The following is a 144179-nucleotide window of genomic DNA, read 5'->3' on the forward strand; positions in this document are numbered from 1 at the left end:
GGGAGAAGAGGGAAGAGATGGAAGAGAATCTCAGATCTGAGATCTGATTTCTCTCCAATCTCCAACCTCTGCAATTTTCTTCTTCTTCTTCTCTGCTGTATCTGGGATCTATTGATCTTGGATCTGAGTTCTTCTCTCTCTGCTGTACCCGCGAATCACTATCAAAACCGAATGGGTCAATGCTTCTCTGACCAAGTCAATTCAATGAGTTTTGGCCAGGAATGGATTAAGGGTGAAACAGAACTGGCTGCCTGGACGCTTTCCAGGCTGAATGGTCCAACCATTGAGCTCAACAGTACAAAAACACTGGTTTTCACTGCCTTCCAAGTTCCTAATTTGGAAAGAATCTGAACTCTGATCCACTCTCAACTATTCTCTTTATCTGTGCAAAACCAGTAAGACATTTTGATAGATGTCGTGCAATCATTATCGATTATCTGTTACTGAATTAACTCTAATGAGAGATTGAGAGTTAATCCTTTGGTTCTAGTTCTACATGCGAATATTTGGTTTCTAAACCCAGATGGGAATCTAACATTTCACCAACACCAATGACTTCCAAATATTCGCATGCAGAACTTGACATGATAAAATCAAATACCTATACACCACCTAAATGGTGCAATTCCACCTTTTCCGTGCGCTAATAACTCCTAAATCAAATACATACGATTCGTTGGATTGGATTTGAAAGGGGTGATCATTTTCAGTGCAGCACAGAAATTCTGGGCTTGGGCCTAGGTGTTGAGTTCTTTTCCAGCCCGGGCCTGGAGCAGGCCTGAGCCCAACACTTCGGACCCAGTCCACACATTTATGTTTATATATAAAATGACTTATATAATACAGACTATATATGATATTTCATATACATATACATATACACAGGCCCAGGCCAGCCCAGCTCATGATCACCCCTACCTAGACATCCATCACTTCATAATATTGTAAATTCAAAACCTTGAAAGTAATGAAAAGAAAAAAAATAAAGATTATGATTAGGAACAGTATCTCTGAGTTTAGCTGTGGATAATCGCAATGCAGTAACCACTGAAGATATTCCACCATCATTAATCCAAATTTTGATCAAAACAAATAATTGTATTCAGAAAAGAAAGAAAGTCGTTCTAACCATTTGCACTGGAAGAATATCAACATTTACATTTTAACAATTTCAAAAATATGCAAAAAAATATTGGAAGTAAAAAAAAAAAGAATATAGATGACAATATAAAAGAACGAAGGCAAAGAAAAGAAAAACAAACTACTATTCTGAAACTTTTGAGACATATTTACAAAACGGAATGTGAATATTTTACAAGTTGCCTGCCAAAATTCTAGTATATTGCCTATTCCCTGTCTGCCAAATAAAACAAAATCCAGATTTAGATAAATGACATAGAAGAGTAAGACGATGAAAATTAGGGTGGGGGAATAGGTCAGAAGATACCTCTTAGATACAAGTGCCCCCTTCTTTTCAGTTTGCAGCTGATCAAAATTGTTTCACCATCCTTGTCCCCTTTCAGTTTAAATTATCGTACACACATTTCTTCATCAACAAAACCTTCTGTGCTGGCGTTTCAAATTTGTCATTTTGGCTCTTGGTTCTTAAACTATGATGGACCAACCACATATTTCTATATCCCTTGAGAAGGGGAAGTTGCTCTTGTTTACCAACAAAATATAATGTCCACAACATTAAGTCATTTTACACTGCCATGGTTGATGCGAGCCTGTGATAATTGTTCAGAATTTCTTTGAGCAGCATTCTTGGTTTTCTCATTTTCCGCTTCCTTCAATGCTTTCTTCTTTTCAAGCTCACTCTGCTTGATGTTTTCTTCATGGGCCCGTTCAAACATTCTCACAAAGTTGAGTAGTGTAGCAACAACTGAAATAGACACGTGAAGTGAAGGAAATACATGTGCAAAGGAAGCATAGGTGTAAATATTCTCAAAATAATGTATTTAAATTAATAAGCAGATTTGATTCGGCATAAAAAATGTCAAACTACATAAACTAAGTCAACAAATAAATATAAATTTAACAAGTGACGGTAAATACCCAATGCATTTTCTGCATTTGTTTTGTTGCAATATGCTTATGACGGTAAATCTTCAAAATTTTGCCTAGATAGCTCATCAAAGTTCTCAATTACCATTGGCACTACAACTCATTTAAATTCTTCCTTTGTGGTCCCTAAATACATCCTCCACTCCTTAATTGTCCTGGATTGCCAAGCAAGATGCCATCTAAATTCTTTTTTTTTTTTTAACTCTCCTTTCAAGTCCTTCTAAACTCTAACTATTATGTGTCTTTCAGGAGAAAATAGAAATCTTGACAATGTAAACCACTCCCACCCCCTCAATATAGAATTTGGGTATTCAAGTGATACAATCCATGAAAGGCATCTTTGTTTCTTAAAATATGTATGGATCTGCTGAAGGACATAGGAAGGTTAGGTGCAAAATTTGTGGACACACTGATCAATTAAAAAAATGCTAATCAAGGGGAACTTCTTAAAGTGAAATGTTTTAGCGCCTTGTTGGGAGGCTTGTTATGTTGATGTATGATCATGCTGACAATATCATATGTTGTCAATGTGGTTAGCCAATACGTGCATCAACCATGCGTTCTTCATCTTGACTCTAAAGATATTTCTTATTATACTTAAGGTTATTCCTGATAATGGAGTTTTATGTGCCAATCATGATCACCTCAGTGTCAAAGCATATAAGACGCAGATTGGGCTGCAGCTATTGATGATATACGTTCAATTTCAAGCAACTACACCTTTGTAGGAGGTAATTTAGGGTCGTGGAGAAGCAAAAAGTAGTATGTTGTACCTAGATCAAGTGTTGAACCAAAGTTTTTTATCAGAAACTTAGACAAATTTATAACTTAAAAGGAGAATAGTAGAACACCACCTTTCAAATTTATAACCCAAGTTTTTTGCTAGTGATTGGCCAAACAATGGATGAAGTGGTTACCTTGGGCCAAACTATGGTACAACACCACCTTTCAAATTGTAACTGAAATAGTTCCATTTCAACCACTCTATGGTTGTGAAACACCATCCATTCTCCCTTATGAATTGGGATCTATAGCTGTTGCTTCACCTGAGGAACATTTACTGAGATGGATCCAGTTTTACAAGAGAATGGAGGCATGTTGAATTTCAAGTGGATGACTGGTCTACATCAGACTACAACCCTATAGACAATCCTCACTGGCTGCTTGTCCATACCACAAACTATCCCCTAGATACTATGAGCCTTTTCTTATTCTAGCTTGGATTGGCCCAATCACCCATAAACTTGAACTTTTGGCAAACTCTAAAATGCATTCCATTTTCCATGTTGCTATATTGAAGAAGTGTGTGCAAGGAACCAAAGTAGCAGGTACTTCTTTGTCAGATACAAATGTTGAGGGCAAGCTGATAGTTGAGCCCAAGCATATTATGGATTTCCACCAGGACCATCAAGAATGGAAGGTCATCATTGAGGCTCTAGTAGAATGATTGGTTTATCTACAAATGATGCTACCTGGGAAGACCTCCCCAAACTTCGGCTTGATTACCCAACTTTTGACATTGAGCACAAGGTCCATCTTAAAGGGGATGGGAAACATAGGCCCATATCATAGGGTGTCTCAACTCAATCCACTTGCAAACACATTGCTTACGTTTATGGTAGGAGGCCATGTCAGCAGCCACACGTCTAAGACAGTTAGAAAGATTAAAATGTATGAATCAATATAACAGAATATTCAGAAGAAAGAGATGATGTTATAAATACCTAACCCAAGCAGGAGAAGGCAGAGAAGTTAGACCCAAACTTTCTCCCTTCCTTTCTTTTCCCCACCCCACCATTTTTAGGAGGTTAGCTCTCCCTTGAAGATTTGCTCTTTGATAGGCAGTAACCTATCAATATTCCTTCAAGTATGGTATTGTATTATATTCCTTCAAGTTAAGTGAACATATTTTGTAAGGTGTCTTACAACATGAATTTCTTCTCCCTATGCCTATCACCCCCCTGTGAATGGATTGAATTATTTGGAGTGGTCTAAGGGTATAAAACTTTATCTTACAACAAGAGGGAAAATTGGTTATATTAATGGGATGGTAAAGGAACCTAAGACCAGTGCTTAAAAAGCATTGGAAACATATTCTAGGAAGTGCACTTCCAAGAGAGGTGCCAATAAAACACCTGGATTTACAGCCTAGAACTGTATAGAGACTTGAGATATATGCCTCCATTACACTTTATACACTTTATGCAGCCTAGTTCTGTCATGTTGAACAGGATTATGTGCAATATCGATAGCTGCCTGGTTGTCAAAGTAGAGCATCATTGGCTTTTCATAGTCAACTCCCAATTCTTCTAAAAGTGATCGCAGCCACAATAATTTTGACACACCATATTCTTCTTCAGCAGAGGATTTGGCAACTACAAACTATTTCTTACTCCATGAACAATGTTCCCTGCCACCAAAGCACAATATCCCAAGGTAGACCTTAATCAATACGTCCAACCCAATCAGCATCAGTGTATGCCTCCAACTACATGTGTCCATGTTTGGCAAATAGAATACCTTTCCCTAGAGTACCTTTCAAGTAACACAAAACTCCTTTTGTAGCAACTAAATGTGTATCTTTGGGAGAATGCATAAATTGACTAATAACACTCACTACATAGGAAATATCCGGCTGAGTCATGCGGAGATATAACAACTTCCCAAGCAGTCTTTGAAACACTCCCTTATCAAATGAAAATTCACATTTGTAGCAAAAAGCTTATGATTGGGATTGGTAGCGGTAGAGGCCAGTTTAGCACCAACTTTACCAGTCTCTACAAGGAAGTTAAGGACATACTTGTACTGGAAAATGAAGATACCATCCTTAGATTTAGCAACTTCAATTCCTAAGAAATACCTGAGATCTCCTAAATCCTTGATCTCAAATTCAGAGTTAAAAACTTTTTTTTACTAACCTCCTGGGTGTCATTACCCGCGACCATAATGTCATCAACATAAACAATCAAAAAAGTCACTAAAGAGTTACTTCTTTTCAAGAATAAGGCATGGTCAGATTGAGTTTGTGTGTAACCAAATGAGACGAGAGCAGTCCTAAATCTCTCAAACTAGGCCCGAGGGGACTGTTTGAGACCATAAATGGACTTATGCACTTTACACACCTCCCCTTGCATTTCCGTTCCATACACGCTCAGAGGCAAAGACATATAGACCTCTTCATGTAGATCTCCATTCAAGAAGGCATTTTTAACATCAAACTGGTGGAAAGGCCAATCAAAAGTAGCAACTGGATAAAAAAACCCAAACTGAGGTCATCTTGGCCACAGGAACAAAAGTCTCAAGATAGTCAATACCATACATCAAAGTGTAGCCTTTAGCAACCAATCTGGCTTTAAACCTCTCAATAGAGCCATCAGAATGATAATTAATGATAAATACCCATTTACAACCCACTAGTTCCTTCCCTTTTGGCAAATCCACAATATCCCAGGTATGGTTCCTATGCAAAGCATCCAGTTCAGCCATAATAGCATCTCTCTATTCAGGTTTAGAAAAGGCTTCTGGTACAAACTTGGGTATCACATGGGAAGAAACAAAAGCAAGAAAAGAGTAATAGGTAGAGGATAAAAGGCTATAAGACAAGTGTTTAGAGATACAATGGGTTGTACATTTCCACTTGCCTTAGCGAAGAGCAATAGGAAGGTCAAGGTCTAGGAAAGAAGTAGATGGGTTAGAGGAAGGCTGATTTGTTATCTTAGTAATAATGGGTGGAGCAAGAAGCTCTTCAGCAGGAGCGGAAACAACTTGCCCATTCTTCAATCTATGTCTCACCTTTGGAGAACAGGATGTGAGGGAATTGTAGGAGGATGAGGAGTAGGAATACTTGAGGTAGTCATAATGGGAGAAGTGGACAACTCATTAGATGACTCAAAAGGAACAGGAAGAGGAACTGCTGGAAACATAGCAAAGGGTTCCTCAGATTGTTCCCCATCAAGAGGAATACTAAAGAAAAGAGTAGACTTAGCAAATTTGACATCCCGAGAGACAAAGCGGGTGCCATTGATTGGATCAAAATAGCAATATCCCTTCTGTATGGAGGCATACCCTAGAAAAACACACTTATGAGCCTTAGGTTCAAATTTGTGCCTTTGATAGCTGTGAGCATGTACATAGTAGGTGCACCCAAAAACATAGAGAGGAAGAGAGAAGAGATCCTCATCTGGAAAGAGAAGGCTAAAGGGGGTTTTGAAGCCAAGAACCCGGGAAGGTATACGGTTAATCAAAAAGGTAGCAGTAAGGACAACATCTCCCTAAAATTTAGTAGGAACATGGAATGAAGAAAGGAGGGATCTGGCAACCTCAACCACATGGCAGTTCTTCCTTTCCACCACTCAATTATGTTTTGGAGTGTAGGAACAAGAACTTTGATAAATAACCCCAAAAGTTTCAAGATAGGATGGGAGGTTCTTCTCAAATACTCGTTAGCATTATTAGAATGGAATATTTTGATCCGGGTGTTAAATTGGATAAGAATAAGTTCATGAAATTTTGCACAATAGTCGGTACTTCATCCCAAGATCTCATGAGATAAATCCAAGTATAACGAGATTTTTGCACAATAATAATAATAATAATAATAATAATAATAGTAATAGTAATAATAATAATAATAATAATAGTAATAGTAATAATAATAATAATAATAATAATAGTAATAATAATAGTAATAATAATAAGAATAAGAATAAGAATAAGAATAAGAATAAGAATTACTCTTCTCTAGTCGGACAGCCTATGTTTATACTTTTCTAAACAAACCAGAATTACTCTTATACCCTCACTTAAGTGAGAACCACATCAGCTAACTTAAAATCTACTCATCAGTACAATTAACATATAACTTAATGTAAAAATCCTATACTACTCTTCTACAGCCGACTCTAACAGTAGCGACCAACCAATCCGATCTGGTTTCCTAAACATTGAGTTTGTCAAAAAGAAATCAGCGCTTCTCTTTACTCACTGCAGTTTTATCTCCATGTCCTGGGTCATCCACTATGATCAGCTTTGAGTCATCTTCAACAATCAGTTTATTCATTTCCTTTGCTCTTTCTATCCCTTCCATTACTGCCAAGATCAAAAGAACCTAAAAATAAAGCAATAACTTTCCCTTCCTCATCTCTGAAAATTCCTCCAATACCTGATGGACCCAGGTTACCTTCACTAGTTCCATCAGAATTCAACTTAGTAAAACCACCATTTGGTGGAGACCAAAGGGGACTACTCACAATTTTGAGAGGAGCTGAATTTGCCACTTTCTTTCAATTCCAAACAAAACATCTGCAGAGATATATCTTCTTCACCCAATGAACCACTCTAATGGGAACGGTTTAAATGATGACATCTCTACTTCTTTCCTTTCCAAAACAATCCTTTGGTTCCTTTCTTCCCCAATTGTCTAGCAAATTGCAACTCTTGTACATCTCCATAATATTTTACCCCTCTTCCTTGACCACTTAACAGGGAACGAAGCAAACAAGCTTTGTATATTTGGCCGGGGGAGGGGGATTAATAAGTGATAACAAGTCTCACAATTTAGCCTTACAAAAGATGCACCAATTAGGGGATAAGAACCAATTAGGTCGTTTTCTTTGGAAAGGGGCCGAAGGCCATCAGAGGATTGAACCAGAGCATTGAAAAATGAGCCACAAGAAAAGGCACTAGAGGAAGATGAAGTCAAATCCAGTTATGCTTCCCCCCCCACCCCTCCTGAAGGATCTAACAGCACCCCTTCTAGTAAGGGAATCAAGGCTGAAATATTGTTTAATTCAAAGTCTCTGAGACCCCTTCTAAAACCCATATTCCATTCAAACCCAAAACTTGAGTCAGAAGGAACCAAAAAAGTGGATACATGCTCATTTTTAAACCTTGACAGGGAAATACAAGGATATTGTTCTTTCAACGATGAATCCCCCACCCAAACATGCTCCAAAATTTTACAAGGTTTCTAGAAATAAGTCATGCTTGATAAAAGCCAAGGATGATGGTAGGATGGCATGAATAGATTTCCAAGCAGAAGCTCTTGTGCCCTAGCCAACACTCCCACATCCCAGCCATTAGTTGTTTGCCCATAAATACTTAGAATCACCATGGCCTACAATTTGTCCTTATCCATTGTCAATCTCCATAACCATGTTCCTACTTCTTTTTTGAATACTTCCTATACCTAATCCACCAACATTTTTATATCTATTAACCACCTCCCAATTGACTCTATGTTCTCTTTTTTCCTCCCCTGTTTCCCACAGAAACTTGCTCATCAATTTTTCCAAACTTCTACTCACCCCTTCTGGTATTTAAAAATGTATAGGAAATAAACAAGCAAATTAGTTAATGGCCAATGAGAGACCCCATATCCCAAAGTATCTACTCTATCTGCCACCCCCCTCATCCATATTAACCCTAACCACACAGCTCTTATCAAAATTGACTTTTAGATTTGATATTTACTCAAATAATTGAGCTACCAACTTCAAAATCCTAACCTACCAAACATTTTCTACTTCACAAAACAATAGTATCATTTGCAAACTATAAATGAGTGATTGGAACACTATCCTTCCAACTCTCCACCCCTCACTAGGTTTCTAGAATCTGCCCCAGCAGTTAATTTCCCAAAACTTCAACAATTAATGTGAAGAGGAAAGGATAGAAAGGGTGCCCTTGTTTAATTCCTCTAGTGACTGGATGATCCACCACAATTTCTCTTTCTTTATTTTTTAATATCTCCAAGTTATCATTCAATAGAAAAAAGATAACTAAAGAACCGATATTTTTTTGTTTTCTTTTCATTATGATTAATCAAAGAATTGAAAATGCTTGGAGGACAATAGGATAAACGATAAGAAAACAATCTAAGAAATTAGCATAGACTTTGATAACTCCATATCAAGAAAAGGCATTTTAGATTCTAAAATATTACAAGCCTAGGTGATTGGAAATATAGAGATGGACCTGCATGAAAAGATGCCTACTATTCCTTTCTCTCTCTCTCTCTCTCTGTCATACCTTGCTCAAATGGGCATTTAGTTGGATCTTCTCCAAAATAAACAGCTAATGCATCTGCATTTCTACCCTGTTCAATTGCAAACATATCATCTAATGAAAATTTTCAACTAACAAATGACTAATCAAGAAAAAAAATAACTTCAACTAAAAAAATGCATTGCTAGGGATGCAAATATTTCAGATTCAAATTAACTCTCATCCATCAGATTCATATTAGACTTGGATTGTATTCAAATATTATATATCATTAATAATGTAAACTAAAAATAGTTAGAACATTATATAATATTAATAAAATGAAGTAGAAATAACTTTAGTAGTATATATCATAAACAAAATGACTTAACTATGATTGCTGTGACAATTGAAATTGTTAAAGTCGACAGTACAAGGGCATTTTGGTCATTTGTCTATCTAGTTGAGAGTGAATAGTCTGTTATGTTTATGTGTCCCATACTTAATGAGGGACAATACAGTCTTTTGTAATTCAACTTATATGCAATATAAATACATGTGGGTCGGCTAGGAGAGAGTAACTTTTTCTTCTCTAGACTGAACCCTTTCTTCTCTTTCTCTCACCTAGAACTAATCCAAGGCTAATCGATCTATTCACATGGTATCAAAGCAAATATAACAAGTTCAGATCTGCTCGTTTTCTTTCGAATTTGCCCAATTTTTTTTATCGCCGTTTTCTCTAGGGTTTCGCAGATTTCTCAAGAATACCTTGGAGATTAAGTGAAAGGCTGCAAAGGAGTGATCATTTTTCTCTTTAGGAGGCCTTCTTGCCTCTAGTTTGTGGTGTGGTGGCTGTTTGTGGTGTTTGTTAGGAACTCTCTATTTGATGGTACGAAGAGAGCAGGTTTGGGTGGTGAAGTGTTCAATCGAGTACAGGTTAGTTCTATAGTGTGCAGTACAGGTGTTCGATTTAATGGCTGATTGATTACAGCTCTAGTGTTAAGTGTGTGATGTGCATTTGAAGAGGTCAGTCGTGTTGAAAGTGGGGGATAACAAAGTGAGTTAGGGTTTTGTGGTGAGGTAAGTGAAGGAAAAGTTCAAGTTCAGCAACAACAACGAGAGCAACTTGATGTGACAAGGTTTCCAGTGGGTTTAAAAGCTGAAATATGAACTTGTTTGAGCGCAAATATTGGGTGGTTCTGCTCTCCCTTCTCTTGAGTAAGTGTTTGCCCATCTTCGGAAGATTTCTATTGATCCTATAGAGTCCTCCTCCCTCTCGGACAGATCTGGTTTTGTGGTGACAAGAGGTGGAGGTTGTAGAAATAGAGGTGGTGGAGGTGGTCGTGGATTTCCAGGGAACCGGTGTGGCCCTATGTTTAACAGTACCGATGGCCACGGTTGAGGAAGAAGTACTGGACCCAAGAAGTGCACATACTGTGGTGGATTAGAAAGACATACTGTTAATTACTGTTATGATTTACATGGTCCACCCAAAAATTGGGCTAATCATGTTGTGACTAGTGGCAATGGTACTGTTAGTGGAAACCAACAAACTGAGCAGACTCCCTTCACATCAATTGGTGTTTTTGGGAAGGAAATGGTGAGTGTACCAGATGAGGTATATGAGAAATTCCTTTAGATATCCTCTCAGCAAACTACAACTACTCTTGCCTATTTAGGTATGCCTTGCTTGGCTTCCAAACCCTCACACTGGATCATTGACTCCGGAGCCTTGTGTCATATGTCTAGGACTCCAAATGTGTTTTCTTCACTTCCACACTTTTCTACATCCCAAATAGTTCCCATTGCTAATGGTTCTACCACTCCCATCTGTGGTGTTGGTGATTTTGATCTCACCACCTTATCTTTATCCTAACAATGTACCCAAATTCCCTTTTAACCTTATGTCTGTTAGTAGATTAACCAAGTCACTTAATTGTTCTATAACCTTTTATCCCTCTTCTTGTGTGTTTCAGAATCTCAAGACGGGGATGAAGAATGGTGGAGGGCATGAGGTAGGTGGATTGTATTACCTTGATGGTGGTGGCCCGCCGGTAGCCTTTCAGTCATCTCTTACTCTTCAATGGCACTACAGACTTGGTCATCCATTTCTCAAGGCTCTAAAGTTGCTGGTTCCGTCCTTGTGTCATCTTCCATCGTTGGATTGTGAGTCGTGTCAGCTTAGGAAACACCATAGAGTCTCTTTTAGTTTAAGAGTTAATAGTCGTGTCTTGAGTCCTTTTTCTTTACTTCATTCAGATGTTTGGGATCCAAATAAAGTGGTGTCATGCAATAGTTATAAGTATTTTGAAATTTTTGTTGATGACTTTTCAAGGATGACATGGCTCTACCTTATGAAAGATTGAAGTGAATTGTTCTCTATTTTTCAACACCATTTCAGGAATACCTAGAGCATCATGGGATAACTCATCAAACTTCTTGCTCTTATACCCCACACCAGAAAGGAGTGGTTGAACGGAAAAATTGACACTTACTTGAAACTGCTCAGTCCATTATGCTTGATATGAATGTTCCAAAGCATTTTTGGAGTGATGTTGTCCTGACATCATGTTTCCTCATCAATCGGATGCCCATGTCCATCCTTGGAAGTCAGTCACCTTTCTCAGTCTTGTTCCCTACTCTTTCTCCTTTTCCCCTTACTCCTACCAAATGCATCTTCCTTGGATATTCCAGGACCCAAAAAGGGTATAAGTGTTATAACCCTAGCTCTCATCGGTCCTTTGTGTGTTTGGATGTCACTTTCTTTGAGCCAGTTCCATTTTTCTTGATTACTGAGATTCCTTCTCATGCTCCTGTGGTTCCACTTCCTGTTCCAATTAAGGACCCCCTTCCCGTGGTTCCTGTTCCCGTTGTGGATCCCCTTCTTATGGTTCTGGTTCCATCCCCACCTTCTCCAATGCAGGTTACTACTGTTTCTACACCTCATCCTTCTAACCTTGATCTTCCTATTGTTTTGCGGAAAGGCAAACATAGTTGCTCACTTTTCTGCTTCCCATCGCCAATTTATATCTTTGCTTTCCTCAGTTTCCACTCCCAAGTCTATCCAGGAAGCCCTTACCTCTCTAGAGTGGTGACAAGAAATGGAAGAGGAATTGTATGCTTTACAATACAATCACATGTGGGAACTTACTACTTTCCCTCCCAATAAGCATGTTGTTGGGTGTAAGTGGGTCTACACAGTGAAGTATCTTCCAGATGGCAGTGTGAAACGACTAAAGGCCAGGTTAGTGGCCAAGGGCTATTCTCAGTTATATGGTGTTGAATATGCAAAGACATTCTCTCCTGTGGCTAAAATTGGCTCTATTCGGGTATTAATTTCATTAGTAGCAATGTATGATTAGCCTCTCTTGTAACTTGACATCAAGAATGCCTTCTTGCATGGTGATTTGGTTAAGGAAATATATATGAAGCAATCCCCAGGGTTTGTTGTTCAGGGAGAGGATGGTAAAGTCTGTAGACTTAAAAAGGCAATCTATGGGCTAACACAATCTCCACGTGCGTTGTTTGGTAGATTCAGTGAAGTAGTGAAGAACTTTAGGATGAAATAGTGTCAAGTAGATCATTCTATATTTAGCCGTGACTCAAAAGACGGGAAAATCTTACTAGTGGTGTATGTAGATGATATTGTCATAACTAGCAGTGACAGCAATGGGATTGATAGATTGAAAAACTTCCTACAGGATCACTTCCACATGAAGGATCTTGGTAAGTTGAAATACTTCTTGGGAATAAAAGTTGCAAGGTCGAGGCATGGAATTAACTTGTGTCAAAGGAAATATGCCCTTGACCTACTTGAAGAAACAGGGCTGTTAGGTGCCAAACCAGCCAAAACACCTATGGAACCGAATACTATGTTGAGTATTGATGTAGGTGAAGAGTTTGATGATCCTAGAAGGTACAAAAGGTTGGTGGGAAAATTGAATTATTTGACTATCAGATGACCAAATATATCACTTGCTATAAGTATGGTGAGTCAGTTTATGCAACATCCTTGGGTTCCACATTGGGAAGCGGTTCTAAGGATAGTTTGGTATCTGAAGGGTGCACTAGGCTGTGGCCTATTATACAAAAGTGGAGGAACTATTGAGGTGGAAGGATATACAAACGTTGATTGGGCCAGATTTGTGTCAAACATAAGGTCACCTAAGGGTTATTGTACCATCCTTGGTGGCAATCCGGTAACTTGGAAGAGCAAGAAATAAACGATAGTGGCAAGGAGCAATGCAAAAGTTGAGTACAAGGCTATGGCTCATACTACATGTGGACTAGTCTGGCTGAAGATATTGTTACAAGAAATGTGATTCTCTATTGACAAACCCATGATGTTATATTGTGATAATCAAGCTATTGTCCACATTTCTTCTAGTCCTATCTTCCACGAGAGAACAAAGCATATTGAAGTTAACTGCCACTTTGTAAGAGAAAAAGTGATCAATGGAGTGACAACCACAGCTCATGTCAGTTCAAGAAACTAGTGGGCATATCTTTTTACAAAAGGGATATCTCGGGGTAGAGTAGATTACATATGTGACAAGCTAGGGCTATATAATATATATTCTCCAACTTGAAGGGGAGCGTTAAAGTTGACAGTACAAGGGTATTTGGGTCATTTGTCTATCTAGTTGAGAGTGAATAGTCTGTTTTGTTTAAGTTATGTGTCCCATACTTAATGAGGGACAATATAGTCTTTTGTAATTCAACTTATATGCAAAATAAATACAAGTGGGTCGGCTAGGAGAGAGTAACATTTTCTTTTTTAGACCAAACCTTTTCTTCTTCTTCTCACCTAGAACTAATCTAGGGCTAATCAATCTATTCATAGAAATCACTGTCAATGGTTATAAGTGAGGAAGATAATAAAATCTCTGATTGTGAAGAAGATGAGGTCTCATGAGATTATGGATGTTGACCTATCTCTGTTAGAAACCAAAAACAAAGCAAGCCTATTATTCAGAAAGTCTACTCAAGAAAGAAAACATGTGGGATTAAGCCAGTTGTACAACAAACTGAACCAACTAATGCAAGTAAAATCTTGATTGATTCTTGAGTTGTTACAATTGTTAGAAGCTCTCTCCCTATTTTTCTGTGTTGAGCAGGAACTTAACAGTTGGTATCAAACCCTAGATCCCATCACCATGCCAAGCACATGATCCAATACTGTCGAAGGAAGGATCAACCATGTGGAGGCTAGTCTGCACCAAGGATTTAAATATCAATACGATACGTCTGATACGGGGCGTATCGTATTGGTATCGGTTAGTAACGATATGGGATACACTACGAATACAAGCGTATCCTGTCAATTGTTCGTATCAAACGATGGATGCATATCGACCAGTATCGCATTGCATCGACCGATACGCACCGATATGGGGCTGATACACACCAATACATGCTACGCCCATTCAGTAATCTTCTTTATAAAAAACTGCGAATGAGAAGATTCAAACCCAGGTCACCTCACACGCATTTACAATTCGCAACGTATACAAACCAACAAGCCGCACTACATTTTGTGATATAAAGTAAAACAAAATAAAATTTACTAACTTTTTCTGTTCACATGCAATTTAAACAAAAAACACATTTATATTTAACAACGCCAACTAAGAATTAAAAAAATAATATTTAAAAATAGTATTTTATAAACTAGTAGAATAAATAATGTATCAAATCCACATTCATATAAAAAGATGATTTTTTATATCAAGAAATTCATACAAAGAGTATTAATAACAAAATAATTATTTTAATACTTAAAATTTATAAATTTGCACATGATATAAATCTTAAAATTTTATACTTTTATTAGTTATTAACTAATATTTTAATTTGCATTAATAAGTAAAAACAATATTTATTATTTACAAAAAAAAAATAAAATATAACATACAAAACATTGAAGAATATAATATTAAATTGAATATATCAAATCCACTAGTCTACCTTTATTTCAAAAAATGATTTTTTTATTTCATAAAATTTATATAAATAAAAATATTAATAATGGAATAATTATTTTAGTAATTAAAAACTATGAATTTGTATATGATATACTTTAAGTTAAGATTATATTTTTATAAATTATTAATTGACATTCTAATTTGCATTTGAAAATTTAATATTTAGTTGACTTTTTCTTAATGCTAAAAAATTAAAATAGTAAAATAAAAAATAATTGATATAATAATTAAAATATAATAGGTGCATATGTTTAGCATCTTGGACTCTTGAATGATGCACTATAAATAAAGTTTTGCATCCCGGTTCATTAATCATAATATATTTCTTCGTATATCCTTAATAATTACATTTTTAATGTATTTATATACTATTTTGTGATCATTTTGATCTTAAATTTAGTGTTATTAATATATTAATGAAATTCGTATTTATTTCCCTAGCATGTCCATGTGTTTCTACTTTTTCATCTGTATCCATGCATTTCCAAAACGTATCCATATCGAAGTTGTCCGATATGATACCCGAAACTGATACTTTAATCCTTGACCTGCACAAGAACAAGGTCATTGGTGAACTTTAGGATATCAAAGAAACACTTGCTACAATAGTGGCTCAGATAGGGAGAGGCACGACCACTATTAATCAAAAAGAAAGGAGGTATCCAGCCAAGAACAGATGTGTGTGACTGCAAGGTTCAAAAAATGATGTCTGGACAAGGTATTCGTAGTGTGTGTTACTGCAACAAACTAGGATGTGTTTAAAGCCTACCACCTAGCAGGCAGAGTAATCACAAAATCCCCATTGTTCCAGGAGCCCCATCTGCTAATGTATGGCCTTATAGATACCCAAACTCTCACAAGATTCCCATTGTTCTAGGCGCCACATTGCACCATCACCAATTATTTTCCAAAGAATCTAAATGTGGTTTTGAAAAAAAAAACACACATTCATTACTTGGTCCATGTGGTGAGTAATGGCATATAGTCTCAACCGACCCAAAAAAGGGGCTGCTACTAAAGGAGTTTTGGGCCTCTCATGGTACTATAGACGGTTCATAAGGGGGCACATGAAGATGGCAGGCCCACTAACCCAGCTTTTGTGCAAGGATTCATTTGTATGGACCGAGGCAGCCCAATCCACATTTGATTAATTAAAACAAGCTCTCTCCAGCCCCCTACACTTACTATACATGACTTCAATAAGACTTTTATACTAGAGTGGGATGATTCAGGCAATGTTTTTAAAACCGACCTGGAGGCCGAACTGTTTTTGCCTCCAGGTCACAGGTCACCAGTCTGACCGATCGGATCGAATGGTTCAGTTATTAATTTATATTTTTTAATTCAGTTTTTTTATTTATAAAAATATTAAAAATTTCAATTTGAGGCCAAAAAAAGGTTTTTTCACAAAAATAGCGGGGCAAGGCACTTACGACACCTTGGGACGCATAAATCTTGAAAAGTTACCAAAAATAAAAATAAAAAAACATAACCCCAATTAGACATTGGAGTGCCAAGTTATGGCCTCCAAAAGTTTGTATGCATTAAGTATGCAACCGGTGACCCAGTCACCGGGTCAAATAGGTCAACAATCGAACCAGCCGGGTTGAACAATTCTTGACCAAGTCAACATTTTTTGACCGTTTGGCGGGTCTTGACTGAATTGGACCTGGAATCCTGGCCAGTTGACAGTTCAAACAGTTCTACTGGCCAAGTCAACGGTGGGTTAAAAACTTCGAGTTCAGGTGGTGGCTTAGGATCTGTTCTTATGCAAGATTATCAGCCAATTACCTTCTTTAGCAAGGCACTTAGTAGACCGGAACTTTGCAAGCCCACATATGAATGGGAATTGATTTTGTGATCAAATATAGATTCGTGACTTTCAATAAAGCGGCTGATGCACTATCCTGTATGCATGAATTCTCTTACATGTCAGTTGCATAATTCCACTATCCATAATTGGATATTCCCAAGAAAGAAGCCCAAGAGGACTAGTATTCATCAGATTCACACCAAATGGGCCCAAGACCTGACATTAGTATCTGGCCTCATGCCCAGTTTGTCAACGCTAGAAACATGAAGCCCAATCTCCATCTGGGCTCTTGCAGCCTCTAAAGATACCAGAATTAGTATGGGATGAAGCTTCCCATGACTACATTGTGGGCCTACCAAAATCAAAAGGCTTGTCTATCATCCTAGTAGTTGTTGACCATTTATCTCAAGTATGTTCATTTTATTCTGTTGGCTCACCCATACACTGCAGCGTTGGTGGGAGCTATATTCACAAGAGAGATCACATGCCTCAATGGCACACCTAAGGCTATTCTATTAGATCATGATCCTACATTCTTAAGCAATTTTTGGTACAAATACTTCAAGCTTCAGGGTTCGGCACTCAATGCCTCTATCAGTTACCATCCTCAGACAGATGACCAAATAGAACTCATTAATAGAAGCCTTTGTTGAATTATCGTGTTTGTGCACAGTCATTTTAGTCTTTTCCCTCCTTTATTTATGGTTATTATTGTCTCTGTTCTTAAGTCACATAATCAGGGGTAATTGTGTAATTTTATTTTTATGAATATAAGTTATAAGTGGGCAGAAGTTGGGTCTCTCGATTCATACTGTCTTGAGCCCTTCTCTTCATATTCTTCTTCTCTATATTCCTCTCTACTCTACCTCTGTATCCTGGATTTATACTAGGACTTTTATTTGTTTATTTTACAAACTACAGGTTTGATCACATGATATCAAAGACTGGTTAATCGATCTACTCAACTGGATCTATGAAGGATGCCTCAAACAGGTTCAGCTGAAGATTTCTGTTAATAAAAAGTGAAAGGAAGAGAGAACCAAAAGGGACTGATCGCCTAGAGGGATAGGAGGCTTCCATGACTCAAGTTGCATCATGTGTTGAGTTTTTTATGGTGTTCTAGACTCCCTCTATTTGGCAGTTCGAAGAGGGACTGTATGAACAGTGCAGATTGGTTGATTCTTTTTTTGTGAAAGGTGGGATGAAACATCCTGGTTATCTGATTTTTTGTTTCAATTAATGTGGTGAGGTCGGTTGACTTTTATAAGGGTTTTCTTGGTGTTTCTCTCCATTTAAAAGGTTGTGGCTAGGTTGTTGGTGTTCCTAGATTAGTAACAGAATTGTTTGAGTGTTCTTTTTGACCTTGGAAGATGTTAGACTTGGGAGTGAATTGCTGAAATAGCTTGCCTTTGATCTATGAAAGCTTCTGGCAGTGAAACCAAAACAAGGTATGATGGTACAACCAGATTTCATGGCTTTCCAGATGACTTCAGTCAAACTCAATGGTACAAATTATGTACCATGGGCAAAATCTGTTGAAATTTGACAGCTAGAGGCGAACTGAAATATATTAAAGAAAATAAGCCAGACCCAGGGGCTGCAGGGTATAATGACTGGATACAAGAGAATGTGCAGATCATGACATCTTTGGAACAATATGGAACCTCGTATTAGTATCAACTTGATGTTCTTTGACATTGTGAAAGAAATTTGTAAACATGCCAAACAACTGTATTCTGGACAGCATAATGTGACTAGAATTTATCAATTATACTAGGCAAGGTTTAAAGTAATAGAAACGCAAGGTGTATTGGAGAGGCGATTTTAAGAGACGTATCGAGTACGCTTTAGATACACATGGATACAGATGAAAAATTAAGACACACATTGATACACTGAGAAACTAATATAAGTCTTAAAAAAATATATTAATAACAACAAATATGAGTTTTATATGTTTATAAATAAGTTATTTAAACATAAAACAACATACTTCAATGATTTATACAAAGTGTGAAATATCAGGACATAATTGAAAATTGTTGACAAATAATAGAAGAATTAAAATGTTTGTGTATAAACACACATACCTTAGTTTTTAAAGAATCAATATAATTTGTATAAACATTTATCATTATTTAGAAAACAGGACCAGACTAGATGATTGGACCAGTTGAACAGTGACTTAGGCCCCTGATTAGTTAAGCTATACCCCAAAACCAGATTGGGTAAAAAATTGGTCAAAACTGTTAACTTGGCTAGTCAAACTGGAAAACCAGTGAACCAGTCCCGGTTATAGAAAAGTGACTGGTTTTTTGAAAAAATTTTTAGCACATAAACCCAAGCTTCTAAAGGCCATAACTTTTTGCTCAAACATTTAGTTGGTGTGGTCTTTTTTTATTTTGGGTAACTTTTCAAGATATGTTCCTATAAAAAATTGAAATTATGATAAAAAATATATGTTACAGAGATGTTATAGATGAATATAATTATATGTTTCTAATATATAATTTATAATATTTTATATATATTACGTCATCACATTTCAACCCTGTTGAACCCCAAACCAATGAGCCTCTCCTTTTTCCAAGTCAATGCCCGGTCCGATTCTATGAACATTAACATTAATTAGTATATATATTTTAATAATGAATTTTAGCTTTTATTGACAACTATTCACTAAAAGAGAGTTTATTTAAGAATTAAAATACATATTAATATGCCAAACACTAGGGTTCAAATCCCTTTGTCCCCTATTTGTGGCTTTTAGTGGGCAAATTTAGTGGCATGTCAAATTCAAATTCAAATTTGAACATTGCCTTAAATGTAGTATTTAATCTGCCTTTAATAGTGTCTCATCAAATGTGGTTATTAATCAAGAGCCATATAAATTAATTTTGAATTTGAAAAGTTACTAAAATTGAAGAAGAAAGAGGGCAATTAAATTTGATATTTAAAACTTCTCAAAATTAAATAAGAGAGAAGAATATTAAATTCAATTTGTATAGACCAATACATATAGCATATCAGGCTGTATAGGATTTGTATCAGCCAATACAGACCCGAAACAATATGATAAGGACCCATATTGGACCGGTACAAACAAAAATAAATGAAAAATACAGATTCAGTATGTTCCGGGTATCGGATCCTCGATGAAATGCAACGTATTGGTCGATACGGACCAATACGTTGGGTAATTTCAAGCCTTGATACTAGAAGTATTTTCAGCTACAACAAGATGATAAGAGTGTGGAGTATTATATCAGTTTAAAGAGTTTGCACAATGAGTTGGATTCGTATCAGCCCCTTTCAATTGATCTCAAGGTGCAAAAACAACAGACAGATCAGTTGGATGTGGCAAGATTCCTTTCTAGGTTGAGGTAGTGCATGCCCAAATTTTAGATATTAGTGATATACCCACATTATCAGAAGTTTTCTCCAGAGTCAAAAGAGTTACTAGCCCACATACAAATAGCTCTCTAGTACTATAGAAGTTGCCCTAGCCACAACCAGAGGTGGAGGAGGTGGCTCACATGGTAGAAGTAGCTAACCCGGAGGGGGTAATCGTGAGGGCGCTAGGTGTTGCGTAGGTGACTAGGCGGTTTTCAAAGAATGCCTCACACAAACGCCAACTATGTTAGGTGCATGCTTAGTGGGCTGAAGCAAATATATACTATATAAATATTTATTAAATAAAAAAATATAAAATATATAATATTTTATTTGTTGTTTTAGTTTTTATAATAGAACCTATTGCATGTTATCATGATTTTGTTTTGAGGAAAGTAAAAGAAAAGTTAATCTTCGACGGTTTCACATTGACAATAGAATCAAAGTATCGAAATGAGGAAGATGAGAGAACAACAGCCTCCATCGTTCCAACACAGTCCTCTAAAGTCAAGGTGAGTTAATCAGTTTTCTTCTTCAGTTTTGTTCTCTGTTTCCTGGTTTAAAACAGTGGCTATGCCCCATTTTCTCCTCTTCCTTTTTGAATCTTTTCTCCAAAATTTTCGAATCATTTTATTGGACTAAAACAGGGGCTCCACCTCCTTCTTTTGTTCTTAAAGTCCCTGCATGTTTTCATCTTTTTTTTTCTCATTATTGGTGTCTGAAACAGGGGCTCCGCCCCTTCTTTTATTCTTCATATTCTTCTTTTATTTGTGTTTTTTTTTTTTCACCAGCTTTTCTGGGTCTAGAACAGGGGCTCCGCCCCCTTCTTTGGTTCTTAATTTCTTCCATTTTTTCAGCTTTTTTTTGTTCTCACCATTGGTTTCTGAAACAGGGGCTCCGTCCCTTCTTTTCTTCTTCATATTTCTTCTTTTGTTTTAATATTTTTTCACCAAATTTTCTGGGTCTAGAACAGGAGCTCCACCCCCTACTTTTCTTCTTTTATTTTAGTATTTGTTCACTATATATTGTTCATCTAAAATAGGGGCTCTGCCCCTTTCAGTTCTTTCAAGTTCTAACTTCTAACTTGTAAGTTGCTACTCTAATATATTGTTTTGCCTACTTGAAGCAACACTGCAAGAAATACAAGCACAAAAGTAAGTGCAGAATACATTAAAAAAAAAAACCTAGTTCAAAAGGGGTAGAAATCCACCAGCAAGCCTTAGTTTTAAATTCAATTGCCTAGGCAAGGGCTAGGCACCTAGGCACCTGGGCTCCCCATGGTCGCCTAGCCTCGCCTTGGCACCTTGAAAACTGTGAGAGGCTGTGGTAGTGGTAGAGATGGGAGCATTAGAGGTCGTGGTGCTGGTGTTGGTGGCTGGGGCACGATCAGAGAGTACAAAAAGCTGTCAGTCTTCCTTCCCCTTCCTCCGGTAACACTGCAACCCTTGCAAAATCAAGTACAACATGCCTTGTTTCATCTTCTAAGCCATGGATTATCAATTTTGGGGCCTCAAATCACTTGACTGGGATTTCAAACTTGTTTGTATCCTTTGAAGCATATTTACGATGTTTCACTAGAGACAATCCATGCCAATGGGCTCATTGGCTTCCATGGGCTCAACTGCGGTATAATTCCACTTTCCATGCTTCTACAAGTATGACCCCATTCAAAGCACTCTATGGTCATGACCCTCCCCCCATTCTTGCTTATGAGAAAGGCTCCACCTCAGTAGTTCCTGTTGACACACATCTCACAACAAGAGGCAACATTCTTAAAGAACTCAAGGAAAATTTAGTAAGGGCCCAACAATATAAAAACGCCCAGTATAACAATGACAATTGTCAAGTTGAATACAAGGTCAGCGAAATAGTCCAACTAAAGCTGATTTGGAATGAGTTGTCCCTATCGTCAAATCACATTGCCTCAGAAAGCCTAGCATAAGTTCTCACCAAGGTTCTATGGGTGGTTCACTATCATTGAACAAGTAGGGTCAATTGCCTACTGATTAGATCTTCCCCAACATTGTTGATTTCATTCTATTTTCCATGTATCAAAACTAAAAGGCCATGTGGGACCTATAACAATCATATGCCTAATATTACCTAATTTTGATTTGGACAGCCAACCCCTGCTTCAGCCCCAAGAAATACTGAGTTATAGATGGAAACAAAAGAACAAGCTGTTGGTTTAGGAAGCTCTAGCTGCTTGGCAAGGACTACTGCAAGGAGATGCTACATGGGAAGTTTTCTCACTATTGCACCAATAATTTCCTCACTTTACCCTCCAGACGAGGATGCCTTTTTTTTTTTTTTGGGGGGGGGAGGGAGCAGAAGGAATAGGGGTGATCATTCTTGGCCCGGACCAGCCTACAAATTTCTGGGCATGGGCCCAGTGTTTTGTGTGCAGGCCCAGATATTGGGCCTAATACTTCAAGCCCAGCATGGGCCCAGCCCAACCCACAAATATAATATAATATAATATATTTATATTTATATATTATGATATATGCATTCTATTTTATATGTTATATACACAAATACATTTTATTTTATATTAAATGTTCATTATTTTATATAATAAAATATAAAAGTTTTAAGTTATATTTTAACATGCAAATAAATATTTATGAATTGAAACATATCAACACATGTGTCAACACTTGAGTCAATTCAAGTATAAGAATTGTCCTCCTAAGAAAGGCCTTACATGGATGAAGGCAAAACCTTCATTCTCATTCCCTAAGCAATGTGGGACTTGGGAAAACACTCAATAGTTGCACTAACTATTTAGTGTTGTTCCAAGTCCCACATTGCTCAAGAATAAGAATGAAGGCCTTGCCTTCATCTATAAAAGGATAGGTGACCCAAGCCAAATCAAACCCAGCAATTAAATGAGAACCTTGCCTTATTATTATTATTTTTTTTGCCAAAGGGCTAAAGCCTAGCCAAGCCCAATTTAACTTTGGCTTGTGTAATTTTTTTGTATGTATTACATTTACATATTATTTATTTAAATTTTTTAAATAATTAAATTTTTATTCTTTAATGTCATGGGCCCAAAGTGATCATTCATTAGGCCCGGAAAGCCTGTAAGCCCAACCTAAGCCTGTATAGGGTTGGGCTTGAGCTCACAGTCTACGCCCAGGGTGGGAAAGCCAAGCCAGGCCTAGGCCTAGCTTAAAGCCCTTATCAGGTGCTAAGCCCGACCCATGATCACCCCTAGGAAGGAACCGTTAGAAACCAAAAACAGAGCAAGCCTATTATTAAAGTCTACTCAAGAAAGAATACACGTGGGATTAAGCCAGCCGTACAACAAACCAAACTGGTTAATGCAAGTAGAAACCTTGATTCTTGAAACGCAAGTGAAAATCTTGATTCTTGAATTGTTACAGCTGCTAGAAGCTTACCTTATACATGTATAAATAGTAGATTGGAAATAAGAGAGGCATACCTTGGATTCGGATCAAATCGAATCCAACACAGACATGGGTACATAGAAGCAGGATGTATTGTATTTTCTATCATAGATCAGAAACAAAGAAGAAAAGTAAAAGGCAAAGAGAAAGAAAGAGAGAAAAGAGGAGAGAAAGGTTCAAAAACAATTGATAGAGGATAGAATGAATGGGATCAGGGGTCCCCCCCCCCTCTATTGTTATTAATAATAAGAATAGGAATTACAAAATTACTACACTACCCTTATATAAGAAAGTGACCATTACACTTAAAATTCTATTCTCCACAATCTCTAACATATTGAATGGGCAAAGAGCAAAGGTCAGGGGTGTTTGATGCTTAGCATGTAAGGCAGCAGGGTTAAGTGGAGATATCATCATTGGTGCTTCAAGACTTGTTGAAATTTAGGGAATTCTTGGCAATTTCCTTTAAGGGAACAGAGGCAAAGACAATCAGTCTGCTCTTGGAAATTGAGCAACAGCTGTTGGAGGGAAAAGGAAGAAAGAAAAACGCACAAATGAAGATATGTTTAGGCTTGCATGGGGACTGAACAACAAAGCCAACAACTGTGGGGCTTGAAATGGATGTGAGAGGAAAGGGCAGAGGCAGGGTGCTCTGTAAGGAATGACATCAATGGACAAGATGAGATTGATCACCTGGAATGTGAGGGGTCTAAATTCAGGTAGGAGGATAGCAGTAATTGGGGATTTTCTAAAGAAATGTCTGGTGGTGTTGTGTTGGCAATAAACGTAGATGAAGAGGTTAAAGATAGGAGTTTTTTGGAGTGTGTGTGGATCTAGGCTGTTCGACTGTTGCATGGCTAATGTACAGGATGCAGTTTAATGTTGAGAAGGAAGTAATATAGGAAGAATTGAAGGGAATGAGAAGTAGGGTTCATAGACCATGGGTCATAAGGGGTGATTTTAACATGGTGAGATTCATAGATGAAAGGAGTAGAGGGTCAAGAAGGGAAAGGACACAAGGCAATTTTTAGAATTGGTGGACGAACACTTCTTTGTTTAGCCCTTTACCTGGTAAGGTTTAATAGTGTTCAAACATTCCAGCAAAGATCTGGTCACAAACTGATCATATTGAGCTGCAGTAGGAGAGCTACAAAGCCACCCCTATTTAGATTTGAACATATGTGGTATTGTGGTAAGTTTGTGGGAATACCAGAAACTTGGTGGAGATTGATAGAGTTTAAAGGTTCAGGAAGTTGAGTAATGAGCATGAAATTAAGAAGGCTAAAGATAAAACCAAAGGGTAGAAGCAAGGTTTAAAATGTTGATGTCGATGGAAATGTCGCTTACCAAAATATAGGACATATGTCGGAAATGTCGGAAATGTCGAGGGGAAATACTGTAAAAATTAGAGACATTGTGGAAATATTATGAAATATGTGGAAATATGCAATGATATTTTGTAAAATGATAAAAGGTTATATGATATTTAGTAAATGAGGATTTACTGATTTATTATGCATTTTGGTGTTTTTACAAGGTTATCTGATATTTTGTTTTCTTATTTTTAATTCTGATTTATTATAAATTCTAATATATTTATTTCACACTAGTAAATAGAAATACATTTATTCTGATTTTTAAATGTTGAAGTTATAATACATTATTTTTTATTATAAATTTAATAAACTGATTCTCCTTTTTGTAGTATTAAGATTATGATAAATTCCGATTTCTTATAAAACTCAATGAATTTATTATGATTTTTTAACTAAACTTATAATAAATTATGATTTAGTATAAAATTTAATAAGTTTATTCATATTTTTTATATTAAATGTAAAATTTGATTTATTAGAAAATTTAATAAACATTTTCTGATTTTAATAAATTTTTTAAAAAATACTAACTAGTTAATATTTTATTACTTGAAAAATATTTTATGTTTTATATTATAAAGTAATTAATTTATTCTTGAGGAAGATCAAAACACAACTTATTTTCATAATGTAGAAAATTCTAGGAGAAGGGAGAACTCAATTATAACATTTGAGGTGAAAAGGAAGATGGTCCAGGATGAACACAACAATAAAGAAACTGCTGTAGGATTCTATGAAAACCAAATATAAGGATAAGTGGAAAACAAGCTAAAACTAGAGGAGGTGCAGTTTGAAAGATTAGAAGATGAAAAGGTTGACGAGTTAGAAGAGTCTACTAGCATTTCTTGAAGCAGGATCTTATAAAGGTATTTAAGAGTAACATGGAAAAGCATGCATGATAAGTACTAATTCCCCAATCCCACATTCATAACATTTACATGAAAGAAAGGAAAAGCAGTGAATATTAGAGATTTCCATCCCATAAGCCTGATTTTAAGTGTGAACAAAAATAAAACAGAAGTGATAGAAGGAAGGATAAGGCAGGTGTTGAGGTGTGTGATACCTCAAAGCCAATTAGCCAAGGGTCATCAAACGTAAGCAGATAATGGATGGGGATTTGATTGCAAATGTGTTAATCAATTGGAGAGGGGGACCGGGCATGCACCTTTTGAAAGGGGTGCGCCTAGTACTTGGGTGAGGTGCATTCCCTAAAATGCGCTCGCTTGTGCACCTAGGCGCACCTCTCAAATCACTGTGTAGATCACATTGTTATTACCAGTAGTGACAGATTAAGGATTGATAAGTTGAAGATCTTTCTGTAGGATCATTTCCAGGCAAAGGATCTTGGTAAATTAAAATATTTCTTGGGGATAGACGATAGAGGTACTGAGGTCTAAGCATGGTATGGTACTAAGGATTGTATGGTACTTGATGGGAGCTCCAGGTTGTGGTTTGTTGTATAAAAGTGGAGGAAGTCTTGAGATAGAGGGATGCATAGACGTTGATTGTGCTAATTCAATATTTGACAAGAGGTTCACTACAGGATATTGTGCCTTTCTTGGGGACAATTTGGTGACATAGAAGAGCAAGAAGCAGACAGTGGTGGCAAGAAGCAGTATTGAAGCTGAATATAGAGCCATGGCACACACTACATGTGAATTAGTATGGTTTAAGAACCTCTTACAAGATATAGGATACTCGATTGATACTCCTATGAAGTTATATTGTGACAACCAAGCTGTAGTCCACATTTCTTCCAATCCAGTTTTCCTTGAAAGAACAAAACATATAGAAATTGATTGTTACATTGTGAGAGAGAAGATACTTAGTGGAGTGATAAGTACTACATACGTAAACACAGGAAGCCAATGGGTAGGACCTGTTCACCATAGGATTGAGTCGTGGAAGAGTGGATAACATATGTAACAATTTGGGACTACATGACATATACTCACCAAAGGTTTGGTCTATTTTGTTTTATGTTAAGAGTGAGGTGTAATGTCTGTTATGTTTTGTTTTAAGTGTTGTGTCCCATACTTAAGTAGGGGGATAAGTGTCTTTGTTCTTTTAATTAGAAACCTATAAATAGCATCTGGCCAACTAGAGGGAGTGTATTCTTCTCTAGTTAAAACCAGTCTTTCTCTTCTATTTCTTCTTCTCTTCTCTTCTCTCTTTCTTCTCTACTCTTCTCTCTTCTGTTTACAACTGAAACAGGTGCAGATCTGAACCATAACAGAAAGTTTTCCTATCATTATTCATGGTGGAACAAAACAGAGAGACTTTGGTGAAGGACTGTTGTGCGATTTCCAACAGGTGATTTGGAATCCAGTACTCAGAAGGAACCTAAATGATAGGGAGGTGGACCAAATGGTGGAAATGCTCCAAAGAATCCAAGCGATTTATCCTTAGAAGAACCTCATTATAAGAGATGAAGATAAAAGAATAGTGGGCAAAATCTTTTTGTAAGAAGCTAAATCAATGCAATAGCAAAAATCATCCTACTAGTAGTATATGGCACTCTGTTGCTCCCTCAAAAATTAAATTTGTTCGTGTGGACACAGTTTTAGGAAGTATTTGACTCGGGATAAGTAGCAACTAGCAAAGCAGGGTCAAGCCATTGGAATATTGGATTAGTGTGGACTGTATTATTCCAAAGAACAGTTGTAGGGAGAATCAAATAGAAAACATGTTCATTGCCATGGTTCATAATATTGGCAAGACTTGGCAAAATCTCCTGGAATCATCCTATTTTGCTGGGTAGCATTATGAAATTTTCTGAAAACCTATTTTTCTTAATATCTCCCATATTTTTCCAATATGTTGATGATATTTCAGATTTCATTTATCAACTATACCTTTAAGGTTCAAAATTTAAAAATATTATTAGAAAATTTCCAATATATCGTTAAAATCGTCATAATGTTTTTAAAATTTTTCCTAAAAGAACCAATGGAGAATAAGTTATTGCATGATTGGCTTACTCTTCTGATATTTCTTTTAATATAATTTCACCATTTCTGAAAAAAAAAAAACAGATTGGCTTACTCTTTTGATATGATTCACTTGCTATGTCATTATAATTCAAAAGAAAAATAAAAATACACATAACTACAAAAAGAGGTAGGGCTGTGATGTAATCTTAGTTATGTGCCACAGGGGCACTTTTGTCCTTTTACCTTTTATTGTTTATTTTGTCGCCCTAACATATAAATACCAATTCTGGCACTGCCAGCTTATGTTTTTGGTCTCAATCTTCTCACCTCTTCCTTCTCTCCTCTCTTCTTCTTCTTTCATCTTCTTCTCTTCCACCTCCTCTCTTCTCTTGATCGAGATCTTTCTTCCTTGCCGAAATCATGGTATCAGACAGGTTGGTGCTCTATAAATTTTTTTTATTGGTCGAAGACATCCTCTGTGTTTGCTGGACTGAGAATGAAGAAAACAAGTTTGTTCTGGACCTGAGAACTCCTCGGGTGAATCTTCCTCTCCTGTTCTGTGCTGAAACTCAACTGAAGTGATTCTACAAGATTGTAGATGACTGGTTGAGTCCTTCCAAGAGGTTGGCAGCTCCTTTTCTATTCTTTTTTATTATTATTGGACTGGAAAACCCAGAAACCACTTGAAGTGAACTCAGACAGTTTTAAAATCTAATTTTCTTTGGTTCTTGGTGCTGGTACCAAGAACAGGTTAAGGGTTGCCTTGACCGAATGGTATAAGGGAAGTTTAACCCCTTCTTTGTGTGTCGGATGATCCAGAAACCTGTGAACTTGTGGAATTAATTGTAGGTCATGAGTGACCTGGATTGGTTGACTAGTACAGCACCAGTATACTGATGCTTGTGGCTTATATTAACCCTTCGAGAAGTCTGTTACACCTGTGAAAATGTTCAGATGGCTGGTCCAGAAGCAGAGTACTGATGCTTGTGGCTTATATTAGCCTTGGAGAGGTCTGTTCGATCAGTGAAAGTGTGTTGCAGCAAGGACTGTAATTGTGTTCTAACTGTCAGAACACTTAGAGTAAGGGCTGTGTAGTCCTTTTGTGTGTGTGGACTGAAGTGAAGGGGCTGTTGTTGTCTTAGTAAGCATCAGTCATGAATTCTGAAGATTCTGCAACCTCTGGAACTTCTTTCAACCAAGGAGGAATGAACAACAGTCTTGACTCCATGAACTTTCCAATGACCATTACTCCCTTAGATGGCAGAAATTATTTGACATGGTCTAAGGAGATGCGGCTGTACATCACAGCCCGGGGTAAGGCAGGGTATATCAATGGAAAAGTGAAGAAATCTAGGACTGGTACTGCTGAATATGGTAAGTGGGATCGGGAAAACTGCATGATTATGTCATGGATTTTGACTACTATGCTACCATCAGTTAAGCAGAACTTTATGTCGGCTGAAACAGCCAAGGAAATATGGGAACAAGCAAGGTCAACTTACTCCGAACAGAGGCACTATGCTAGAATCTATCAATTGCAAGCCGAATCTGCAATGTGTAAACAAGGGGAAAGAAACTTATCCACCTACTATTCTGCCCTCACATCTATCTAGAAAGGGTCAGATTACTATCAGAAATATTGACTAGGTGAGTGAAAAGGATGCCAAAGCCTACAAACAGCTAGTGTCACAGTAGTGGGTGTTTGCTTTTCAGTTAGGACTTAATCCCATATATGAACCCATTCGAGTTCAAATTTTGGGCAGAAAGGATCTTCCTTCTGTCCAAGAGGTGTATGCACTCGTTCAATTCGAGGAAAGTAGAAAATCTGCCATATCCTCCCGAGGGGGAGACAATTGCTTTAGCCACAAGAGGTAATATCAATTCAGCAAGAAAGAGAGATGGTCAGAAAATGGTTGATGATAAAGATAAACTGTGGTGCTCTCATTGTCAGAAATCCCGACACATGCGGGAGACATGTTGGGAATTTCACGGCAAGCCGAAGTGGGCACAAGAACTAAATAAGAAATCAGCACAAGAACAGAACAAGAAACCAAATCAGAAAAGGTTCACCTTGGCTAACTTGGCCTCTCACGAGTTGTAGAGGGAGGAACTATTATGAACTCTCAGGATTGCCCCCCCTAGGTCTGATCTTAAGGAAAATATTACCACTGCCTTTCAAGACCATTTGGAGCAATATGGTAGAGCCCTCACACAAAATGATTCTGGACCCACTCCTTCAACCTCTTTTGTATCTTCCTCAGGTAACTTAGCTTCCGCATTCCATGTGTCTATTGATACCTCTAAATCTCCATGGATTATTGATTCTGGTAATTCCAATCACATGACTGGTAAGTCAACCTTTTTCCAATCATACACCATTCTTTTTGGCAAAGATAAAGTGATGTTAACTAATGGATCCTTCTCCTCCATTGCTGGTTGAGGATCTATTTCTTTGCCATTTGGCTTACATCTATCAAATGTTTTGCATGTTCCAAAACTACCTATTAATTTACCATCTATTAGCAGCATTACACACTCTTTGAACTGCTCAGTAATCTTTTTTCCTCAATCTTGCGTCTTTCAAGATTTGGCCTCCGGGAGGACGATTGGTAAAGAGAACATGGTGAGTGGTCTCTATGTGTTGGAGAATAGAGTTGGTCTTGCAGACTCAAATTCTTTGAGTCAGACAAATAAGAGTCAAGTTACTTTGTGGCACAACCGTTTGGGTCATCTGTCCTTTGAGTCTTTGAAGTATTTGTCTCCAGAATTGTTTAAGTCTGTGCCAATTGTCAGTCAGCTAAGCAAGCATTGTAGAACTTCATTTTCTTTACGTAATAAAAAATCAAATGTTTCTTTTCCAGTTGTGCATTCTGATGTTTAGGGACCTGTAAATATTCCAATGGAGAATGGCTACAGATACTTCATATCTTTCATTGATGACTCCTCCCGATATACGTGGGTGTACCCTATGCACTCTGGAGATGAAGTTCCCAAACTTGTGAAAGCCTTCCAACGTATGGTATACACACAATTTCAAATAGAGATTCAAACTCTTCAATCAAACAATGCCAAAGAGTGCTTTCATGATTACCTCAGAGTTTTCTAAACTTGTGGCTCTATTTCGTAGTTCTTGTGCTAGAACTCCTCAACAAAATGGGGTTGCAAAGAGAAAGAATCGTCATCTCTTAGAGGTTGCTCAAGGGTTGTTGATACACATGAATGTTCCAAAAAGGTTCTAGGTGGATGCTGTTATAACTGCGTCTTATCTTATCAATCGGATGCCATCTCGCCTCTTGGAGTACAAGTCCCCTCACCAGCTCATCTTCCCTACAACTCCATTGTTTCCTATCCCTTTGCATGTCTCTAGGTGTAAGTGTTTTGTCCATGATCTATTTCCTACCCATGGTAAGCTAGATCCCAAAGCCATTGTTTGTGTTTTCCTTGGTTATCCCCTTTACCAAAAAGGTTATCGTTGCTTTAACCCTATTTCCAAAAAGTACCTTGTATCCATGGATTTTTCTTTCTTTGAATATGTGCCTTTCTTTTCTATTTCTCCTCAAGGGAAGAGTCCAAATGAGGAGAAACAGAGTCAGGTTTTGCTGCCTTCTCTTCCTGATCCTCTTCCATTTCGGGTCTTTCATGGACAGTGGCACAAAAGCCGAGGCCAAGATCAAAGAAGTTCAATAGACACAGAGCATCCTAAAGTTGTGCAACCTGTCCCATCGAACTCTCAAGGGTTGAATCCATCACCGCATCCAAGTACTATTGTTCCAGTTAACGTCCTTAAGCCCATTGATATTGGTGCTTCTAATTGTGATCTAGACCTTCCTATTTTTTTTTATCAGTAAAAATCTTTCATTAATAACAGAGAAATTAAGATACAATAGATAAAGATTGCAGAGGAATAAATTGCAATCTCCTACAATCAGTTACAATTCTGCCCAATACAATGAAGGTCTATTTGCCCCTTGTTTTTCTAGGGTATTCGCCACCCCATTTGCATCCCTTTTGACCCAACCAAACTGAGAGTTGAACTTCCTTTCAAGTGTGTCAATTTCTCTGAAAATAAACTTGAGTTTCCAAGGTACTGATGTGATGTTTTTGGCCCAAGATACAACAATAGTGAGTCTCCTTCAATTTCTAAGTTTGTTGTTCCTATCTGCTCAGCCATCTTTAGATCCTGAAGTAGGGCTAGAGATTCAGCCTATATTGAGTCACTATAACCTCTTGGTCCTGAGTAGAGTGCCACCACCACACCTAGATGATTTCTAAACACACCCCCAATGCCTGTCCTAGGGTTGCCAAGAGAACTCCCATCAAAATTCAATTTTCGTTTGTTCCATTTTGATGGCTTCCATTCAATGCTTACAAGAACTTTGTGTACATTTGTTTGTGCTATTTCAGCCCAATTTCTTAGCATGTCATTTGTGTAGTAGTTTCTGAATATCTCCATGGTCTTCACTCAATGTGCAGTTCTGATTTTTATGGCTTCAATAATTTCCTCCTTTGTTTTGCTTTTTCCTAATAATATTCTTGGGTTTCTTTCCTCCCATATAGTCCATACTGTAGCTGCTCTCACTGCCTTCCATATGCATTTTCCACTTTTATTCTGTTGACACAGGAAAGAGTGGCTGAATAGACTTACCACATCCTGTGGGGGAGCCCATCTGCATCCAAAGAGAGAACAAACAACATTCCAAATACCAGAAGCAAAAGAGCAGGATAATAGTAAGTGGGTTAAAGTTTCACTACATCCCAAACAAAAGACACACACATGAGGAGAGAGGCAATTGTTTGGTCTCCTTTTTTGTAGCACATCACAAGTGTTTACCTTCCCTAGGAACACATCCCAACAGAAAGCTTGTACTTTTGGAGGGATCGGTTTAGTCCAAATTTCTCTCACTGGGAAGTTTACCCCCATAGGATCAATATGAGTGAGCAAACCAAAGAAAGATGCATAGGATAAACCATCAGAAGTTGGGGAGCAAACTCTACATCAGCGATAGATTGGTCCAAATAGACCCTCTCAAGTGTTGAAATCAACAGCACTAGAGACACACTCATTTTCCCTCAACCCTCTTCTAAAACCAAAATCCCAAGAGATCTCTGACTCTGAAAGCACACCAAACCAAGAAACAGGTTTGTTTTTATAGTTTCATAAAGAGTAGAGGTATGGGAAGTTGATAAAGAGTGATATGGACCTTCCTATTGCTAAGAGGAAAGGTGTCAGATCATGCACCACACACCACCCAATGGCCCTTTCCTTATCGTATAAGCATGTTTCACCCTATTTCTATGCTTTGCTCTCTGCTATTGACAGTGTTTCCCTTCCTAAGAGTGTTGCAGAAGCTTTACTTGTTCCTAAGTGGATAGATGCAATGAAGGAGGAGATCAATGCCCTTCACAAAAGTGGCACGTAGAAGCTAGTAGATCTTTCTGAAAGAAAGGATCTTGTGGGGTGCAAATAGGTATTCTTTGTGAAACATAAGGCAGATGGCACAGTGAAGAAGTACAAGGCCCGACTAGTTGCAAAAGTTTTTTCACGTGTATGGAGTTGATTATGCGAAAACCATAGCATCTGTAGCAAAAATGAATTCTATTCGAGTTCTCCTTTCTTTAGCAGCAAATCTAGATTGGAGCTTCATTAATTGGACATTAAAAATGCCTTTTTGAATGGTGACTTAGAAGAAGAAGTGTATATGATCTAACCTCTAGGTTTTTGTGCTGAAGTAAATGAGTAGAAAGTATGTAGACTGAAAAAATCTTTGTACGGAGTAGCCGATCAAGACTACAGTCAGTCTTGAATTCCAAAAGATTTCGGATTGAGAAAAGTAGAAGAAAGAAGGAGAAGAAAGGAGAAGAAAGCAGAAGTACACAAGGGTTCTGAAAGGAGGGACAGATCGAATGAATCTGCTGCCGCCACTCTCTCAATATTTATAGATTATGTTCACTAAATGTAGGAAAGGGCAGAATTGCCCTTAATGCTTACATGGCAAATAAAACAAATAATAAACTGAAATAACAAGCTGTCTAAGATAACTACCAACTAACACTGACATAACTAACAAAGGTTACATGTGTTGTCATACGACCACAGTGGGGACCACAGCCGTGGGGCCCACGTCAGTGTTCTCTACACTCCCCCTCAAGTTGGGAATAGATATTTGTCATTCTCAACTTGAATAGGTCTGCCTCTAACTTCTTCCTTGGAAAAGCCTTGGTGAGAAGATCTGCTTACTGCATGTTGGAGGTGATATACGGGAGACACACTTCTTGTGATGAGACCCTTTCTCTGACAAAATGTCGATCAACTTCGACATGTTTAGTTTTGTCATGCTGCACCGGATTGTGAGTTATATTAATAATTGCCTGATTATCACAATACAGCATCAAGGGCTTCTCATAATCAATACCCAACTCTTCAAGTAGTGATTTCAACCATAGGATTTCAGCCACTTTGTTAGCCATTGACCTGTATTCAGCTTCGGCACTAGAGCGGGAAACAACACTTTGTTTTTTACTCCTCCAAGAGACAAGGTTACCTCCTACAAGGGCACAATATCCAGAGGTAGACCTCCTATCATCAGCACTCCCAGCATAATCAGCATCTATATAGACCTCCACCTTCATGTGATTATCGTTCTTGAACAGTATACCTCTACCTGGGCATCTCTTCAAGTATGCTAATATTCTCTCAACTACAAGAAGATGAGTAGTTCTAGGGGAATGCATGTACTGGCTGATAACAATGACTGCATAACTGATATCTGGCCGCGTGAAGCAGAGATATAGGAGCTTTCCAACCAACCGTTGGAACATAACTTTGTCTTCAAGAGGCTCTCCACCCTCTGCATTGATCTTGTGATTTTGTTCAATGGGTGTAACGGCAGGCTTGACACCTAACTTTCCAATTTCCGCCAACAGATCTAGAACATACTTCCTTTGAGAGATAAAGATCCCCTGTTTAGATCTAGCAACCTCAATACCCAAAAAATATCGTAGTGCACCAAGATCTTTCACCTCAAACTCTTGATGAAGGAGTTGTTTGAGGGACTCAATATCACTATTATTGTTCCCTATCACTACAATATCATCCACATATACAGCAAGCAAGGTCAAAGAAGAATTCATTCTTTTAACGAACAGTGTATGATCTGATTGGGCCTGTACATAGTCGAATTTTCCAAGGGCTAGTCTGAATCTATCAAACCAAGCTCTAGGGGACTGCTTTAATCCATACAATGCCTTACTCAGTCGGCAAACCTTCTTACCTATCTCTGTATCATAGAATCTAGGGGGCAACTGCATGTAGACCTCTTCCTGTAAGTCTCTATTCAGAAAGGCATTTTTAACGTCCATCTGGAACAAGGGCCAAGAGTAACTTGCTGAAAGGCATTTTTAACATCATCTTAGCTATTGGGGCAAAAGTCTCCAAGTAGTCTATACCATAAGTCTGAGTAAACCCTTTTGCAACCAACCGGGCTTTGTACCTTTCAATGGAGCCATCAGCATTATGTTTCACAGTAAATACCCATCTACATCCAACTAGCTTTTTCCTTTGGGTAGGTCAACTAGCTCTCAAGTATTATCTTTCAAAAGGGCATCCATTTCAACTTTCATTGCATCTTTCCACTCTGGAACTGATAAGGCTTCTTGCACTGTTATGGGGATAGGAATATCAACAATGGAAGTGAGAAAGGACCTGTAAGAGGGAGACAGGCGATCATAGGATAGAAACTAGGAAATACTGTGAGTTGTGGATGTGGTGCAACGCCGTTTCCCTTTACAAACCGCAATAGGGAGGTCAAGGTCATCAGAAGGAAGGGAAGTAGCAATAGTGGAAGGTATCTCAATGGGCCTTGGGACTGTAGTACCTAGATGTGGATCCACAGAAGGAACTAGGGCTGACCTGGACTGCTGATGACCAAGATCAACCAGCCTACATCGCCTGTGATAGACTTTCAACTCCTGATCCCTCTAACAACCCTCACCATTACAACCTTCATAACTCAATGGAATGGGTAAAGGAACAACCTCAGATGAGTTAACCCCACTCTCACTGCGCTCCCCCTGAGGAAAAAGACCCAAATTCTCACCACTCTCCCCCTGAGGAGAAACCCTAGGATAATAGGGTGCCTCCTCAAAGAAGGTGACATCCATTAAGACAAATCTCCTCCCTGAAATAGGATCATAACAGCAATAACCCTTTTGAGTTTGTGCATAACCGAGAAAAATGCATTTGGGGGCCTTAGGGTCAAATTTGGAATGATGAGGTCCAAGAAGCTGAACAAAACAGGTACAACCAAAGGTTTTAAGAGGAACAGTAAACAACTCCTCGTCTGGGTATAGAAGGGTAAACGGAGGTTTCATATCAAGAACCCATGAAAGAACCAGATTAATGAGATACACTACCGTGAGGATAGCATCACCCCAAAAATGGATAGGCACATTGGAGGTAAACATAATGCTTCTAGCCACCTCCAAAATGTGCCTATTCTTCCTCTCAACAACCCCATTCTATTGTGGTGTATGAGGACAAGTGCTCTGGTGAATAACCCCATGATCAAGTAGATAAGAGGCCAGTGGCTTGGCAAAGTATTCTTTTCCATTATCAGATCAGAGGACTTTGATTTTGACCCCAAACTGGGTTAAAATCATCTGATGAAAGTTTTGAGTCAGAGCGGGAACCTCATCTCGAGAACGCATAAAGTAGACCCAAGAAAAAGGGGTATAGTCATCAACAAACAACAGAAAAATATTTGTACCCACCCATAGAAGGGATGTGATACGGCCCCCAAACATCGGTATGCACAATATCAAAAGAATTACTACTTCTTTTATTACTCAAGGAATAAGATGTTCTACAATGTTTGGCAAGCTCACAACTCTCACATCTCAAATTTGACATCTCAACAAACTCAAATAAAGTAGGAAACAAACTCTTCAAAGACCGAAAAGATAAATGACCTAAACGATTATGCTAGAGCATAACCAGACTCACAGACCTAGAAACAAAAGACTTCTTATCCATAGGCTCTTTCCAATGAGAACTCTCTCCAAGCAGATAGATCCCATTTGTCTCATGGCCAGTCCCAATCACCTTCCTTGTCTCCAAGTCTTGAAAAACACATCAGTCAGGGAAAAAGGTTACTGAACAGTTCTGATGTTTTGTAATACTACTGACTAAAAGCAAATTAGTATCAAGTTTAGGAACATGCAAGACTGAGGATAAAGAGATAGAATCAGATAACTTGATGTCACCCATGCCAGAAATGGGAACAAGAGAGCCATCAGCAATGGATACTTTATCTCTACCAGAAGATAAGTGATAAATAGTGAACAGTGATGGCAAGCTAGTCATATGGTCAGATGCACCTGAGTCTATTACCCAACAATGTTCAGTGTTACCTGGAGCTAAAGCATGGCAAGCTGAGGCCCGAGTACCTGAATGAGCAAATGCTGATGTGGCAGGGGCTGATGGTGATTGCAATGACTGAGTTGAATTCTCAACCTCCTTTTCCAACTGTATTAGGGCAACCCGAACAGCAGCTAAGGTATCTAGGGGCATGCCTTTTGTGCCCGACGAGGATGCAAAATTAGTATTCACAGCCATATGAGCATTACCCCTTTTATTCCTCAGTTTTGCTAGGACTAAATGAGGGTGCAACTTCCAACATGTATCTTTCGTATGCTTGGGCTTCTTGCAATGTTCACATACTAGATCCCGTTTATCTTCCTTCTTCATGTCCCTTTCTGTGTCACCCCCAGACTTAGGTTTAACTGTTGCCAGGGCTGGGGGGAAGGGTTGATGTTGCATCACCTTTCTCCTGGTCTCTTCACTATGCACCAGGGAGTAGGCTTGAGATAGGGTCACACCGTCTCTTGTCAGTATCTACTGTCTCACAATGTCAATCTGAATTCAGGCCAGCCAGAAATTCAAACACCCAATTGGTCTCGACTTGCTTTCTATGGGTTTGTGCATCTTTTGGACTTTCCCACTCAAGAGTCTCTAGATGGTCAATTTCATGCCACAGAGATTTCAAGGTAGAGAAATAAACGGAGACTGGCTTCTTTCCTTGTTTAAGGTTATTCACCTCACACTTTAATTCATAGGCTCTAGCAACATTAAGGGGTTGGGAGTAAGTCTCTTTCATGACATCCCATATCTCCTTGGCTATCTTTTCCCACAAGTAATTTCAGTTGATATGTGGCTGCAGAGAGTTGCACATCCATGTCATAGCCAAGTAGTTCTCCTGAACCCACTTGGTATACATTGGGTCCTCCTTGGAAGGTTCTTTCACATCTCCCAATAGGTAGCTAAGTTTTCCCCTTCCCCCAATAGCCATCATGGCTGATTGGGCCCATTCCAAGTAATTGGATCCGTCAAATCTCACAGTTGTAATCTGAAACGCAGTCTCAGACATACTACCAGAACTGTTGTTCCCAAAAACACCTTCTCCCTGATTTTTGAACTCCATTCTTGGTTAAGAATCAGTAGTTAAGAACTATTAGGGTTACTGCAATAGAAAACAGCACTTGAACAACTGATCACAATCAGAAATCTGTATGAAATCAGTTCAGATCTGATCTGAAACTAATCGGCAATCAGAATATAAGCAGTCTGATAATAGTTCTCACCCCCAAAACAGGCTCGGAAGCCAAAACAGGTCTGAAAAACCACTTAGAAAGCAATCTGTAATGCTGAAGCAGAATTAGGGTTTTAATCGTAGGGTTAGGAAAACCTTTGTGAGAACATAAACAGTGCTCAGCCACACCTTCCAAAAGCATTCACAGTCAAGTCTAGCCGTAGGGTTAATGACAAACCCTAAAAAAAACTGATCACCTCTGAGAAAAAATAGGAGTTCAGCCGCTCCTCCTAGATAGGTCCAACCTATCTTGACTGACAGCAATCTCAAGGGAAAAATAAAGACTTACCCAGAAAACTTTGATCGCTACCTTCAATCGTGGCCTGAACCCTAACCTTCTCTGATTCTTCCTGATTACCAAAACACTCTCCAAGCCTCTACAAGTCTTCGGACAACTGCTAAACTTTCTGGTAACCTCCAAGAATCAGCCAACGAACAGTCCTCTGTAAGCTTCCAGCCCTAGACAGTTCTCATGTGGTCGGTTGGACTAGACTCACATGAGAAACCCTAGATAGGCTCTGATACCAAGTAGTCGATCAAGACTACAGTCAGTCTTGAATTCCAAAAGATTTCGGATTGAGATAAGTGGAAGAAAGAGGGAGAAGAAAGGAGTAGAAAGCAGAAGTACACAAAGGTTTTGAAAGGAGGGACAGATCGGATGAATCTGTCGCCGCTACTCTCTCAATATTTATAGATTATGTTCACTAAATGTAGGAAAGGGCAGAATTGCCCTTAATGCTTACATGGCAAATAAAACAAATAATAAACTGAAATAACAAGTTGTTTAAGATAACTACCAGCTAACACTGACATAACTAACAAAGGTTACATGTGCTGTCATACGACCACAGTGGGAACCACAGACGTGGGGCCCACATCAGTGTTCTATACAAATGGCTTAAAACAGTCTCCAAGGGCCTGATTCAGTAGGTTCCATAAGGCAATTCAACAGATGGGTTTTAAGCAGTAAAAGTCTTATCACACACTCTTTGTAAAGAGACAACAAGGAAGAATGGAAACTTTAATTGTGTATGTCGATGACATTATTATCACCGATGATTGGGACTCAGAAATGTAAACCACAGAGAGCAAGAAAGATTTTTCATTAGAATTGAAATGGCCCGCTCTAATCAGGATATCTTCATCTCCTAAAGGAAATATGTTCTTGATCTCTTGAAAGATACAAGGAAGCTTGGAGCAAAACCTGCTAACACTCCTATAGATGTAAACCACAGGCTTGGGGATTGTAGTGATGAGCCCATAGCAGACATAAAGCAGTATCAAAGCTTGGTGGGCAGAATTCTCTACCTATCTATGACAAGACCTAACATTGCGTATGCAATGGGAGTCCTTAGCCAATTTATGCATGCTCCCAGAGACATGGCCATTCATCCAAGTGTAGTGGCCAAATCAAGTGTAGAAGCTAAAAATATAGGGCCATGTCTAATGGCGTGGCAGAACTTCTATGGATAAAGAATCTCTTGGGTGAATTGGGCTTTCCTCTCAGTGATCCTATGTCACTATACTATGACAATAAAGAGTGATGTGATCCAATTCTAATGGTTCTCTTCTTCCTTCTTCTCTTCCTCCTCTCTTCTCTTGATCAAGATCTTTCTTCCTTGCCGAAATCAGGCTGTAAATAAATTGGATCAGATCCAATTTGAATCCAAATTCAATCCGGTATGAGCCAGATTCGGATACCTCCCTTGATCCTTACAAATCAGATCGAACCAGAAAAGTCGATCTGTTTAGTTAACAGATCAAATTCAAAAAAATACCCCAATTCAATCGACCATGACCCAATCCAATCTGTTAGTCACAAAATATTATATTATATATTATTTATATATTATATATGTATATTTTGTATATTATATACATTATTTATATTACATCAACTTTTTTTACTACAATCCAAATCGAATCAGATTCAAATCAGATATCCGATAAGATATTCGAATTTGAATCATAATCTTGAAAATCCGATGGATTCTTATCGAATTTGGATGGTCGGATTTCTTATCGAATTGGAATAGATATATCCTTTACCGAATCCAGACCGATCCATTTGCAGCCCTAAAAAGAGGATTCTCAATCTAATGAAAACATAGTAACAAAAAAGACCAAAGTCAAAATGGCAAGTAAATGACATCGAGAGAAGATGGCTACAAGACTAAAAGGGAGACAAAGAGAAGGATATACCTATTTTTAAGTCTCTTAATATTCTCTTATTTGTTTTTCTGAGCCTGAATGCACAACTATACTTCTTCTAATGATTCCTTTAAGGTCTATTATCTAATTCCATTTTTTCTTAGTTTCTTTGATTTTTTCGATTTTCCTAATATCTAAGAAAAATTAATGAAATATCCTTGAAATTTCCCCATCTCTACATGTAAAATGTCTATTGAAATCAAAATTGTGAATCATGAATTTAAAAACAAGGATTCCAGAAACTTAGAATATAACTGATTTTTTTTTTGACAAAGAAATACTGTTTCTGTGTGAGGGAGAGGGACCATTACTTGGTGTAATGGTAAAATCTCAGGTTGGGCAAGGGTGAGAATGCGAGTTTCGTGTCTGAGGGCAGGCACTTTGTGCAAAAAATAAAAAATAATGCCAAAGATTAGGACCATACCCAGTCTACCCCTCCCAAGACCCTAGGTAGCCAGGACCAACAATGGGTAATGGCATGTTATATACTGTTTCTGCATTAATATCTTGCTAATAGAACTCTGTATGGTCTAATACATATCTTAGGTGTCTACAAGGAACATGATGTAATATATATATATATATATATATATGTGTGTGTGTGTGTGTGTGTGTGTGTGTGTAAAAAGGCTAAGATTTAGCCTATGGTTAATCTACAGTGAGGAAAAATGCTAAGACATACCACTCCAGCATAAAGTGAAGCCAAAGACCTTACTTCTGCTTCAGCAACAACAAGAAAATTCTTCAAAGTCTGCATGTAAAAACATTTGATTAGGAAACATAACAACATAGCAAGAAAGAAGATAAATACTGATAGTAAAATAAGATAAATATGCAACAATATCTATAAAAATTTGAAAAAATGAACCTGGCCCTAATGAAACAATCAGGTTGGCTATAAAGATCTAAAGAGAATTTGTTATCATTAACAGAAGAATAAACTTTTAAATCAAGAAAACAAAATAGAATACAGAATAATGTCATTCCTACAATGAGAAGAGAGCCATCTGGTACTGAATAAGAAAGAGGGTGGAATAAAACAATATTATTAAAATACCTTGCAGAAAGTTTGTGATATAGGACCATCATTTTCAGAGGCAGTCAATTCCTGTTCAACTTTCTCTAAGCCTTTGCTAATAGCTTGCATCTCCTCTGCCAAAAATTTTAGTTGGATCTGTATGGAAATGAACTATTGGAGTTGCTAAATATCCTACAAGTGAACAAAAATTTATCTGCAACCAAAATGGTTATACCTTTGATGCTGCTTCCAAGTGGAAAAGGTCTTTGTGAAAATATATAAGTTCTGGTAGTTTATCAGCAAGCACCTACAATACAAAAAGCATAAAGGATTATCAAAATATAGTAGATAATGAAATGTTTTGTTCAAGAACAAGCATGGAATCACCAACTCTGTAACAACTGAAAGGGGCCTAATTTTAGTATAATTAATCTCCTAATATAGGGCCAATTGTATCTCTTAAATCAACTAACAATTATGGATGTTCCACTAAGGGCCATTACCCAATGATGGTCTTAGCTATCCAGAGTCTTTGGAAGGGACAAAGGGTAGATTGGATATGGATCTAATCATCAGTGTTTTTTATTTTTCTGCTTCTTTTCATTTTAGCACAAACTAGCTAATCTGAGACGTAAACTTGAGAACAAAGCTATAACCCTTTTGCGTGTTCAATCTTTATCAAAATTGGATGTTCCCATATCACTAACTTAACCTAATACCAAAACATAGCTGGATTTGGAACTTAGAATTAGATTATAGACAGAGTTTATAGTCCAGGCTCTTTTCTTTTTTGTAATTTGAAACACCTCAAATTTGCCTCAATATGGATTCAGAAAGCAAACCATATCAAGATGTGATTTTAAGTTGATAGAACAAAGATTAACCCTACATCATTCAGTTTAACAATTAATTCCTTGCTATCATAACTAGTACTGAAGAAGAAAATACAGAAAATATAACTTCAGGAAACTATGCATGTAATTAGAATTACTTCTGGCACAACTGGAAACAAAGCATTGTCTCTCATTTCCTTGCTAAAGAAGTTGAACATAAATATTTCTAGTTCTTTTCTGTGCTTCCATTCCATGACTTTGATGGTAAAATTATATGGATTCTTATTTATTTTAATTGATGCTCCTCAGAACAACAAGATGAAACACCCCTCCCCCAGCCAGCTCTTACTACAACCAAAGCAAAGGGAAAGAAGAGTTTAGCACCCCCAAAATACAAGACGAAAGCTATCATTAACACCCAGTAACCCCAATGAACAATGCACTGTGCACATGCAAATGAAATTTCATTTTTATACCACATATCATTCCCAAAAACTAATGAACAATGCACTGTGCACTAGAGCTCGAGTTTATATATTTTGAAAATATGCATTTAGAAATATGTCATTTGATATTTCTCATTATTTAAAAAAAAAAAACATTAAGGTAACCTATTGTAATGGAAAAAGACAACAACAATACATTTCATGTCTTCACTTTATCAGTCTTTAGAAAGATTGCACCATCATATTCATCATCCAGCCATATACCCACTCCAAACCTCCAGCCTAAATGATTTACGGTAAGAATACTGTTCCCCCATTAAAAACACATCTTCTGTTATAGAATGAACCAACAAGTATTTATCACTACTTGAAGGCTATTTCTTTTTTCGCCTTCCCCTTTTTACCAAATATAAACCTTGCATCAAGTAGAAAAATAGAAAACAATAATCTGATTTGATAACAGTGAAAAAGAAGAAAGAAAGAGAGAGTTCTTAGTGAGAAAAGAAGAAGAGATAGGGAGAAGACAATAATAATCTGGCCACCCCACTCATTATCTTATATGCACATAAAAAAAAGTTGATTACAAAGGTTAATATGCCCTTAATAGGGAGGTTACTGTTAATAACACAAAAACAGTCACAAAAGGACAACATAAACTAATGCGCCTTGGGCCCAATAACACTAATTAATGATTATAAATAAGAAAAACATATGAAACTGCTGAATCTCAACACCCATCCCCCCCCCCAAGTTGGGAGTAGATGTCACACATTCCCAACTTACATACATCAAGTTCAAACTTATTTCTTGCAACTCCTTTTGTGAGAATATCAGCTAGTTGTAAGTCAGATGCAACATATGGTAAGCACACTTCTCCAAATGTCACCCTTTATCTTATGAAATGTCTGCCCACCTCTATATGCTTTGTCCTATCATGTTGAACTGGGTTATGAGCAATGTTAATTGCTGATTGATTATCACAGTTATGGCTTGTCAATCTCTCCAAAACCCAGAGAAGTATCCTATCAATGGCCTCACATAAACAAGTATCCCAGAAATCCTTTTAGATAGGCAAGTATCCTGTCAATGGCTTCCTAGTGTTGAACTCGTGGGACATGCATGTAGTGACTCACCACACTAACTGCATAGGAGATATTTAGTCGTGCCATGCACAAGTATAACAACTGGCCTACCAATCTTTGATACCTCCCAACATCCTTTACTAGCTCATCATATAAAGTATTAATTCTATGATTCTGGTCAATGGGTGTATCAGTTGGTTTAACCCCAACTTTTCTTGTCTCCTGTAGTAGGTCCAACACATACTTCCTCTAGAAAATGAAGATCCCATGTTTGCATCTTGCCACCTCAATGCCCAAAAGATACTTCAGCTCCCCAAGATTCTTAATCTCAAACCCCCAGTGTAAATTTTCCTTCAATGCATCAATCTCACTCATGTCATTTCCTATGACTACAGTGTCACCCACATACACTACCAACAATGACACCAATTATCCCCTTCTCTTCACAAACAAAGTATGACCAGAAAGCCCAACAGCGCATAAAGCTCTCCTATTATCAAAAACACAGAGAATTGGAATTTCAGATTGGCAACCTTGTTTACCTAAAGTACAACCCTACAGACAGACTTCTGTGGCTTCTCGCCATGGCAGAAACTAGCACCATGCTACTTTGGACCATTTAAGATACTTGAGAATGTAGGACAGGTGGCTTACAGGTTGGATCTACCAACTGGTTCCAAATTGCACCCTTTGTTCCATGTGAGTTTGCTGAGAGCCTATCCCCCTCAGCTAGAATCAGCAGCTCCCTACCTCAGTTCTCAAACGAAGGATCACTCTTTCTGGAACCTTAGTCTGTTCACGACTTCAGATGGTAGAGAACTGGTTCAAAGAAGGTCAAATAGGCACTGGTTAAGTGGAAGAACCTACCGGTTGAAGATGAAACATGGGAGGACATCTCAAGGCTGCAGCTCCAATTCCCTGACCTCAATCTTGAGGACAAGGTTGATTCTGAAGTGGGTGGACTTGATAGGACCCTGGACCAGCACAACAATTTGCAGCCAACAACTAAAACCCAGGCCCAACAACCTCCAAATCTGATCACTGAAGGCAGCAGCTCAGGAAGAGTATCCCATGTAGTTCAGCCCATCAAGTTCGTCTACACCAGGAGGCTACATCAGCATAACTAACTCGGCATTCCTACGTGCATGGAGGCAGCTTGAAAGGAACCTGTTTTGATTCAATATAAATAGCATGAGAGAACCCTATGAGTGCATGGAAAATGTAGAGAGACTGAGCCAAATGGGCCCTAGTATCTATTCTTATATTCATGTAGTGTGTTATTTATTTCTTTGTTAATGGGCCTGTTATTTCTTTTTTATAAGCTTACTTTAAGTTGCTGCTTAGCTGGACGCCCACTTAAGGGCATACTTGTAATTAGCTTAATGAATGAAGATTAACAAAAGGATTAGAGAGGGGAGAGGGGAGAGTGGAGATCATCGAACTCTTCTTCTTCCTATTCTTTTCTCCATCTTCTTCCTTTGTACTGCTGTCCTCTACTTTTCTACTTTTCTCTCTCTAGATTAATCAAGTTTATATCAGTTTTAGAGGACTGATTCACTTCTTAGTATCAGAGCATGTTTCTTTCTTCCCTTTTTTTCTTTTTCTCTTCTCCCATACACCCTTCGATTAGGAGAGTGTATGGATAGATAGGTTCTCTCTACTTCAGAGGATTTATTGCCTAGTTGGTAGAAGGTCTGGAGAGTTCAAGTCTGGCCAAAAACTACCAAGAAGCGATGTTGTATTTTTTCTGCCCAAAACCCTAGCCAATTAGAGAGTTTCAAAGTTACAAGTAAAGGAGAAGATTTTGGTGTGGCGCTCAGTGCTTGGGAGGTGTCTTTGGACTTCTAAAAGAGTGTGGTTCAGTCTTGGAAGAGATTGGGAAGCTCTGGTAGGAGCGGCTGCATCTTCTCTATATCTCCCTGACAGTCGGACTTAGTGAAACCCTAGTTTTCAAGAATTTGAGTATTGTTTTGACATCAAGTAAGTTTATAAAGAATAAAATTCTAGTTTTTTTTCCGTTTGATCAATGGAGCAATACAAAAGTGAGTTCAAGCAAATGTCAGTTTCCAGGCTTGGATCGATAGATTCCATTTTGACTGGTGTGACCACAATTAAGTTAGATGGAACCAATTACCGAGCTTGGGCATAGCCCATACGGATTTATGTCTGTAGTAGAGGTAAATCAGGGTATCTCACAGAAAATAAGGTGAAACCCGAAGAGACAGACCCTGCATTTGAAAAATGGATGCAAAAGAACAATACAGTAATAAGATAGTTGATCAACTCTATGCAGCACATATAAGTCAGCATTATCTTTGGATGTCTTCGGCCAAGGAAATCTGGGATAGTGTTACTGAAACCTATTCACAGAAGTTGAATGTGGCAAGAGCCTATAAGCTGAAAAGTGAAGTGAAAATTTTGAGAGAGGGGAAGAAGAGTATGGCAATTTACTACTCTATGCTGAAATCATTATGGCAGAAAATTGATGTTATGGAGACAGTTGTATGGGAGAGTGCAAAAGATACAGAGACTTAGGAAATTGGTGGAACGAAACAGGGTGTTTGAGTTTCTTACAAGATTCAACCCTGAGTTTGACATTGTTAGGAAAATTATTTTGTCTAAGGATGAGGTAACTCTTGCCCAAGCATATGCTATGGTAAGCAATGAAGATGGTAGGTGGCAGGTCCAGTTACAGAGTCCACCTACAAAACACTTTGCACATGTTGGAATAAAGCCAAAGGGTCCAACAGAGAAGAAACAGCTGATATGTGAATATTGCAAGAAACTAAGGCATACTAAGAACACATGTTGGAAGCTTCATCCAGATCTTCTAACAAACAAGTTTAAGAATAATAACAATTTTTAGAAGATTAGTCAGACAAGAAAACCAAATATTGCTAATGTTGCTAGAGTACCTGAATGACAAAATAAGGAGAGTAATGAAAAGTCAACCATGGAACAGTTGGTATCAATGAAGGCAGAATTCGAAAAGTATGGAAGGTTGTTAAATCACTTGGAAGCCACTGCCTCTACATCCCACTCTTCAGGCAACACATCATCATCATCCGCATTTTCTCACTCAAGTATTCGTGCTTCTACAAACCATGCTTTTGTTTTAGGCAATCATAAAATCCCTTGGATCATTGATTCTGGTGCATCAGACCATATGACCAGCTTGCCTAACCTTTTTTGTTCATATCACCTTCTCTCTGGTAAAAAGAGAAAATATCTCTTGCCGATGGGTCTCTTGCTCGCATCTCTGGCAAGGGGGATATAAAGACCTCCGATACCCTTGTTTTATCCTATATTCTTCATGTTCCCAAACTTAATACAAATCTTTTATCTATTAGCAGCTTAACTAAATCCATGAATTGTAGCATAACCTTCTTTCCCACTCATTGTGTTTTTCAGGACTTGAAATCTCAGAGGATGATTGGAGTGCCATAAGGAGAACGGAATATATTTGCTGGACAAATTTGATAGGAGTCTTGGACCACCTCATGGAGTAGCCTTGGAGTTAGTTTTGTCAGGGTCTGTTGATAGAATCATGTTATGTCATTTTCGGTTTGGTTATTTGTCTTTTCTTCTTTGAGTCATTTGTTTCCCAATATGCTTTAGGGAGTGTCTTTATCGAGTCTTCATTGTGAGTCTTGTGAACTTGAAAAGCATTGTAGATAGTCTTATTCAATAAGCAATAAAAGATCAGATCCATTTCTCCTTTTCATATTGTGCACTCTAATGTGTGGGGTCCATATCAGTTGCCTACTATGGGGTGTTACAAGTATTTTATCCTTTTTTATTGATGATTATTTTCGTTACACTTGGATTTATCTCATGAGATCTCGGGATGAAATCCCACCAATTGTGCAAAAATTTCATGAACTTATCCTTACCCAATTTAACACCTGGATCAAAATATTTTGTTCTGATAATGCTAAGGAGTATTTTGAGAAGAATCTCTCATCCTACCTTGAATCTTTTGGGGTTATTCATCAAGGTTCTTGTTCCTACACTCCATAGCAAAATGGAGTGGCAGAAAGGAAGAACCGTCATGTAGTTAAGGTTGCCAGATCCCTCCTTTTTGCATCCCATGTTCCTATTAAATTTTCAAGAGATGTCCTTATTGTTACCTTTTTGATTAACCGTATACCTTCTCGGGTTTTGGGCTTCAAAACCCCCTTTAGCCTTATCTTTCCAGATGAGGATCTCTTCTCTCTTCCTCTCTCTGTTTTTGGGTGCACCTACTATGTTTCATAACCATCAAAGGCACAAGTTTGAACCTAAGGCATGTGTGTTTTTCTAGGATATGCCTCCACATAGAAGGGATATTGCTGTTTTGATCCGACCAATGGCACCCGCTTTGTCTCTCGAGATGTCACATTTACTGAGTCTACTCATTTCTTTAGTATTCCTCCTGAGGAGGAGCAATCTGAGGAGCCCTTTGCTATGTTTCCAGCAATTCCTCTTCCTGTTCCTTTTGGAGTCATCTGCTGAGTTGTCCTCTTCTCCCACTGTGACCACCTCAAGTATTCCTACTCCTCCTCCCCCTCCACCTCATCCTCCTATAATTCCCTCACATCCTACTCTCCAAAAGAGCCTCTTGCTCCTCCCATCATTACTGAGGTAATAGGTCAGCCTTCCTCTGACCCATCTGCATCCTTCTCAGACCTTAATCTTCCTATTCCTCTTCGCAAAGGCAAGCGGAAGTGTACAGCCCATTACATCTCTAAACATTTGTCCTATAGCCTTCTATCCCCTACCTATTACTCTTTCCTTGCTTCTGTTTCTTCCCATGTGATACCCAAGTTTGTACCAGAAGCCCTATCTAAACCTGAATGGAGGGATGCTATGATGGCTGAACTGGATGCTTTGCATAAGAACCCTACTTGGGATATTGTGGATTTTCCAAAAGGGAAGTAATCAGTGGGTTGTAAATGAGTATTTACCATTAAATATCATTTTGATGGCTCTATTGAGAGATTTAAGGCCAGATTGGTTGCTAAAGGCTACACTTAGATGTATGGTATTGACTATCTTAAGACTTTTGCTCCTGTGGCCAAGATGACCTCAGTTCGGGTTTTGTTGTCCCTAGCTGTTACTTTTGATTTGCCTCTCCACCAGTTTGATGTTAAAAATGCCTTCTTGAATGGAGATCTACATGAAGAGGTCTATATGTCTTTACCTCCTAGAGTGTATGGAAAGGAAATGCAAGGGAAGGTGTGTAAATTGCAAAAATCCATTTATGGTCTCAAACAGTCCGCTCGAGCCTGGTTTGAGAGATTCAGGGCTGCTCTTGTCTCACTTGGTTACACACAAGCCCAATCTAACCATACCTTATTCTTGAAAAGAAGTAACTTTTGGTTACTTTTCTGATCATTTATGTTGATGACATTATGGTCATGGATAATGGCACCCAGGAGGTTAGTAAACTCAAAAAGTTTTTTAAATCTGAATTTAAGATCAAGGATTTAGGAGATCTCAAGCATTTCTTCGGAATTGAAGTTGCTAGATCTAAGGATGGTATTTTCATTTCCCAACGCAAGTATGTTCTTGACCTCCTTGCAGAGACTGGTAAACTTGGTGCCAAACCGGCCTCCACCCCTATTGATACCAATCATAAGCTTTCTACTACTGATGGTGAACTTTTATCTGATAGGAGAGTGTTTCAGAGACTGCTTGGGAAGTTGTTATATCTCTGCATGACTCGGTCAAATATTTCCTATGAATTAAGTGTTATAAGTCAGTTTATGCATTCTCCCAAAGATACACATTTAGCTACTGCAAAAAAAGTTTTCTGTTACTTGAAAGGTACTTCAGGGAAATATATTCTATTTGCCAAACATTGACACATGAAACCGGAGGCATACACTGATGCTGATTGGGCTGGATGTATTGATGATAGGAGATCCACCTCGGGATATTGTGCTTTGGTGGTAGGGAACATTGTTTCATGGAGGAGTAAAAAGCAGTCTGTAGATTCCAGATCCTCTACTGAAGCAGAATACAGGGCAATGGCACATGGTGTGTCAGAATTACTATGGCTATGATCACTTTTAGAAGAATTGGGAGTTGACTATGAAAAGCCAATGATGCTCTACTGTGACAACCAGGAAGCTATCAACATTGCACATAATCCTATTCAACTTGACGGAACTAAACACATTGAGGTTGATAGACATTTTATATGGGAAAGATTTTCCTCAAGAGAAGTTTTCTTGCCATTTATTGTCTCAAAAGCACAACCGATTGATGTTTTGACCAAGGGAGTTCCAAGAGGGAAGCAGACACATTATACAAGCAAGCTGGGCATGATTGACATCTACACTCATCTTGAAGGGGAGTGTAGAGAGACTGGGCCGAATGGGCCCTAATATCTATTCTTATATTCTTGTAGTGTGTTATTTATCTGTTTGTTAATGGACCTGTTATTTCTTTTCTATAAGCTTACTTTAAGTTCTTGCTTAGCTGGCCGCCCACTTAAGGGCATACCTGTAATTAGCTTAACAAATGAAGATTAACAAAAGGATTAGAGAGGGGAGAGTGGATATCATCGAACTCTTCTTCTTCTTCCTCTTCTTTTCTCCATCTTCTTCCTTTGTACTACTATCCTCTACTTTTCTCTCTCTAATTCAATCTAGTTTATATCAGTTTTAGAGCACTGGTTTTCTTCTGAAAATATCTGAATTACTTTTTCTTTCTTCAGTCCCTCTTCTTCTTGTTTTTACTGTTCCATTTAAGGAGGAAGAGTTCCCTCAAAGAAACTCAATAGTATTGTGCTTATCAGGGATTTTCTTTGGGAGGCAGGGAATAACAAGGTGAATCATTTGACGAATTGATTGAAGGTCTGTAAGTCTAAAGAAGTTAGGGGTTGGGGAAAGGAATGTTAGGGAAAAAAAATAGGGCTTTGTTAGGTAAGTTGTTGTGGAGATTTCCTAAAAGAAAGAAAAGCTTTGTTGCATTTGGTCATAGAAAGCATCTATGGATTAGACCCTAATGGATGGAACTCTGTAGTAGGAATAAGACCCAATGCTAGAAGCCCTTGGAAAGCAGTTTGTATTTACCTGCAACTTTTTCACAACACATCGGATTTGATGCAATTTCAAGACAAAGTGTAAAATTTTGGGAGGACATTTGGTGGGTGGATACTTCACTTTTCCAATTGTTCCCAAGAATTTTATAGGCTGTCAAACTTCAAAAATAAAACTATTGCTGAATGTTATTCCTTGACTAATTCTGGGATAGTGTGGGATTTGGATTTAAGGAGGAAATTGGAAGTAATGAATGGATCCCTTGTTTAACTTACTCCAAGACATAGTTCTTAACCCTTCAAGTATTGATGATAGGCTTTGGTCCCCATCTGTAAAAGGCAGCTACACCTGTTCATCTTTTTTTGAAGTCCTTATCAACCAAGTTGAAGACCATCCTTTCCCAGCCAAAGAATTATGGTCCAGCCCAATTCCCCCCCAAAGTTAAGGTTTTCTGTTGGGAGGCAGCAAAGCAAATCTTAAACACCTATGATAGACTCCAAATATAGTGTAAAAACTGGGCTCTTCCACCCCATGTTTGTGCTCTGTGTCGGAATGACGGGGAAAGAACCAACCATCTTCTTTTACAGTGCTCTTATGCATCCCGGATTTGGCATCAATTTCTCTCCTTGGTAGGTAAAGATTGGATAACTCCTGCCAAAGTGGTGGACCTTTCTAAACCACAGGTTATGAGACTCACACCAAGACAGAAGATTTTATAGCAGTATGTCAGAGGGGCAGTGTTGTTGCACTTATGGAGTGAAAGGAACAGCAGAATATTTGAAGAAAATTACAAAGTAGAGGTGTTGATCGATCTTACAACTAAGGGTTGCACATTGAGCTCAAGTCAACAAAGAACTCAGTGGAACAAGTCTGAATGATTTGTTATGAGGGAGGAACATCACTTCTGGTTTTAATAATACGGCACCACAAAGAGAGGTAGAATGAACTCCACCAAATTTCGGAAGGTGTAAATTAAACTTTGATGAATGCTGTCTTGGAAACCCTGGGAGCTAAGGAGTGGGAGGTGTGATTAGAGATTCAGCTGGCAATTTAATTCTTACCTTTTCAGGGCCAGCTGGGTTTGGAAATTCCCTAAGGGCAGAACTATTGGCTTTTAACACAAAGCCTTAAACTGATAATTGAGCAAAGACTATCGAACTTAATAGTTGAAGGGACTGCCAAATAGTTATTTTGTGGATGCATTCTCAGGAATTAATACCTTGACAATTTAGACAGTTGGTGAGATTGGTTCAATCCTTGGATACCAAGTTGAACATCTCATTCATTTGGGTACCCATGAGCGCAAATAAGCTAGCTGACTCCTTGGCAAGATTGGGGTAGATAAAGAGAAATTGGAAGAGGGTTGCTTAGGTCCTGGCTGTAATGTGTAAGAGGAATTTCTTTTGCTGCATTTGGCCTCTTTTGCTTTGATTCTTAGGCTGTTGTATTTTAGTCCACCTACCCTGTTTCTTGGCAGTGTGGTTTTTCTGTTTAATGAATTATTTCTTGATGCTTATCGAAAAAAAGAAGGGTGACAGATGGTCACCTTGCCTAAGGCCTCTACGTGTAGGGAAATTTTTCTTTACCACCCCATTGACTAAAACTGAAGAGCGACAAGAAATGAGACAGCCACTTAAATGCACCACCTTTCCCTAAAATCACAACATCTAATAAGAAGTTCATATCCACCAAATCATAAGCCTTTTTGATATCCAATTTACAAACAAAACCTTGACTGCTAGACCTCCTCATGTCCTCCACACAGTCATTGGCTATTAAAATCAAGTCCATTATTTGTCTTGTCTACCCTACACAAAAGCACCTTGAGCTTGACTAACAAGAGAGAGAAAGATTGCCATAATTCTCAGGGATAGAACCTTAGCCAAAATTTATAAATACAGGTCACCAAGGTGGCATTGACTCAAAGGCTGATTATATGCTTATGTGCAAACTCTTTGAAAACCTTGAAAAGATCTTCTTTAATCACCTCCCAACAGTCCTAATAAAAAGCCATAGAAAAACTATCCCGGCCTAGAAAATTGTGGCCAACCACTCCTTCCACCTTCTACCTACCATTCGAAGGTCTTCTAAAAATTGACTTGAAATGATACACAAAAATCCTAGCCATCTCATTCTAAAAAAACATTCCCTACCTATTTACCTCTAATTTAGTCACAATTTTTTCTTCTTCCCCTATTATCCAAAGCATGAAAGAATTTAGTATTCTCATCCCCTTCCTTAATCCATTTATGTCGACATTTGTCGCCAAGAGATTGTCTCTCTATAAAGAACCTCTTCCAACTCCTTTAGTTTTCATCTCACCTCTCTCTTTTGATCATTAAGAAACCTTGAGATTCCTTCTCATCCAAAACCTCAATCTGATGGGACAGTAGAGAATATTTTTGTTTTACTCTAATCATCTGATTAGGTCCCTATCCGTTCTTTTATTTTGCATCGAAATCTTTTCAACCTTTTATCAAATCACCCCCCACTTAGCCCCCCCCCCCCCTCTCTTCATTCCACCACTCTTCAACCTTATTTACAAAATTTGGGTGAATCAATCACATGTTCTCAAACCTAAAACATTTTGGACCACTTCTTACGGATTTTGGGCCTAACTTAATGGGGCAATGCTCAAAGGGAACCCTTGGCAATGCTCTAACAACCAAGTCCCACCAATCATTCTCTCGTCCTTCATTTAAAAGAAATCTATCAATTTCGAGCAAATGGGGTGTTCCTAGAAGTTAAACAAAGTAAAATTGGCTTGCGGCATAGGCATCTCTTTTAACTCACAGGTATTAATGAATTCATTGAACTTCCTCATGCTAGTTGCTATGAACTGATGGGGACTGTTTGATTCGTTACAAGATCTAATCACATTAAAATCTAATTATTGGGCCCATACATATTAGTTAACACCCAAATGAATCCATCCTGCAAATTTTTAAACTATAAGGAAATTGAAAAGCTACCTATTAATTCCTCCACTAGATCTACAACATCATCTCTCCATAACATAACCACTCCCCCCCCCCCAAGGCTCCCCAAGAAGGAGCTGAAGTCAAACTCACTCTTGCTCTCCACACACTTCTTGTCCACCTTCTATCTAGTTCTGCTAACTTGGTTTCCTACAACATCACTATCTCTAGCCCTTCTCTTCTAAGAAAATCCTTAATACCCCTTCTTTTCCGAGCACTACCTAAACCCCTCACATTCAAACAGGTGATTTTCATTGGGAGAACCAATTAAGTGACCCATCTTTAGTCTTTCACTTCTGACCTTTCTTTCTTCCTATTTTTATTTTTTCCCCACTCAACAGGCACACTAACTACTACTTCCTCCTCAAAGTTCAAAGGACTCCTTGAAAGCCTATTTGGGATGACTTCTCTCAACTTGTTATTAAACCTCTCTAATCCTTCATCTTTCTCTTTTACCTATTTGCAAACTGAAAAGTCTCCCTTCCTCTTGTTTATATTCTTCCTATTATGGCTAAGACCTGTACTTGTTTCAATAGTAAAGTAACAGAGAAAATAGTAGAGAAGAAAGAGAGAAGAGAGAAAGACTAGTTTGAACTAGAGAAGAAAGTCTCTATCTCTAGTCGGCCAGATGTTATTTATAGGTTACTAATTAAAAGAACAAGGACAGTAATGCCCCTACTTAAGTATGGGACATAACACTTAAACCAGAATATAACAGACATTACACCTCACTCTTCACATAAAACAAAATGACCAAACTACCCCTCTACAGCCAACAACATCCCCCCCCCAGCTAGTCAATATATGTCATATAATCCCAACTAGTTACATATGTAATCCACTCTTTCCCGATTCAACCTTTTGGTGAATAAGTCTGCCCATTAGCATCCTGTGTTTACATATGCAGTACTTATCAGCCCATTAAGCACCTTCTCTCTCACAAAGTGACAATCAACTTCTATATGTTTCGTTCTTTCATGGAAAACTGGATTAGAAGAAATGTGGACTGCAACTTGGTTGCCAGTTGTCACAATATAGTTTCACTGGCATATCGATCGAGTACCTCATCTCCTATAAAAGGTTCTTCAACCATACTAATTCACACGTAGTGTGTGCTTCAATACTACATCTTGCCACCACTATCTGCTTCTTACTCTTCCATGTCAACAAATTGCTCCCAAGAAAGGTACAATACCCTGTATTGGACCTCCTATCAAATATTGAACCAGCCCAATCAACATTTGTGTATCCCTTTATCCCAAGACTTCCTCCACTCTTATATAATAAGCATATTGTTGGAGCTCCCTTCAAGTATCGTGCAATCCTTAGAACTACATTCCAAATGCCCAATGTAGAACCCAAGGATTCCACATAAACTGCAAATGATATACCTGGCCGAGTAATGATTAGGTAATTCAACTTGCCCACCAACCTCCTATACCTTCTAAGATCTTCAAACTCTTCACCTATGTCACTACTTAACTTGTCATTTGTTCCATGGGTGTTTCAGCTAGTTTGGCACTCAACAATCTTGTCTCCTCTAATAGATCAAGAACACACTTCCTTTGGCACAGATTAATACCATGCTTGGACCTTGCTACTTCTATCTCCAAGAAATATTTTAATTTACCAAGATCCTTTGTCTAGAAGTGATCATGCAGAAAGATCTTCAGCCTATCAATCCCCAACCTATCACTATTAGTAATAACAATGTTATCTGCATTACCACCAAAATCAAAACTAAATAATGAATGATCAACTTGACACTGTCCCAGGTCAAATTCTTTCACAACTTCACTAAATCTACCAAACCATGCATGGGGAAATTGTTTAAGTCCAAAAATGGCCTTCTTGAGTATGCACACTTTACCATCCTCCCCCTAAGCAACAAACCTTGGTGGTTGTGCCATATAGACCTCCTCAAGAAGGTCACCATGTAAAGAGGCATTCTTGATATCAAGCTAAAACAAAGGCCAATCATACATAGCAGTTAGGGATATTGAAACAAGGATTGAGTCAATCTTAGCAAAAAGAAAGGTCTCTATGTAGTCAACACCATACAACTATGAGTACCTTTTGGCAACCAACAGATCTTTCAACCGCTCTACACTACCATTCGTTCAATACTTGACAATGTATACCCACTTACAACCTACAGCATGTTTGCCAAGAGGGAGAGCCATTCATCGATAGCATTTTGTTCATCTCGACATGGCTGAATCCCTCAAGTTCCTCCTCTGCCACCACAACCTCCATCTCTAGTCACTACAAAAGTAGACCTATTAGATATGGTAGGATCCTCTATAGGTCCAATAGAAATTCTTCGAAGACAAGAAAACACTTCCTCAAGAGAAGGGACAGCAGACCCACCTAGTTTCTCTGGTCTCACTAGTTCATAATCAAACTTCAGGGCTACTAAAAATCTGGTGACATCAAGTTGCCCCCTTTGTTGTTGCTGGATTTTGACATCAGATGTAAGGGGATGATACACATTCAACTCATTCCGAACATTCCTCATACTAGCATAGTACTCCTCAATACTTTGATTACCCTGTTGTAGGTTAAAATACTCTAGGCAAAGTCAGTATACTTGGGTAGTATTATCCTGTCCAAAGTAAAGCTTCTTTGCATGGTCCCAAATCTCCTTGACTGAATCTAAGAACATAAAGTTCATAGTAATCGTGGGTTCCATGCTATTCCATAGCCAAGCCAAAATCCGTGCATCTTCTTGTTCCCAATCATTGTATCCCTGAGAATCTACTAAGGTTTTTTCTTCTTTCTTCTTAGTTCTCACCATTCAGTTTAATAGTTCTCACCATTAAGTTTAACCAAGGCACATAGTTCTCACCATTCAGTTTAATAGAAGTCATCCACACATTCAAGTAATCAGAGGAATCATAACACTAGATTTGTGTTCACTGTTGTCTCCCATAGCTGCCATTGCAAAACAAAAGCTTCCTACACACTAATGGCTGATTATTGCTGAAAACATTGCCAACCATCACACTGCACCACTAATGGCTGATTATTGCTGAAAGCATATGCTGTCACAGTTTTCAGCAAAAACAGTCAGTGCTGTCCAACACTTTCAGCACTACAAAACGACTCGAATACACACCACTAGGTCTGCACCTCATCAATACCTATTTCACAATGCAGCACCCATGCAACCCCTCTATCAGAACCACACAAACCGCTGCACTAATCTGTCCACTATACTACCTGAAATAGCCCTCTTCAATCCACTCTGATTAGTGGATTTTCAACCAATCATCTGAAACAACCACTGCACCACTTAAACCAGATGTTATCATAGGTTACTAATTAAAAGAACAGAGACAGTTATGCCCCTACTTAAGTATCGGACACAACACTTAAACCAGAATATAACAGACATTACACCTCACTCTTAAACAATTATCAAACTACCCCTCTAGAGCCGACTCTAACACTACCAAAAGAGCATAGATTCGCTCCCAAATGCTATCAAGCTCCTCCTGCTTCTTATTAAGAACTAGAATTCCCTCCTCCCATTCTATGTATTTATCCTACCTATTCTCATGAATCAATACAATCTTATCTCTAAACAAGATGTACCATGGTCTTTCTCCCATACATACCTAGACAATCTTTTTTTTTTTTTGATAAATAAAATCATTTCCATTGAATTAATGAGTAATTACAAGAAAATCCCCTTAGAGGCGTGAGGTGCAACCTCTCTGAACAACAAATACACAAACTACAACAGAGATTACATGAATGTTGATGTTAAACAAGAGTTACAGTTGTGCCCAGAACAATGTTTCCCTATTTATCCCTTGTTTTGCCAAGACATCGGCAAAAGCATTAGCTGATCTCCCAACCCACTGTACTATTATAGACATATTTCTTGCCAGCCATTTGAATTTCTTTAACTCTTTTTTGTAGCCCCAAGTGACATCCTCCGGATTATTTAACCAGTCCACCACTGTTAGAATCTCCTTCAATCAGAAGCTGCTCCATGCCCACTTCTTTTGCAAGAAGTATTCATTGTATTGCAGCTAACAGTTCTGCCTGAATAGAGTTCCCAACACCTAAAGGGCCAGAGTAGAGTAAGACCACCTCTCCACCCTCGTTCCTCAGCACACCTCCCATCCCAGAGGGACCCGGATTACCCTGGCTACTCCCATCAAAATTCAGCTTCAAAGAACCAAGAGGAGGGGGGACCCAGCTAGTCAATACCCTTACCTTGTAGGAGGAACAGTTTGCTACCAACTTCCAATCCTTCCATCAATCAATAAAAGAGAAATGGTTAAATAATTCTAGAGTCTTTAACCAATGTATTGACTTGGACATAATGCAGTCCTTAAGGCTTGACTGCTTCTTCCTTTTTCTTGGAAGATCCTGGCATTCCTTTCTTCCCATACTGTCCATAAAAATGCTGCTCGTGTGCATCTCCACATTTTCCTTCCTCTTTTATGGGGCCAAGAGAAAAAAGATGGGTTAAAGATTGTGCTTACTTCTGCTGGAAAATCCCAACTATGACCCAAACAAAGATAGAAGCCAAACCCAGAGCTCTGTAGTTACACTACAAGATAAAAATAGATGATTACAATCCTCACCATGTGATCTGCAAAGAATGCACCAGTTTGGTGAAATACAAAGGACGGGTCTTCTCTTTTGTAGGTTATCGATCGTGTTTACTTTACCATGCCTCACTTCCCAACACAAAGCCATAACCTTGGGGGGACCGGCTTACACCAGACTTCTTTGGAAGGGAAACATTGTTGAGAGGAAGTTTGGTAGAGGAACTCAAAAAAAGAGCCACAAGAAAAAGACCCATTGGGGTGAATGGCCCAAATCCTTTTATCAGGTTTCAAGGGATCCAGCCAAACCTTATCAAGGAGACACATAAGGGAAGGCAAACACTCAAGACAACGTCGCCAAATTTATGACGGAAGGAATTTTGAGAGCACCTCTTTTTATACAAGGAAACAAAGTACAAAGAAGGAAAAAGGTCTTTTAGAGGGAGATCTCCAACCCAAATGTCCTCCCAAAACCGAATATAATTACTAGAACAAGCATCATACCTGACATAGCTGAGGAACTACGGAAGAATTTTGTGAATTGCTTTCCATGGTGTGGCTAGGTTAGCCCTCCTTCATGCACCAGCATTCCAACAACTCTTTGAACATCCATGAATACTCTTCACTACTTCATGCCAGAGTCTATTTCACTCCGAAGGCCACCTCCATAGCCACTTCCCTAACAAAGCTGAGTTCTTTTCCCGAACCCTAATCCTCCTTCCTCTTTGCTTCTACCCACAACCCCCCAATTAATAAGTGATCTTTTTTACCTTACCCCGGTTCCCAAAGAAAATCTCTCATCAATTTTTCCAATTTCTTTGTTTCCCTAGACGATATCCTAAAGATAGAGAGGTAATAGATAGGTAGATTCATGAGGGTAGCTTTTATCAAATGATCCTCCCACCCAAAGAGATATAATTTTTCTTCCACACAACTAATCTCTTTTATATATTCTCCCAGAATGGGGTCCAGAACCTACTCTCCCTAGGGTTTGCTCCTAACGGAAGCCCTAAATAGGACAAAGGCCAGGAAGAAATGGAACACTCAAGACAAACTGCAATCGTCTCAACCTCCTCAAAAGTCTAGATGTACTCCGGCTATGCAACTTTTTCCTATATTGATTTTCAAATTGGAAACTCCTTCAAAAATTGTAATCAATTATTTCAATATCATCAAGTCATCTACAAACTGAAGGTGAGTTACTGGAACTCGGTTTGTGCCTACTCTCGAAACCCTTATCACATCTTCCCTATCAGCCCTAGTGATAATTCAACTGACCACATCAGCTACCAAGGTAGAAAGAAAAAGCGAAAGTGGGTAACCTTGTCTAATACCCCTACTAGCTGGAAAAAAAATCCCTCACCACCCCATTTACTAGGATGGAATAGTGACAAGAGTTGACACAACCAGATACCCAACTATACCATCTTTCCCCAAACCCACACTTCCTCAAAACCTCTAGTAGGAACTGCCAATCCACCAAGTCATAGGCTTTCTCAAGATCAAGCTTACAAACAAAGCCTCTCTACTTGGACCTCTTCATCTTTTCTGCACATTCATTGGCAATCAAGATCTGATCAATTATCTAATGCCCTTGGATGAAAGCCCCTTGAGCCTGACTAATAATGGAGGGAAGGATTTCTTTAATCCTCAAAGACAGGACCTTGGTCAGGATTTTATAGATACTAGTCACCAATCCAATTGGCCTAAAATCTTTAGGATTGATTTGTTGGGAGTTATTAGATTCTTCACCAAATGGATTCAAAGGGGGGGCAGATAACCCCAAAGCCCATCATCGCTAATGTGGTTTTCAAATGGAGTTCTAAACATCACTGCTATACGGCCTGAATTCCTCCCATGTCTAGTGTTATGGCATGGAAATGGCAGAGCACTGCCATCTAATCTCTAGCGGTCCAGCTTTACCCATTCACATCTCTATTTTTCCAGTTTGGAGTGACTGACTTGGATAAAACTCCTACATGGTTCCCCTACTGGTATATCATAAACATTAAGTCCTTGCTCCATAAATGTATTGGAAAACTGAAGGACCTTATCCAGAAACTCAATACTTCTCATTTGTCTTCTATGACTATTTCCACTCTCGAATACCAATTATTTATACAAAGGTTGTGGTCCTCAATTGTTAACCATATGACCATTCCCAGATAGACCTAGCCACTTCTTTCTCCAATGTTAGTAAGAATAGCAGTCTATTTGGTAGTTTGCTGACTTCTGTATTTAACAAAAGCCTCCATTTCTTCCTCAACTTCTTACCCAACTTCACAAGTTAAAAGGAAGGGTCCCCTTCAAACTTCCCAACAAACAACTCTTTAGATATACCTTTCTCTTTCTTATTTCCTTTGCTGTCAGAACAAGGCATATCACCTATTCCCTTCTAATAACCCCACACATACCTTCTTGCAGCCATGCCTCTATCCTTGCTGCCTCCTTATAGCTCTTACAGCTAGCTCTGTGCTTCTCCAAAACTTCCATTCACTGCTGTAGGAATTCGTTAACTTTTTTGTCCACCCCAAAATCTTCGCCAAACCTGTTGAAGATTAATCAGTTTTATGATGTTTTTCTGAGTAGGTGTTTTATGTTAGTTGTTAGATAGGAGGTGGGGACCACAGTAGTTATGTGAGTACAAATTTTATTATTTTTTTGAGTCTTTTATATGCTGTTTTATGTTTTGCCGCCCTATAAGTGCATAGTTGTCATTGTACTGCTCTATTACTTTTAGTATAAAGGCAGCCAGATTATTGCTCTCTTTTCTTTTCAACTTCTCTTCTTCTCTTTCTCTCTTCCTTCTCTCTTCAGGAAACTACTTTTCTTTCATATTTTTTTAATTCAGCAGACTTCTACTAACCCATGGTTGCTAAACCTCTTGCCATGCCATCAGAACCATCACCTCCTTGTGTAAGAACAGGAGGAATTAGTTGATCCTTTAATTCACTGCCAGATCATTCTTGGGCCATTGGTAACTTCTAGGTATGCAATGCCGTTACATTATTATCTGCTTAAGGAAGATGATAACTACTTTGAGACAGCTCAAATTTCTTTGTGGATGTGGCACTAAATCATAGTTTTTGTCTGACTCTGTGTAAAAGATTATTTGGTTCGTCTATTAGAAGCATTTGCACTTTTTGCATGTTTAAATTCTGCTTAAATTTACTTTATTATACAGCTTTAACTCTTAAAGTCTAAAGGACAATTTCACAGCATATTGTTTTTCCTATTAACCTTAATTTCATAGCTTTATTTGATGGTTTTAAACAAAGTAATCATCTAAAAGAGTGTATTTGTGCTTTCTTTATCATTTCATAAAATGCCATTGTATATTTCTACATATTTTACAATGTTTGCACCAAGCCTACACTTTTTATGTTATTTCCATATAACATTTCCAACACTTCTTATACCTTGATGACCAACATTTCCACCAACACCAAAATTTTAAACCTTGGAGAAAACAACACAGATTTAGGTCGATGGACCAAAACCTTACACACATGATGGGTTAGCGGCTGTTATGTTGTGGACATGTGAGGGCTACATTAGACCAGCAACAACCAGAACTTTTTATCACACTAGTGGTACATACTATAAATCAGCAATCTAACATTTGAGTGCAACATGTACACAAAAGTTGGCATTAAGCCCATACTAGTCCTTTCTACCAGTGAGCAAACCATCGCAATATTCCATTTGTTTTCATAAATATATTATATGTTCATATAGCACATATAATTTAACAATGGAGATGGCACTGAACAGAACGGAATGGCAAAACATGATTCATGTAGCCAACACTGTATAGTTGAGAAAAAGATCAGATGATGATTATATGGTTGATTAACTGTAGTCCATCAAAGCCACCTTAGCTAATCTTCCCATTTACTTTTTGTCCACATTCTGTATCCCTATAAAAATTGCTAGGCAACTAGAAAAGTTGATGAGGGTTTTCTTGTTGGTAAAGGGGGAGGGGATGAAAGACACTTGGTGAAATAGGAACAGGTTACTAAACCTAAAAAAAAGGATGGGTTAGGAATAGGAAACTTAACCCAAAAAAAATGTATCCCTCTTAGCAAAATGGTTGTGGAGGTTACCTTTAAAAAATGATAGGAAGGTGGTTGCAAGCATACATGGTCAGATGGACAATGGCTGGGATGCAAAGGTAGCTTCCAATGCAACTTCATTTTCTCCATGGAAAGCAAATTATAAGGTCCAACCATCTTTTGTCAATCTCATCCAGTATGATATAGGAAACAGGTTGAGAGTCTTGTTTTGGGAGGACCTTTGGATAGGTGAACAACCACTAAAGGTCCAATTTCCTGTGTTTTATGCACTATCAAGTTACAAATTTGAACCCATCTCTAAGTTTGTAAACTGCTCTACATTGGGTATAAATTGGGATTTGGATTCAGAAGGGGTAGGGAAACAGAATGTGAACCTGTCATTCCTGTTTTGTCCATTCTTGACTCTATTTTTTTGGCTGAAAATGTAGAAGACAACAAGGTTTGGTCCATCAACCTTGGGGGTAAATTTCTCAGTGAAAGAAATTTGGAATAAGCCAATCCATCCTAAAATCCAGGAACTTTATTGGGAATTTTTCCTTAGAAAGATTAAAACTTGTAATATATTGCAGAAAAGAAGGCCAAATAAGTGTCAATCTCCTCAAATGTGCTTTCTATGCAAGAACAATGGTGGGCTCTTCCTCAGGATTTGGTGGGTCTCTTTGACCCAAACATCTTGAGACAACCAATAAAAGGGGAAGAATTTTGTGGAAAGCAGTGAGAACTGCCATGTTATGGACCGTATGGGAACAAAGGAATGGGAGGATTTTTACTGAAAAGAATCAATCCAAAATGGAAGTCATTGATTTGGTAAAAATTAAAGTCGCACATTGGGTGAAGACCCCGGAGCATTTCCAAGGTTTCTCAAAAAATGACATTTTGAGAACTTGGAAGGAAGTGGCTTCTTTGGCTCAAGCCTAGGAAAGAGTAAATATCGAATGCAGACCCCCAGCAATCAACTTTGTTAAACTCAATTTTGATGGGAGTTATATTGGTAGTCAGGTTGAGGCGGGGTTGGGAGGGGTCTTCAGGGACTCAGAAGGAAAGGCCTTAGCATTGTATTTGAGCCACTCAGGACCATTAATAGATGGCAATGCATTGAAATCAGAGATGTGTAGATCATTCCATGGGTTAAAATTTGCTAAGCAATTTGGTTTCCACAACATGGAGGTGGAAGGGGACTCACGGGTGGTCATTACATGGACAAGAGGAGTTCCCCAGTCCCATGGGTCTATTGACATACTTTTCAGGAAATAGAAAGCATATGAAGGGAGATGAATCTTGTCTTTAAATGGGTGAGAACATCAGAAAATAGAATGGAAGATGTGTTAGCCAAACAAGGGACAGTGAGGCACCAAATGTTGGTAAAATTATTAATTATAAAGATTGTTTCTAAGGTGGAAAAAAACCCACCTATTGTAATACTTGAAATTGATATTAATAAATTTTTTCTTACTGATAAAAAAAAAACTGTAGTCCATAATCCATATACACAAACATGCATATGTATATTAATATACATGCATAAATATATATAAATCACCAAAAGTGTGGTCCATAACACTAATACCCAAAAGTTACAGTACGCATCATTTATGACAAGAACATGCATTACACAAACGAACAAGAATAACAAGCACAGCCAGAACAAAATAAGTAAGCTACCTTACAAAGATAATGCATGAGAGTCATCTTGTTGTTCCGTGAACGTGTATCAGAGAGTTTAAGGAGGCTGTCCAATCTAAATCCAACAGCTGAACCTACAGACATGGCATTGTGAACTTAGCATCCAGATAAAACATAGCAAATATTTCCAAATATTTATCAAAAATGAAAAGGAATGTCTGCATGGAACAATGCAGAAAACATGTCAGGTCAGACAAAATGAGAATGCAAGAATGGACACATGACATGAACAAAGCTATTAGGCATGCAATCAGGTACCCTACTTTAAGAATTTATACTGCATTTGGCATGGGACCTCAGGCCAGGACCCTTGAAATTTTAAAAGATGCCCAACAGAGGCTCACCCAAGATATACTACCAAAAGCTATAGAACAGTTAGTGCCAGAACTAATTATTGAGAGATAGAACATACCCCAATCTCTAGAATCTAGCATACTAACACAAAGCAAAAAAGTGAAAGTAAGTTCATGGAATAAAGCTTACTGAATAGATTCTCCTAATACATCCTTTGCTACTTTCTATATACAGTTTTCCACCTCAAACCATATAACATTTAGATGGAAAGACTAATGATATATGGGTTGAAATGGCAAACCGCATAAAGAAAGTAAGAAAAGATGTATTAGGAAAACCTGAAGGGAAATGAAAAAGTGCTAAAGAAACTTGGTGGTGGAATGAAGAGGTCCACAAATGGTGGACCCGAGACATGACAGTGAGGCTTCAATGGGTAAAGAGGAGTGCTGATTCATTTGCAAATGCACTAGCTAAACAAAGGGGTGAGAAGAAATCAATTGTTCTGGGCTTACATGTGATCTTTATATTTTAATTTTGGGGGAGTTAAGAGAGTTTATCTCCCCTGCCTTGTACCTATCCTTTAGTCATTAATGAATTGATTTTTTTACTGATCAAAAAAAAAAAGAGAGGCCCACTATAATCAAGATTAAAACAAGCATATTGCAAAAATACAAAAAAGCTAGGAAAAATATAAAACTATAAAAAAGAAAGTGAAGTTAAATTTAGGGCATATGATGAGCTTTATCATACATTAGGCACTAAAGAGGGATAAAAAGGAATCTATAGACTAGCAAAGATGAGCACTGGTAAAACATTTAAACCATATTTAGTGCATTAAAGAGGAAGAAGAGCATTGGTAAAAGATGAGGAGATCAAGCAAAGATGGAAAAGCTATTTCGAAAAGTCATTAAATGAACATGTAGAGGATGCTAATTGAGGAGAGATTAGTAATGCAAATAGTGTTAAAAATAGCATATACCTTTGCAAACTTATAAGTAAGAAAAGAAAGAGGCACTAAATAAGATGGAAGGAAAAAGAATTAGGACCTGATGGGATTCCACTAGAAGTATGGGAGATGTAGGCTTTATTATGGCAAAGATTTTCAATAAGATAATGAAAGACAAGAAGATGCTTGATAACTAGAGAAACAGTAGTGTGGTGCTTATATTTAAGAACAAAGGCAATATACAAGGCTTGAATAACTATCTAGGATTAATCTCATGATCCACACTATGAAACTTTGGGTGAGAATAAATGCGTAGAGAGTACAACATGAAACTAATATATCAAAGAACTAATTTTGGTTTACGCCAGGGACATCACCATGGAAGCTATCCTTCTTTTGAGATGATTGAGGGAACACTCTGAATCGAGCAGAAGAGGAAAAAGGAATCTTAACAGACAAAATAGCATGTACGGTTGTGGATCAAACAAAGGCCTGCAAGTGGAACCCAAACCCAACTACTTTCGACATTATTAATTGTCCAATCCCACAAAGCTTGGGACCTAGCCCTATTCATTTTAAAAGCCCACCTAGGTCAACCAAAGCAAGAAGGCATCAAAACCAAGGCTTGGGTAAAGGCAAGGAGGTGGTTGATCCGGAAGGATCTTCCTTCTCTTCCTCCACTGAATCAGATTGTGAGGATGGATTTTTAGTCAATGAGGGAAGCTCCACAACACCTCAATTAGTGGTTTTTTACGATGTCTTATGCAAGATATGGAGGATCGAGCAGGTCTCAGTCTGATGGTAGTTCCCCCTTCATCACAACCCCCTTAAGTACTAGAGTAGCCTGGAAGCTGCTGGGTTTGTAATGGACAAAGGAGATTTTGGCTCTAGGAAAGAAGGGATTTTTCTTGCTATAGATGCTTCTACAGCACAACTTGAGAAGGGAAGTGTAGGAACTCCAACTTCAAAAGGTTTTGTTGGGACCTTGGTACCGGTTGATGTGGTTAATGGTGACAGCCCGACTGGACACTCGCCTCTTAGTAGACAGGAGCCACTAGCAATGGTTCTGCCAGAGAACAAAGACCACTTTGCTCCCCAACAGGTGATTCAATATCAATTGGTAAACATGAGGTATGCAAATGAAGATGAGGTTATGACATGGGTTCTCTAGAAGTTGCTATTGTTTGAAGAGTTCCTAGGGATATCTATCAAGGCTTGGAGGAAGAAACGAAAGCTCTTTTGTTGGCTATAGAGAGTAAACACTTGTTGGAAAAGGAAAGAAGAACAAGTGGCAACCCAAAGCATAGTTGTCAAGGCAGGCGACTAGGCGATTTTTAGAAGTTGCCTCGTCCAATGCCAAGTGTTTTTTTGTATTAGGCACTCATGCATATACACATTATATCATTTTTTGAACGCCTTTATATATAATGTATCATTTTATTGGTTAGTTTTATTTTATTAGAATACATCCTGTTGTGTGTTACAACCTTTTTTATAAAGAAATCATTTTTTACTGTTACAGAATAGGAAGTAAATACTAGGGAGATATGATTTACCTTGATTGTAGGACTGATTTGTAGGATGTTACAGAATAGGAAGTAAATACTAGGGAGATATGATTTACCTTGATTGTAGGACTGATTTGTAGGAATTTAATTAGTCTTCTTTCCTAACATAGAATTTGTAACTTGTATATATACATACGAGATTGATGAATACATATAACAAATTCTTCTTCTTCCTCTGTCTACTCTTGTTTTACATGGTATCAGAGCATCTAGTCTCTGCCTGCCCTTTCGTTTTTTTTCCTAAGTAAACAGTAGGTAGAGGAAAATTTTTGGGTGTTTCGGGTCACCTCCTTGGAGCAGTTTTTTTTTACTCTCACCGCCCATCCAGAAAGAAGCACCACCCGCCGATCGGAGGTTCTACAAAGTCCGACAGTCAGCAGCCATGCGCGTGTGTCTCACGCGCTGCCTAAAGATTCTGCCACAGTCACACGCACCAGCGCGTGGAAGCGCGTCTGTCGCCGGAAAATTTTTTGATCGTTGTCTTTTGGCTCACCCCGTCCTGTATAGCACATATTTGTGCTTTGTTACGTGCATATCCATTCCGGTGTTTTCAACAGGTGTGCTCTGTTGATTTTCGGTGTTCAAAATATTTTGTTTATTTGAATTTTAAGATTATGGCAGACAAGAAATCAGTAGTTATGTCGGATGTTGTTCCAGTGATGTCAAAAATAACTGAGCATAATGGCTCTAATTATTTGGATTGGAGTAAAACTGTTCAACTATATTTGCTGAGTATTGCTATTGATAACCATTTGACTGACGACCCTCCTAATGATGACTCGAGAAAGTCTTGGTTGAGGGAGGATGCTCGTTTGTTCTTGCAGATACGAAACTCCATTGAAAGTGAGGTGGTTGGTTTAGTCACTCACTATGGATTTGTTAAGGAATTAATGAACTATCTAGAGTTCTTGTACTCCGGAAAGGGGAATATTTTCCGCATTTATGATGTGTGCAAAGCCTTTTACAGGGCAGTCAAAGGCGATAGATCTCTTACAAGCTATTTCATTGATTTCAAGAAAACATATGAAGAACTTAATATGTTGCTTCCGTCTAGTACTGATGTGACTGTTCAACAAGCTCAGCGAGAAAATATGGTTGTTATGAGTTTTTTAGCTAGCCTACCTTCTGAATTGGAGACTGCTAAATCTCATATTCTTTCCAGTTCAGAGATCTCTTCTCTACAAGATGCTTTCAGTAGGGTCCTTCATACAGAAAGTTCTCCACCTGTTCATCCTAGTAGTGCCCTTGTCAGGCGCAATAATACATCTGAATCAGGGACACAACAATACAAGAGTGGTGGTGGTAGAGGATCCATCAATTATGACAAGTCAAGTAACTATGACAGGAATACTAATACTCGTGGACAGGAGTCAGGAGAGATAGTGTGTCATTACTGTCATAAGCAAGGACATATGAAGCGGGATTGCAGGAAGTTGCAGAATAACAAAACTCAGTCTGCCCATATTGCATCCACCATGGATACTTTTGAGAAGTCTGTTATGATATCTACAGATGAATATGCCAAATTTGCTCAGTACAAAGAATCATTGAAACCTCAATCTACTCATGTTACAGCCATCATTGAGTCAGGTAAACCCAATACATGTCTTTTTTCCTCCTCTTCAAAATGGGTCATTGATTCTGGAGCTACAGATGATATGACAAGTAATTCAAGTTTGTTTTCTACCTTTCAGTCACATAAATCTACCTCTCCTGTTACTTTAGCAGATGGGTCAACATCTTGTGTTATTGAGTCAGGCACAATTAGTCCAACACCATCACTTCCTTTGTCATCTGTTCTTAGTTTACCTCAGTAATCATTTAATTTAATTTCTGTTAGCAAACTCACTCGTACCCTTAATTGTTGTGTCTCATTTTTTCCTGATTATTGTTTATTTCAGGGTCTTACGACGAAGAAGATTATTGGTAAGGTACATGAGTCTGGAGGTCTCTACATCCTTGATACACAAGTTCCAAGATCCATAGCCTGTTCTGGAGTTGTAACCCCTTTTGAAGCACATTGTCGGTTGGACCACCCCTCTCTCCATGTGTTAAAGCAAATTTGTCCTCAATTTCAGAGTTTGTCATCATTAAATTGTGAGTCTTGTCAGTTTGCTAAACACCATCGTCTTAGTTCGAGTCCTAGAGTCAATAAACGAGCTAGTGCTCCTTTTGAGTTAGTCCATTCAGATGTTTGGGGTCCATGTCCAGTTGAGTCCAAAACTGGGTTTAAGTATTTTGTTACTTTTGTTGATGATTACTCTCGTATGACATGGCTATATTTAATGAAAAATCGTTCTGAGGTGTTTTCTCATTTTTTTGCTTTCTGTGATGAAGTTAAAACTCAATTTAATGTTTATGTACAAATATTGAGAAGTGATTATGCTAAGGAGTACTTGTCAGAATCCTTTCAAACGTACATGCTTTAGCATGGCATTCTTCATCAAACTTCTTGTGTAGATACACCATCTCAAAATGGGGTTGCTGAACGAAAAAATACACCTTCTTGAAACTGCAAGAGCTTTGTTATTTCAAATGAAGGTTCCTAAACCTTTCTGGGCTAATGCAATTTCCACAGCATGTTTTTTGATTAACCGTATGTCTTCGTCTGTCCTTCAGGGTAAGACTCCTTATCATTTTCTGTTTCCAAATAAAACACTGTTTCCTATTGAGCCTAGGGTATTTGGGTGTACATGCTTTGTTCGGGATGTTCGTCCTCAGGTTACCAAACTAGATCCAAAATCTTTGAAGTGTGTTTTTCTTGGGTATTCTCGTGTTCAAAAAGGGTATAGATGTTATTATCCTACTCTTCACAGATATCTTGTGTCAAATGATGTTAATTTTCTAGAAGATACACCTTTCTTTCCATCTACTCCTCATTCAAGTCAGGGGGAGGATGATGATTTGTTAATCTATACTGTCACATCATCTGTTTCACATCCTATTGAATCTGCTCCTGCCAGGCCTAAGCCACCTACAGTACAGGTTTATTCTCGGTGACCAACCCCTCCGGATCCATGTCCTGCACCAGCTCCTTCGTCGGCAGATCCAGTCTCAACTAATCATGTTCCTTCGTCATCAGAACCAGTCTCTAATGATGATCTTCCTATTGCTCTTCGTAAAGGTAAGCATAAGTGTACTTATCCAGTATCTTCATTTGTGTCTTATAATCATTTGTCATCCTCTTCTTGTTCTTTTATTGCATCTCTTGATTCTATCTCTGTTCCTAAGACTATTAAAGAAGCCCTTTCTCACCCTGGATGGCATAATGCTATGATTGAGGAGATGAATGCTTTAGAGGACAATGGTACTTGGACCTTGGTAAACTTACCTGCAAATAAGAAGGCTATTGGGTAAAAATGGGTGTTTACAGTTAAAGTCAATCCTGATGGATCCATTGCCCGATTGAAAGCCCGTCTTGTTGCTAAAGGATATGCTCAGACTTATGGAGAGGATTATTCTGATACCTTTTCTCCTGTTGCTAAACTTACTTCTGTCAGGTTGTTTACTTCTATGGAAGTTACTTATAATTGGCCCCTTCATCAGTTAAACATCAAGAATGCTTTTCTTCATGGCGATCTTCAGGAGGAAGTTTATATGGAGCAACCGCCTGGCTTTGTTGCTCAGGGGGAGTATGGAAAAGCTTGCTATCTTCATAAGTCTCTGTACAAGTTGAAGCAGAGTCCTCGCGCATGGTTTGGAAAGTTTAGTTAGGCAGTCAAGAATTTTGGTATGAAGAAAAGTAAGTCTGATCATTTTGTTTTCTTCAAGCACTCTGCTGCCGGCATCATTTTGTTAGTTGTGTATGTGGATGATATTGTCATTACTGGGAGTGATACTACAGGGGTTTCATCCCTTAATTCCTTTCTCCACACTTAGGTGTTGAGGTAACAAGAAGCAAGAAGGGAATATTCTTATCTCAAAGGAAATATGTACTTGACTTGTTGTCTGAGACGGGAAAGTTGGGAGCTAAGCCATGTAGCACTCCAATGGTTCCTAACTTGCAGCTCACAAAAGATGGTGAATTATTTGAAGATCCTGAGAGATATAGAAGATTGGTTGGAAAGTTGAATTATCTTACTGTAACTCGTCCAGATATTGCGTATTCAGTTAGCGTGGTGAGTCAGTACATGTCCTCTCCAACAGTTAATCATTGGACAGCTGTAGAACAAATTTTGTGCTACTTAAAAGGAGCACCTGGACGAGGAATTTTGTATGGCAATCATGGTCATACTAGAATTGAATGTTTTTCAGATGCTGACTGGGTAGGATCCAAGGAAGATCGAAGGTCTACTTCAGGCTATTGTGTATTTGTTGGAGGGAATCTAGTTTCATGGAAAAGCAAGAAACAGAATGTTGTCTCACGTTCGAGTGCAGAATCGGAATATAGAGCTATGACCAAGTGTGTGTGTGAAATAATGTGGATATATCAGCTTCTGACTAAAGTAGGTCTTAAAACTTCAGTACCAGCCAAGTTATGGTGTGATAACCAAGCTGCTCTTCACATTGCATCTAATCCTGTTTTTTATGAACGAACTAAGCATATCGAGATTGATTGCCATTTCGTTCGTGAAAAGATTCAACAAGGTTTGATTTCCACAGGTCATGTGAAAACAGGAGAACAACTGGGAGATATCTTCACGAAGGCTCTTAATGGGGTATGGGTTGATTATCTTTGTAACAAGCTGGGCATGATTAATATCTATGCTCCGGCTTGAGGGGGAGTGTTACAGAATAGGAAGTAAATACTAGGGAGATATGATTTACCTTGATTGTAGGACTGATTTGTAGGATGTTACAGAATAGGAAGTAAATACTAGGGAGATATGATTTACCTTGATTGTAGGACTGATTTGTAGGAATTTAATTAGTCTTCTTTCCTAACATAGAATTTGTAACTTGTATACATGCATACGAGATTGATGAATACATATAACAAATTCTTCTTCTTCCTCTGTTTACTCTTGTTTTACATTTACTAAAGCTACGACAGTTTCTTTGGGTTTGCATTCTGAGCTGAGACTGAGAAGAGAAACCAAGGACTCGGTCCAAGTCATCCAAGATCTCCCGGTAAGTTTCTTCTTCCCCTTCAACAGTCCAATTGTTCTGTGGTCCTTTGATTTCTTACTTTTTTGGGATGAAACAGGGGCTCCACCTCTTCAACCTCCTCCTCCTTCCTCAAATCAACCAGCACTCCAGTATTTTATTTTCTATTTAAAAAAAAAAAAACTTTTGGAAACGAAACAGGGGCTGCACCCCAACTTTCTAAAACTTTCCTGTACTTTTTTGCACTATTTTTTAATAATGCTTTGTTTTGGACAAAATAGGGGCTCTGTTCCTTTATTTTTCTCTCCTTTTTTCGCAGCATTCTCCCTTCTTATTAGCCTGAAACAGGGCCTCTGCCACCTTAAACACGGTTCAAGTCTCTTACTCCTATTTTTCTTTTTTGCTCCATGTCCTCTAACTCCTATGTTTTTTTTTTTTACTTTTTAAGAAATAATATTTGGGAACAAAACAGGGGCTCTGCCCCCTTATTTTTCTCTCTTTTTTTTGCTACATTCCTCCTTTTTTGTTCCTGAAACAGGTTATGATGTATATGATGGAATTTATGTTTTATTTGAATGAATTTATTGCTAATAACCAGTATACAGTATATTGGTCAGTATAAAAAACTAAAACAGCAGCTTAAGAAAGGTTACGGATCTTTATTTTATACTTTCAAATTTCACCGCCTAGGTGCCTAAGCGACTGGGCACCCTGTGGTCACATAGGCGCCTTGACAACTATGATCCAAAGAGTTACTACATTTGGCCTAGGGTTTAAATGATAGTGCAAGGGGTGGAAGCCAAAATATAAGAGCTACCAGCAGATAAGCCATGGAAGAAATAAGGAAAATCACATGGAAAATTCGTGGTTTGGACTTCAACCACCGAAGGTAAGATGAAGAGGAATTCATTTCCTGCCATCCTCCTAACCCTCACCCCCAATGTAAAACCCCATTCTTCAATACCCAAAGGCCCCAAACCTGCAAATCCTCCACTGAGAAATCAATTTCCACTTTCCACCACACCAACCAAGCAGGCTTCTAAATATTGTTTTCTTTTAACCTCCCCACTGCCATCTACTATTAAAAACATTCATCCTCTGCCTTTAGAATCACTTTTCTTTCCACCGACCAGGCCAAAAGCCTAGCCATGTCCACAAAGCACCCCTTCCTCCCTCTTGCAAACTCTCATTGAAATTGACTCAATTCTCCCTCCAAGAGAACAGTTTCCAGCTCCCTAAACTTTTTCAGACCTTATTCCCATCCATCCCTTCCACCCAGTAGCACTTCTGTTTTGTAAACTCCCTCCTGTCATTTCCCCTCCCTCTTCCCTGAAACCTCTGATCAGAAGGCCTGTTAAACCACCTTTCCTGCCTCAACTTCTGATGAAATTGCACAATCAGACTATGAAATTATTACAGCTAATATTTTAAACAAGAGGCACTCTAAGTAATAATGGACTCTATACTCAGTAAATTGCTTCAGGGTTACTTAGGTTGTGACTGAAGCAACTATGGAAGTTGATACAGTGTTCTTGGTTAACAAGGGCAAGGTCAAGATTTTCCAACAAAAGAATTTTTCAATAGGCAATGTCATGAGTATAAAGAATTTAGTAATATTGCTTCCTTTTGCGAGAATTCCCTTTATAACCCCTAGTCCTTCTACAATTGTTTGAAATGCCTAATGGTCGAATATACATTAATGTTCCTTCAGGGATCATGCTTTGCACATGGAAATTATGTTGGGTGCTGCTTACAATAGACATGGGATTTTCTGAAAAAGAAAGTTAACTTTCATTCAAACAAAAGAGGGGAGGGGATATCTTCATCATTAGCAACTATATTACTATCTTTGCCACCTGTTTTCTTATCGGTAACTGTATATTGTATTAATTCTGTTGAAAAATAAAATAAAATTTCTCATATATCCCAAAATGGATATAAACCAATCAAACTTCAACTTACCCCTCGCAGTTCCGTGATTCAACGCATTTCCCAGTTGAAGAATTGTTTTCATGATACTCTTCAATCTCATAGAACTCTTTATCTGAAGGAACATTTTGATCACAGTAGTTTATAAGATGTAAATCTTCATAGGAACACAATTAACTCAAAGAAAATTAATAGAAAAGTAGGAGAAAAAACTTGCCTCGTTTGATGCAGCATTAACAACATTCAGACTGACTCTAAGGTCAGAAACCTGAAAATATAACCAGATCTAAAAACAGCTAGCAACAGGAAATGCTAGAAAAAGACAATACTTAATACATTACGCTCTGACCTGGAAAGGAAACTGTATCTTAAACGAGAACACTCTGAGCTTAGATTCCACTCGTGGCACTTTCATCATCTCTAAGAAGAACTGTTACATAAATGACCCAGGCAATTTAAAAAAAAGTATATCTCTCAAAGCAATTTTAAATTCGCATGCAGGATGGCAACCATGTAGTTTCACTCATTAAAGGTCAAAGCACAATGAAAGTTCATAAGAGTTGGATAGATGATTGCACAGAGAATCAAATAAAACAAGCTAAAGAATGGACCATTGTTATTCATTTGGATCCACAGTGCAGACATTTACTTCTTGTAATTGTTTAACGTCTCAAGGGCAAACATTGTAAAAGTACACATAATTGCTCACTTTATTAAAATATACTCCCTGGGGGTGGGAGTATTCATTTTTCGACAACACCCCTTAAGGATGGATGTTCATCGTCTTCCTTGTTCTTGCACCTCCTCTTTTGCATTACTGATTCTTGTCCAGCGAGTTGCTACAAACCCCCTGAATCCCGGCTGGTTTGGAGCAACCATGCCTATTAACCGACCCATTTTTTTATTGATTTTCTCATAAATCTTTCTTGGGCAACCTGTGGGGTTCTGTTGCTGTAGAGTTTAAAGGACTTTCTTTGAATGATGTGCAAAAAACTTGGGAGAAATTCTCTTTTGTTGACACAGATCTTTAAACAGATCTAGAGTACTCTATGCAAGAGTGAAATCAGAGCTTGAACTAAATTTTGATGGTAGTGCCATGGGTAATCTCGGAGCTGTGGGAATAGGTGGAGTATTCAGGGGAAGGAAATGTAGCAATGAGTGGGCTTTTAGTGGGCCAATTGAGGTTGCTGATTCTACAAAAGCAGAAATCTTGGCTGCGTGCACAGGTCTTCAAATTGCTTAAGATAAAGGCTAGTCTGCTCTAACCATTGAAGGTGACTCTTCAAATACTATAAAATGGTTAAGGGAGAGTGCAGAGAATAAAGGTAAATAGACTTTTTCATATCTGTTTTCTTAAGCCAAAATATCTCTAATTTTATTCACATAATTTTACTATGTTACTTATCAAAAGAAAACAATTCAAATAGTTTATTCTACTGACAATTTATAGATTCTAATTAGCTTTTCTTTTACCCCCCTCCCCCTCTTCTTCTTCAAAAAAGAAGGCAAAGTTAACTAGATGAAACCATCAACACCAATTGCTTTATCAACCTAACAGATGACAACTTCAAATAAATACTTTAAGCATTCACAAAATTTTCTTATTTCAGATTTATGATTGAAGAGATTTCCTACATTTTAAGAGCAGGGAGAGTATGAATCACCTCTTCTTATCTTGTCCATCTGCATCTCAGATATAGAAACACTTTTTCTTCCCTTTTGGGTATCATGGGCATTACCATTGTTCATATGTAAGCTTTTCTCTACTCAATTGGTCCCTTGTCACACAAGAAGGCAGAAAATTCTATGGGAAACTATTAAAGAAGCAATTTTCTCAAGTATTTGGGGGATATAGAAACACTTTTTCTTCTTTTATGGGTATCATGGGTATTACCATTGTTCATATGTAAGCTGTTCTCTACTCAATCGATTACTTGTCACACAATAAGGCAGAAAATCCTATGGGAAACTATTAGAGAAGCAATTTTCTTAAGCATATGGGGGAGGAAGTAATACCAGAACTTCAACTAGAAAAGGAATACCAGAATTTTTTAGAAAAAGGAACAAATTATACACAATTTGATCGATCTCACTATGGTAAGAATCATCAATTGGGTTTCGACTAATGTTACCCTGATATGGCAAGGGCATGGCTGGACACGATATGCCACCCTTAAACGGTATCCAGGTATCATAGGTTTTGACTACCTATGAAACCAAAGGGGGTCACTACATATGACCATTTGAGAGGTTGGCAGATCATAGCAGACATCTAAGGAGACAACAAAGAATTAAGGAATGGGAAGCACAAGAGATGGACAGAACAAAGCTAAACTTTGCCGAATGCATCCTAGGCAACACAGGAACTCCAGGGATCAGGGGAGTAATTACAGACAACAAGGGAAGCACCCTCCTTAAGTTTCTTCAGGCCTCCTGGTGTTGGAAATTCTTTAAAGTCAGAATTGATAGCACTAATCCAAGGTCTAAAACTTGCATTATCATCCCAATGCATGGAGCTAATGGTTGAGAGTGATTGTCAAGTAGTAATAAACTTGTTAAAGACTGGGAATGTGGTACCTCAATAGCTTATATTTCTAACTAAAGAAGCTAGAGTTCTGACTACCAACCCAAATTGCTCATTCAGGTGGACACCTAGATCATCCAACAATCAATCTAATTCCCCAGCCAAATCAGGAGTCACAAGAGACAATCTGGTTTGGGGAATACCTCGTAAAGGACTGGATTGTAAAACTTGAACATTTTGTACATGAACTTGGATAGCCAACATTATAGTAGTTCTACATTGTTTTTTTTTTATTTTTTATTTTTTTTTCTTTTGAAGAATCAAGAAAAAATTACATCCTAACACCCTTGGTTGTCTAGATGACACACCAAATACATTCTCAAAGCTTTAACATGAAGGATTCTGCATTACAAGGCAAAAATCAAGGAAATTCCATAAATTTTCAATCAAATCAGCTTTGGGGTATTGATCAGATTGCGCATTCCTGCTATCAAATATTCAATGCTCTATCCATTCTCCTCCCTCCTTCTTCCTTCTCTCAAACCCTTTGTAAACTAGAAGAAAAACAGCCTTTTGAAATGAAAGGACTGTTTAAAAGGTTGCAAAGAATCAATAGGAAGTAGCAGAAATCAGGTTTCAACAAGAGAGAAGATGAAGAAGAAGGTGGCGGCAACTAGGGTTCAGAGAGAGATTTTCGAACATAATCTCCTCTTACACCCCTAATCCCATTTCATTAAGTTAAACTTTAGTATTTTACAGAGAGGCCCTGGTTGGGCAAAAAATTAAAAACATGACATAAGAAAAATAAGGGCCCAGATTAAGGCCCATTACAGCAAAGAACATAAAAAGATAAAAAAGGATAAACAGCCTATGGGCCAATTCAGCCCATCTTCTCTACACTCCCCCTCAACCTGAGCATAGATGTCAATCATGCCAAGCTTGCCAGTATCACGCTGAAGTTTAGCCTTGGGAATGCCCTTGGTGAAAAAATCAGCTAACTATCCTTCAGAAGTGATGAAAGGTAGACACACTTATCCAGAAGCCACTCTTTCTCGAACAAAGTGTCAATCAACTTCAATATGTTTGGTTCTGTCATGTTGCACTAGATTGTGAGAAAATGTTGATGGCAGTCTGATTATCACAGTATAACATCAATGGCTTATCATGCTCAATACCCAGTTCCTCCATCAACGATCTAAGCCATAGTAGTTCAAAAACTCCATGAGTCATGGCTCTGTATTCAGTTTAAGCTGAAGATCTGGCAACTGGTTGTTTCTTGCTTCTCCAAGAGACAATATTACTTGCCACCAAGCTACAGTATCCAGAGGTAGATATTCTATCATTAATATTTCCGGCCCAATCAACATCTATGTAGGCTTCAAGTTTCATATGACCATGCTTAGCAAATAAAATTCCCTTTCCAGGAGAACCCTTCACATAACACAGAATCCGCTCTACTACTGCCATGTGAGTATCCTTGGGAGCATGCATGAGCTGACTAATGGGAGACTTAAACCCTAAAACCCTAGATGGCATACGATTGATTAGGTAAGTTGTGGTGAGAACAACATCACCCCAAAATTTTGTAGGTATATGTGAGGCAAATAGGATACTTCTTACAACTTCAACAATATGCTGAAGTTGAATAACCCCCAAATCAATGATATAGTAGGTCAGATTTTTCTCAAAATATTCTTTTGCATTGTCAGATCTAAAATTTTAATTCTGCTATCAAACTGGGTTAGAACAAATTCATGGAATTGCCTTACAAGTCTGGGAACTTCATCACGAAACTTCATCAAAAATATCCAAGTTGTTTTTACTGTAGCTACTGTAGCTACAGTAGTCCGAACCAATAAGGAGAAGAAGAAAGAGAAGAGAAGAAGAAGAAGAAGATGAAAGAACTGTCGAACTTGATAGCTAAACCCTATCAGTCGACCTCTTAATAGTGATTAGGCTTCTAATTAAATGTACAAGGACTAAACTGCCCCTACTTAAGTATGGGACAGAGAACCTCTAATAAGATTACCACATAAGCTCATAACTTAACCAAGGTGAGATGACTAATCTACCCTTATTCGGCTAACTCTAACACTCCCCCTCAAGCTGGAGAATATATATCATATAATCCCAGCTTGTTACATATACAATTCACTCTCGCTGAGCTTAAGGCTTTTGTAAACAAATCTGCCCACTGATCACCTGAGCTTACATGTTCTGTACTTATCTCTCTAGTAAGAACCTTCTCCCTCACAAAGTGGCAATCAATCTCTATGTGCTTTGTTCTCTCATGAAAAACAGGGTTGGATGAGATATGGAGCGCAGCTTGATTGTCACAGTACAACTTCATAGGTTTATCCATGTGGAACCCGATTTCTTGTAGGAGATTCCTCAACCACACTAATTCACATGTAGTGTGTGCCATGGCTCGTACTCGGCTTCAGCACTGCTTCTAACCACAACCGTCTGCTTTTTACTCTTCCATGTCACAAGATTTCCTCCAAGAAATGTGCAGTAACCTGTAGTATATCTTCTATCAGACACAGAGCCCGCCCAATCTGCATCCGTGTACCCAACTACTTCAAGTTTTCCTCCTGGTTTATACAATAGCCCACGACCTGGAGCTCCCTTCAAATATCTTACAATTCTAAGAACTGCATCCCAGTGAGATATACGAGGGTTCTGCATAAATTGGCTCACCACACTGACTGCAAAGGAGATGTCTGGTCTTGTGATAGTCAAATAGTTCAGCTTCCCCACTAGTCGTCTATACCTTCCAGGATCATCAAATATTCCCCTTGTATCACCGCTCAACTTAACATTTGGTTCCATAGGAGTCTCAGCCGGTTTTGCACCTAACAGTCCTGTTTCGTCCAATAGATCGAGGACATATTTTCTTTGGCACAGGTTTACACCTTGTCTTGATCTAGCAACATCTATACCCAAGAAATACTTCAATGTCCCAAGGTCTTTTGTATGAAAATGATTTTGCAGAAAGACCTTGAGTTTGTCGATCCCCAATTTGTCACTGCCAGTTATGACAATATCATCCACATAGACCACTAATAAAATCTTTCCAGCTTCTGAGTCATAGTTGAACACTGAGTGATCAACCTGGCATTGTTTCATTCCAAAATTCTTCACCACTTCACTAAACTTCCCGAACCAAGCACGAGGCGATTGTTTCAACCCATAAACTGCCTTTTTCAGTCTGCACACCTTACCAGCCTCCCCTTGAGCAACAAACCCAGGTGATTGCTCCATATATACCTCCTCTATAAGGTCACCATGAAGGAAGGCATTTTTTTATGTCAAGTTGAAATAAGGGTCAATCATACATAACTGCCAGGGAAATTAACACACGGACAGAGCTAATCTTAGCCATTGGAGAGAATGTCTCCATATAGTCCACTCCATACAACTGTGAATACCCTTTAGCAACAAGTCTGGCTTTTAGACGCTCCACACTACCATCTGGCAAGTATTTAACAGTATACACCCATTTACAACCCACAACATGCTTACCAGGGGGAAGAGTAGTGAGCTCCCATGTGTGAGTATGTTGAAGAGCAGAGAGTTCCTCCTCCATTGCCTGCCTCCACCCAGGTGAACTAAGAGCCTCTTGGACATTGTTAGGTATGGAAATAGATGACAATAGTGAAACAAACTGGCGATGTGAAGCGGAAAGGCAAGATACTGAAACAAAATTGGAAATGGGATGGAGAGTAGAACTACGTTTACCTTTCCGTAAGGCAATGGGTAGGTCAAGTCCTGAAGGTTCAGCAATAGGAGCAACGACAGGATCCGCGGACAAGGTAGAAGCTGGAGGAGGGGCCGGTGTCGTTCGACGTGTATACACTTGCCGAATTGGTGGACGTTCAGTAGGGATCTACACTGGATGAGATGACGAGTCAACTCCAACAGGAACACCCGGAATGGGATCACTGACCGGAAGAGGAAGAGGAAGTAAAGGTGGAGACGAAGATGCTTCAGTTCCTAAGAAGAAGGGAACAGACTCAAAAAAGGTGACATCAGGACAGACATAGCACTTCCGAGTAATAGGATTGTAACACTTGTACCCTTTTTGAGTCCGAGAGTAGCCAAGAAAGACACACTTAATGGAGCGTGCATCCAACTTGTCTATTCCAGGACTCGGATTGTGAACAAAGCACACACAGCCAAAGATACGAAGTGTTAATGGAAAGGGAGACAAGGTGGAAAACAAGATAGAGAAGGGAAACCGACCATGAAGAATAAAGGAGGGCATCCGATTAATGAGGAAACACGCAGTAAGTACAGCATCACTCCAAAAATGTTTAATAACACTCATATGATGAAGAATAGACCAAGTTGTTTCAAGGAGATGACGGTTCTTCCGTTCAGCCACCCCATTTTGTTGAGGAGTGGATGCACAAGAAGTTGATGAATGATGCCATGCTGTTCTAAATACTGTTGAAAGGAAGTTAGAAAATATTCACGACCATTATCTGAACGAAGAACTTTGATTGGAACACCAAATTGTGTACGTATTTCAGCATGGAATTTTTGAAAAATGGAAAATAATTCACTCATTTCTTTCATTAAATAAATCCATGTCATTCTTGAACAATCATCAATAAAAGTGACAAAATACTTGTAACCATTATAAGACTCTATTTTGATCGGGCCCCAAACATCTGAATGAACCAAAGCAAAAGGACTCAACATACGACTTTCAACTCTAGGATTGAAGGAAACATGACAATGTTTCCCAAACTGACACGACACACACTGTAACACTGACAAATGACTCAAAGACGGAACTAGTATCTTGAGTGCCTTGAGAGAAGGATGTCCCAGCAGACAATGCCACTGTAGAGGAGTGAGTGAAGTCTGAAGTGCAACTGACGATCCACCACCGTCAAGGTAATACAATCCACCAGCTTCATGCCCCCCACTAATCTTCTTCCCCGTCCTGAGATCCTGAAAAACACAAGAGGAAGGGAAAAAAGTAACAGAGCAGTTAAGAGTCTTGGTTAATTTACTAATAGACATAAGATTGAATGGAAACTTAGGAACATATAGAACAGATGATAAAGAAAGAGAAGCCATGTCAACATTGCCAACACCACAGATGGGAGAGGAGGAACCATTGGCAAGGGTAATAGTTTGAGATGTGGAAGTTTCAGAGAGAGAAGAGAACACACCTGGAGTCCTGGTCATGTGATCAGAGGCTCCAGAGTCAATAATCCAATGAGAGGTTTTAGATGACAGGCAAGCTATACCTGAGTGGGCAAGAGTAGCAGTAGTGTGTTGTGAAGTGGACTGAAGGAACCGCTCATACTCATCACGCGGTACACTCACCATCTCCCTTCCGGAAACAGATGTAGATGCGGAAGGAGTTAGGTCTGCCTGTTGATTATCACTGACATCAACCCCACCAGCAATAGCATGATTGGCCCATTTAGAGGGAGGGCGGCCATGAAGATCATAACAAAAATTTACGGAATGTCCTTCCCTGCCACAGTGGGTACACTTCCTTGTAGAGCTGCCTTTTTCTTTGCCACGGCCTCCCCCTGAGTCACGACCACCACCATGGCCAAATATGGAACCACCACGACCTCCTCGAGAGGCATGTCCTCCCCCTTCCGTACCACGTCCACCTCCTCTGGCTGTTACAAAAGTTGATCTATCAGACTGTGTGGGATTCTCTATCTGTCCCAAAGAAATCCTGCGGAGCCGAGCAAACACTTCCTCAAGTGTAGGAAGGGTAGAGCCCCCCAATATTTGGGCTCTAACTGGTTCATACTCTGATTTCAACCCCACTAAGAACCTTGTGACATCTAGTTGTTCCCTTTGTTGTTGCTAAACTTTAACATCTGGAGTGAGAGGATGATAGACATTGAGTTCATTTTTGAGGTTCTTCATACTGGCACAGTACTCTTCTAGGGTTTTATTTCCTTGTTGCAGACCAAAATACTCCTAATAGAGCTGATATACCCTTGTAGTATTATCTTGCCCAGAATACAACTTCTTGGCATGTTCCATATGTCCTTAGCTGTATCTAAGAACATGAAGTTGGCACTTATTTTGGGTTCCATACTGTTCCATAGCCATGTCATGATTTGAGCATCCTCCTGTTCCCAATCATCAAACCCTGGAGAATCAAACGGTGGTTTATCTTCTTTCACATGCTTCACTTTTCTCTTTGCCTTGAGAAAAACTTCCACCGACTTGGCCCATGGAACATAGTTCTCACCATTCAGTTTAATTGAGGTCATCTGTACACCTAGATGGTCAAAGGAAACCACCACACTAGGTTTCTGATCACTACAGCCATCTCCCATTGCTGCCATGATACTCTTTCAATGCTGCCTCTAATCTGAATTCCCAATCACCAACTAAGTGCTACTGTCAAGAGTTTGATGTTCCAGAACCTACAGCAGTCCTTAAACACAATGATAGATACATACGCCTTTGTTCTTATCCACACCACTACTGATTTCACAAAAAAAAAAACACAGACTACACCGACATTAACTCAGCACTTACTAACCACATGCAAGCTCATTTACAACTACTCAACAAAAACTCAACTAGCTATCACACCACTACTGCTATCAAGAGTTTGTGCATTACAAGCACCACCACAACTACTCAGCAAAAACTCAACTAGCTGTCACACCACTACTGCTGTCAAGAGTTCGTGCATTACAAGCACCACCACACAGCCATAGCTGTCACACACAATACAGACCTGCTTTAACGCTTTTAAGAGGGAACCACAAGACCAACAAAAAAAAAAACTCAACTAGTACCATTGCATTACACCTTGCACCATTCGGCCACCTACAGTAGCAGCCCTTACACCATTTGGTCACTGTAAACATAGCCTGTTCTTGGAATTTTTTCCAAGAACCAGGGCAACAACCAACTTAGTTTTCTAGGTTCTGATCAGTCCTCTCAAGTTCTTGAAGATTTTCAACCCAGAAATACCAACAGCACACAGAGGAGAGATAACCAACCTTCGTTTGAGAGCTTCAGCCAACCATTCACTGCTGAAGTTGTTTTCTTAGGAAAGAAGGTTCTGTGCACCAGAAAAAAATTGTGATGTTTCAGGCCTGGGACGAATCACTTTTCTCCATTGACAGCCCAGAGAAGAAAAGGAGAGAACTGAAGCACGAACTGAAGTTGTCACGAACTGAAACAGGTCACGAACTGATACCATGTTTTTACTGTAGCTACTGTAGCTACTGTAGTCCGAACCAGTAAGGAGAAGAAGAAAGAGAAGAGAAGAAGAAGAAGAAGATGAAAGAACTATCGAACTTGATAGCTAAACCCTATCAGTCGACCTCTTAATAGTGATTAGGCTTCTAATTAAATGAGCAAGGACTAAACTGCCCCTACTTAAGTATGGGACAGAGAACCTCTAATAAGACTGCCACATAAGCTCATAACTTAACCAAGGTGAGATGACTAATCTACCCTTATTCGACTAACTCTAACACAAGTGAACCGTGAAAAAATCATCAATGAACAAGATAAAATATTTGTGACCACCCATAGAAGGTAAGTGGTAAGGCCCCCACACATCAGAATGCACAATATGGAATGGAGAAGAGTCTTTTATTACTCAAAGGATACTTGCTTCTACAATGTTTTGACAACTCACAAGACTCACAATGAAGACTGGACAGATTAATTCCCTTTAAACAGTTTTGGGAATAAATGACTTAATGTAGAAAAAGAAGGATAACCCAAACAAAAATGGCATAACATGACTCGACTAATAGACTCTGTAGATGTAGATCCAAAAGCAACCTTTCCAGGTTGTCCATGGCTCTGTCCAAGAGTGTCTAGCAGATATATTCCATTCACCTCATGGCCACTCCCAATCACTTCCAGATCCTAAAAAACGCAGTAAGTAGGAAGGTTACACAGCAGTTCAAAGACTTAGTTAGGCTACTTACAAATAACAAATTTGTATTTAGCTTGGGTATATGAAGAGCAGAAGGAAGTACCAAGGAATCTGTAGCCTTGATGGTTCCCTTGCCGGAGATAGGGGCAAGAGAGCCATCGGCTAGGGTGATTTTGTCTCGGCCAGGAGGTAAATCATAAGAAACAAACAAAGTGGAAAGGCTGGTCATATGATAAAAAGCACCAAAATCAATAATCCAAGGGATCGTACGATTACCTGAAATAGTTGCATGATTGGCAAAAGCCCGTACACCTTAATGAGCAAATGCAGAAGAGGTTGAATTTCCTGCCTTCCAAACTTCTCATACTCTGCATTCATAGCTAATAACTACTCACTAAAAGTCTTCTCTTCAGTTGGCACTCCCTGCCTTCATATTATCAAACTTCTTTTGAAACCGAAGAGGAAGAAGCTCAGGATGCAATTTCCAACTCTTGTCTTTAGTGTGTTTTGGTTTCTTACATTACTCACAAATAATTTCTTTCTTCCCTGAGCCACTTGGAGTTCATGTAACTCCCTTAGGTTTCACTCGCATATTAGCAAAGCGATCATTTAGACCAGCCCCTTAAACCCGGACAAGTCTCCTGCCTTCTTCACTACTTATCAAGGCATAGGCTTGAGACAGTGAAACACTATCATTGAATAAGATATTTTGCTTTGTGATGTCATACTCTAGATTCAGCCCTGTCAAAAACTCAAACACCCTGTTTCTCCCAACAAGTTTCATGTAGGTCTCAACATCATTAGTGGTGTCCCAGGCTACAACTTCTATCAAATCAATTTATTGCCATAGAGACTTCAGTATTGAGAAATAAACAACTAAAGGTTTATCCCCTATCTCAAATTCTTCACATCACTCCTCAACTTGTAAGCCCTGGCTACATTTAATTTCTGGGAATAGATTTCAGCAACACTATCCCAAATTTCCTTTGTTGAATTCAACCACAAATAGTGTTGACTAATCTGAGATTGCATTGACTTCACAAGCCAACCAATAATAGTATCATTTTCTTGCATCCATTTTTCATATAATGGGTTATCTTTCGAGGGAGCCCTTTTGCTCCTAGAGATAAAACCTCATTTTCCTCTACTGCAAATATGAAGTTTTACTGATTGTGACCAAGCTAGATAAATAGTTCCATCTAGCTTGATTGTGGTCACAGCCAGTAGAAAGTCAACAAAGGCTCCTGGAACCTGTTCGGATTCAGCAACATGCTTGTTTTCAACTTTTGAAGGGTTCATCTTCTTAAAATACTTCAAAAATAACTTTTGACACCTTCGAATAACAACAAATGAAAACAGAAGAAAAACTGTGTTGTGAGTCAACCTCTATGCAGTTGTACCTGTTAACTGCGTCACCCGGAACCCGAGAGAAACAAAGAAATCTCAGCCGCACCTTGTAGACTTCACAGAACACCAATCCGCTTGAATTGATCTTCAAGATGAAGGAAAAGAAGACTTTCAGTCACTGAGCGCCTAGGTCAAACTCCCCATGGGGCCTACAATCCGATTTCTCCAGAAAATTAGGGTTTCAGGCAACACACTTGAATCTGTCAGAAGGACAACAAAACCAGTCCCCTTCTCTCCAAAAACCACTAACAACTGGGCTGAAACAGGTTTCTTTAACTATTCATCCGATTCAGTTCTCCATACACACTGTGTATGGGAAAAAAGATGTGAAAAGAGAAGAAGACGAGCCTACTCTAATACCAAGAAGAAAAACAACCTTTTGAAATGAAAGGACTGTTTAAAATGTTGCAGAGAATCCATATAAAGTAGCAGAAATCAGGTTTCAAGAAGAGAGAAGAGGAAGAAGAAGGTGGCAGCAACTAGGGTTCAGAGAGAGATTTTCGAACATAATCTCCTCTTGCACCCCTAATCCCATTTCATTAAGTTAAACTTTAGTAATTTATAGAAAAGGCCCTGGTTGGGCAGAAAACTAAAAACATAAGAAAAATAAGGGCCCAGATTAAGGCCCATTACAGCAAAGGACATAAAAAGATAAAAAAGGATAAACAGCCTATGGGCCATTCGGCCCATCTTCTCTACAAAACCCCAACTTACTCCCCATCTACCTATCTTCCCAACAACCCCAAGATCACTCAATCTCGAGCAATCCCTCCTCTTCTCCCCCTTCCTCATCGCACCCCTTGATTTTTTCTAAATGTTCTTCCCTTTTCTTTTTCTCTTCTATTTTTCAAACTTCTCAAATATTATTTTCGCAAAGCCTTCCCCTCACCAAAAAATTAAACCGAGAGACTTTCCTATCTCGACTTCCTTCACCAATTTATTGATATTCACCTTCCCATTTTGTACTAATTCCTTGACTTCTTGGTCCTTTTGACTCTGCTCTGCTCTTTCTCTCTCTATTCTTGTCCCCAATCTTTGAAACTTCTCCTTATCTTTGCTTTTCTTCTTCTGTTCTCCCGATCGCAACCTCTCTATCCACTAATCTCTAGAGAACTACATCACCAGACTCTCCATCAATAATATCAGTACTTTGTGGCAGCCTGTTCACACGAGAATCAGGCTTGAGCCCACTTATCTCACCTGACTCAGTTTCAAAGCTATCAAACTCTACTGTTCTTTCTCCAACAACCAGTAATGCTTTTCTTTTATCAAAAGGGAAGACCAACACACCTATAACCACTTCTAGTATCGGCTTCTTCGCTTTCTCTTAGTTTCAAAATTGAAATTTTTCTACTTCTTCCTTCTTCTAGTATCGGCTTCTTCGCTTCAATCGTGAACTGTAATCTCCATCTTCTTTCTGTGGCAGAAAGCACTTCCATTGGTTTGATGTGATACAAAACTCTGGATATGATGTGGTTTCCTTTTACATTGATAAAACACATTTTAATATTCATCTAACCCTTGTCCCAACTATATAGAGTCAACTAAATGAATCCTGCTCCACCATTTCATTCTAATACCATGTAATCTGAAGAGCTATACTTGAAGTAGCAAAGAAGAGAAGAGAACCACTGAACTGAAGAGAATGTCGAACTGTACTAGCTAGTCGACCAGTCCTTTATTTATAGATGAATATAGTACAAGGTACAAGAAATTACTAGGATGCCCCTGATTAGTGATGGGACACCCAGATGACTTAAATCATTAAACAGGATTAGGCCCATTAACACAAGCCCAATTACAAGATAAGTTAAACATAAGAATGGGCTAATAAGAACTCTTATCAGCCAAACATCACTCTAACATTCTAACACTCCCCCTCAAGCTAAGCATGGATATCAATCATGTTTAGCTTGCCAAGTATGTCCCTGAACTTTGTTGATGCCAGCCCTTTAGTTAATACATCTGCAATCTGCATCTCTAATGGAGTATAAGGCACACAGAGTTCCCCTGAAATAATTCTCTCTCTGACAAAGTGTCGATCAATTTCAATATGTTTTGTCCTATCATGCTGCACAGGATTGTTGGCAACGTTGATAGCAACTTTATTATCACAATACAGCTTGAGAGGACCCTCAGTCTTGATACCAAGCTCATTAAGGAGAGCCTGAGCCATAAGAGTTCAGCAACCCCGTGTGCCATAGCCCAGTATTCTGCTTCTGCACTTGATCTAGCCACAACATTCTGCTTCTTACTGTGCCATGTGACTAGGTTTCCTCCCAAGAATGTACAGTGACCTGAGGTTGATTTTCTGTCTCCAACAGACCCGGCCCAATCAGCATCAGTGTAGGCTTCAATTTCAAGTCTGTTGTTTTTTTTAATAGAATTCCTTTCCCTGGGCAAGTCTTCAAGTATCTGAGGATTCTTTCCACTGCTCTCATATGAGGGGTCTTTGGTGAGTGCATGAATTGACTGACAACATGCACTGCATAGGTAATGTCTGGCCGAGTAAGGGATAAGTATATCAATTTTCCTACCAACTTTTGGTACCTTTCCTTATCACTGTATTCCTCACCCATTGATTCTTGTAATCCATGGCTTGGTTCTATTGGAGTGTTTGTTGGCCTGCACCCCATCATGCATGTTTCCTCTAGGAGATCTAGCACATATTTTCCTTGACATATGTAGATTCCTTCTCTTGATCTAGCAACTTCAATTCCAAGAAAGTATCTCAGATTTCCTAGGTCTTTGATCTAAAATTCTGAAGCTAAGAACTCCTTCAGCCTCTTCATCTCTTTCACATCATTTCTAGTAATCACCATATCATCCACATACACAATGAGTGTTGTAAGTTTGTCATCCCATCTCCTTATAAACAATGTATGATCTGCACTCCTCTGAGTGTACCCTACTTTCTTCATGGCCAAACAAAGTCTCTCAAACCATGCCCGGGGAGATTGCTTCAAACCATATAATGGTTTCCTTAGTTTACATACCGTCTTTCCAACATCATATCCAGGTGGGGATTCCATTATTACCTCTTCATGAAGATCACCATTTAGGAAGGCATTCTTCACATCCAGCTGATGAAGTTCCCAAGAGAATTTTGCTGCTAGTGACAGTAGAACCCTGATTGTGTTGAGCTTTGCTACTGGGGCAAATGTTTCCTTGTAGTCAATTCCTTCCTTTTGTGTAAATCCCTTTGCCACAAGTCCGGCCTTGTACCTCTCAATTGACCCATCTTCCCTGTGCTTTACTGTGAATATCCACTTGCACCCAACAGTGCCTTTCCCTTCTGGCAGGTCCACCAATTCCCACGTCCTTGCTTTCATTAGGGCTTTCATCTCCTCATTCATAGCTTCTTTCCACCTTGGATCAGATGTCGCCTCTGAATACCTGGAAGGGACGCATACAAAGGAAAGAGCAGACACAAAGGAATGATAGGCAGGGGATTAGTGTGAGTAAGAAACATAATCAGCTATGGGATGCCGAGTGGTACAAGAACGAACAGGCTTACGAAGAGCAATAGGAAGACCCAAATCTGAATTGAGTGAGTCAGAATTACCTTGGATTGCAGAGATAGATTGATCTGAGTTCAACTGGTTGCAATCATGAGGTTGAGGGGCCTTCTTCCTTACTGTATGTAAGTATCTCTTTCTCTTGTTTACTGGAACCTTCAGAAGCATCAGCCAAATCTGGAGAAGCAACTGGCACAGTGGAAGTCTCACTAGGTTGACCCGGAATGTTACAGCTAGTAGTAGTGGAAGGTGATGAAATGGGAACAAAAAAGAAGGGAGAATGAGAATCCTCTTCCAACCCACTACTCTCCCCCTAAAGAGGATTCTGAGAAGACTGAAAATAGGGTTGAGACTCAAAAAAGACTACATCCCTGGTGACATATTTTTTCTTGGAGACAGGATCATAAAACTTATACCTCTTCTGCGTAGGAGAGTACCCCAAAAATATTCCCTTTGTAGCCTTAGGATCTAGTTTGGTCTTCTTTGGATCCTTCACATGTATGAAGCATGTACAGCCAAAAACCCGCGAGGAAAGAAGAAATTCTAGAAGAGTGGGACACAAAACAGAGAAAGGGATCTTCATACCCAGTACCTTACATGGCATCCGATTTATAAGGTATGATGTAGTGAGAACAGCTTGAGACCAATATTGCTTGGGCACATTGTGCTGGAAAAGAAGGGCTCGAGTTGTCTCCAATAGATGCCTGTTCTTGCGCTCAGCAACCCCATTTTGCTGAGGGGTGTAAGCACATGATGATTGATGTAACATGTCTGCATCTTCCATTAATTAATTCAGGGATCTTTCAAAGTATTCAGCTGCATTGTCTGAACGGAATTGCTTGATCTTTTTATCAAATTGTGTTTCAACCATCTTGCAAAACATCATAGTTATCCGGGGAACTTCATCACATCCTGTCAACAGATAAATCCAAGTGCACCGAGAATAATGGTCAATAAAACTGATAAAGTAACGGAAGCCATCAATGGAAACAATGGGTGAAGGACCCCAAACATCAGAATGAACCAAATCAAAAGGGGCTTGAATTTCATTACTAGAAATTGGATACACTGATCTACATTGTTTTGACATTTGACACACATCACAAATTAAACTCTGACTCGGAATGCCCTTACATAATTCGGGAAACAACATTGCTAAGGAAGAAAATGACAAATGACCTAGCCTAGTATGCCACAAGTGCAGCTAACTATTGACTCCACACTTTCCGGACTAGTAGTAGAAGCTTGCAAGGCTGAGCTTACATCTTCATCAAAATAGTAGAGGCCACCATACTCATGACTACTCCCAATCGTTCTCCTCGTTAATCTGTCCTGGAGACACAATGAGAAGGAAAGAAAGTTATACTACAGTTCAAATTTTTCATAAGCTTTGAAACAGACAACAGATTTGAGGTAAGACTAGGAACATGTAGGACTGATTTAAGAGAGAGATCCTTGCTTAGGTCAACCACCCCCTTTCCAGAGATGGTGGAGAGGGACCCATCAGCTACTCTCATCTTATCCTGGCCAGACAACAAATGACATGTAGAGAATAAGGAGGACATCAGTGGCTCCGGAATCAATCACCCAAGAGGTAGAAATAATGGAACTAGATGCACTAAATGCAGAGGTTGTACCTGATTTGGCAAGAGAGGTGGAAGCTAAAGAATTGTTCTTCAGACGGGCTAATGCCCGACTGAGAACCCCTACCTCACTAGCTGTGAAGCCCGAAGTACTTGGTCCAGAGGAGTCGGCAGCCTGCCTTGCGGTGGAAGATGACACTGTCTGAGTACTCTGTGATTTGTCACTACTGTTGTTGGTGGCAAGATTCCCACTTGTTGTGTGGCCGTTATGTTGCCTTTTATCCTTTCTCAGAGCAGCTGGCTTCAGATGAGGGTACAAAACCCAACATTTCTCCTTTGTGTGTTTCTCACCACCACAATGTGTACACTTGAGGGACTTCTTGTCTGAAAATCTATTCCCCTTAGTAGAGACTAAGGCTGAATGTCCTCCAGGTAGTTTTGTTGATTGTGTCTGGAAGTCAACTTGCATCTCCTTTCTCCTTACTTCTTCATTCCTCACCAGGTAGTAGACATGGTGAAGCTCAGGTAATTCATCTCTCCCTAGAATCTGTGACCTTATACCTTCATATACAGGGTCGAGACCCACCAGAAACTTGAAGGCTCTGCCCTCCTCAATCTGCTTGTCATGCCTCCCCTTGTCATTAGCATTTTCCCAATCCAAAATCAAATGGTGGTGAAGCTCTTCCCAGAGGCCTTCCAGTGTTGCAAAGTAGGTTGCCACGGACATGTCTCCTTGCCTTAGGGCTGCAATGTCTTGGTTCGGCCTGTAGATTCTAGCATTGTTCTTTTTCTAGCCATATGTCTTAGATACTTTCTCCCAAATTTTAGCAGCTGTGGGGAAGTGATGAACAGTTATGGCCACCCTAGGAGTCATAGAGGCCAGCAACCAAGACATGACTGTGGCATTTTCCTTGCGCCACACGATGTATTCAGGACTGCCAATTTCTGGTTGTTTCTTGTCTCCATCCAAATAGCCTGTGAGTTCACGAGAGGTAATGAACAGCATTGCTGAGACAGACCACTCTCTGAAGTTATACTCATCTAGCAGCACACTTGTAATCTGCAAGCTGTGCAGATTAGGGTTTTCCAGGTTTGAGGACCTTGTAACAGGTCTGTTAGCTCTAGAGGAAACTTCACCGGATAGTGAGGACATCCTGACTTCAGTCCAAGAGTTGTTCACAGTGCTGTAGGTGGTTCTGTTTAGGACTAGCCGAAGTGGTCATAGTGTTCACAGTGCTGGTAGAAGTGTTCACAGTTCGAGTACTGTGCAGTGCTGTTTAGGACTGGCCAAAGTAGCAAGTAAGGGGTTGTAACTGAACCAGTTCACAGTGCTAGTAACTGAAGTTACTTCAGTTAGGGCTTGTTCTGCGACCTGAAGTAACTGTGCAGTGCAGTAACTGAAGTTCACAAAGTAGGATTGATAACCGACCTGAAGAAAATCTGTGACTAAAGTTACCACAGTTTTGTGCAAGTCTTGCTGGAGCACGAAGCTGCAACTGTAGAGGAAGCTCTCCCCCTTTCGGCTAGTGCTAGGTCTGCTGAAATCAGTCCTCAACTAGGTCTATCCTATACAGACCTCTCTTAGTAGCCCAATAGCTACTATTTGCTGGAGATAATCTAGTAGGACATCTACTTCTGGGTCTTACTTCCCTTGAGTCCTACAACCAAGAGAAACCCTAGGTTCGAACTTGCTTTACTCTCTTACACTCCTAGGTCTTCACTGCAGCAACCCAGAAAAGGAAGAGAGAAGATGAAAAGACAGCAAGAGAAGAGAGTGCGCCTGTTGAAACCAGGAAAGAGCTAATGCTCTGATACCATGTAATCTGAAGAGCTATACTCGAAGTAGCAAAGAAGAGAAGAGAACCACAGAAGTAAAGAGAATGTCGAACTGTACTAGCCAGTTGACCAATCCTTTATTTATAGATGAATATAGTACAAGGCACAAGAAATTACTGGGATAACCCTGATTAGTGATGGGACACCCAGATGACTTAAATCATTAAACAGGATGAGGCCCATTAACACAAAACCAGTTACAAGATAAGTTAAACATAAGAATGGGCTAATAAGAACTCTTATCAGCCAAACATCACTCTAACATTCTAACACTGTTCAATGCCAAAACAGCTTTAAATGTTATCAAAAATAAAACGACAGAACTTATTCCATTGAAAAGTTATAGATTATAATTAGTTTTCTTTCATTCCTACCCCCCACCCCCAAGCGAAGCTTTAGTAGGTACTTAGAGAAGATAAAAATTAACCAAACAAAACATATTTAGGAGGAGCTCCCGTGATGCATGTTCTTTTCTAATGACGTTGTTTTATTTGATAAAATGAAACTAACAAAGGATTAAATACAAATTACAAAATTAAGCTTATGGACAAATGCCTTAGAAACAAGATGGGTAAAATGGAGGGGAGTTGTATGTGATAGGTGAATACCACTTAGATTAAAAGGAAAATTCTATAAGACAGTTGTAAAACCAGATGTGTTGTATGGAGGAGTGTTGGGCAGTCAAGAAACAACATGACCAGAAAATGAATGTGGCAGAAATGTGTATGCTGAGATGGATGAGTAGAAAAACTAGAAAGGATAGGATCAAAAATGAAGTTATTCATAGGAACCTAGGAGTAGCTCCAATAGGAGACAAGTAAACTAAGATGGTTTGGTCAGCATAGAAGACTATCAACAGCACCCAAAAGAAGAATTGATTTGTTAAAAGTTGAAGGGCTAGAAGGGCAAGGGGTAGACCAAAAAGGGCATGGATAGAAGTAGTAAGAAATGATTTAAGCACCAATAATTTAAAATGGATATGGTATTAAACATATTGGACTGGCAAAACAGGATTCATGAAGCGGACTCCATATAGTTGGGACAAGGCATGGATGATGATAATAATGATGAAACATTAACCAGACAAAACCATCAAATCATACTGCTTTATCAACCTAACAACCGACAATTTTAATGAATACTAAAGAATTTATAAAATTGCCATGACTAGAAAGATAAAGATTAATATGAATAAAAAAAAAAGAAAGAAAGAAGAGGAAATAGAAGCCAACTAAACCTGTTCGCATCTCCCTAAATTTTCCTTGTCCCCATCATAGCCCTGCACATGGAAAGGATCAGTAAGAATAGGAGACTGTAATTGTCAACAGTACCTCACTTTTTTTAATCTCAAGGACAATAGGGAAGATAGAAGAAATGAAACAGAAATATATACATATATAGGAGTCCCGATTTATAAAGCAAAAGAACAATAGTTTGAAATAACTCTCTACCTTCAATTTATCCATCTCCTCTTTTGTTGGGCAAAACTTAATTAGGTTATCAACCTGATCAATATCCATTGCCGACTCATCCAATGCAAGCACTGAACTCTGTACAATACCAATGAAAACACAAGAACACGAGAGAGGATCAATACAAAAAACTGTTTTATCGCCACATAATGCAACTGGGAAGAATACAGTTTCTATGTGAAAGAAGGCAGCCAATGCTAGCCCAGGCAGTCAGGCACTAGGTGACAAAGAGATTATGGAAGAAAGAGACAGTACACATTATCCAGGAACTTGAACAAATAGGCTTAAAGTTACAAAGAGGCATGCCCTAACTGCTACAATTGAAGAAGCTCATGCTCAACCCAAACTACTTACAATGGAGAGGAAACATTCTTGCGAAGGAAAAAATAAATAAAATAAAAGCAAAGAAAAAGGAGAAAAGGAGATAATGTGCTTAAAAACTTTAAAGCAACATCTATCAGCTTACCAAAAGATCTGGTAAAGGTATCTTAACTTTTGAAAGCATAATTTCACAATTATTTGCTCTTCTTAGATCAATCTGCAAGACATAAACAGTTATCATGGGATATTAAAAACAGAATTGTTGTTCTGGTATGATAATCAGTTCAACACCATGACATAACAGAAAATAAAGAATAAGAAATTGTCAAAAACAACAGAAAAAAGAGTAAGAAAAAAAATACACAATAACTTCAAGATCAACACTCTTTTTTTTAGATCACTACTCATAATTGAGCAGGTCATCTTTTCATTATGGAGAAGAAATTAGAATATAGGAACCATTTAACCATGTCTTAGCTGACAGATTTTCAATCTGGGAGACAATTAAGTCACGTAAATTATGCTTATGGATCCATGATCCCTCCACAATTCATGCATATTAATCTGCAAATTCACCTCCAGGCTTCCAATACCTGATGATTGACCAATAAACAGTACAGGCATTAATAACTGATACTCCAAATTACCATCTAGGGTGCTATTGTGAACTCCATTTTCCATCTATCACTCAGGAGATGGTGCCAAGATATGCAAACTTGCTTTAAAGATAATTGGAGGGATAACTCCAAACTTAATAAAAAACAAACAACCTCAAATAAATTCTAATTGTTTTGGTTTGCATAAGAAATAAAACAGAACAGCAAGAACTTATTTGGTCAAGAAAAATAAGCTGAAAAGGAGAGAAGAAAGTTCAGAACATAACAAGAGAGATGTGAGAGAAAAAGCACCTTTGTACAGATTCTTTTTTGAGAGTGGACTTTTTTTTAGAGTGAACATTTTTTGAGAGTGTACAGAAATTACTTCTGATCGTACTTTTTTGAGAGTGGACTTTTTTTTTAGGTCATTTTTGTACAGATTCTCATTCTACAAAGGATCAGTTATTAATATAATCATACTTTACCTCCTTTCAAAAAAAAAGATATGGGAGAAAAAGGGTTTGGAGAGAAGAGAATGCAGCTTCTTCCCAGCCCCCTAAACTTATTTTATTAGACCTAATTGCAATTAAACGCAAAATTACAAAGAAACCCTTAATAGTGCTGTTTTGATATAAAATCTGTGGAGAGAAAGAAATAAAGAAAAAGGTCTTTGCAGAGAAGAGAAAAGGAGAAAAGTTGAAGAAAATGGGGAGAAGCCAAAAATCATATCTGGGCCCCTTTCATTAGCTTATATACTCATAAATAAAACTGAATACAAAGACAAGTATGCCCTTAGTAAGTCGGCTACTTGTAAAAACTAAGTAAACACTCTTAGTCTAAAACATAAACTAATGGGCCTTGGGCCCAATAACTCAACAAAGGCAAATAGGACAATGCCGGAAAGAGAAGAAGCTAGGGTTGAGAAAGAGAAGGAAATCGTTCAAAGAGAAGTATTGAGTGGGGTTGAAGGGAAGAAGAAAACGAGAGAAGAGGTAGTGTTAGGAGGGGACAGAGGAGGAAAAGGGGATGTTAACGTTGTAGAGGAGAAAGAAGGGGAGAAAGGAGCAGGGAATGAGGGAGGGGGGAAACGAGGGTGAAGGAAGAAAGAGTTGGGGTGGGGTTAACACATATAAAAGGAAAAGATATAGAACTTTTCCATTAGAAGAAAACAGAGAAGGGAGGGGAGATAGCGGATGTAGGAGAGCAATTTGGGGAAGAAAATAAGAATGATTCGATGATAGATGAAGTCCATAAGATAGAGAAGAGCTGTGACATTGAAAAAGTGATAAATAAGTAAGTGTAAATCAGCAGTATTCTAGGTTTGTTTTTCTTAGGTGGGGAGGAGCTTGAAAAGGAAGCTTTTAAGTCTGTGGAAGCAAGAAATGGGGAGAACAATAATAAACAGGAGCCACTGGTTGACTGTAACTCAAGTTAATCCTTCAAGGGATGAAGGAGACGATTGGAAAACGCAAGAATGGAACCAATGAAAAGGAAGAGGATTTGGAGGAGGTGGAGGGGTCAGATAGAGGCCAGGAACTTGCCGCAAGGTTGAAAAAAGCTACAGGAACCTTAAACGCAGCTAAAAGATGCAGATCTAAAAGGTTAGGAAAAGTCATCAGCAAATAACAGTGTCAAAGCTTTTTGCAAGGCTAAAAGGTGCTCTGTTTGGCATTGGGCCTAACAAGGCAGTAAGAAAACAGAAAAATGTAGTCAAAAGATAACAAGAAGTTTGCATCCAAGATTCAAACGAAAAGACTGATTGAGTCAGAGTCAATTAGGGGTTGGGTTTTGTTTTGGTTTTTAGCCGGGTGTTAGGTATGGGTGATGGGGATGGTTAAGGGCGTCAATTTTTTGGGATATGAAGATCGGCATTTTGTCAATCTATTTTGTATCATTTATGTGTTGGTTGTAAGAGCTTTGGTGTAAAGGGGTTGGCCATGTGTGGGTAGGTTGGGATGGATGGTTGTAGTTTTAATCTTGTTGAGTGTTTTTTCTTGTTTTTTTATGTTCTCTTTGGGTGATTGCTTATCACCTTTCCGGGGTATCTTCTTTTTGTTTTAATATTTTTTTTAGTTATCTTCAAAAAAACTTCCCTTTTCTGATTGAAAGTTAGCTTTAAAAAAACAAAAAATAAATACACACATTTACTTCCAACTTCACCACAGTAGTGCAGACTTATTTAAGTTGGTTTTGAGACCTGAAAAGGTGGTAGCCATTCAAGATTTTAATTTAAGTTGTTATCCTAATTTCCTTAATCATCATAAAGCATGATAGTATCATTCACATACCAAAGTTGCAAAAACATACATTTTCTGAATGCCCAACATTTTGCTCTATTTTTTCTGAAAAGTAAAGAGAAAATTTCATTAAAAAGGAAAAGAAATACAGCAGAAAGTTGATAAGACACCACCCAGAAGAGAAAGCAAACAAAGGACCCAACATTTCAACATCAAAGACCCCATAACAAAACCAAAAAATAAAAATAAAAATAAAAACGCATCACTTACAAACAAAAAAGTTCATCAAATCAGACTTAAACGAAGATCAAAAATAGCCCCCCCCCCCAAAAAAAAACCCTTGAAACGAGAGAAGCACCAACCAGACAGCTGAACAAAAATGCAACTACTACTTGCAAACCAGGGCCTCATTCTTCATCCACGAGCACATCCTCCTGGCCTCAATCATCCTCATTTCATGCTAGCCTTCTCCAATAACTTTTTTATTCAACTTCTCTTCCCTTCTCTTTTCAAACTCCTCACCATCCTAAAAAATGAAACCCAGGCTTTTACCAATTGACATCTCTTTCCACTATTTTCTGAAGAGACACACATCGTGAAACGCCATCCTTATCATCATTACTTTGCAACATCAAATTCGCAACAGAATCAGGACCATCAACACTCACCTTGTTGTCTTGTTGCTCCTTCCCCAAATGGGAGCCCAATGGCTGAACCTGCATCATCACCTCCCTATGATCACTGCCAGATGACAAATTGCCTCTCATACCTTTTTCTCATGTAGTAAACCCATTTGTAGTTTTTTGCAGGTCCTGCCCCAGCCATATCAAGCTTCAGCCTAGAAAAGATTTTCATCACATGCACAACATTAGGGTTTGTTGAGCTACGCATTTTCTTACTAAGCACCCCATTTAACAACTCCTTCTCTTCAGTCTTGCACCTTCAATCCAAGTCAACACCCAACCTTCCAACCTTCGTCTGCTCAAAACAAAAATAGTCACCAACGTGGCTCTTATTCTGGCCACCAACACTGCCACCATCAAATATAGCCCCCTTTCCTCTGTTTTCATGTCTGTCCTCATTTTCAGCATCACCATTGGCACACCATTCCCCAACTACCTCCTCCCCTCCTCCAGCCTCTCAACCTCAGCAGAGAAAACCTCCTCAGAGACCAATGGAGCTGGTTTTCTGAAATTGTACCTGATTTCTTGAGATGCCGCAGCAGCAACCCTGGCTCAGAAGAGATGCAAATCACCGTAGAATCTCTAACAACTGAGAGCAGAAACTAGTATTCCATCCTTAGAAGAAGATTAGTGATCAACAAGATTCGCCCCTAATCCTCCAACAATCCTCTTCTTACCACTCTTATCATTCTCAGTGATTACCAAACCCACCTTTTCTCCCCTTTTCTTTCTAACCCCAGTCCAGAGTCCAAGCACACCTCACACCTTCTAAATTTTGGTCGTTTAAAGCCTAAAAGCTTTCTCTTGTCCACTTTACCCTTCCTAAACCGATTGGCCTTACTAGTTCCTTCTATTAAAAAACAACATTCAAGGCCTAGGCCCCACTCAATTCTCCAATTGAACAAGATGAAGACTTTGAATGAACAAACTGGTCAAAATAAGATGATGATAGACGTGAGTTACTGTCCTTAGTAACCAACATTTTGCTCTATAAAACATTATAGGTCTTTTAGATGTCTTATAAAACTCCCTTTCAGTCAAAGTGATATCTTCAGCTATGCTACACTCAAATGGCACATCTCCACTAGGGGTGGAAACAAATCGAGCTTTTCACAAGCTATTCGAGCTCTACTCGTGAGGATCACAAGCCTAATATTAATACACTTGGGCAGGGATGTAAACGGATCGGATCGAATCAGATCGGATCGGATTCGAATCAGGGTATATTCAAATCTGATCTGACATTATTTATAATTAAAACTTATTTTTATAATTCTTATTTTTTACATGTAAAATAAAAAATACTTTTTATTTTTATAGGAAATTTGGCCCACAGTCGAGCCCAAGCTGAGATGAGCTTGAACCTACAAACTTTTGAGTCGAACCAAACTCGAGTGCCAGTCTCTAGCTTGAATGAACCTCGAGCTCAAGCTCAAGTGTCATGGTGAGCCGAGCCCAAATAGCCAGATATTTGTCTTGGCTCGGCTCAAATCCACCCCTAATCTCACCATTTTTTTAGACCAATAACTGACAGATTTCATTAAAAACAGAGAGAAAAGATACAAGGGAACAATAAAGGGGAGATAACCTCTCTTATCTCCCCCAACCAAAACAAGAAAACAAAGAAAAAAATTACAAGATGGCCCAAAATAAAGAGCCCTAGTTGCCCCCTGTTTAGCTAACCCATCAACAAAGGAGTTAGCACTTCTTTTAACCCAACTCATCTTCACCTCAATATTCTTAGTCAACCAATTGAATTTTCTCTTCTCATTATTGTAGTTCCAAAAATTATTTGTATCGTTTTCTAGCCAATCCACTACCAGTTTAGAGTCACCCTCTATGACCAAATTTGGTGATGTTCAGTTCAAGTGCCTTTTGAGTTCCATCGATAGCTGAAATCTCAGCTCTAAGAGTATCGCCCACTCCTATTGGCCCTGAAAATAGAGCAACTACCACACCCTCCTCATTTCTTAAGACACCCCCAATTCCTGATGGACCCAGGTTGCCCATGCTACTTCCATCGAAATTAAGTTTGACAAAACCACTAGGAGGAGTCCAAGAAGGTAGGGGATGTCTTTAACCAGAGCTGAAATTGTGATTTCCTTCCAATTTCTTTAAAATAATTCATCGGATGAAAAGTCCTTAAATAGTACCATAGACTTCAGCCAATGCACCACTCTTATCTGAATTAACTCCAGAGTTTCTGACAGACTTCTTTCCTTTTATGTGAAAATTCTCCCGTTCCTTTCTTCCCAAATGGTCCAACAAGCAGTAGCCCTTAGGCATCTCCACATGACTCTTCCTCTTTTTTTCAACCAGCTAAAAGGAGGGAGCAAAAAGGCTCTGTACATCTGGTGGAGGAGACCATTTGCACCCAAACAAAGATAAACACCACTCCCAAATGTGATTAGTAACAGAGCAAGAAATCAGTAAATGATAACCAGTCTCACCTTCAGCCTTGCAAAGACACACCAGTGAGGAGAAAAACAACTCTTAGGCCTCTTTCTCTGAAGAAGATCATATGTGTTGACTCTTTCCAAGATTGCTTCCCAACAGGAACTCCCAACCCTTGGGAGGAATCGGTTTGCACCAAACTTCCTTAACTGGAAAAGGCTACCCTAACTGACCTGATGGATGAACTAAGGCTTTGAAGAAGGAAGCACAATAGAAAGCCCCAAAGGCTGATAAGGTCCATACCCTTCTATCTGAAATAGTAGGATCCAGAAAAATTCTTTCAAGAATATTGAGAAGGGACATGGTATTATTCAATTCTGACTCCCCCTAACTGCTCTTCTAAAACCCAAATTTCCAAAATTTAAAAAGATTACCAGAGTGTAGATCATACTTATCCACGGGATAAAGAGAGGTAAGGAGGCTTAGAGATTCCATGGAGAAGCTTTGTAGTCCTAGCCGAGATTCCAGCATCCCAATCATTGCTTGCAAGCCCATGAATACTTACCACAATCTTCGCCCAAAACTTTTCTTTCTCTAGGGGAATTCCCCATAATCACTTACCCAACAATGCCACGTTCCTCTTCTGAATGTTCCCTAGTCCTAGGCCTCCACACTCTTTACTTCTACCCACCAAATCACTTCTAACCCTATGATCCTTTTTCTCCTCACCTGGGTCCCATAGAAAATCCCTCATTAATTTTTCCAGCCTCCTCGATATCTTCCCTGGCATTTTAAAAACTGACATAAAATATATCAGAAGGTTTGCAAGATAGATTTTATCAAAGGTGGCTCTCCCCCAAGAGACAAATAATCCCTCTTCCAAGCAGCTAACCGCTTTTCAAATCTCCCTACCACCGGATCCCAAAAATTTTGTTTCATTGGATTATCCCCAAGAGGCAGACCCAGGTACTTCATTGACCAATTGGATACTACACACCCTAAAATGCATGCACACTCCACCACTCTTCCCTCAAGATTCACCCCTACTATACAGCTTTTGTCAAAATTCACTTTTAGATTAGATATTTGCTCGAACAACTATATAGTAAGTTTCAGATTCCTAAACCACCTACAATCACCATCCTCACAAAATAGAACCATATCGTCCACAAATTGCAGGTGGGTTAGGGGTACCCCATCCTTACCAACTCTCCAACCTTTAATTAGATTCCTAGAGTCTGCTCTACAAACCAATCCATACCCCTAATCTCCACATCATCTACCCCATTTTGTATCTATGGGCAACATCCTCTTCAATCTCCAAAAATTGTTGAACATAACCCTGGATAAATGCCCTCATATTACTTCTAGTTCCTATAATTTCTTTATTTAATTTGAAGCTCTCTTCATGTGTAACCTCTAAACTACAAACCCTGCATATCTTTGACAAACCTGAATCAAGTTCCAGTCAAAGAACTCACTAGGTTAATTAGGAAGAATGTCAATTATGAGGTTTTCGAAGTGGTTGTTGGAAGACTTGGATATGATTTGGGTCATAGGGATAAGGAGAAGAGGTTGGATGGAAGTGGTGCGGTCTTGGAAATTCCTAAGAAGACCAGAGGTTCAAACAAGCTTAACGTGATTCATGTTATGAAGGTATTCTCAAGACTGAAAGATGGTTTGGTGGGAGCTGGACCGACCAATAAGTATAAAAGAATTTACTGAAGAAAAGGGGTTAAAAATAACTCCCCAAGTCGTGAGAACTCGTGTCTGGAGTCGTCTCTCTTTTCCGGAGGGGCTGGAAAGGTTTCCCCTGTGGTGGAGTCCCAAAGGATGGAATCGAAAAGGCATAATGGTTCAGAAAAGCAAATCAATTTGTTGTTATCTCAAAAGAGGTTTCTGAATTCTGCCGAAGTGAGTCAAGTGACGGCGGGGGATAAGGCAATAGAGCTAAGAGGAGTGGACTTGAAGACTCTAGTTGATAGATAAGTGGAAATCGGAAAGTCTTTGGGTTTGTTCTTTTTAGGAGGGGAGGAATTTGCTAGAAGAGCTTTTGAAGCTATGGAGAAAAAAGAGAAAGTTGGAAAGCATGAGAAAGTTCCAGAAGAGATGGGGGGATTTGGGACGAGGAAGGAGGTCCAGAAGAGATTGATGATGTGGAAAATTGATCTGCACTTTGGCTGGTGTTGTGCTTGCTGTGTTTGTGCTCTCTCATGTTTCTCTTTCTCGGTTCCTCTTTGTGGTAGGCAGTAGACGAAGTAGTTGGTGGGCCAGGGGTTTTATCTTAACACCTGCCTTTAGTTAGTATTCAGCTTTTCCTTTTTAATAAAATTTCCTTGTTATCTATCAGAAAAAAAAAAAAAGAACTCACTAGCTTGTAAGATGAAAAAATTAACAAACAACACAAAATACTTAGATATGTTCTACTTGTAAATTCCCAATATACAGTACCTTGGTGTAGAAGATCTTATGTATTTTTGAACAGAAGGAATACAGTATGATACTTTGAAAAAAAAAACATATATAAATGGGCTACATCCTTGAATATTGAAATATATATTAGTCAATTATACAGTATCACTTCAGAACCAAAGATAAATTACCAATTGGACTTTATCAGATTTACGTCCAGCTGAGGAAGCCCGGCTTAAGCTTCCATCTGAGCCCCTTCGTTCAGAATTTGAAACAGCTGCTGAGAAAAGATTCTCCAGTTCAGGCATTTCAACAACCCCTGGACACCTAGCATAAAAAATACATACATATAGAAACAGTTAATTAAGTGCCAATGAGATAGTCGCGGAAATCTCTTCCTCTTCAGCCTCTCCTTTTTATCTTTTGAGTTCTAGTGAAATCACCACCTTTCAAAAAGTTCCAGTGAGATTCTATAAATGGGAAAAGTCATTAATCACAAAATGAAAGAGAATGCAAACACCACACAAGAATAACGTACTTAGATATCTCATCCCATAGGCTTCCCTGTATTGCTCTCGTTAATTTGAACCAATGCAATGGCTTCAGGGTGGTTCTTTTGGGTTGATTCTTTGAACTTGTAATACGTGGTAGTCCCCGTCCCTTTGCACCAAAAGGTGGTCCGGGAGGTGGAGCAACACCACCAGTTCCACTATTGCCTGCAGAAGGAAATTGTGACCCGTCACCGGTCCTTGAAACGCCATTGGGGAAAGGGGCTGGAGGAGGAGGCACAGGTGGCCCAGAACTTTGTGATGAAAAACCAGGGGGTGGAGGGGGTGGTGGTGCCAAAGAAACATTAATAGAACCTGGGGAAAGACCTGATGGTATAGGAGGAGGTGGAGGGAGAGGAGGACCTGCTGGAAATCCTGGTTTCTTCATAGGTGAAGGGGGAGGATGAGGGGAAGAGGGGGCTGAGAAACCAGTCTTAGGTGGAAAAAGAGGAGGGGGAGGAGGTGGTGCTGATGATAAATTCCCAACAGTGGACCCTGAACATGGGGGTACTGGTGGAGGACAAGAAGGAACTGAATCTGAAGTGGTAATGACAGATAATGGTAGCCCTGAACAGGAAGGAGGTGGAGGTGGAGGTGGGGGAGCAGGAGGAGCTGATGACAACTGGCCTCTGCCCATTGATGAGGTTCTGGAATGCTGGGTTAAAGAAGGAACTGAAAGTTTTAGAGTGGGTTGACAATGAGGTGGTGGTGGATGAGAGATTATAGATGTTATTGTGGTAGAAGCAATCAAAGTATTAGGTAATAAGGGAGGAGGAGGTGGCAGTGGTATTGATGAAACAGTATTGGACCCTAGAGGTTTAGGTGAACATGGAATAGCAGGAACCAATGGTGCAGAGGGTGGAGGTGATGTAGTCACAAGAAGAGTGGCTTCTGCACTTCCATCTGAAGTATGATCATGCAAGAGAGCTGTAATACCAAGAGTTGAGGGTGCACTATGATATCTTGACATTGGCACATGTGATACTTGTAGAGGATTACAATATGAAACTGGATTTGACAGAGAACAAGAAGATGTTCGTTGTGCTATGATCTTTGATTGAGTGGGTCTTTGAAGTGCAACCTGTAGATCTTGAGGCTGAACCTTCCTTTTAGGTGAATCTGAATCTGCAGATGATTTAAAGGAAGGCATGGACTGTTTTTGCAGTGCCACAGACATAGTGTTCTTATTGTTATTTTCTGATGCTACAGGCTTCAGTTTGTCTATAATCTTTTCAGTACTTGACACCTGCAACGGGATCCTAGTTTTTGCATTGTCTAAAACAACAGCCTCTGACTTCTCTTGCAGAACATTTGATGTACTTGGTTGCTGAAGCAAGTTTATAACAGCAGAGTCTGCCTTTGGATCTGTGCTCATAATGTCATTTTCTGATGCTACAGGCTTCAGTTTCTTTATAACTTTTTCAGTACTTGACACCTGCAACGGAGCTCTATTTTCTGCATTCTCTGAAGCAGCAGCCTCCAACTTCTCTTGCAGAACATTTGATGAATTTGTTTTCTGAAGCAAATTTGTAGCAGCAGAGTCTGCCTTCGGATCTGTGCTGTTAATGTTATTTTCTGATGCTACAGGTTTCAGTTTCTTTATAGCTTTTTCAGTACTTGACACCTGCAACAGAGATCTAAGTTCTGCATTCTCTAAAGCAGCAGCCTCCAACTTCTCTTGCAGAACATTTGATACACTCCTTCTCCAAAGCAAATTTATAGCAGCAGCATCTGCCATTGAATCTCTGATCTTAATATTATTTTGTGATGCTACAGGCTTCAGTTTCTTCATAGCCCTTTCAGTACTTGACACCCGCAACAGAGCTCTAATTTCTGAATCCTCTAAAGCAGCAGCCCCCAACCTCTCTTGCAGAATATTTGATAGACTCCTTTGCCAAAGCAAATTTATAGCAGCAGAGTCTGCCTTTGGATCTAGCCAATCTGTATTGTTAAATATCTCCTGAACTTTAGCAAATGCTTCCATAGGAAGGCCTTCATTCTCCTCAAAACAAGGCAAATCCATTGCGCTAGGAGAGGCAGCAGTATCCATTTCTGAGAAAAGAACCTTTACCATACACAGAAAATTATATATATATATATATATATATATATATATATATATATAGATATAAAATTAGAAAGCCACTAGTTTAAGCTAGGCTATTCAAATAAAGCAGGAAAGGCACATACCTCTGCTCTGAATTCCTTGGGAAACCGATCCTTGGCATTCCACAAGATGTCAATATCATCACGGCTAAGAATCAAGATATTTGATCTAATGAAGGCTGTGTTAAACATGACTCGAAACATCATCTCCTCACGTTCCAGATCATCATCTAAGCTAATGCACTCCAGCACGACGTCACCTTGAATATGACAGTAAATGTCGATTTTAACAAATTTGCAGTCTGCCTGCACCAAGGTATTTAGGAGTTTTATTTGATAAATAATTAGGCAGGGTCCAAGAAGTGATTTTTCCTAAAGACAGTCATGGTTTGAGTGATGTCTTTAAGTATAAAAAATTTAAAAAAAAAAAAAGCATAAAGTTTAACCATATTATTGGTCATGATTTCATAAGCCCAACCAGAAGATCTCATAACCAACTAATGTTGGCTCAGTTGGTAGGATCTCTGACCCATAGCAGAGACCTGGGATCAAATCATTCTAACCCCCTCCCCCCATGATATCAACTCTAAAGATATATTTTATCGTTTTCCCATTCCTCTGAACAGGTCGGGAAAATATTAACTCTCCAGAAATAAGTAAACAAATTATATGCTTACATCCATCAAATCAGACAAGTTCCGTTTTTCTCCCTAATCCAATTTTAAGAACCTTAATTCTATGCTGGAATTAAAGTCAGTACTAAGAGATCCCCCCCTGGTTTAGAATTCAGGGTTTCACCTGGAAGATATCCATGGTGGGACTTAGAATCATCTTGTCATGTTCACAACAAGTTCAATGGCCAACCTGGATAACTGCAGGCAGAGAGTAAAAAAAAAAAAAAAAATCTCAACCTTAATATAAGGATAGAGCATTAACTTCTAAGGGTACATTTGCAGTTTGGCACAAATTTCAAGGTGTAAATTAAACAACTTCAAAGTGAGCCAAACCACTTAACGTAAATGCAGATATGTGGAACAGCATCAGTTGCTTTATGAGGGTCATGTGTCCAATGAAACAAAAACACAACATCATAAGTCATCTGACCATCCAAGTATCTAATATTTCCTTTTGTTCCATAAAACATTATTAAAGGAAAGATGCAGGTTAGGAAGAAAGTCCATTTAATAGAAACACTGTCACTACATCATTCTCAGAAAGACAACTTGTAAGTCAAAGTGTCATACTACCTCTATATGTATGGGGGAAAAGATTAAAAAAAAAGCAAATGGAAAATAGTTTATCAGAAGGAAGAAGAATAAGTAACCTCAACAAGAAAAGAAGCAAAAAAAAAATTACATAAATTAAAGAAACTAAAGCTACCTGCTTATAAAGCCGTACAGCTTTGCTCTTCTTTGGTGTCGAGAACAGAACTTTAGGAGTCCGATCACAAACCATGAAAGGATCCTGTCCATATATCCGAAATATTGGCCTACAACCTCCCACTCCATCAAAATTAGGAATAACTCGGAACATGACACAATCCAATGTAAGTGCCCTATCCAATGGTGGCCATTCTGAACCTACATTCCTCCTTGAGACATATTGTAGATACCTCAATTGAGAAGGCAGCGGGTTTAGAGGTGACAGCAACTGCAAAAGATCACGAGGGGCTTGTTTATGGATCATGTCCAAGGTCTTCTGCTCTCCAGTGCATTGCTTCCTATAAATCAATAGCCCAGACAGCATGAAAGCCAACAATGGCCACCCACCTCGTTCACAGTGCATTAATAGCACATTCTTTTGCGCAAGTGAAAGCCAGTTATCACCCGTCATCATGAAATGGTGAATCACTTCCATTGAGAGTAATGGACAACCTTCATACTGACGAGGATAGTCCATTACAGTCATATCATACTCCAACAAAATAGTGGCAATCTGGCTTTGTCTATCTCCTTCTCGGAAGTTAAACACCATGAATGAAGCATCAGGAAAGTGGTCACGAAGTTGACCCACTATGCCTTGCATGTAGACCCTATAATCATCTTCTTCCAAGACATCCGTGGAAAGGCAACAATCGAAAACTATACACAGACAGTTGTAACAGAGAACCATATAAATAAATATTTTTTTATGCAATTGAAACTAAATGCAAGCTTAGTAATCATACCTTCAATCTTAATAGGAGTGTACATCTGTGTGTGTGTATATATATAACATTCTTGTTCCTCTCAAACAAAATGATGTGCCTTTAGACAATATAAATCATATGTTGACCAAAACCAAGCATATCAAACAGCTAAAACAAAGAAAGAATTAACTAAAAGAGAGGAAAGCTAAAATCTTCACCGTGAACAACAACTCATAGAAGCTTTAGGGACCAAACGAGGAGTCATGCCGGACACTCAAAGGCATTGAAACAAGCGGAATAACAAGCTAGGTAAATCATTTAATAGGTTTCCATGCTTATTTCTTCTGGTTTCATGTTTTTTTTTACTCTCTTGGGGTAGGGAGGGAGGGGGAGGGGGGGAACTTAGAAGTCAGATTGGGACATGATTAAGGATGTGTGAGGAGTAGCTAGTAGCAAAGAGATGTCAATAGACAACTGAAGTTGTAGTCATCACATGCCTGCACTAAGGATTGGCATAAGACCATAAATTTTTTACCTACTTAAAGATGAATTAGTTAATCATACAGAAGAGAAGGATGTTCCTTTTTGTAATGTTGGCTCCCATTGGTAATACGATAAAATGGTTGCACCAGTTTCGGTCAGTAGCTTGTAAAGGTTAGTTTGGAAGGAGTACAAATACAAATATGTACAGTACAAATCCATACAAAATAATATAAAATACATAGTTTTGCACTCTACAAATTTGTATTTGTACTCCTTCCAAACTGAGCCTAAGGAGAAAATTCTTAAGGAAATCTGTTGGAGTTGTCTTCTGCAGAGAAGATTAAAAAGAGGATCACTGTTGGTTTATTTACACTATGCAATCTTACGGGATTGCCCAAGACTTTAGTATCTGATTTGAAGCGCCGCTGAGGTCCATCATGCTTAAGTCAAACCATCAACTGGAGTTAATTTCTTCTCTTCTTTTCTTTCCCCTTTCACTGTCCGTTCGTTTTTGTGTCCATAGGCTGTAATATGTCAAACCAATAAACTATGCATTGAACAGACCTACCACGACCACGTAGCAGAGTACAAGATGCTCCAACCAAACTCAAAATCGAAAAACAATGGGACTTCAAACAATAATTGCAATTAGAAACTTCAAGCATTCAAAAATACAAACCAAAGTGTAGATTTTTTTTAATACCTATCAACAGTTGACGAGAAAATTTTATGAAATCACATCAAAAACTCCAATCAAAATGTCATTTGCCAACGTACCGTAAACTCTCTCAGAGATCTCCAGAAGTTTGTCGGGCGGTTTCTTGTAGAAGAGTTTGCGAAACAACGCCATATTCAAGAATTTCGATCAATGCACAAAGGCAAAGAAACCCCTACACCAGCTCTGCTTCCAGCGGCATTAATGCCGAACTGCTTGACACCTCAAGCTCCAATGAAGGGATTGAATGTGAAAATTCTGGATGAATCATCACGGAAGAGAGTGTGGATTCAGGAACCCAGATATAGAAATGAATTTTGCTGCGGCCTTAAGGTAGCGTTGGTTGCCTTCGTTCTCTTCTTTACACTTCTCTCTCTCTCTCTATCTCTCTCTCCCTCTCTGCAATTCCTTTTTTTTTCTTTTATGAAGACTTCGCTTTCAATGGGAGAAAACGACTATTTTTTTCTTTTTCTTTTTTTTTTTTATTTTGTAATAAACAACCTGAAGGGTCAAGACTCAAGGGTTTAGATTCTGGATTTTTCTAGGGTTTGCTAAACAAATCAGCTCTCTGTCTTTATCCCTCCTAAATTAAATTTTTTTATTTTTTTTTTCGTTTCATGTTGGTTGGAAAACGATAATGAATGATGATGATGTCTGATTGTTCCTTGTTCTCAACCAAAAACCTCACATCGCCACTTTGGCACGTGTGCTTCAGCTGAGGACGACAAAAAGGTGCCCAATTCAATGAGGTCATTTTCGTCATTATGTAAAGTTTAAGTCCGGTTCCTTTCGTCTTGGTTCCACGCGGCACCAACGTGATAGACATTGACCCGGCTCCGACTGACCCCGCTGGAGTGTGGACCATCATCTGGGGCCGGTCCTCAATTAATCTACCCATTGGACTCCAGGAAACTGATTACTGATCTCCAAGTTCAGTGGTTTTGTGACGTGAAGTCTAATGAACAACCTAGAAATATGACACCTGGCAAGATAAAAAAAGCCTCTTTGTGGGCAATTTCTAATTAGAACTTTGGAACTTCTGGGTAGATCAAATGAGAGAAATCCAATGCCAATCACCCCATTAGGGAAACTTTTGAACCCATAGTTGACCCGACGGTCAGACCAATGGTATGCTGATCCAGTACAATCCCAATTTGGGTCACCCCTCTAGCACTGTATGTTACCAAGATTTAATCAATGACATGTCGACCCACATGGTTGAATCATTAACCTATATGATGAATGATTGGCTTTTTTTTATATGAAATTCTTTATATTGATAACATGATGTTTTGACCTGTTGATTCAGACGGTTGAGCCATTGAACCGATGACCCAAAAGAGAAAACTGTTCAATCTCCAAATTAGGGTTTAAAGCCAGCAAGAGTCTCATCTCATTCAGTGAATATCTCACTTGGAATATAGGTAATTAATAAAAAATAAGGACTTATTAATTTAATTATAACACTAAATTATTTGTGGATTATTTTGAGAGCTTAGGGATAATCCTGGTTCCCAACTTTAGTTGGTTGTTGCTTTTTTGTCTTTTGGTCAGTTTCTTTGTAAAGAGAAGCAAAGTGGGGACACCCAAAATCATTTGAGCTCAATGATGCAGTGGAATTGGAACTTTAGCTGAAAACAAGATCGAGGGTTCGTCTTGATCTGTACGTTAGAATTGAGGAGCGTGGCGTCTGCTGAAAGTGTCATGTAGCAGTGGCCAGTGGGGTCCAACGCCAAAGTGCGTTGGTGACCTCATAAGCTTTTCTGAATCGGGGTTTTTTCTCTTTTTAATAGTCGGTCATTCGGTTTAGGTTAAAACATATGGATACAGATAAAAGATATTAAAATGCTTGTATATAATAGAAAAATATATGTAAACTACATAAACATGATAACAATACTAAAATCTAAAACTGAATTAATTATGAAAGAGATAAAAATATATAAGAAACACACACTTATTAAAGTTATATGAACATAAACATTATAATCAACAACATGGGATCATACAATAATTGTCACTCTATTTTAGTTTATATAATTATAACTTTTAATTTTTATCAATTTTTTGGGGAAATTTTTTGTTTAGTATTTTTATATAAATAACCTTTATTTTTTAAAATAATAAAATAATAAATATACTTTTATTTTTAACATACAATTGTTTATTTTATATATAATATTAAAATCAAACATATAAATCATTTAATGTAGATAAAATAAATTATTTTTATATTTTTCAATTTTTATTAAAATTTTGGGGAAATTAAATTTTAAGTTATTTTGTTCATTTTTTTTAATTTATATTAAATTTTTGGGAAATTTATTTATTTAGTATTTTTTATATTAATAATAAATCTATTTTTAAATAATAATGTGTTTTTCATTTTAACATATAATTTATATGTAAAGTTAAATATATAAATCAATTAAGATAAATAAAATAAACTAATTTTATAATTTTCAGTTATTATTAAATTTTTGGGGGAAAATTAAATCTCAAATCAAAATTTTTTAAGTATCTTATCAAACTAGGGTCCAATACACCTCCATGTCAATGAATATCAAGTCATACCCATTGATATAATGAGATACGCACTGATATAGTGGTGTATCATGCCAATACGCACAACTGGTAAGATACACAAAATTATAGCTTATCCTATGCCAGTTAACATGGATACGAATACAATATACCCATATCAAGTGTATCGTATCAATACTTTAATCCTTAATGTGATCTAGTGAAATTATGAACTTTCGACTATTCTATTAACAAAAAAACTAGAAAAAGATCAAAATATTTTAAACTATTTGTCAAGGCTGCATTTGGTAAAAGTGCAAATGCAATGTGTTCTATGTACATGAAAATGCAATTTGATTTCATTTTGCATTGATAAACTTTGTATTCTTACCGAGTGTATTTGGTTGTGATGGGTGAAATCTGTCTTTTATTTTTAACATTGATGAAGTTGCTTCTATTCTTTGTATTTGCTCCCATTTTAAATGCAAATGCATCACAAAAAAAGAAAAATTAATATCATTTTCGATACAAAATTTTAATATCATTTTGTATTTGTTCCCATTTTAATGTCAATGGTGGGAACTGTTTATATTTTTCTGTCATTGTATTGAGAGGTCTCTAAAACCTTCCATGCCACATCACCCAAGGTGGCCAATTATCAACCACTAACTTCATTCTTAAACTACTGCAGTTTGCGACTTTGCTCCAATTACTTCTTGGTGAACTAGCTCGATTGCTGGACCAGGTTGGTTCAACTTTTGACTCGAATGGGTTAAACCGGGTTTGAATATCTATGCTCTTCTCTTACACTTGTTAGACTTAAACCGACAATGTCAAACACTGAATTATAATAATGAGCCGGACCAGGTTGGTTCAGCATCAGCACCAAGGCGCTGTCACTCGGGAGAAGACATCCACTTGTCTTAAATAGAGCCGGTGCCACAACCAACCGACCAGGACTGGTGCAGCATGCCATCCGCCCGGCATTGGCCAAGACCCTACAATACGTCAAAGCTTTTTGGACTGTTTTGATTTAAGGTATTTCCTTGACCTCTTTTTTGGACTATTTTCAAATGTTTGTTGTTGCTACAGGCATTTGTGTCATCTCAATAAAATAAAATATAAATAAGCTCAAGTTGAATTGACGCTACTCTTAAATAATAATTGTATTGAAATTAAAAAAAAAAAAAAGAAGAAGAAGTTGGTTGGCATGTGGGCAGATTTTTTTAAGCATGTGTGCAGATTTTTTTTTTAAGCATGTGTGCAGATTTCGATTGGAATCTGTTGCATAAAGACAGATTTGAAAATGGTAATCTAAATAGTGGGCCCTGGATTTATTCTTTATTTTAATACCATAGCTCTATCGAACAATATAGTATTAGAATAGAGAATATAGTATTAAATATGAATTATTAAAAGACTAGGAAAAAAAACACAACAAATATCGTGCTTTAGTGGTTGTGCTACGATTTTGGTACACAAAGCGATCAAAGGTCAAAATTTATGTCACAGCATTACTGCATTAGAGGCATCACAGCTGAATTAATATATCGGACTTTGAAATGGATATGGTGAAATTACATTAGGTACCATGTACTTTGTGGCTAGTGACACTTGGGTAGGGATGCAAATGGATCGCATTGGATTCGAATCAGGATATATTGGAATTTGGTTCGATATTGTTTATGTTAGAATTGATTAGATCTGATATGATTCGATCTAAATTCAAACCCTATCAGATTTTTGGATTTGATTTGATCCGATTTACTTTCCTTAAAAATTAATAAATTATTAAAAAATATATTAATTTAAATAAAAACAAAATATAAGTATTTTTAATTATTTTCATCATATATATATATATATATGTTTCTTATAAATAACTAAATAATATAACAAATTTATAAAAATATAATATAAATAAATAGATAACATATATATATATATATATATATATATATATATATATATATTTATATTTATATTTATAAATATATCATACATTGGATTGGATAGGGGTGATCGGAATCCGATCCAATCTGAAAATCCAACTAAGGGTGATCCGAATTCAACCAAATAGGATCGGATTTGCACCCCTACACCTGGATCCTCGACTTTCACTTGCTCAAAAAACATTCTTGTAACTCCTACGCCAATAATAGAAAATGGGGTTAGATTAATTCAACATTGCTCACCCATTTTTTATCCATTTCTGGCAAGAGTGAAACAAAGAAATTCAAAGAAAACAAAGAAATTGGGATAAAATTTAAAGGTTGGAACATGTTTTTCTCTCTAATTTATAAAAACAACATTTTGAATGCAGAAGAAGCAAAACCACAAAAAGGCTTGGCTTATAATGAGTAAGGACTGCCGCCCAATTTTTATTTTTCATCGTTTTACTTTTCTATGTGGCGGTCTTCATAAGAATGCCACCTTTGTCATAATAGCGGCGGTTAAGAGTTAAGACCACCAACTATAAATCATTTTCGTGTAGTGCAGGGAGGAATTTTGAATTTCCAAAGGTCAATCCTCACACCCCAATCCTGTTAATTGGAGGGTGCAACTTGGGCGGATCCAACCCGAACTCGATCCAATCTGAATTTTTGCATGGATTGGGCTTGGGTAGAGACTTGAGGCCTTGGGTAGGCTGATTCAACCTGAGCCTACCCAAAAAAATACGTACATATATGTGCAATATATTTATACAACCAACTTGCCCAAGCCTGACTAACACGACCTGGCTTAGCCCCAGCCTGAGCCCAACCCGAATTGTGGTGGGTTATGCTCATATTGGGCTTGGGTTTGATAAACTTGGGCTTAACCTCAGATTGGGCCAAGCCCAAATACGAGATTTGCACCTTTAAGGTTAGGCCTCGGTTAACCTTCAACCCGATCCAACCTGTCCGAATTGCACCTCTAGTTAATTGATATTACAATAAGTGGTAATTTTACCAAAAAGGGTCATTGATAGTTTGACTAGGTGAGAGAATAAAATTACAAAAACAGTAGAAATGGGCATGATTAATGCGCATATCTTTGTGTTGCTTTCATTCATGACAAAGAAAATGGGGAAAAAAGAGGTAAGAAGTAAGACTTTAGAGCTCAATAAAAGAGAGGGCAAAGCAGCCTCATAAAATATGCAGGGCAGTTTTGACATTTTATAATGTTTCAAGGCATATATGAACGTAATGGCTGGACTTACAATGTTGATTTATGGAAAGTATGTCATTATGACAAGTGAAAGTTAAGGCCCTTAAATGTCACTACCCCCAAAAGAAAAGCAAATTTGGTTTCTGAAGTACAGCAATACAAGATGTCACTTATTGTAAATTTTACATAAATAAATAACACAATTCCTAATTTGGCTATGTAATAGTAAAGACAAGCAGATTGCATTTCCTACTACCGTGATTAGACCTTTCAATAAAATGTGAACACACCGGTGTTTGAAAGAAAAAAAAAAAAAAAAAAAACCTGTATTTGTTTTAAAACACTAGTTTATTAACATTTCAATGGGGTCTCATGCGACCACAATTACAAGAAATTTTTTCTCCAAACTTACAAGAAAATGAAATTAGAGGCTAAGTCATTGCAAAATTTCAGTTTGTTGGTTTGTATTTTGTAGTTGCAAAATACTTTACTAGTTATTATGTGTATGAACTTTCAAGTACGAATCTCTTATTGTCTCTAATAGAAAAATGAAGGACGTTCTAACAAGAAACCACAAACTAATTGGAATCCATATGCATTTTCAGCCAGCTTCCTTGATGGTATGCACATGGAGGTGTTTGTTTGCTTAACTTATGATAGTTTGGGGTATTTGATGTAAAATAAAGTTTAGGTAATTGTGAAACCTTCCAAGGGTGCATGGAAATTTCCCTTAAAAAATGCAAAAAGTTTGAACCTTCTTCCAGATTTAGTAAAATAAAAAGAATAAAAAAATTGTTGTCATTTTATAAGAGGATACATATAAGTGTTTGGAGAAAAATAGAACAAGGGAATTAATAGTTTTGTATTTTTTAAGTCTGTCAGATTTCTACATTAAATTTATGTTTGGTTTAATGTGCATATAAGTATTAATCATATAGATATATGGTATTTGGATTCAACTTTTATGACCTACATGGAACCAAGGCAAATGTCCATTTTATATAGTATAGATAAAAGAGAAAAATAGAAAATTAAGGGAACATTCTTAACAAATTTATCAAAATACTTAAAACTTTTTCAAATTTCCATCAACTTTATATTTCCTTATTTTCTAACAAACCAAACACAGCCTAAAGGCTTGTCGATCATAATCATCTAATCCAACCAGGGAGGTTCAAAATCAAACTCGTAATTGGAATTTTTTTGGTAGATTATACTTTTTTTTTTTACATCTTTGGTATTTTTAATCTCTTTATTAATCAATATATTTTTTTGCAAAAACATGATTTACATGACTAGAACTTAAGTTACCTATTTATTATAACTTAAATATTTAAAAAATAATCATTATACCACAAAAAATAAATATGTATATACACTATATCTATATCCATATTATATAAAGTGGACTGACACTTTGTATTCATGCAAGTCAAAAAAGTTAAATCCAAATAACATATATCGCGCATGATTGATACGTGCACAGATATCCTGGTTTGATATCTTAAAATAAGCAGTGCTTTGTCCACTCCTCAAGCTATGGGGTGTTTGGATAATCATCTAAAAGTTGCTTCTTTCTCTTGTTCACAATAGAAGTGCATAAAAATTCATTCGTTACCATTTCAGCATTGCTTTTATCAATCCCAAGACCATTTCCCAAATTGAAAAGGGTCACCACATCATAACTCAAGCTATGGGGACTTTGGATAATCATCTATAAGTTGCTTCTTTGGCTTGTTTACAATAGAAGTGCAGAAAAATTTGTTACCATTTAAGCATCGCTTTTTAGAAAAAAATTAAGTAGAGCTTGTTGCTTCAAGAAGATGGTCATTTTCCTTATTCATTAGAGAGAAAACAATTAATTTCTCATAAAAATAAATGAAAGAAACAAGCATTTGTTCTTCCTTTACAAACAAGATATTATTTTATTAATGAACACTACTTAATGATGTGGGCACTTATAGATTTTAACTTACAATTAAGGTTGTGGGCCAAAATCGTTGCCATAGATTTCTTCTAGGGATAAGTAGACTGTATTCCCCCTCAGAAATATGAAATTACAGCCACCTCCTACTCTACTAGTAGCCCCCCTATAAACCACATCCTGCCCATGGATTTGGCATCAATCCACGGTTAAGATTCATTCCACCCCTAGGGTGGAGCTAAGATTTCGATGGGTAGACTGAATAGTTAAAACCCCCTTCTTCTAATGGGAGCTTCTACCTAATGGATTATCTTTGTATTCAATTTCTGCTCAATCTTATATGGGTATTCAGCTTGTACCAAATAGTTTTTTTTTTTTTTCCCTAAAATGCTATTGTCCATCTTAGACTCCTCCTATTGGTTCAAAATCCTTTTGGATTTTTTTTTTTTGTCTTTTAGTTTTCAAAATAAAAATTAATATGGGGATATTTAAGCTCACCCACAACCAATTCAGTTAAGAAACAAAATGTTATATGGGCATCCTTTTAACACCAGTCCATGCATGGCATGGGTCTCTTTTGGTTACTTTTACAATGGCTTTCAAGCATCTAATGGTATTTCGTATTTCTTGTCATAATTGTTGAGGACTGACTAATAAAATATCAAGTGGATATTTTATTTTATCTTCCTTTTGTTTTGGTACTTCCATATAAAGATGAACAACCAAATTACATTCTTGAAGTTTTATATATTTGTTTAGTTAAGGGTATTTGTTTGGTATAGTCGCATTGTGTTGTCATTGTGCTTTGGGTTGATCAATACAAAATTGTGAGAAATATGTGGTCACGTCATATATTAAGTATCATTCAACTAGAAAAATGCATGTGCAAGGAACATCAATTTGATGTTTTAGGTAGAAATACCAATTTGGATTGGCCAGCTTAAAATATTTTCAAAATATTTTAATTAGAAAATGTTCTCTCTCACACAAATTTTTATACATCAACCTAAAAAGGCAACGACAATGCAGTGCCATTGTACCAAAGGCCTCCTAAATCATGTATTATCATTTGGATTTCCAATAACTAATTCTAGGAAGCCAAGTTTCAATTACAATAACATAAAAAAAATAAAAAGAAAATTTCTTTTCATATTAACTAAAATAAAATAAAACATTAAGTAATATAAAATTGGGTTTAGGCTAGATTTAAGACCTAGTGATCAGCATTAAAATTAATACAAAATCAGGTTAATACTTTTTTTTTGGTAAATTTCCCACTTTTATACTCATTCAAGCATTGAGTTTTGCTTTCTAAGAAAGGTTTATCCAGAAACTACACGAGGTGTTTGAGATGAGGGCATTGGCTAGGGCTATCAATGGTTCGAGTCTGGTTTGGGACGGGGTAGAACCATTCCAAACTGATAGTACTGGAACCAAACCAAACCCGACCGGTTCTATTATTTCACAACTAGTATTGAATAGATCAGTAATCGAGACAATCGGGTTTAACCAGATTGAACCCGATTAAATAAAAAAACCATATTTAAGATGGTAAGACCTGTAATTTTTTAAAAGATCGTTTATATTAATAAAAATCTGTATTAATTAATTAATATTACTAAATACTCATGTGGCATCTGCTAATTAAATTTAACTGAAAATTTAACATTCTTTCTTTATGATCAATGAAGACTAATTGATAACAATCTAAAAATATGGCAAGGACCATACAAAATAAATGTATGGCAATACTAGGAAGCATATAATTAGAAATCGGCTAGGGAGATGCATAAGTATCCATAATACAGGTCAAGCAATGAGAAGTTCATGAAATGCTTTAAATTTGTGAATGGATGAGCAATGAATACAGCAGCAAAAATGGACTTACTTGATGCTAGTTTGGTAAAAAAGAACATTTTGTTCAATAACCGGTTATTAGTAGATATTTGTCAAAAAGAAATGTAAACAACCTACAATAAACATCAAGAATTGAAATTTCTTGCTATGAAATAATTTTCCTATATAATTTCAGTTTAACCTTGCTAAAAATAAAATAATAGCAATTAAGTTGAAGCTAATGGGAAAAAAAACTAAGCAAACTTGCATGCATCAAGAATTTAAATTTTAATGAATCCTCTCTAACATCCATTAAACCATTAAATCAATCATAAAATCACTCCAAGAATTGAAACCATTAAAGAATCCTCCCTTAAATCTGCATACCTCAAGAATTACTGACAATCCATTAAATTAAATCCTTAAGAACTGAAATTTTAATAAATTCTCAAACATTCATTAAACCTTTAAACCATAAGTCTACAATCCATTAAACCAATTAGTTTCTCAAGCGTCAATAAACAACTCCATTAGTCCAATCTGAGAAACAAATATAAAATCTCCAAAAGTTCAAGACTTCACAAAATATCCAATACTTAAGACAACTCCAAATCCACCAACCAATTCCAAAACTCCAAAATAATTCCAACTACAATCTTCCCATTTTCAATCTTTTAGTCTAAGCTCCTACAAGAAAAAAAGAATCCAAATGTACTCATAATCATATGATTATAATGAAAGAAAAAAGCATTTGGTTTGTGTTAAATTTTCTTACCATTTCATAATGATCAAAACTCTTAAACTCCATCAAGTATTATTTTCTAGATTAGTATTTTCTAATGCAAATAAACATGCAAATGAATTAGTATTTTCTTTACTTATTAATATCTAAGTCTGACAACCAATCATATCCACATAAAAAAGCTTCAACAACAATATTAGGAAGAAGGCAACTACGTCTTGAATCAATAACTCTACCATATGTAGAGAATGTTAGCTTTGGTGCAACAATGGAAACCGGGATCATCAATACAACACATGCCATCTTAGAGAATACAATATACTTTGGACTATTGACTTTCCACCAATTTAATATACTGAAATATGGATTTTCAGGAAGAGTTGTTCATCCAAATATTGATCCAAATCTGACTTTTGGCATGCCATTTGATTATTGTGGAATTCACTCATACACCAACTATCAAAATATGTGAACAAGTATTACTTCTAGGGGTGTCAACGGTATTCGAAAATCCGATTTCGAATTTGATATTCAACATAATCGAATTGAATTCAAATAATTCAAATATCTAATTAGTCGAATTTGGAAATCATATTCTTACCGAATAGTTAATCGGATTTGAATTCGGATATGACCTGATTCGATTCGAAAAATATCCAAATCCGATCGATTATTTAATTCTTATATAAAATATATAAAATATTTTATATAATATATAATAATTAAGTTATATAAATAATTTATATACTTTATATCAATAAAATATTTATTTTATATATTTTTTATTTATCTAAAATAATTAATTAATCGAATTCGAATCGAATCGAATATTCAAATATTTAATTGGATTCAAATTCGGATATTAATTTTCAATATCCATCAGATATCGAATCGAATTTGGATATTGCTTGATTTGATTCGAATTCGATCCGTTTACACCCCTAATTACTTCCCCTACTTTTCATTAGCATCAACAAATGAATCATTATTCAAACCATAATTTTCTCCAATAATTGAGGGACTAAGACACCTCATGATTGAATCCATGTCATCAATTTCATGTTCAGAAAAAAAAAAAAAAAAAAGATCTACCAATGCATGATTAACCTTGTCAATATAAAAAGAAGAATTACTATCATAAATATTAGTGTAGTAAAACCTCATTAGTACCATCTTAAACTATGGATCAAGAACTAGTACAATGCTAAGATCAAAATGCATTCATGCCAATACTTGTCAAATGTTATCTTCATTTTATTCGTCATCATTCTAATTTCCACATAGCCACTTTTTACCCATTCAAGAAATTTCAAATGAATTTCACAAATATCTTGAAAATAAATATTTGTAGTTGGATATTTAAACCTTGAAAAGTAATTGGTGGCATCACAAAAATCTTGAACCACTTTTTTAATAATTAATGCCATTTCCCACTCCTCCTTAGATGGATTTGATTTGTCGTCATGATTCATCTACTCCAAACAACAAAAAGCAAGTCTAAGTGCTAAAGTAAACTCTAACATAAGATATGTAGACTTCCACCTAGTTTTCACATCTATGGGCACACTTCTTCTTCCTTGCATCTTTACTTGATTTATTGCATTCTGAAACCTTTAATCTCTTGATTGTGATGATTAACATACTTAATAAATTCTTGAACTTTCTGAAGCACATGTCCTATGATTACTAAACCATCTTGCACAATTATATTCAAAATACTAGTTGAACAACGAATATAAAAAAAAAATTCCCCCAACGAATGGAAGTAAACATCAATCAACAAGGAAACTCTTAATTTCCCTAACCATAGCATCATTTGTAGATGCATTGTCAACTGTTATGGTAGGCACCTATTTATCGATATTCCACTCCATCTTATACATTAGAACCCTACTAAGATTCTCTTCATCATGAGGAGCTGGTACTTTCACAAAAGAAATGATTTTCTTATGCAACTCCCAATCATCATCAATAAAATGAATAGTGATGCAACAATACCCAATGTTCTAATTCTCTGCTATCCACATGTCAATGGTGAGACCAACCTACAAGATAGCTTATCTAAAAAATCATAAAGCTTATTGTTTCTCTTGTTGGTACATTGCCATTATGTCAGCCTTGATTGTATTATAGGAAATTAGTCTAAACATAGGTTGAAGATTATTATAAAACTTTTAAAAATACCCATGTTCAACCATATTGAAAGGGTACTCATTTTTAATGATCATTTTTATGAGATCTCTACGACTTTTTTCTTGATCAAATTTAAAGTTTTGCAACTTTGTGGATGTATCTTGTGAAGTCTTAGATAGTAACAATATTTTCTGACCACCTTCATTGCACCTCTTCCTAAATCATTTAAGCAAATGTTTCCTCAAATGATTGGTGCCACTAGAACTAGATCCATTAAAGTCTTGTTTAGAATGTTCACTAGATTCACTTTTCTTGAGAGAAAAGTCTTTCCAAACTTTATACATTCTTTTCCTAACCCCCTAGGATTCAGATATTTGAGAATCTTGTTCTAATGGATCACCACCACCTTGAACAGTTGCTTGACTTTGACTTGTTTCAGCTTGAGACATGCTTATAACTAGAAAAAAAAAATCCTATATGTAAGTGCATGAAATTATTTGTTATATATCTACTAACTAATATTAAATTATTCTAAAAAATAAAAATAGAAAATGAATTTACCAAGTATTGATGCAAGAAAATGAAGTACTAATGATCACTAACTAATTGATTAAGCTAAAGAGTTGATCAAATATGCATAAATAAAAATTAGTAGCCTCCAAATAAATACAATAAATTATTAAATTGCATTTGCAAAAAAGTAACCAAATAATTTAATTAAATGAAGATGTCAATTACCAAGAATATGAGAAATGAAATAAAAACCAAATAACTGATTTACATTGGCTTTAGATTTTAGTTTATTTCATTTCCATCTACATTGTACTATAGAAACACAAAAATAGGGTCAAACTGTAACAACAACAACAACATCACAAAACCCATCTATAAGCTACATCATCATCAATCCCACCACCCACCACCACTAATTGTATATTTATTGTGTAAATAAATTATCACAAACACAAAACATAATAAGATATACAAACAAAAGTGAAGAATGGATAAAGAGATCAAAAAAAAAATTTTGCTGATTTTGGAAGTGTGCAATAGCAAAAAAAAAATGTAAGCCCTAAAGAAATAAGGATATGGAAGAACGGTTCAGTTCCAAATACTAATATACACCCCATCTATTCTTTACCAAAAAATAAAAAAGAATGGGAGAAAATGAAACAAAAACTAGAAGCCAAGGTCCAAAACTTTACATTTTTCGAATAGAGAAAGTGATGAGCTGAGATTAATGATACTTTTGTCCTTTCATTTTCATTCAATCTTCAAGATTTGAGGAACAACAAAAGGCTCAAAAAGTGAAGTTCAAGTGTCACCGTGCCAGTCTAAAGTGGCAAAGTATGAATAGAGGAATTGCAAAGTGAGGTTTGAGAGTCAGAGATGGTGATTATGTGATTCAATGAATCTTGTCTTCCTAAGGAACTTTCTTAGAGAAAGAGAAAGTGATGACTAATGAGTAGAAACTAGAAGGACCAAAGGGTAAAGGGTTTTAGGTTGTAAAGCAAATTTACAATTTTAGACATGTACATATATATATATATATATATATATATATATATATATATATATATATATATATATATATATATATATATATATATATATATATAACTGTAAAAATATAACATATATATTTGGTTCGGGTCTAATTGGTTCAGGATAGCCAAAACTGATCCCAAACCGATATTAATCGGGAGACAAAAATTAAAACTAGAATGAACTAGTCGAAATGAATTATAGAACTAGAACTGTTATATATAGTTCAGACAGTTTGGGTCTACCAGGTAGGTTGGACCCATTGATAGCCCTAGCACCGACCAAGGAGGAGCAAGCCTACCAAGACACCATGGGCTAATTATGCGTAAATGAGGATAGCCTTGCAATTAGACTATGGTTCCCCATAGGTGAGTAGGTGGCTCGAATCTTGATGCTTTATTGGGCGACCTCTTAGATAATTTCAAACTCAGTGAGGTTTCTGATTGTGATGATATATATGGCTTGGATATAGTAGATCATACTAAATGGTAGATTTTTCAAGACATATTCATTCTAACGAACCATAACCACTCCAAGGGTTGGTATTATTTCTCAACCTGGGGCATATGTATTAATTTCCTAAGGACTCCCTCCTCCATTCATTATTGGAAGGAAAAAAATTTCTATATGTGTGGTTAGGAAGTGTGGCTTTGCCGATGAGGTGGTTAGTACTTACAATTGGCTTGAAGGAGCTCATAGTTATAGGAGATGATGAGAGAAATTTCAAATGGCTAGTCAATATTGAGGTTCGTGTTACAAAGTTTTTGTCTAAGGGCAGACTGTTTGAGGCAACGCTTTTTGCCTAACACAAATAGGTAGAGACATGTGTTTAGTTGATCTATTTGTACTTTAGGCTTTGTCCATTTTTTCGTATCGGTATTAACATTGTTTGTTCTAACTTTTTCAAGTTTGTTGTAGTTCTAACTTGCTTGGTCTTTGCAAGGGGTCTGCATAGTGAACTCCCTTAGTGAGTGGCTTACCCTTATGTCTTACTAGTACATTTTGGTGATGAGAGAAAAGGCTAGGGGTGAAGCTGAGATAGTGAATTTGAAGGCTGAGCTACAAGAGGTTGGTTGAAGATGACTAAATAAGGTTTGAGCTACCAAAGAAGAGGCTACTGCTACACTCACTCAAAGGGAGAAAGAACTAACTCAAGTTATGGCTGAGTACAAAGAATCTGCCAAGCATTGGAAGGATTTGAGCACATACAACATTACTACTTTCTTGTTCTAGTTTGATATGTGTAAATCCAGTGTTGCTTAGTTCTTCGTTGATCAAGACCTTAGCTTTTTTGATTTGAAGGCTTCCCTAGAAGGGACCATCATTGTGGTAGGGGGAGGACATGTTGGATGAGACTTTTGGGTGTGATAGATTGGTTGGAACAACTAGGGGTGATAACCCTATTGTTTCATCAAGTGGCCTATATGAGACTTTCAACCATTTAGTTCCTCAGCTAAACCTTCCATCCCTCCTGACTGAGCTAGGTTGGTATTGGTGACTGAGCCTTGGCTCATTTATATGACCAATGCATTGACAAAGTTTATCTTGATGACTCAACTGCTCAACCATCATTCCCTATCAAGCCTAACTCAGTTAGGTATTTGGGGGTTCAGGGCCCTATCACCTTACCTATAGAGGAAGACATTTGGGACAAAAACAAAAATTCATTAAGGCTTAGTTTGGAAGGAGTACAAATACAAATATGTAGAGTGCAAAACCTTGTATTTTGTATTATTTTGTACATATTTTCATAGTACATATTTGTATTTGTACTCTTTCCAAACTGAGCCTAAAACTCAAATCTCAAGATACATAAGGTGTTTCTAGATTTGGTTGTCATTCTATTATGTGTTAGTTGCTACTTAGTTGAGGCTTCTTCATGTTCTTAGGATGTTAGCTTCGACACTCTCTATGAGAGGTGTAACCACCAAGGTACCTTTGTCAGATGAGGTATGTAGTTTCGTTGTTGAGTTCTTAACAATCCTCGATGTCATGTCCATGGCCTTGCTAGAATATGCAATATTTGTCTTGATTTTCTTGATTGGATTTAAGCTTACTAGATCACCTAAAGAAGGGTTTGTCTTGGACCTTGAATAGGGTCCATGAGGGACACTCAAGGGTTGTGATGGTTGTAACTTTGGAGCCTTCAATGTTTGGCTGAGTTTGTTAGCTTAGGATCTTCTTCCGTTGTAGAGTCTGCTATTGACTGTATTCGGTTTTTAAGCGATGGGCTTGATTAATCGATGCTTAATGATTATGGTTATCTTGGGGTAGCTACTCTTCTCGATTATTGAGGTAGTTGTGCTAAGTTGTTGGGCAGTTAGGGTCCCAACCCTATTGCTTATTCAAGTAGCTCGAGTGATGTTCTTGGTTTCCTTTGGATCAAGGGGAGGTGTTCTTGGGCAGTTACTTGGCTCGTCTACTGAGATGATCACGTAGGATGATTGGACATTTGGAATCTTGTCTAGCTATTGAGGTGTTCCTTGGTCACCGTTCCATAGGGTAATAAGGTAGTCAACTTGATACTAGAGGTTCTCAATTTGTTCTTGTGTGGTAGGTTGGACCTCTCGAGTTGGTTATTGAAGGTTTAATGGATGAGGTTGGTTTTTTGCGGCTGTAGAGACCTGCTAAGAAGGGACTAATTTTGGGAGTTTCTATTGGTATTGGTGTGTGTCTTTAGAGTCATGGTAGTTTGGTTGATGTTGGTTTTTAGGGTGGTCCTTTGTGGTCGTGGTTCTTAGGGTAATTCTTTGCGACTGTGGAGACATGTTGAGAGAGGGGCTAATTTTGGGAATTCCTATTAGTATTGTTGTGTATATAGAGTCATGGTGGTATGGATTTTTGCTCGTTTCCCATAATGGAGTCAATCTGTTGCAATCCAAATTAATAGACAAATATAATGAAAGAGGGTGGACTAAGGTGAGCGAATGAACTGAGCTACTTCTAAAGACTTGCAAAATGGTAAGGAGTCCTAAGGTGTGTCCCCAAGTGAGCTCTCAAATTCTTAAATCAATAGATGAACAAGAGATCGATGGCTTGAGCAAAGGAGGCTGGTCTGTGATGGAAGCAAGAAAGCAAGGAAACTAGAGGGCGTTGTATTATGTATATTGTTTTTTCAAAGATACCATACCTATATATAAAAGAGATGTTGTGCTTATTTAGGAGTCCTAGTCCTATTGGGAGACAATTATTGAGCCTGGGTTCACAATGGCTTATCATTTATCTTAGCATGCCGCCTTGTGCATCTGAATGAGGCTGACTTGTTGGATTGATAGTTGGGTTGGTTGGGATTACTATGGAGATCTTTGGTATATTCTAGGACATGTGATGGCATGGGTTTGGCCACGCATATGGACCTCATCATGTATATCTAGAGTTTTCAACCAATGGTGCCACTTTTTTTTTTTTCAAGTTTGATAAATTTAATAACAAATATACTAAAAAGGATATTAAAACCAATTGAGGGCTGGCTCGTTGGTGTGCTAACTGGGTTGTATCAGCATCGACGCGGAATCAAGTCCCGCATCCAACACTTTAGGGGGGAAAAGGGTAAAGGGGAAAGTTATGGGTGTTTAACAAAAAATCTTGCTTCATTCTACAAAAAAAAAGCGGATATTAATGTTTGAATGCTCAAAGTCTCTATATTTAGCGTTCCGGTGACCCTCAAATTGATATATAAGCCAACTTTACTAATCGGTAGAGTATTAACTTTTACATGCAATCATGTACATTTTATACATGTTTTCTACCTTCTTCTTCATTTTTTGTTCTAAATCAAACACAAACTTGAATTAATAAATTTGGATTACCATATTAGATTCATATTTGATCCAATTATAAATAGTAGGGCTGTTCACTGGTCGGGTTGGGTCGGTTTATTGGCGCTTTTCCAACTGACCCGACCTGGTCGGTTTACCTAGAAATGAAACCGAAACCAACCCAATACAAAGTAAAACCGACCTGATCAGTTTGAATCGGTTTGGGTCGGTTTTGTGAATGATTCTCTTGGTGTGAATGGTAAAGGATTCAAGTTTAACAAAGCAAAGACTGGATGCTTGGAAATTAAAAATGATTTGATGGATTAAAACTGATATTTTATATATAAGAAAATTTATATATAATATGTATATTTCTGAAATAAAGCTGAAATATATATGTTTCCACAAATATATATCTGAAATATATATTAAAACTGAAATATATCATATATATATATCTAAGTCGGTTCGGGTCGGTTCGATTTCGGTTTTTATGTGTTTGAAATCGAAACCGAACTGAACCATCGGTTTATGTTTTTTGATAACCCAAAACCAACTGGTGCTGAAGAAAAATTGACCAACTCAGATTGGATCAGACCGGGTTGGTCGATTTAATCGGTTTGGGTGTTGTTACGAACAGCCCTAATAAATAGATATTGAATTCGAAATAAGTTGAATAAATTTTGGTCTAGCCAATTGGAGACACTTTTGCTTTCTCGTATCCAATTAACCCACTAAAAAGAATCCAATTATCCAAGAATCTCTACGGTGAATGAAGGAAATGACCCTAATTCCATAATTTGTCACAATCAAGCCATTTCTGATGTCTAATTAACTGTTTAAGTTATTGTTGACTTGGATATTTCCATGGATTTCATTGTTACCTTTTGACTTTGAAACACTTGATAAATGGGGCCATATAGTGGGGCCCTTTACCCACTACATGCATCTCCGACCTCATGTTAGGCATACTATCATCATACCATGTCTTTCACACTTTTCACATATAAATGTGAACCACACATGCATACAATTCACATGGATCCCCTCCGATCAAAATTGTTAAATGTTAAATAATCTTAAGTGGACGGCCAATTGGTAAAAAAAAAGTTGAAATCTTCTACGCGTATGTCAGCTTAATTGGCCCCATTACCTCCTGGACGGTTCCCAACCAATCATGATATGACACGTCAGTATGACATAGGACCCACATCTACGAAACCTAGACCTACTTGGCGTACCCTGATTATGGGTAGACTGTAGAGGTTGCATCAATGTTTTGTTGCCGATTTTATTGTCTGGTTGAAATGGATGACTCTTTCTGTCAAAAATAAAAAAAAATAATTAAATAAAAATTAACTAAAAATTTTGAATAAATCGAATGGATCAATAATTCAATTACCTGGGTTAATGAAATATTGATCGATTAAGAATAAAATAGAACCGATTGGACGATTTTTAGACTGAACGATGGGCTGTTTGGATCAGTGACAGTTCGAAAACCATGATTTGCATTACCATGGCTATGGTTTATCATACCGTGTCTGATAGAGAGATGACCAGTGAGTAGTGACTAACAAAAAGAAGGGTAAATTATATATTAATAACTTATACTATGAGGGTAGTGGCAATAACTCCTAAATTTTTATTTGTGACAAAAACCTTTTAAAATTTCATATTCTGATTAAGATCTTCCTCTATTAACATTCACACTTTTTATCTAGCAACATTTTAACATTAGTAACGGGGTTCGAAATCACATCTCGTCTAGGGTTTATCTAGTTACGTGCCAACCGAGCCACTCGATTGTCGATTGGTTATTAAAATAAGTAGGGTTGTGGTTCAATTTAGTGTTTTTTTTTGTTTATTACTAGTTGAGTCCATATTTCAATTTTAGGTTTTCGTATAATTCTTTTATCTTCTTATTTCAATTTTTTATAGAAGTTTGTTGAATGGATATTTTGATAAATTAACTTTTCTGTCAATTAATTTAACGGAAATGGGGTCAGGGAATGTCACGAAATGAAAGTTTAATGGCTAATTCCCACTACTACTAAACTTAAGGTAAATTATATGGTCTTCCCCCAAAAATGAACACAAATGAAATGGAATGGCTGTAATTGACTTCTCATTTCTCAGCTCAATCCTTTCTCACCAGCAATTTGTAAATATATATAGTTAGAAAAGCATAGATATGAGTCTGCGAGACCCTGTTTTTCTCGTCCACTTATCTGCTTCTGTTCCTTATTCTTCCTCACCATTGAAGGGGCCTTGTGAATTGGAATTTCTGTGCTTATACTCATGGCGTGCAGACTTGCGGACTCGGGATTCCATTTCATAGTACTCTCTATACCTATCTATTCCATCACATGTTACTTTCTTTTTCTTTAAATTCTTATACATTGTGCATTCTTTGATTTCAGGGCTCCCAGCAAAGGCGAGTTCGTAGTAATAGGATTGCCTCGCAAAGTTTTCCCGGTATGCATTCAGTTTCAGTTTTGAAGGTGTTCTCGTTTTGTTTGTCTTTCTGGTCACATCCCACAAGTTCATTTTGGTTGTTTGAGTAGTTTCTCATATTTTTCTCTACTTGGTTGGTTGATTTAGCTTCTATTTCCAAATGGTTATTCAGGTTATGTTTGAATATTGCGTACTGGTATACTTTTAAAATAGATATAGAGTTTTTAATGGTAATATAATGGTCGAGAAACAGAAAATTTTGAGTAAGTAATTGCGAAGACCCTCTCTCTATTTTGGTGCATTCGAATCAACAGTTACCGTTGCACTGTTTTAACTTGACACCCATTTGAGGGGAAAGGTCTGCATAGCAGGTTTGAGGAAAGGGTAATGTATTAGTGTTGATATGAATGAAAGGGGAAGACCCCGTATACAGTGAGAAGCTGTATCTCAATAAGTATCTCAATAAAAATAGGTTGCATCACAAAAAACAAACAGGACCCCGCCACAACTCAGCTCAACAGGCTAAAAAAACCTGCCCTGCTGCCTTATTATCTCGTCAACGTTGATGTGAAAAATCTTGAACTCCTGGAATTCCTCTACGTCCAGACGTCCAAACAATATCCTCTAGGATGGAAGGACTTTCCTTTCTTGTTTGCCACCAACTGACACCCCAGTTGATTTGGTAAATTTGGCAGTCTTAACTATATCCAATATATCAGCTGTGTAGTAAAAATAGCTAAGTTTGAAGCTATTTAACACCATTGTGATACATGATGGATCCCAAATTTGATTCTTCTGTATCTAATGTGCAGACTATTTATGATCTTCTCTACTTGTTCATCCATAAGAAATTTTCCCTTTACTTGGCTCACATTTTGGTGCTTTAGCTTGTTACTTATTTCTATGTTTATATAGAGAATTAGAGATATATGGTTCTCTCATTGAAATTTCTCAAAAAGGTTGCAATATGTCCCGTTCATTTCAATTGCCTCATAGGCTCTATGTGGTTATGACATTGCATGTTTGGAAAGGTCTCAGGCTTTTGAAGGCATTTAAATATTTTTTCTTCTTGCCCTTTGTTGATAGGAAGAAGACCAAATTGTGTCATTGAAGTCCATTATTATCTTTCTTCATTTGGATTATATTGATCATCACCGAAGTGAGAACTTTCCATCTTTCATGGATTGAGTTTTTCTCAGATGTAGAAAGGATGGGTGGAAAATTGATCATGCATTGGAAACATATCATTTGTTTTCCTTGACCAGAAGAGTCTGACCTCCTCTTTACAGGAAGAATTTAAAAACTAGAATAAAAAGATAATAGTGGACCACTTACATCACAATTTCTTTTATGTCAGATTTAGTTTTATATACTTGAGAATTACTTTTATTTCACTGAGAATGCTTTCTATTTTCTTTCTTGAAGGATTAAGTCAACAATATGTGGTATTTTTTTAACAGTTTAACCTAAAGTTGCTTTTTTTCAAAAGGGTGTTTAGTGCATTAGAATATGTTATTCATTTGTTCTTGTCCTTGAACTGTATTTAAGTATCAGCATTTATTATATTCTTTTTGACTATAGCTTATGATGTTGGTTTTGCCAACATTGTAGGCACACTAATGCATTTCCTAATCATAAACAGGTATATGCTATGTGAAGTGGGGAAGCCTCCCCAAAGGGGGATCCAATTCTCATATTTTATCTCATAACAGAAGGACTGTAATTGTACAGGCTGTGGCAGCTCCAGTTCAACCCCCTACAGTAGACGACAGTTCTGAGCAAAGAAAGCAGCTGGCTGAACACTATGGATTTAGCCAAATTGGAGAAGCACTTCCGGAAAATATTACACTGAAGGATATTATTGATACCCTTCCGAAGAAGGTATCCTTTCTTAATATAGTCAATGGTATAAGAGGCATATATAGGTCAAGGAAGCCACATGTTCAAACATCTGCCAATGGTATATATGATATGCCTTGAAAGATCAACACCCTATGTTTGATTTGTCCTATCTAGAAGAACTCCAAGGTCCTTAAAAAACCAATCAAATAATACCAACTGATGAATCCACTTTCCTGGAATTTTGTTGTATCTTCTGACACTGAATGGTTATGATTATTCATTTGGTCAAATTTTAATACTGTCCAGTGGCTCTTGTTTTCCTTACAAGATTGGATGTCTTGAAGCATTATCTGCATTAATATTTTCAATGGAAATCTTATTCCATTGTCTAAAACTTCATGAATATTTTGCAATAAGGTATTTGAGATTGATGATGTGAAGGCTTGGAAGTCGGTCTTAATATCTGTTACTTCCTATGCGTTGGGACTTTTCATGATATCCAAAGCTCCATGGTATCTACTCCCATTGGCTTGGGCATGGACTGGAACTGCTGTAACTGGGGTACGCCCTCTCCTCAATTTCCTCTGTCATTATTGGATCATTAAGACTTCATTTCAATTTCCTTTGCTGTTTATCCCAGGCATCTTATTTCTTTTTCCTTGTTAAGTTCTTTGTAATAGGCCACGATTGTGCTCACAAATCATTTTCGAGGAACAAACTAGTGGAGGATATTGTTGGAACATTGGCTTTTTTGCCTCTTATATATCCATATGAGCCATGGCGTTTTAAGCATGACAGACATCATGCAAAAACAAACATGTATGCATTCTACCTGCCTCCATTCTATTAGTTCTGTTGAAGCAAATATTATATGTTTTTCATATTAAGTCAAATCTGTGTGAGCACATGATGGTTAAATTATTTGGACAGGATAGGCTAGAGGATTGTTTTATCAGGATATCTACATGTTGAACCCTCATTTAATCCTGTCTATGCATGAACATCGTTTGTCTTCAGGGCCTTTGGCATTTCATATCTCCTGGATGGATTTCTAAGCAAAAAAAGAATAAGGGAAAGTACAAAAAAATCTGACTAATTGAAACCCCTGAACATCTGATCTGTTGCTTTCAATAGGTGGCTGTGAGGATATCTTGAATAAAATTTAAACAAAAGGGTATATATCCATAGAATTGTTAGGGACATCCAATTGGGGAAATTTTGTTCATTTACATTCCTAGTCCTAGTTGAAAGTTGAAACTAGTTATCAACTTCCTATAGAAGATTAAACATGGTGGAGTGTGTTAATTAATTCCTGTATATATCCATAGAATTGTTAGGGACATCCAATTGGGGAAATTTTGTTCATTTACATTCCTAGTCCTAGTTGAAAGTTGAAACTAGTTATCAACTTCCTATAGAAGATTAAACATGGTGGAGTGTGTTAATTAATTCCTGTTATAAGTAACAATACTGTACTAGGAAATTAATTAATAAGATCAGATATGTCCATTTCATTAAAATTGGAAAGGAGGATGCTAAAACTAATAAAAATAAAATATAATGTATCCAAAAAAATGTGGCAGTGGTATTTTGTTTATCAACTTCTACATGGCATCACCTTTTTAATTTAAAAATCCAGCGAGCTCACTGGTAATGTCTCTTGCTGGTTGTAGCAAAGACCTGGTATCAGTTTTCCACTTTTTTCAGGGTTGGGATGGTTTTAGGGTTCAGGAAATGGGCTATACCCAATTGTATAGTCCATTTGCCTTGCAAAAGGGGAAACGGAAAGGGTTGGTTGGACCCAGATATATATGAAATGAAATATTAAAGGTTACACCTATAGTGGGGCATGCTTAGGGGAGAGTTAGATAAAAGCCTTGCCCTTCAGAAAATCTGTGTGAATTAAACCAGCTCAGTCTCAAAGACCTAAATATATCCAGTCTGTCTTATATATGTAGGAAATTAAGGATCCTCGATTTGTTCTGTTGAGATCTAACTGCAACAATCAGTTATGCTTTTTTTTTTTTTTTAATTCATAATTGCTTAGTGACCCTTGAACAAGGGACTATGTTCTTAGGGGAGAGTTCGGATAAAAGCCTCGCCCTTCAGAAAATCTATGTGAAATAAACCAGCTCAATCTCGAAAACCTAAATATATCCAAACTTATTTGTATATCTATGTAACTAAGGATCCTTTTCCAGATTTTTTAATTCATAATTGGAAGTTCCTACAATATAATTTCTTAATGACCCTTGAACAATAGAATTTCTCATCTTCGAATCTATTAATTTGTGGTGGACCCTAATGGAAGTGCAAAACTATGTGTCATATAAATCATGGAATAATCCAGTTTATAAGTCTAGATTCATATTTTTCATTATTCTCCAAATCACCCTTTCCTTGCTATTCTCTTTTTTAATTATGCTTTTCATCTTGATCTTGAAAACATTCTCTTTTCTTTGTGCATTTTGTCCAGGTTGTCTGAAGATACAGCCTGGCATCCTATTTGGAGGAAAAAGTTTGATTCATCTCCAGTTTTTCGCAAAGCAATCATATTTGGTTACGGTCCAATCAGGCCTTGGATGTCTATAGCTCATTGGTACCATAGTGATTATTCAGACAGTATTAGTCATTACTCATTCGGACATGTTATCCACATTTAGTATACTGCTTTCTACTTAGTTTTGAGCACTATTCTGGATTGTTAATATCTCGATTTTTTGCTCCTGGATATCAACATTAATAAACGTCTCAATAAATAGGTTGATCTGGCACTTCGATTTGAAAAAGTTCAGACCAAGTGAAGTTAAAAGGGTGAAGATTAGCTTGGCTTGCGTCTTTGCATTTCTAGCAATTGGATGGCCGTTAATTATCTATAAAACAGGAGTGGTGGGATGGATCAAGTTTTGGTTGATGCCATGGTTGGGGTATCACTTTTGGGTACTGCTTCTTGCTCTCTTTATCTTTAGCATTCTTTAAGGCTGTGTTTGGTTTGAAATAAAAGGTAGGGAAACTTACCTTGTATAGGTTTCCCTACCTTCCCCTTCCGTTCCCTACCTTTTCTTTCAAACTAAGCACAGTGTAAATGACTTTGATGTTCAAGGAACATAGGTATTTACTGGGATTGGCCAACACTTAACCACTTCATTTGGCTTATGGCCTATGGTGCTGTGATCCATGACTCAAGGTCTCCTGCCTGTGTTCTATGCCTTTAATCAGTCTTATGGCTGTAACAAACTAACAATCTGTTCTTATCCTTCTTCCAAACCACCAACAAAATATGACAGGTTAAGAAAAAGGTCTCTTAAATGGTAATATCTATGATGCTGCAAGAATTTTGACCAATCAACCCCCCTTAAATTTTGATGAATGCCAGCTGATTGGTTACCACTTTTATGATTTAAGTTGATTGGTTATAAATTTTTTATACATCATGCCCTTCCGGTATCATAGTCGGACTCTTGTTAAACAACCACATGCTGCTTTGGTTCTGAGAGTGGGAGATCTCCTAGTTGGAGCCCACCATATCACTTGTCTCATCCTATGTTTCTGCTACTTGTGTGGAGTTCATATTCACAAGATAAGACATGGACCTTAGTTCCTTGTCTTATGAATCCAATGTCTGACGTTCTGTGTCTTAATGGTCTAACCCATAAACATTTGCAGATGAGTACTTTTACAATGGTCCACCATACAGCTCCACATATACCTTTCAAATCTTCAGATGAGTGGAATGCAGCTCAAGCTCAGCTTAATGGGACAGTTCATTGCAACTATCCTCACTGGTAATACACCCTTCTTTGCCTGTCTCCTACCCCCCCCCCCAAAAAAAAAAATAAAATAAAATAAATAAATAAAATAATAATAATAATAATAATAAATAAATAAAATAAAAGAAAAAAACTCTCCTATCCAAAAAGAGAACCTTTTTCTTTTGCATGATATGTTGAGATGAAAATGTCCTCCACGAGTTCAAACTAAAAAAGATGCAATAAAGCCAAGAGCATTGCTATTATTCAGCAGTCAGAAAATAAAGTAATTGAGGAAGAATGAGAAAGAAAAAACATCTTTAGCAATGCTCAATAATCAATTAAAATATTTATTATCTTGTTCCTTCCCTTTTTCCTAGATTTAAATGTTTTCATATATTAATTTTACTTTGTTGCTTATCTGGAATGATGGTAATGGAAGATTCCTTTTGCTGGACAGGATCGAGATCCTTTGCCATGATATCAATGTACACATTCCTCATCATATATCTCCAAGGATACCAAGCTACAATTTGCGCGTGGCTCATCAATCTATCCAGGAGAATTGGGGCAAGGTAAACAGATCATTTCCTCTTGATTATTACATTTTGTCTTTCTCTTTGAAATCCCTTCATACATGGGGGCTGACAAGTTTCTTTCCTTTTTCTCCTCTTCCACCTTCCACCTCTGATATTCTGCACTACCAACAGTACTTGAATGAAGCGACATGGAATTGGCGTTTAATGAAGACAATAATGACAATGTGCCATGTTTACAGCAAGGAGGAAAACTATGTTGCATTTGATGACATTGCTCCTCAAGAGTCCCAACCAATTACCTTCCTTAGAAAAGTGATGCCTGATTATGCCTAAACTTATTTTATGTTCATGGGGTCTACTACTTTCATTTTTTCCCCTTTTGATATTATTTTTGGGGTCAAATTACATGTATTCTCTCTTATATGAAGCACAAATGATTCTTTTATTTTGGCAATAAAAATAGTCAGGTAGGGCAAAGCGGTGATCATCAAAATCCATGCTTTGATTGCTTTCCTCTAGTCGTTAAGACTTTATCAACTCCAATCATGTAAACAGGCCAACTGCCAACAACTATTGGACCATTTCTTTGTCCAACAACTATTAGACTTGTTCTCTGTGATGCAACAGATTTGATCAGGAATACAATTCCAGGTAGCATTTGCTTTGTGCCATATAGCTGCGTAGGTCCATTACAGGCTTACAGTGGTAAAATCTTGTATTTTAGATCTCAAGCTATCTGAAAAGAAAGTTATTTGCTTTGTGCCATATAGCTTCATGGTTTTCCTTTTTTCTTTCTTTCCTAATTTGTTTTCTTTGGATTGAATATGCTTGTTAATTTCTGTTTAACTTGCATAGTTTCAGCTTCCAATTTCTCATAAATCCTAATCTTGGTGGGGACAACTCAAATTTAATAATATTTTTAGGGACTATGTTTTAGTATTGAATTACAAGGTGAAGGAATCCCATATTTGATCAGTCGATCTCATGCTCGAACGGTTAACGGAATATTCAGGTTTGGTTAATAATATGGTTATGGTGGGAAACAGACAGGGCCCATTGCAAAAGCTAGTGACGTTCAAAGTACATGATCGCATCATGCTCGTCCCAGGAAATCAGGCCCAACGACAGCAGCTACTTCAGGTGTTCCACATTACCAGTTTACCACCCAGGGCCCAGCTTAGCGGTTGCAACCGTTCACATGAAAAAAGGGAAAAAAAAAATTCTTCAACCATCTTTTTCCACACCAAAGCTGTTCCAGCACCTTACCGAGATCGGTTTTGAAGAGTCAAAAGTTGCAGTAAGGGAACCAACTTTGTAAAAAGAAAAGTGGAGAGAGAGAGAGAGAGAGTCCAAAAGAGAAACATCTGAGAGCCTTCTCACTTCCCAGTCAGTCCAAAGCAGAAGACTGGAGTAAAATTTCTGAAGTTAATTTGTCTCCAAAGGGGGGACCCTAAAACATATTATAGTTTAATAAAACTTCCATTTTGGATCTCAAATAATTCAAGCTGGGGTGGGTGGTTAAGCAATTAGTTGCATTCATTTCTGAGTAACAAATTTGAATAACTCTATACAAGCTCAAAATCCAAAATTCACTAAAGGGTGTCAAACCTATTAGATCGACTTGACTCGAATCTCTCAGATTTCTACAACCTATGAGAAAACACTTACATGGAATGAGGGAGCTGCCTTGTACAGTTGCACTGAATCACAGGATTGGGGGAGGTGGAGTCTCCCATATATCAAACACATTCTCCTCACTGTGAAGGGCAAACAACCGATCGCCTCCTATTGAGAAATCGCAGATTGAACCTCCATAGCTCCTTCGGAGCCTAGACGTCAACACCCAATCTGGGCCAGAAAACACAGAGACACAGTCGTTCATGGATGAGAAGAGCTGACCTCCATGCAATGCCAGCTTCGGATAGCATGGCTCATCAGGCATCTTCCCCTTCATCAACCGGCTTCTGGAGCTCCACCTGACGCTCGCTGCTGTGCTCCTTAAATCCATGAAACCCAGGTCCTCGTACTCATTTACCACACAAATAGAACTAGCCGTCTCCATTGCTATGGCATCACGGACTCTCTTTTCATCTACAGTTACAGGAGCCCCAAACCCAATGTCTGACCAGGACCAGACCATCCTCCTGTCTCTGAAATCCAGCAGGCTGATGTAGCAGTTGTCCTTTCTTGGAAACAAGGTTGCAACCAACAAACAGTTAGCCCGCTGGAGCCATTGAAGCTTGTCAGCATCACCAAGGGACCAACCCAGAGGTTCATAAAAGAAATCAATCTGCTTCCCTGTCACCTGGTCCCATACCCCAATTCCATACTCATTGCTCCTACCTTTACAACTAGCAAATATCTTGTAATCTGGGCTGAAACTCAAGGCTCCAGCGGTGAAGCTTTTGACCTGGTTCTCATGACTCACCTGAAACTTGTACCTGAGCTCGCCTGTGGATGAGCTGAACAGACCCATCCCACCATCCCCACGGCCTAGCTTCTCGCAGGCACTGACCACTATGTTGTTAGAGTCGATCCACCCAGCATCGTTCACTATCTGATAATCAAGACTAATTGGCTGGTGTTCTTCAAGCATCCAGTCATAGACGTGCACCATGCTGCCATGGGCGACACAACAGCCTCCATCAGGGCCTGCCCGGATTGCCGTGCCGTCGCCGGGTGCTCGACCCATTACAGAGCCGGCGAACTTGAGCCTGTTTCCATCAAATTGACCCCTCTTGGCAGTCCGTACACGGTCGAGCAGGCCATAGAAGAGGGCCTCGCGGTACAGCAGCTTTTCAGGTACGTTGGCAGGAATATGGAGCTCCCCGGTCCGGAGAAGGTCGAGAAGGACGGCAAAGCACAAGGGATTTCGATCGATGAAGTACTCGCTGGCCCCGTCGGGTTGCAGGTTCCAGTTCTCGTCAAACATTGCTCCAAATAGCGAGTTACGGCCAGCGTTAGCCAGGGTCGTCCCTGTTGTCTCGAAGATCCTACCTCCAACATTAAACCTCACCCTGTCTCTCTGAATTCCCATGGTTTGCCGGAAATTTGAAAGACTCAATTGGGCCTTATAGAAGGAAGATTACCGTGAAGTTGAGGAAGTTAAATCACTGATGGTTGTAAAACGAGAAATACAGTGAAAACAGAGATATTTGTTGGAAGAAAATGAATATGTATCACCTGAAATGGGAGAAATGGATGAGATTCTTTGAAAAAGAAAATCTGATAATAAGTCTCTCCAATGTTGGAAAGCAACAATGGAAACAGGACATTGAACGAGAATCGCAGACTACGAAAAGAAATTAGCGGCCCTGGATAGGTTGAAAAACAAGCCCAGAAAAGATAAATATTTATTGATGAAATGAAATCGAAACCGAAACCGGCATCAATTACAGAAAGCCAGACGGGAAATTTTCATGTACGGGTTGGAAATCAAACAGAAGAATCGCATAGACACATGAAACACAAAACAGAGGATGTCGATGAACTAACAGGAGAAACACACCGAAACCGACGAACTGCGGTCTGGGTTTTGTAGAGGGAAGGATTTTGGATATGGGTTTTCATTTGCGCAGGATTTGGTACGGGAGATTGGAATTTTGGAGCCTGTTAGATTTCAAAATTGACTCCACTCTCTCTCTCTCTCCGGTCTGTCCCTGATTTTCATCCGGTCTGGACAATTCCTTAAGCTTTACTTACGTCTTCGCTGGGCCGAGAAATTCAAGGGTCTTCGTCCTCCATATAGAGTCACCCCTCTCTCTCGTCCCTCCCCCCAAAAGAAAGCGTGTCGTGTGGGGTGAGTAGAGATCCTTCCAATTTTTATTTTGGACTCCACTATGAAATGACACAGAAATTGAGATTCTGATTAATTTCTTAATCAACAACACTTTTAAATCATGTTAACTACTAATCTAATGCTCTTGTTAGTTTACTTCAACTTTTCAATAGATATTTTAAAATTGAGAGGGAGTTTTTTCCTAGGTGGGTCATCCACTTCTCTAATCTCTAAAACAGTTTTTCCATCTTCAGGCCACCCAAAGGATGAATTGACCAGTGACGTGGTCAATAAGATCACCTAGTAGATACGTAAACTCATTGTCCCTGTCCATGTCAGCTGCATTGCTGACTGGCTCTTGGATGCTTGATGCTTCATCTCTTTTAGGGCTCTACATGATATATGTTTGTCCAAATTAGTTACTGTTGAGGATGATGTAAATTCGATGGCTTTTGGACTGAATTATAAAATATAATTCTTGGATTGGATTTTTATGATTTACACAAAAATTAAGACAATTTAGTATTCATACTTAAAATTTAATTTATATAGTCAGTTTGGTTGATATACAGTACTGTTAAAGTCATTTTTAGTTGATAATATTATTAATAACATATAATATTGATTTTAAATAGAAGGGATTAGTGAAACAAGGTCCATGTAGCCGATCTCATAGTTGGAATAAGGCATAGATGATAATGATATAATATTTTGATCATTTTGAGTATTAACTTATTCATGTTAATCAATATCTAATTGCAATACGAATACGATTACAATCAACGATAAATCTAATGGATAAGATTCGATTTAAGTCTGAATTTGGATGGATCTATTGGCACAATCCATCAGAATTTCCCCTTAACTCAAGGAGGCGTTCTTTTTTCGGATTTTGAGAGGGGAGAAAGTTGGTCAATGGGATTTGGATTCTCATTGACCAAGAATCTCATGTTCTTTTTTTTAGATTTATGTGAGGACCAGGGAAAGTTTATTTTTCTGAGTATCACCCATCTCCTAGGTGGGTAAATAACTTTCCCACCTAAGGGAAAGTTGTCAACACTTGAATGAGACAAAAATATCCCTTTTAATAAATGGATTTTTATGGCTAAAATGGTCATTGCCTTATTTATATGAGAAATAAAGAACATGGGTAAATGCACTTACTTGGGTAACTAACTTTCCGAAAAGCAAATGGGGCCTAAATGTTAGATGTGTCTTGTTCTGGGAACTCATGTGATTGTGATGGAGGTGGGATTATTAGAGATAACAGTGTACAACAGAATACACTTAGACCCAAGCCCGAGCCCGGCCTGACCATCGGGTCTAGGTTTTGAGCCCAAAGCTCGGGTCTGAGCTCGAGCCCAGCCAGAAATTTGAAAATATTTTTTTTATTCAATAAAAAGTATTTTATTTATATTAAAAACCTTCAAAACTCAAAAATAATAAGCATCTCACTATTACTTGGAAAAAAAAGAGAAGAAAAACAAAGAAAAAATATTGTATATATATATATATATATTTATTAAATAAAATATATATTTATTATTATTATTTTATATATACTACCAAGTAAGGCTCGGGCTCGGGCTCGGGCTGGGCTTTTTTTGAGAAAGCCTAAGCTCGGCCTAAAAAATTCAAACCTGGTACTTTAGGCCTGAACTAGAACCCTTGGGCCTAAAATAATGACCAAGCCTGACTTATATCAGACCGGGCGGAGTATTGGGCTCGGGCTATTCGGCCAATATGGCACATCAATGTAGGCCGAGTATTGGGCGCTTCTAGATGGCTTAAATCATTGCTATAGCAGGGGATTAACAGAAGTAAAAATAGAAACTGATAACAAAGTTATCGTAAATATCCTCATTAGTTCTCAGTAGCCTCCTTGGTGTATCACTTTTGATGAGGTATAAAGAATATCATACTCTTCGCGAAGGTAATAGATGTGCGGATTATCTTGCAAATTTAGGTATTGAAGAAAGGAGATATCATGTGTTCAATTGCCCCACTTAGCTTCCTCATGATCTCTTAACCTATTTGAGAGAGACTGCCAATCTTTAGAATTGATTAATGAGGTGTTTATGGAATTTTGTTTATTTTCTTCAGTTTTGTGTAGTACCGAAGGAAGTGTGGGCTACGTCCTCCCTTGTAAATGATTTTTTGTTGTTGATTGATTAATAAAGTTTGGGGTTGAAAAAAAAAATTGAATTTAGATGTACCTATATTTGATTCCATCTGCAGCCCTATTTTATTCACTTAGGTTCTGTTTGGTTTGAAGAAAAAAATAAGAAAGAAATAGATAAGAAAACCTTTAAATCTTGTATAGATTTCCTTGTCTTTCCGTTCCCTTCCTTACCTTTTCCTTCAAACCAAATATATCCTAAGGCACTTGCTTATAGCTGAAGTTTCAAAACTGAATGACTTGTTGCTAAGTAGTTTCAGTGGCTAAGCAGCCCCTTAAGCTCTTAAAGTTCAAAAATCTTCAATTAAAAAATAATGATTCTATTAATGATATAGCTTTCTTGTTTTCCACCTGTAATTTGTACGGAGACTTACGGTGATGTAGCAAGCATGTGAAGGCATTCGGTATCACCATGCAAGCTGTTGCATGAAAGGAGAGCATTCTGAATTTCTTCACACACCCAACTGGTGTATCAGATCTGTTGTTTCACTTGATCATAAAAATAATTCATGTATTATTTAAATTAAACTGATATCACTGTTGCCTCTTATGTGTGATTATTATCAATTTATATTATAATAATGAAATCAGTGTTTGTTATTGTTAGAATCTTCTCTGTAAACTGACACAGCTAGTTAGCTGACAATTTATCATGTTTATATTTATCATCATCATCATATCCTGAAAATATATAATAAAAATGGTTATTTTTGTATATTGTTTTGAACAAAATTTACTCAAAGTTATAAGGAAATGAATAAAAAGGTCCATGGAGTAATGTTGGATTAATAAAATTTCATGGTGTTTTCTGTTAGAATTACTCTGAATAATAGTGTAGAAAGAAAAATTAAGTATAAAAAGGGAATATTTGGATCTCTCTCCCTTTATATCTGTGACTGATTAGGCAGTTTTTGATCATCTGATGCATTATTGTTTGGTCTATAGGGCTCATCCTTCTTTAAAAGGGCTTGACAGCTTTTCTTATCATTCCACTTCTATTGAATGTAAAAAGGAATTAAACATAAATAAATAAACTATTGGGAAAAAGGAGTGAAAACAACAATAGAACTTTGGATTACTTATCAAATGCATTGTTTGAACTTATACTGAAATTAAATAATAGGGTAAAATATAAAAACCTTCTTGAAGTCTCTGACAATCATATAAACCTCCTCTATAGTTTCATTTTAGCAAATACCTCCCCTGAACTTTTGAGAAATTCAACAAAAACCTCCCTTCCGTTACCGTCCTAGATAGAAAATATTAGACTGATGCACTAGTTTTTTCCAAATATCTATTCTACCCTTTTATAAATCATTTTACATGCAAAATTACTGAAACAATCCTGTTTTTACTCGTCAAAAACCTCCTTTAACAATCATCTCAGTAATTTTACATAAAAAATTACTGAAATACGTATTTTTGTTGAATTAAAATGGGATTATTTTAGTAACTTTGTATATAAAATAATTTATAAAAGGGTAGAATGGGTATTTGAAAAAAAAACCGGTGCATCAGTCTAATGTTTTCGATCCATCTGAAACGATGACAGAAGGGGGGTTTTTGTTGAGTTTCTCAAAATTCAAGAAGGCATTTGTTAAAATAAAACTATAGGGGAGGTTTTTAAGATTGTCAAAAACTTTAGAGGAGGATTTTGTATTTTAATATGATTCATAAGGATTGTGTTATTTTCATTATAATTCGATACAATTAGCATTGCTTTTTTTATTCTTCTTTTATGGAGAACAAACCTTTTATACTATTATTATTTAACAGCCATTCTCTTAACTGTTAATGGTTCCCTAAAGATCTTGCTTGAGTAAGATTTTTTTTTTCTACCTGATGTTGGATATATATATCTTTGTTTATTTATTTACTTTTTTTTGTTGCATTTTGGGTTGATTATAATAAATTTCTATTTCAACTAAAACATCAAGGGTTTGTAGGATTGGAATTGGAATTAAAATTGGAATCGCCTATTCCAAATGCTATTTGGTTCATAAGAGAATTGCAGTTGGATTTGGTGTATAGGAAACCGGATTGGATCAGGCGGATGGATTGATTAAACCATGACCAGGGGCCCTGGCCAGTTTGGTTGCACTCCAAGAACTAGAAGTCTAGAATTGCTAAAACCCAGTAAAAACCGGTTGACCGATTGGTTTAACAAAAAAAACCAATGAACAGAATCCTATTGATTAAACCATGACCAGGGGCCCTGGCCAGTTTAGGAATTCTTTACTTTTTGAGAAACTCTGGAATGAGAATCTCATTCCTACACTAGTGGAGGGGGGACTGGAATGGGCATTCCCCCAAACGGGGGAATCCCATTCCACCAAGAATGGGAATCGAAATCCTATTTCAACCAAACAAACAATTAGACCATTTTGATTTCGACTCCAAGCACCTATTTGGGGGAATCAACCAAACCCCAAATTTGATGTTTCTCCCATGCATGTATTTTTCTAGTTAAGATGACACTCATATACATATTTCTCATAAATTTATATCAATCCACTCAAAACACAAGGCTAACAAAATGATTTCTTTTCTCCTTGTTTTTTTTTTCTAATTTTGAGTATATTTCATTTTATAAAATATTGAAATTAATGTCATTTTAGCAACTAATAAGCATGCACGTGGCAATTCTAGATAATGATAATGATAGTAATAATGTATCAAAAAATTATATTAATATGTATTTTTTATTTTTTTATTTTTCTTATTAATATGATGAAGATTACAAAATCCAAATTTGATTACATAAAACACCTGCAAATATCATTGAATTGAGTTGTGAAGTTTCAAATATCATTGATAGGCCTATCTACTTGGCTAGATTCTTCTTTTTG

The 144179-nt window shown here is 37.7% G+C and overlaps 2 protein-coding genes and 1 pseudogene across 8 annotated transcripts; 1 reads left to right on the plus strand and 2 right to left on the minus strand.

The window, feature by feature from the left end:
• Positions 1 to 1077: 1077 nt before the first annotated feature.
• Positions 1078 to 109792, minus strand: LOC148843300 (formin-like protein 18). Of its 6 annotated transcripts, none has more exons than XM_088956407.1 (18): positions 109238 to 109792; positions 107230 to 107930; positions 105934 to 106155; positions 103734 to 105808; positions 103387 to 103522; positions 95019 to 95090; positions 94532 to 94630; positions 94318 to 94359; positions 74665 to 74745; positions 74533 to 74583; positions 74349 to 74430; positions 64512 to 64600; positions 42077 to 42148; positions 41881 to 41997; positions 41506 to 41574; positions 9097 to 9163; positions 1448 to 1885; positions 1078 to 1357 (listed from the first exon to the last, which is right to left on the minus strand). In XM_088956407.1, the coding sequence occupies exons 1-17, from the start codon at positions 109308 to 109310 to the stop codon at positions 1701 to 1703; spliced, it is 4233 nt and encodes a 1410-aa protein (XP_088812533.1). In that variant the 5' UTR covers positions 109311 to 109792; the 3' UTR covers positions 1078 to 1357; positions 1448 to 1700. The 6 variants fall into 6 exon arrangements, with proteins under 6 accessions (XP_088812533.1, XP_088812535.1, XP_088812532.1 ...); XM_088956409.1 differs by having other exon boundaries at positions 41881 to 41975; positions 64512 to 64606; XM_088956406.1 differs by having other exon boundaries at positions 1078 to 1353; positions 64512 to 64606.
• An 18619-nt stretch (positions 109793 to 128411) lies between these two features.
• Positions 128412 to 135866, plus strand: LOC148843301 (omega-6 fatty acid desaturase, chloroplastic-like). The gene is made up of 10 exons (XM_088958672.1): positions 128412 to 129126; positions 129210 to 129264; positions 130886 to 131124; positions 131503 to 131646; positions 131753 to 131904; positions 133562 to 133684; positions 133848 to 134025; positions 134752 to 134870; positions 135295 to 135409; positions 135545 to 135866. The coding sequence occupies exons 1-10, from the start codon at positions 129088 to 129090 to the stop codon at positions 135704 to 135706; spliced, it is 1326 nt and encodes a 441-aa protein (XP_088814798.1). The 5' UTR covers positions 128412 to 129087; the 3' UTR covers positions 135707 to 135866.
• Positions 135867 to 136884: 1018 nt separating this feature from the next.
• On the minus strand, positions 136885 to 139161 carry LOC148843302 (BTB/POZ domain-containing protein At2g24240 pseudogene; annotated as a pseudogene). Its single transcript, XR_016103422.1, has one exon. The product of XR_016103422.1 is annotated as a BTB/POZ domain-containing protein At2g24240 pseudogene (transcript).
• Positions 139162 to 144179: the final 5018 nt, after the last annotated feature.

The sequence above is a fragment of the Nelumbo lutea genome, chromosome 8 (genome assembly GCF_056320005.1).
Source record: "Nelumbo lutea isolate HS-2025 chromosome 8, American lotus-T2T, whole genome shotgun sequence".
NCBI classification, from domain to species: domain Eukaryota; kingdom Viridiplantae; phylum Streptophyta; class Magnoliopsida; order Proteales; family Nelumbonaceae; genus Nelumbo; species Nelumbo lutea.

Coding starts and splice junctions, on each gene's coding strand:
- LOC148843300 (XM_088956406.1), bottom strand. CDS start 109,310: ATGGCGTTGTTTCGCAAACTCTTCTACAAGAAACCGCCCGACAAACTT. Junction 74,746..94,317: donor ATTTAGGGAGATGCGAACAG/GTTTAGTTGGCT, acceptor TTTATGTAACAG/TTCTTCTTAGAGATGATGAA. Junction 41,575..41,880: donor TATCACAAACTTTCTGCAAG/GTATTTTAATAA, acceptor TTTTACATGCAG/ACTTTGAAGAATTTTCTTGT.
- LOC148843301 (XM_088958672.1), top strand. CDS start 129,088: ATGGCGTGCAGACTTGCGGACTCGGGATTCCATTTCATA. Junction 131,125..131,502: donor TTGATACCCTTCCGAAGAAG/GTATCCTTTCTT, acceptor TTTTGCAATAAG/GTATTTGAGATTGATGATGT. Junction 135,410..135,544: donor TCCAGGAGAATTGGGGCAAG/GTAAACAGATCA, acceptor CACTACCAACAG/TACTTGAATGAAGCGACATG.